The sequence below is a fragment of the Elephas maximus genome, chromosome X (genome assembly GCF_024166365.1).
Source record: "Elephas maximus indicus isolate mEleMax1 chromosome X, mEleMax1 primary haplotype, whole genome shotgun sequence".
In the NCBI taxonomy this organism is placed as follows: domain Eukaryota; kingdom Metazoa; phylum Chordata; class Mammalia; order Proboscidea; family Elephantidae; genus Elephas; species Elephas maximus.
Window position 1 is genome coordinate 86,661,035 of NC_064846.1, and position 144,179 is coordinate 86,805,213.

Below are 144,179 nucleotides of genomic sequence, written 5' to 3' on the forward strand. Positions count from 1 at the left end.
GAAATGCGTCTTTAAGAAATTGCTCTCTGATGTAACTGTAGATCAAGTAACATATCTAGTATAATAAAAAAAAATAGATTCATGAAATGCTTGACTCGTGGTGTTAGAAATGGTTTGATTCAAGATTAAAAGAAGCCAGAGGACTGGGAGCTCACTTGTAAAGCTTTTTTCTCTTAGTCACACTGCTAAACTATGGTTTTAGATTTCCCTTAACGGGACATTTTTAGGAAATAAATATACCTAGGTTCAGACACCAGTGCCCTCTGTACCCTGTCAATTTTCCTTTTACTTCCTTGATCCATTTATACCAATAATGCAAGGAGTTGGTTCAAGGCTACTGTATGATCTAATTCAATAAAATAAGCTTCCAAGATACCATGTTCCTAATTTTTTATATGTTCATTATAGCTATACAAAAGCTATAGAATATTGAAATATAGCTGATAGCTTGCTATGTATTTGTTAACAGACTTTAAAGGTGCAACCCAGTTGTGTGTATAAACCATTACCAATGTCTATCTATCTACTTAGAGGTAAAACTTTTGGTTCCTTGCTAAGTTGTGGATTTTGGGTAACCAGTGTCAAAGTAGGTATGTCATCCTAAAAGATGAAAATAATTCTCTAAGTTGATGTTTGAAAAAACAAGCTAACTGATGCAAACAATGACCTTTGAATGGTCCAAACAAGAGTCTTGTATCATTGTTAGGGAGAATTTCTCAAGTGGATGACAAGCAAGAAATTCACCTGGGTACATGAATAAACAACTTCCATGTCAAGGTAGGTTTAAATATTAGTGTTTCTTAATGAAAGCTAATATAAACTATTGTTTAAAGTGTGTTTAAAGTGTGGACTTGTTGAATCAAATATGCTGACAATGATTAAAACATCAGTCCTCCTACACAAAGCAAATCATGAGGCATCCCAGGGTCAATTATCATGTGAATAGAGATAGTGGATAACAAAAATGTTTATATTTATTTGGGGCCCAACATTCTGGCTGAAATATACCAGTGAAGTTCTTTCAATCATGAGGTGTTGTAAAATCAATAAATCTAGCTTTTATACACCAATCGCTGGATAAAGATGACTGAGAAGTGAAAGTTCATGGCCATTTACCAGCAGTGGCTATGTGTTCAGCTGCTAACCAGAAGGCTGGTAGTTTGAATGCACCAGTCGCTCCTTAGAAACTCTATGGGGCAGTTCTACTCTGTCCTGTAGGGTGGCTATGAGTCAGAATCAACTCAACGTAATGGGATTTTTGTATGTTATACTGACCCACTTTTAGCCAAGTACAAATGCCATACTCATTGTATCTAAACTTCTTCAGTTAGGTCTCTGTCACACGGTACCAAAGCAAACCCATTGCCCATATGGTTTCCAAGGAGCAGCAGGTGGATTCGAACTGCTGACCTTTTGGTTAGCGGCCATAGCTCTTAACCACTGTGCCATCAGGGCTCCTCTGTCACATGGTAGAAACCAAAATTATTTTTTCCTTTTTTTTTGTGCTTTAGGTGAAAGTTTACAGCTCAAGTTAATTTCTCATTCAAAATTTTATACATATATTGTTTTGTGACATTGGTTGCAATCCCCACAATGTGACAGCATGCTCCCCCTTTGCACCGCAGGTTCCCTGTGTCCATTCCTCCAGTTCCTGTCCCTCCTTGCCTTCTCATCGTGCTTTTGGACAGGCACTGCCAATTTGATCTCCTATATTTGATTGAACTAAGAAGCACGTTACTCATATGTATTATTTTTTGTTTTATACGCCTGGACTAATCTTTGTCTGAAAAGTTGGCTTCAGAAATGGTTTCAGTTCTGGGTTAACAGAGCATCTGGGGGCCATAGTTTTGGGGGTTCCTCCAGTCTCTGTCAGACCATTAAGTCTGGTCTTTTTATGTGAATTTGAATTCTGTTCTACATTTTTCTCCTGCTCTGTTGGGAGCCCTCTGTTGTGTTCCCTGTTGGGGCAGCCATTGGTGGTAGTTGGGCACCATCTAGTCCTGCTGGTCTCAAGCTGGTGGAGTCTCTGGTGCATTTGGTCCTGTAGTCCTTTGGGCTAGTATTTTCCTCGTGTCTTTGGTTTCCTTCATTTTCCCTTGCTCTAAGTGGGATGGGACCAAGAGATGTATCTTAGACGGCTGTTCGCAAGCTTATAAGACCTCAGATACTACCTGCCAAAGTGGGATGTAGAACATTTTCTTAACAATGTTATGCCAATTGACCTAGATGTCCCTCAAAACTATGGTCCCAGGCCCCAGCGGCCCTGCCCCCCAAAGTGTTTGGATGTGTCCAGGAAACTTCTTTGTTTTTGATTTGGTCCAGTTGTGCTGACTTCCCCTGTATTGTGTGTTGTCATTCCCTTTACAGAAGTTGACCTTGGTAGTAACCAAGTTAGTGATTTCCCCTCCTTCTCCCTCCCAACCCTGGTAACCATCAAAGAATGCTTTTTTCTGTGTGTAAACCTTTCTTGAGTTCTTATAATTGTGGTTTCATACAATATTTGCCCTTTTGTGACTGACTTATTTCTCTCAGCATAATGCCCTCCAGATTCTTCCATGTTGTGAGATGTTTCGCAGATTCATCATTGTTATTTATCATTGCATATTATTCGATGGCACTGGGTTTTTTTTATTATTCCATTGTGTGTATGTACTATAATTTATCTGTTCATCTGTTGATGGGTATTTAGGTTGTTTCTATCTTTTTACTAATGTGAATAGTGCTGCAATGAACATGAGTGTGCATATGTCTATTAGTGTGATGGCCCTTATTTTTCTCAGTTATATTCCCAGGAGTGGGATAGCTGGATAGTATGGTATCTCTATTTCTAGCTTTTTAAGGAAGCATCATATCGTTTTCCAAAGTGTTTGTACCAATTTACTTTCCCACCAGCAGTGCATAAGAGTTCCAATCTCCCACAACCTCTCCAAAATTTGTTATTTTGTGTTTTTTGGCTTTGTGCCAGCATTGTCGGGGTAAGATGGTATCTCACTGTAGTTTGATTTTCATTTCTGCAATGACTAATGCTTGTGAACATGTCCGCATGTGTCTGTTAACTGCCTGAATAGCTTCTTGGGTGAAGCGTCTGTTCATATCCTTTGCCCATTTGTTAATTGAATTATTTGTCCTTTTGTTGTTGAGGTGTTACAGTATCTTATAGATTTTAGACATTAGATTCTTATCAGATATGTCGTAGGCAAAAATTTTCTGAGTCTGTAGGTTCTCTTTTTACTCTTTTGGTGAAGTCTTTTGATGAGCGTAAGTTTTTTTTTTTTTTTTTTGAGCTCCTAGTTATTTATCTAGTTTCTCTTCTGGTGTTTGGCATTGTTAGTTATGGTTTGCATACTAGTTATGCCATGTATTAGGGCCTCTAGCATTGTCCTTATTTTTTCCTTCCATGATCTTTATAGTTTTAGATTTTTTATTTAGGTCTTTGTTCCATTTTGAGGTAGTTTTTGTGTATGGTATGATGTCCTATTTCATTTTTTTTACAGGTGGATGTCTAATTATGCCAGCGCCATTTGTTAAAGAGACTGTCTTTTCCCCATTTAACAGACTTTGGGCCTTTGTCAAATATCAGCTACTCATAAAGAAAAAAAAAGGTGGATGGATTTACATCTGGGTTCTTAATTCTGTTCCATTGGTCTATGTTTCTGTTGTTATACCATTACCAGGTCGTTTTGATTGCTGTGGCTGTGTAATAGGTTCTAAAATCAGATTGTGTGAGACCTCCCACTTTGTTTTTCTTCTTCAGTAATGCTTTACTTATTCAAGGCCTCTTACCTTTCCATATAAAGTTGGTGGGTTATTTCTCCATCTCCTTAAAAAAATGCCACTGGAATTTGGATCAGGATTGCATTGTATGTGTAGATTATTTGGGTAGAACTGACATTTTCACAGTGTTGAGTCTTTCTATCCCTAAGCATGATATGTTTTCCACTTATGTAGGTCTCTTTTGGTTACTTGCAGTAGTGTTTTGTAGTTTTCTTTGTGCAGGTCTTTTACATCTCTGGTTTGATTTATTCCTACGTACTTTATCTTCTTAGGGGCTATGGTAAATGGTATGGATTTGGTGATTTCCTTTTTTGAAGTTCTGTTTGTTGATGTAAAGGAATTCTACTGATTTTTGTATGTTAATCTTGTATCCTGCTCCTTTGCTGAAATCTGTCAGTTCCAGTGGTTTTCTTGTGGATTCTTTGGGGTTTTCTGTGTATAAGATCATATCATCTGTGAATAATGATACTTTTACTTCTTCCTTAATAATTTGGATACGCTTTATTTCTTTTTCTTGCCTTATTGCTCTGGCTGGGACCTCCAGCACAATGTTGAATAAGAGTGGCGATAAAGGGTATCTTTGTCTGGTTCATGTTCTCAAGGGAAATACTTTTCAGTCTCTTTCCTTTGAGAATTATGTTCGCTGTTGGCATTGTATAAATGCCCTTTATTATGTCAAGGAATTTCCCTTCTATTCCTATTTTGCTGAGAGTTTTTATCAGGAATGTGTGCTGGACTTTGTCAAATGCCTTTTCTGCATCAGTTGATAATGTGATTCTTTTGTTATTTATGTGGTGGATTACATTGATTGATTTTCTAATGTTGAGCTATCGTTTGCATACCTGGTATGAATCCCACTTGGTCATGATTTATTATTTTTTTGATATGCTGTTGAATTCTACCGGCTAGAATTTTGTTGAGGATTTTGCATTGATGTTCATAAGGGATATTGGTCTGTAATTTTTTTTGTGTGTGTGATGTCTTTGCCTGGCTTTGGTATCAGGATTATGCTGGCTTCATAGAATGAGTTCAGGAGTATTCCTTCTTTTCTATGCTCTGAAATAGCTTTCATAATACTGATGTTAACTATTCTCTGAAAATTTGGTAGAAATCTCCAGTGAAGCTGTCTGGACCAGGGCTTTTTTTGTTGGGAGTTTTTCTTATTACTTCTTCAATCTCTTCTTTTATTTTGGGTTAATTAGTTTTTCTACCTTTTGTGTTAGTTTAGGTAGGTAGTGTGTGTCTGGAAATTTGTCCATTTCCTCTGATTTTTCAAATTTGTCAGAGTACAGTTTTTCATAGTATTCTGTTATGATCCTTTTTATTTCAGTTGGATCTGTCGTGATATCATCTATCTCATATCTTTTTCATTTTATTTGCTCCCTCTCCTGTTTTTCTTTTGTCAGTTTGGCCAAAGAACCAACTTTTGGTCTTGTTGATTCTTTCAATTGTTTTCGTATTCTCTATTTCTGCTGTAATCTTTATTTCCTTTCTTCTGGTGCTGAAGGGCTTCTTTTGTTGCTCTCTATTTGTTAGAGGTGTAGGGTTAATGTTTTGATTTGGGCCCTTTCTTATTTTTGAATGTGTGCATTTATTGCTGTAAATTGACCTCTAAGCACTGTTTTTGCTTAAGATTTTGTTAAGATGTGTTTTCATTCTCATTTGATTCTATGAATTTCTTTATTCCATCCTTGATTTCTTCTATAACTCAGTAGTTTTTGAGCAAGGTGTTGTTCTGTTTCCATGTATTTGATTTTTTTCCTTGTTATTTCTGTTATTGATTTCTGTTTTTGTGGCATTATGATCAGAAAGATGCTTTGTATTATTTTGATGTTTTGGACTCTGTGAAGGCTTGCTTTGTGGCCTATAATGTGGTCTAGTCTGGAGAATGTTCCATGTGTTTTGGAAAATAATGTATACTTTGCTGCTGTTGGGTGGAGTGTTCTGTATACATCTGTGAGGTCGAATTGATTGGTTGTGGCATTTAGATATTCTGTATCTTTATTTTCTTTGTAGATGTTCTGTTCTTCACTGAAAGTGGTGTGCTGAAGTTCCCTACTATTATTTTGGAGCTATTTCTCTTTTCAATGCTGTTAGAGTTTATTTTATATATTTTGGAGCCCTGCCATTGGATGCAGATATATTTATTATGGTTATATCCTTCTGGTATATTGAGCCCTTACTTATTATATAGTTTTCTTCCTTATTCTTTATGGTGGATTTTGCTTTAAAGTCTATTTGGTTGATGATTAGTATTGCCACTCTTGCTCTTTTTTAGTTGTTTTTTTCCTTGATATATTTTTTTCCATCCTCTGAGTTTTAGTTTGTTTGTGCTAAGGTATGTCTCTTATATAGACAGCATATAGATGGATCATGATTTTTATCCATTCTGCCACTCTTTGTCTCTTTACTGGTGCATTTAAGTCATTTACATTCAGTGTAATTATTACTGCTGTCCTTTTGATGTTTTTTCTTTTTTTTTTATGGTGTCGACAGTTTTTTTGTTCCACTTATTTTTCTCTGCTATTTTTGTTTATTTACTTTTCACCTTTTTCATTATTGTTGATTTCATGTTGCTGAATCTTTATATTTTCTACTTTTTTATTTTGATGCGTAGGTTTGTTTCCTTCCTTTGTGGTTACCTTGTAATTTACCTTTATTTATTTTTTTTAAAAAGTGTAAGCCAATATTTTATTTCTTGATATCACCTTAAATTCCTCTCCGTATGGAAGTTCTATGACTGCACTGTTATTCCCTCTTTTTTGTTTTGACATTGTCATAGTGTACATATTGATGTTTCTGGTTCCCTATTTTCAGTCTTTTAGCTTAGATTTGTTTTTGTGAATTCCCTGTCTGTGTTGATATCTGGTCGATCTGTGCTGTGTCCTAGTCTTGGATTGTTGTCTGATATTGTTGATTCTCTAACCAAAGGACTCCCTTTAATATTTCTTGTAATTTTTGTTTAGGCTTTACAAATCCCCTTAACTTCTGTTTATCTGGAAATGACTTAATTTTGCCATCATATTTGGGAGACAATTTTGCTGGATGTATAATTCTTGGTTGGCATTTTTTTTTCCTTCAAGACTGTATATATGTTGCCATTGCCTTCTTGCTTGCATGTTTTCTGCTGAGTAGTCAGAAAAATTGTAGGTGACTTTTCATTTAACCCTAGCCACTTTCAAGATTCTTTGTCTTTGGTTTTGGCAAATTTGATTATCATATGTTTTGGTGACTTTCTTTTGGGATCTACTATGTATGAGGTTCATTGAGCTTCTTGGATAGATATCTTCTCATCTTTCATGATATCAGGGAAGTTTTCTGCCAGCAAATCTTTGACAGTTCTGTGTTTTCTGTTGTCCCCTCCTGTGCTGGTGCTCTCATCAATTGTAGGTTTGTCCTCTTGATATTATCCCTCATAATTCTAAGCCTTTTTTTCTGATTTTTCCTCAAATAAATTGATGTCAAGAGATTTATCTTCAATCTCACTAATTCTAACTTCCTTTGTCTCAGTCTGCTCCTATGATCTTCTATTGAGTTGCTTAATTCTGAAATTTATTGTTAATCTTTTGGATTTCTAGTTGCTGTCTCTGTGTGGTTTCTAACAGCCCATTTATTCCGACTTTTTGTTCTTGTACTGTTTTCCTGAACTCCTCTATTGATTTGTGTGCTCTTTGGCCTGGTCTGAGTTTTGTCTGGTCTCCTTCCTGATCTCTTGGAGAGCTCTGCATATTAGTCTTTTGAATTCTTTCTCAGGTAGTTCCATTGCCTTATCTTCCTCTGGAAGGTTTTCTGGTTCATTATTTTGGTCACTTGCTGAAGCCATCTTGACCTGCTTCTTTATGTGGTTTGAATTGACTGTTGTCACCGAGGCATCAATGTTATTTTATTATTTGTTGTATGCTTGTTTACTACATTCTGACCTTTTGTTTTGTTTTGATATGACCAATTTGGTTGAGCATGTGAACTACTTTGGTTGTTGGCAACTTTGAAGCTCTCACATCCTGTCTACAGGTGGTCAGGGCAGCAATTAGGTGTGTGCGCCCAAGAGTCTGTTCATCTCTCTTGTGGGAGTGCAATTATTCAAGTCACAGGTGCCCATTTTGCTGGTCATTGAGCTTGTGGTGTAGGCTCTCACCTACAGTCCTAGGCAGGCGGGCTGCATGGGGTCGTTCAGAGCAGGCATAGGTGTCTGGCTGCAGTGGAGGGCTATGTCTGGGGCAAGGCAGGAGGCTGACAGCTACCCCTGGGTGCCCAGATGGAGGGCGTGTTCCTGTCTCCTGGAGCACATAGTGGAGAGGTGTTGCAGCTGGTCCCTGGCACCTGTTCCTGTTGGCTGGAGGGTTTAGGAGGCACTGCTAATTCTCAGACTGCTGTCATGGGTGGCTAGATGGAGTGGGTGATACTGCTAACCCTTTGGTCCCTGGTGTTGGTAGGTGAGGCCACTGCTTAGGGGGCAGGGTAATGTCAAATGTCACAAATCTGCAGCTTCCCTTTGGCTGCTGCACGTGAAAATGTTTTATGCTAATGAGGGTATGTAGTATTGAACAGGCCCACAAGGGTCTGGGCAGGGGTGAAGAGCACTGCAAGTCACTGGACCCTTACACCAGTGGCTGGGTGAAGGGGCAGGGCCTCTTGACCAGGCCTGAGTTCTCTGCATAGGGGGCATTGTGTTGTTGTATGCCGTAGGACTGGTGTTGGATCAGAGCACAGTGGGGGAGTGGGGGTGGGGTGAGGGGAAGTAAGCGTTTCTCAGCTGTGAAGGTTTGGGTTTGGAGGGGTTATTTTGCTCCTGTCCAGTAGGTTAGAAGCTTGCATTTAGCTTTCAAGGTCTGGTGTCGCTCCTACTTGGTTTTGGAGGTGCATGCAGATTCACCTCTTTTTGTCTGCACCTGATGTGGTAGAACGTGTCTTTGAATGTTGCTGCTTGCCTCAGCCCGTGTGTGCTGCACAGACTCAGCTAGCAGGGAGCTGGTGATCTCGCAATCTGTACTTCTCCACTGCTTTTGAATTGTCTCCCCTTCCATCTTTCACTCGGTCTGATTCTTCAGCTTTGTCTTTGATGATTAGGGTTCCTAGATTGTCATATATAATCAATTCACTTGTTTTTAGGTCTTTGGTGTAAGAGGGACCACAGGAAGCATCTGATTATTCTGCCGTATTGGCCCCATCCTCCGAGAATCCAAAACTTATCCATTATATCAATAGCCTGGAATTGGAATTTTACTTGTAGACAAATCTGTCATCATTGCATCAGAACAGTGGCTTTCTGAGTATTATCTAGATGCCATTGATGGACTCTGAGTTTTCTCTGTGTAGGTTGTGAACAGATATCTTGTACTGATTTTGGTGAGAAGACAGAGCTATAATTTAGTTTCAGGCTTGGATTGGTAAATTAGATATGCTATTTAAAATGAAAAGATTTCTTTAGGGTTTAACTTCTTTTCTTCTTCCTCTGGTTATATTTGATAGCAATGGCCACCACAGAGCATTAGAAAAGATGGAGGTGGAATATGGTGTTTGCCATGTACAGAAAACAAAAGTATGTGAACCTTTGAGCTACAGGCATCCATGGAGCATATCTGCAGCAGATTTATATCTCAGTTAAAAAAAAACCTGAGTATGTGAAAAATATAACTTTAGTTTTCTACAAATGCATGTAATTTCCCTTTTTAAATCTCATTCTATAAAGTGGTAGAAACTTAATCTCAGTAAATTATGGATACTCCTTCTTCCCCCCAGCATTTCATTTAAATTTGAGGCACTTGTGTAGTGCCAAGGCATTGGAGGGAGAAGCCATCCATTCTAGGGTTATTATCTATCTATGCTGACCCACCAGGATTATCTCATTCCTGTCTGGTCTTAGTTGATGGCCCATTCAGGTTGTAGCTGCATACTTATTATTCTAACAAAAAAACTCTTCAAATATGCCAGAAATCTTTCAGCTATCTTCCGCACCCCTTCTGGGTACACAAGAAACATTTTCCTGCTCCTGAGTCGTACTGTCATATACACAAAGTGGTCAGGCTGACTGACACAGTCCCTCCTGCCACTTCTACTTTACTTTTATTCCACCCTGTTGAATATAGGAAATCCTGGGGCCATTCTGCTTCTCAGTGTTTTACTTGGAGATGGAGTCATTAGTTTCCCTTTCCTCTTGGGCTCCTCAGTCCATCTGGGGTTTTTATCAGCCCTTTCTCAATGAACTTTGAGTAGGCAAGCATACCACAGTGCCCTTTATCCATATTACCATCTCTTATTTTTCTATGTTCCTTTTCCTACCCTCAGTCTAGAAAAACATTAAACTCCAGGGCTTTGAGTTAGCACATATCCTTTTAAATGTATTATTTATGCTTTGACTCCCGTAGGGCCTTGCCTTTTGATGATGACACTCTCCCGAGCATAATGTAGCCCTTAAGGCCTAGTTTGAATGGGAAAGCAGTCACAGAGTAAACAGGAATCAACCTAACAACACATTCGTTAATATATAATAATACTATCACTATCAGGCATGTACTAGTAGAAACTAAGAGGACTAAAGACTAGAGGGGAATCATTTCAGATGAATGTTTTAAATATGCAAAAGTCTAGGGAATTCTCACAATGCCAGGATATTGGTAAAGTCTTCACAGATTTTAATGTCTTTTCCATTGATACTACCGTTATCCTATCCTTCACTTTCAGTACTTTTGCAATTAATTTGTTAAATCTGAGTGTTAGACTTTATAATTGTCCCATTTAAATTCCACCTTGTTAGATTTGGCTCATACTTTCAGACAACTAAGGTATTTTTAGCTCTTGATTATATTATTTAATATAGTAGATATTTCCTCCCAGATCCATTTCTTGTGTAGATTTTAGCAAAATGTCACTGATACCATCTTTCAAGTTATAGATGCAAATAGCTGGACAGGGCCAGAAATGTCAATCTATATGTGACTCAAGATTTTGCTCTACGTGGGTATCTATCTTCTCATCAGTACACTCGGAGTAGAGAGTTATTTACCAACTATAAATTCATCTCACTAATATTTAGGAGTTTGAATCAACAATAACTGGTATTATTTAAGGTAAAAAGAAGGGCAAGATTATGGAAGCAATCGGAAATGGTATTTAAACGACAGGTTAGAGTGGCATCTGTAACTGGTGACTAAGACATGAATTTTATGCTTAATAGGAAAAGCTTTCTTTTCTAAACAACTTTACCTATTCCATGAACTTCCAGAATAGGTGAAATGGTAAGGCAGGCTATGGTAATACTTTTAAGTTTATAAGAGAAAAGTTTCACATGTTGGACGGTATTAATGTTGAATTTTATCTGCCCTGTGACACTGGAAAACAGAGATCGTTAAATAAATCCTCCACCCTTTGGGTTCAGGAAAACAGCTTGCTGTAAATAACTACCCTTCCCATATGTCTTAGATAAGACTCACAGATGTCCCCTTGTTTACCTATGACAAGGCCAGACACAGACCCTTCAAATTCCCATTCTTTGCCTCATAAATGAGTAACTGATTGCCTTTCCCCACTGAACAATCAAAAATAAAGTGCGTTAACCAAACATTTGTCAAGCTGCTCTCCTTCCCCCAAGTCTCCGAATTTTGGTTCACCCTCAGCCCAAGCCAACATACTGCCTCTCCTTAAGGGCCCCTTCCAAAGAACAGGCTGACCTCAGCATATAGCATTTTGATTTGCTATCTGATGATATCACCATTTTATCACACTTCCCTACACCTGCATTTTTTTTTTTTTTAGCCTTGTTTGCTCTTACCATCCATAAAACAAAATGCTTTTTCCCTTGGTCAAAGTGTTCTCTCTATTGTAGTCGTCCCTCTCTCCCACTATAACAATAGTCCCTTTTCTTTCTGAATAAAGTTTTTTCCTATCAAAGTCTGGATTTGTCATTTATTTGACAAGGAATATACATATATATATATATATACTTTTAAACACTTGAATAAATGTAAAATGGTAATTTATTTTACTGTAAAGAAGCAACTACATTAAAGCAAAATTGTCCAATTAAGTGACAGAGCAACAAAAGCCAAAGGAGTGCAATCAAATGTAATAATAATTGTGAAATAACTTTGAAAAGTTAAAAGCATTATACTAGGAGTTGGTAGCCTCTGAAATGGTTTGCCAAATTTCTCAACCTTTTCTTTCCTAGTGCCAGTGGAGCCTCTGGAGTCTCTGGGTGGAGCAGATGGTTAAGCGCTCAACTACTAGCCAAAAAGTTGGAAGTTCTAAACCACCCAGAGGCACCTCAGAAGACAGGCTTGGTGATCTGCTTCTGGAAGGTCACAACCTTGAAAATTCTATGAAGCAGTTCTACTGTGCACACATGTGGTAGCCATGAGTTGGAATCGACTTGACAGCAACTAACAACAACATATATTCTCTCCTGACACTTGAGGATAAAAGAGTTCTTGATGCACTGCTAGCGCTTTGGAAAGCAATGCAGAAGGACAAAGCCTAGTGACAACCAGGCTGCATGCTGATTTTGATAAGTAGATCATAGAACATAAGGTCCATTTACTATAGTTTATGATTATTTTATGCCAACTGCTTGGGAGATGTCAATCCTAAACTATTCTCAATTTTCACTGAAATTTAGGGAAGCCCAAACCCAATTGAAAAGGGGTTTACAGGAGTTCAGACATGTCTCAATAAATGAAAGCAGCAGAATACTTCATCAAGAGGATGTCGTTAATTTCCAAATCCCCAAGTTGACCTGGCTGTAGTGAAGATATGCAGCATTGTGTATTCACAGTTTGGTTGAGGCTGTCTAAGAAAAAGTTTCAGGAAGTACAATAAAAACTAGAGTGGGAATATGTATTGTTCAAATTTTATTTTTCGTGGTAAATTAGTCAGCAACTGACTTGTATGGATTGAGAAGTCATGACGGAATAGCTCGCACTTGTTAAGGGCTGTGGGTCCCAATCCTGGGAACTAACTTGGGGTTAAGCCTTATTAACCCCGAATAATAGATTGTTTCAGTTCACAAAGAATGTCTCCAGGCATGAATAAGTATGGAACGTGGTTAAATGAAGGCTTTACATAGACTCCCAGAGAAGAGAATTTACTCTTTAGGTATCTTTGAACACATTTTTGTTTTGTATTCCCTCGTGAGTCTGTACAAAGAATCTGTAGTCCACAAAATAAAGCTAACAGTACTCCAACCAGGTAAAGTCTAAGCATTTGCTGCCTGTTTACTTAGATACACTAGCCTAAAAATCAAGAGTCACAAGCTTGTATAATAATGCAAACACTACACCTTCTCCAGTCTCTCAACCTCCTCCTCCCTTTTTTATTCCCTTTCTTTTAGCGCTTCACCCTTTGTATATGTTATGGATTGAATTGTATTTGCCAAATATATGTGTTGTAAATCCTAACCTCTATGCCTGTGGTTATAATCCAGTTTGAGAATGGGTTGTCTTTGTTATATTAATGAGGCAGGATTAGTGTAAGATGTGTCTTGAGCTAATCTCTTACAAGATATAAAAAGAACAGATTAGGACAAGCAAGCAAGTGGAGACGGAGGGAGAGAGATGACATGCCATATGAAGATCACCCAGGAGCAGAAGCTCAAAGAGACAAGGACCTTCCTCCAGAGCTGACAGAGAGAGAAAGCCTTCCCCTATAGCTGGCACCTTGAATTTGGACTTCTAGCCTCCCAAATTGTGAGAAATTTCTGTTTGTTAAAGCTACCCACTTGTGGTATTTCTGTTATAGCAACACTAGGTAACAGAGTTCTTTCTTGAGGATAAAGAAAAAGATATCTCTATTTTATCTCTCTTTTTTTTTTAGCTATAAGAAAATACAGCAAAGGACATCATTCAACAAGACTGATTACACAAACAGTCATTTGCTTGGTTGGGGGAAAGAGGTATTTTCTAAGCTATATTTAATTATCTGAGTATTTCAGTCTATCCATTACAGTCAAGTGATCATAAAAGGATTTAGGGACTTGAAAACTTGTTATGGCAACAGAATTTGGGTTTCTGTCTCAATACTCTTTTTCTTTACCTGGTAGAAAAATCTACTTATACCCTATTAAAAATAATTTATTAAACATTTTTTTGTTGTTGAAAATGTGTAATGTAAAACATACACCAATTCAACAATTTCCACGTGTACAATTCAGTGACACTGACTACGTTCTTCAAGTTATACAACCATTCTCACCCTCTGTTTCTGAATTATCCCTCCACTGTTAACATGAACTCATTGTCCCCTAAGCTTCCTATTTAATCTTTCAAGTTGTTGTCAATCTGTTCCTTTAAAAACAGTTCTTTAAATAACACAATGCTCAAGGCAGAGATTGCTAATTAAGCTAACTGTTCTCATATCATATTTTATTTTTCACACTATCAGAACCAGGGCTAGCTTCATGTGTGTGTGACCACTGCAGTTGCGTAGGGGCCTACACTCAAAAGGGCCCTGAACTTGGTTTAATACTCTGCTGTTGCTTTTTTGTGAAATCTCTAATCATTTTATCTTTGAACTGTGTTTTGTAAGTGAAGTCTGATGAAACAATGAATCATGTGTGTGAATAGAGGAAATAATCACAATATACATGTCTGTTGTTCCTTGTTGTCCCATTCTGTGGATCCACTATGCATGAGAATTCAGCAAGACTCAAATCAAATACAAGATAATTGAGTTACATCTATGGCTGAGTAAGATAGGCCAACATTTTCTTTTCAAACCAGAACTTGCTTAGAACACAGAAAGAAGGCAATGGTGTTCTAAAAAACAAGAATGACTAGTGAATCATATCATATTCTTTCTTACTCATATGACTTCCCTGAATTAGTCAACCACTTTGTGAAAATGATGACATAGAAGGAAAGGGGAATATAAAAAAACCTGTTGCCGTCGAGTTGATTCCGACTCACAGTGACGCTACAGGACAAAGTAGAACTGCCCCATAGAATTTCCAAGGAGCACCTGATGGATTCGAACCGCCAACCTTTTTGTTAGCAGCTGTTGCTCTTAGCCACTACGCCACAACAGTTTCCAAGGGAAATGTAGGATGACCTATAGTTCCTTTTCCTCTCAATCCTTCCTTATTCATCCATTAGTTGAAGGTAGAGTGGATTGGTAGAATATGCATACCAAATAGTAACATAAAAGCAGTTGAGTTAGTTTTATGCAGTGTTTCCACTCTTCTGGAAAAAATAAAATACATGTGCATGTATGAGCTACAATATATAAATTGTTTAATTTTGGAGATTCTTCATACTAGTTAAATGCTCTTATATTTACATTTAAAACTGGCATTGCACACAGCTGAATGGATAAACAAAATGTGGTACATACATACAGTGGAATACTACTCAGCCAGTAGAAGAAATGACGTCTTAATACATGCTACAATAAGGATGGAGTTTGAAGACATTATGATGAGTGAAATAAGTCAATAACAAAATGACAAATATTGTATGACCTCGCTTACATAAAAAGATAAGAAAAGTCACATGTTCTTTCCATACTTCACACTGTTCTGAATCCCAGCTCAATTTAGAGTTGAATAGCTGATGTTTTCATTTTATTTTCAAATGGTCTGTATAAGAAAGAAGTACTCATTGATTTGTTTTTTTAACTACTGCTTGGAAATTATTTGTTAAAATTAGAAATGTTTGAGCTCAAAAGGGACAAAGGTAATTAAATAAAATTGTTTCATAGATAAGTTAACTGAGGCCCAGACAGATGCAGGGAGATGAAACACCAATTGTTAATGACAGAGTTGGAATTGGAGTTCACATCCTTTTTTCTTTTTCCAAATATTTTTATACTATAGGATACAACTTTTATAACTTCAAATTTTTGAGCTTTTAAGATATTTATTTACAGCAAAATAAAGTTGATAATACATTTTATACAATCTGTTGACTTTTTCTGTTGACATTGCTTTCAACTTATAATAATCATAATTTCTGTACTTGCTTTACCAACTCTATCTCATTTGAAATATTTAGTACCACAGTAAAGTTATTTATGTATTTTTAAAATTTTTATTTGCTTTAAGTGAAAGTTTACAAATCAAGACAGTCTCTCACACAAAAACTTATATACACCTCGCTACATACTCCCAATTGCTTTCCCCCTAATGAGACATCCTGCTCCCTCCCTCCACTCTTTCTTTTTGTGTCCATTTCACCAGCTTCTAACACCCTCTACCCTCTCATCTTCCCTCCAGGCAGGAGATGCCAACATAGTCTCAAGTGTCCACCTGATCCAAGAAGCTCACTCCTCACCAGCATCCCTCTCCAACCCATTGTCCAGTTCAATCCCTGTCTGAAGAGTTGGCTTCGGGAATGGTTCCTGTCCTGGGCCAACAGAAGGTCTGGGGGCCATGACCACCGAGGTCCTTGTAGTCTCAGCCCTACCATTAAGTCTGGTCTTTTTATGAGAATTTGAGGCCTGCATCCCACTGCTCTCCCACTCCCTCAGGGGTTCTCTGTTGTGTTCCCTGTCAGGGCAGTCATCGGTTGTAGCCAGGCACCATCTAGTTCTTCTGGTCTCAGGATGATGTAGTCTCTGGTTCATGTGGCCCTTTCTGTCTCTTGGGCTTGTAATCACCTTGTGTCCTTTGATGCAGGTGGGTTGAGACCAATTGATGCATCTTAGATGGCTGCTTGCTAGCGTTTAAGACCCCAGGCCCCGCTCCTCAAAGTGGGATACAGAATGTTTTCTTAATAGATTTTATTATGCCAATTACGTAGATGTCGCCTGAAATCATGGTCCCCAAACCCCTGCCCGTGCTACACTGGCCTTCGAAGCATTCAGTTTATTCAGGAAACTTCTTTGCTTTTGGTTTAGTCCAGTTGTGCTGACCTCCCCTGTATTGTGTGTTGTCTTTCCCTTCACCTAAAGTAGCTCTTATCTACCATCTAATTAGTGAATACCCCTCTCCCACCCTCCCCCACCCTCCCCCCCACTCCTCTCATAACCACAAGAGAATGTTTTCTTCTCAGTTTAAACTATTTCTCAAGTTCTTATAATAGTGGTCTTATACAATATTTGTCCTTTTGCAACTAATTTCACTCAGCATAATGCCTTCCAGTTTCCTCCATGTTATGAAATATTTCACAGATTCCTCACTGTTCTTTATCAATGCGTAGTATTCCATTGTGTGAATATACCATAATTTATTTATCTATCAATCCGTTTATGGGCACCTTGGTTGCTTCCATCTTTTTGCTATTGTAAACAGGGCTGCAATAAACATGGGTGTGCATATATCTGTTTCTGTAAAGGCTCTTATTTCTCTAGGATATATTCCAAGGAGTGGGATTACTGGATCATATGGTAGTTTTTTTTTTTTTATGGTAGTTCTATTTCCAGCTTTTTAAGGAAGCACCAAATGGATTTCCAAAGTGGTTGTACCATTTGACATTCCCACCAGCAGTGTAGAAGTGTTCCAATCTCTCCACAGCCTCTCCAACATTTATTATTTTGTGTTTTTTGGATGAATGCCAGCCTTGTTGGAGTGAGATGAAATCTCATTGTAGTTTCGATCTGCATTTCTCTAATGGCTAACAATCGTGAACATTTCCTCACGTATCTGTTAGCTACCTGAATGTCTTCTTTAGTGAAGTGTCTATTCATATCTTTTGCCCATTTTTTAACAGGGTTATTTGTCTTTTTGTAGTTGAGTTTTTGCAGTATCATGTAGATTTTGGAGATCATACGCTGATCGGAAATGTCATAGCTAAAACTTTTTCCCAGTCTGTAGATAGTCTTTTTACTCTTTTGGTGAAGTCTTTGGATGAGCATAGGTGTTTGATTTTTAGGAGCTCCCAGTTATCTACTTTTTATTCTGCATTCTTAATAATGTTTTGTATACAGTTTATGCCATGCATTAGGACTCTGAGCATTGTCCTTATTTTTTCTTCCATGATCTTTATCGTTTTAGAGTGTATATTTAGGTCTTTGATCCATTTTGAGCTCGTTTTTGTGCATGGTGTGAGGCATGGGTCTTGTTTCATTTTTTTGCAGGTGGATATCCAGTTATGCCAGCAAAATTTGTTAAAAAGACTGTCTTTTCCCCATTTAAGTGCTTTGAGGACTTTGTCAAATATCAACTGCTCATATGTGGATAGATTTATGTCTGGATTCTCAATTCTGTTCCATTGGTCCATGTATCTGTTGTTATACCAGTACCAGGCTGTTTTGACTACTGTGCTGGTATAATAGGTTTTAAAATCAGGTAGTGCGAGGCCTCCCACTTTTTTCTTCTTTCTCAGTAGTGCTTTACTTCTCTGGGGCCTCTTTCCCTTCCATATCAAGTTGGTGATTTGTTTCTCCATGTCTTTAAAAAATGGCTTTGGAATTTGGATTGGAATTGCATTAAATCTATAGATCACTTTTGGTAGAACAGATAATTTTATAATGATAATTCTTCCTGTGCATGAGCAAGGTATGTTTTTGCACTCCTGTATGTCTCTTTTGGTTTCTTGCAGAAGTGTTTTGTAGTTTTCTTTGTATAAGTCTTTTACATCTCTGGTAAGGTTTATTCCTAAGCATTTTATCTTCTTGGAGGCTACTGTAAATGGTATTGATTTGGTGATTTCCTCTTCGATGTTGTTTTTGTTGGTGTAGAGGAATCCAACTGATTTTTGTATGTTTATCTTGTATCCCGATACTCTGCTGAATTCTTCTATTAGTTTCAGTAGTTTTCTGGAGGATTTCTTCAGGTTTTCTGTGTATAAGATCATGTCATCTGCAAATAGAGATACTTTGACTTCTTCCTTGCCAATCTGGATGCACTTTATTTCTTTATCTAGCCTAATTGCTCTGGTTAGGACCTTCTCCAGCACAATGTTGAAGAAGAGTGGTGATGAAGGGCATCTTTGTCTGGCTCCCCATCTCAAGGGGAATGCTTTTGGATTCTCTCCATTTAGGATGATGTTGGCTATTGGCTTTGTATCCATGCCCCTTATTATGTTGAGGAATTTTCCTTCTATTCCTATTTTGCTGAGAGTTTTCTCATGAATCGCTGTTGAACTTTGTCAAATGCCTTTTCTGCATCAATTGATAAAATCATGTGATTCTTATCTCTTCTTTTATTTATATGATGGATTACATTAATTGTTTTTCTAATGTTGAACCATCCCTGCATACCTGATATGAATCCCTCTTGGTCATGGTGAATTATTTTTTTGATATGTTGTTGAACGCTATCAGCTAGAATTTTGTTGAGGATTTTTGCATTTGTGTTCATGAGGGATATAGGTCTGTAATTTTCTTTTCTTGTGCTGTCTTTACCTGGTTTTGGTATCAGGGATATGATGGCTTCATAGAATGATTTTGGGAATATTCTGTCCTTTTTATGCTTTGCAATTCCTTTTCTAGTAGTGGTGTTAACTCTTCTCTGAAATTTTAGTAGAACTCTGCAGTGAAGCTGTCCAGGCCAGGGATTTTTTTGCTGGGAATTTTATTACCTTTTCAATCTCTTCTTTTGTTATGGGTTTATTTAGCTGTTCTGATTCTGTTTGTGCTAGTTTAGGTAGGTAGTGTGTTTCTAGGAATTCATCCATGTCTTCTAGGTTTTCAAATTCATTACAGTAAAATTTTTCATAGTAATCTGATATGATTCTTTTAATTTCAGTTGGGTCTGTTGTAATATCGTCCATCTCATTTCTTATTCAGGTTATTTGCTTCCTCTGCTGTTTTTCTTTTGTGAGTTTCTCCAATGGTTTATCAATTTTGTTGATTTTTTTCAAAGAATCAGCTTTTGATTTTGTTAATTCTTTCAATTATTTTTGTGTTTTCTATTTCATTTAGTTTTGCTCTAATTTTTATTATTTGCTTTCTTCTGATGCCTGACGGTTTCTTTTGTTGCTCTCTTTCTATTTGTTCATGTTGTAGGGATAGTTCTTTGATTTTGGCCCTTTCTTCTTTTTGTATATGTACATTTATTGATATAAATTGACCTCTGAGCACTGCTTTCGCTGTCTCCCAAAGGTTCTGATAGGAAGTGCTTTCATTCCCGATGGATTCTATGAATTTCTTTATTCCATCCTTAATGTCTTCTAGAATCCAGTCTTTTTTGAGCAGGGTATTGTTCAGTTTCCAAGTGTTTGATTTCTTTTCTATGCTTTTTCTGTTACTGATTTCCACTTTTATGGCCTTATGGTCAGAGAAGATGCTTTGTAATATTTCAATGTTTTGGAGTCTGCTAAGGCTTGCTTTATGACCTAATATGTGGTCTATTCTAGCGAGTGTCCATGTGCACCAGAAATGAAAGAATATTTGGCTGCTGTTGGGTGGAGTGTTCTGTATATGCCTATGAGGTCAAGTTGGTAGACCGTGGCATTTAGGTCTTCTGTGTCTTTATTGAACTTCTTTCTGGATGTCCTGTCCTTCACCGAAAGTGGTGTGTTGAAGCCTCCTACTATTATTTTGGAGCTGTCTATCTCACTTTTCAAAGCTGATAGAATTTTTTTTATGTATCTTGCAGCCCAGAGATTGGGTGCATAAATATTTAATATGGTTATATCTTTTTGGTATATTGTCTCTTTAATCATTATATAGTGTCCTTCCTTATCCTTTGTGATGGATTTAACTTTGAAGTCTATTTTGTCAGAAATTAATATTGCCACTCCTGCTCTTTTGATTGTTGTTTGCTTGATATTTTTTTCCCATTGTTTGTGTTTTACTTGTTTGTTTCTCTAAGTCTAAGGTGTGTCTTTTGTGGGCAGCATATAGACGGATCTGGTTTTTTAATCCATTCTGCTGCTCTCTGTCTCTTTTTTGGTGCATTTAGTCCATTTACATTCAGGGTAATTATGGATAGGTATGAATTTAGTGCCATCATTTTGATGTCTTTTTTGGTGTTTTGTTGACAGTTTCTTTTTCCCACTTTATTTTATGTGCTGAGTAGATTATCTTTATATATTGTCCTTTCCTCATTTGTTGTTGTTGATTTTGTTTCTGCTGAGTCTGCATTTTTTCTTGTACTTTATTTTGATGAGTAGGATAGTTTGTCTCCTTTGTGGTTACCTTATTCTTTACCCCTATTTTTCTAAATTTAAACCTAACTCTTATTTCTTTGTATCATCTTGCCTTCCTCTCCATATGGAAGATCTATGACTACATTTCTTAGTCCCTGTATTGTTTTAATGTTGTCTTCTTTTACGTAATAACATTGCTCTTTCCCTGTTTTGAGCATTTTTTTTTTATGATTTATTTTTGTGATTTCCCTGTCTGGGTTGACTTCTGATTGCTCTGGCCAGTGTTCTAGTCTTGGTTTGATACCTGATATGATTGATTTTCTAACCAAAGAACTCCCTTTAGTATTTCTTGTAGTTTTGGTTTGGTTTCTACAAATTCCCTAAACTTCTGTTTATCTTGAAATGTCCTAATTTCACCTTCATATTTGAGAGACCGTTTTGCTGTCTATAAGATTCTTGGCTGGCAATTTTTTTCTTTCAGTTTTTTCTGTAAGTCACCCCATTGCCTTCATGCCTGCATGGTTTCTGCCGAGTAGTCCGAGTTTAAACTTATTAACTCTCCTTTGTAGGTGACTTTCGTTCATCTCCAGCTGCTCTTAAATTCTCTCTTTATCTTTGGTTTTGGCAAGTTTGATTATAATATGTCTTGGCGACTTTCTTTTAAAATCTACCATGTGTGGAGTTCAATGAGCATCTTGGATAGATATCTTTTCATATTTCACGATATCAGGGAAGTTTTCTGCCAAGAAATCTTCAACAATTCTCTCTGTATTTTCTGTTATCCCTCCCTGTTCTTGTACTCCAATCACTTGTAGGTTACTTCTTTTGATAGAGTCCCACATGATTCTTAAGGTTTCTTCATATTTTTAAATTCTTTTATCTGACTTTTCTTGAAATATATTAGTGCCAAGTGCTTTATCTTCACGTTCAGAAATTCTGCCTTCCACTTGCTCAATTTGTTCTTCTGACTTTCTATTGAGTTTTCTAATTCTGTAATTTTATTTTTAATCTTCTGAATTTCTGTTTGCTTTTGTCTGTGGATTTTTCCAGCTTATTAATTTCTACATTATGTTCCTGAATAATCTTTTTAATTTATTCATCAGTTCATTTTCTAAGCTTTCCTTTGATGTTCAGTGCTCCTAGCTTGTCCTAGATACACTCATTTCACTTGTTTTTTGGGGTCTTTGTTGTAAGAGGGCTCATGGAAGTGTCTGTTTATTCTGCCATCTTGGAATCCACCTTGGAGTTCATATTCTTGATTCCAACTCCAGTGCCTTTTTTTTCAGTACACCTGACTGCCAAATTAGTGTAATAGGGTAGATTCTCCTCTTTGACAACCCAACTAGCCACAAAAAAATCATTAACTTGGTAATAGAAAGGGGCTTATAAAAATCCTTATATCTTATAATTAGTGAGAGATTTGATTGGTCCTGGCCAATTTCGTGTGAAATATAATTAAAAACAAATAGTAGAGACATGTATGGAGTGAGAATATTGGTTCACCACCAAAGGAAAAGGAGGTCAGTACAATATAGATGATGGTCCCCAAAGATAATTCCTTAGTCGTTTGCTTCTCATTGTGGAAAATGCTCTCTTTGCATTCCTGGACAGTACCATGAGGACATTCTTGGAAAACAGGAATAAACAAACAAGCAGAGATAATAAAAAATAAAATCACCTCTGTATTCCCATGAGCTAACATGGTGTGTGGGAGTGGGTAACATGGTGTGTGGCAAAGGGAAGAAACCCATAATGACAATGGTAAAATCATACACTTGTTGAGTGCCTAGGGACTTTTCTATGTTTCTAACATTGTTATTTTATTTAATATTCACAATTCTCCTCTTTGTATAAAACAGTGATAATATCTCCACTTTACAATTAAGGAAACTGAGGCACAGAGAATTTCATAATTTGTTCAGGGTCCCAAAGCTAGTGATAGAACCTGGTTTTGAACATAAGCTGTCTCCAAAGACAATGCTTTTATCCATATCCCTATTCTGCCTCCACCAAATAAACAATTATTTTAATGAAATGAAGTGCATATAGGAAGAGGAAGAGATGTGCTTAGACTATATTTACATATGGTTATCAGATCATCTGTGTATTAAGTTGACATCTTAATTAACACAGGCAGACAATTTATTATTTGTTTCGTTTGAGAAAACTGACGATTTATCCAGTTGTTTTGTACAAATGACTAGAGATTCCCAAGCCTGGAGGGCATTCTACTCATCTCCTGATTTGGTGAAAGGCACAAAATCATTGGAAGAAATAATTACAGAACACTTTCCAAATCTGATAAAGGAGATGAATCTAACAAATCCAAGAACTCCAAGTAGTATAATGTCAAAGAGACCTACACTGAGACACATTATAATCAGTCTCTCAAAAACTAAAGATAGAGAATCTTAAAAGCAACAAAAGAGAAGTGAATAGTCACATACAAGGATTCCCAAGAAGACTAAGCGCCAATTTCTTCTCAGAAACTTTGGCCAGATGCAGTGGAATAACATATTTAAAGTGCTGAAAGGAAAGAACTGTCAATTGAGAATACTATCTCTGGAGACTTCAAGGAAGATGGAGGCATGAGCAGGAACAAGTTTCCCACCTCCTCTACAAAAAGCCAAGAAATACAACAAAAATTCTCTACCAGACTAAGCAAAAACATGAATAAGTGGGTATAGGATGGCTACAAAAACCTGCAATGAGACCTTTTCAAAAAAGAGCAAAAGGTAGGAAAAGTGCTTCCTTCATAGTCCCTTTGCCTCCTCCTCCAGGTTTTTCAGATACACAGACTACACCAGAGCCCCTCCCCGAGCTGCAGACTCACAGCAAGATCCAAAGGTGTTTGCAGACCTTCTCGCATGAGCTCCATGGCCCCAGAAATCGTACAGTTTATCTATATGCAAAAAGGTCCCCAATGCTGACCAAACTTAACAAAATGGATCTCATTGCTGGACTGTTTGAAGTGTGCATTTCCCAATCTCCCCTACTGACTCCTTCCACAGATGGCAGCTGCAGTTCTAGTCAGTCCACACCTTGCCTGGTAAGGATAAAGAAACCTGATCTGTAATGGGAGACAGGATGGCACTCACACAGCAATAGGGGAGACTTTGGGCTGGATCACTGAACTCTTTTGAGCACCCTGCTGATAATTTAACAGCCTGGGATCCATGTTTAGTTGAAGGAGTGTCACAAAAGTTTCAAAACTGCAGCAAAGCAAGGAAGAGAGAAAATAACTAAAGAGCAAAAGCTGCACCCTCTGGTGAGCAAATAAATTAGTGCGAGCTCTCAGTTCTATTTGAGAGCTGCTGAAAGACAAAAACCTGGCCTTAGGTAGAGAGGGAGGGGTAGTAACAAGCAAGGTTTGAACACTCTTCCCACTTAAGGGTTTTTTCAGAAGAGTTCTCAATAACACTGAATACAGGGGAGAATTGAGAAAGCTAACATCAAGCCAAAATGTAATGCTCAAAAATTTACAAAAGAGTATGAGAAAAACTAAGATAATGGAAATAATGGCTCACCCAAATTAACAAAATGAAGGGAAAGACATTGTGTCTATGGAGGTGTGGTGCACACGTGCCGTATCTGTGATGCACTTACATGTTGTTCATAAATATCATGTCCATGTGATCACAGCCGTAATAAACCAGACGGTCCCAGAGCCTTAGCACATGGAGAGGAGATAGCAAACAATGCATAGAGATAGAAAGCAATGCATAGAAATCAATGTTCACTCTTTTATAACAGCTTTTTTTTTTTGGTGAAGAATCAGTTTCCCCATTCATCACTGGGTTGGCACATCTCTTGGCTCTGCTCCCATTGCTACTGGTCCAACTCTTAACCAGCAGCCTTAGGACAGTCCTGGGCCAGTGTTTCTCAAAGTAGAACTGTTCTGAGGGCAACCCCTAAATGGGGTTTGCCCAGACTCAGTAGGCACACCCCCAGAACCTTAGACGGGCCTCCTAGCACCTTGGAAAGGCCCCCTAGTGTTTCATACATGCCCAATAATGCTTTAGACAGGGCCCCTAGTGCTTCAGACATTTCCCATACTGCTTTGAACATGCCCCCCTGCACAATGCCTGGGCCTCTCATTCTCAATTGGGTTTCTGCTTCTGTCCAGGCCTGCTCATGAATGCCTAGTCCTGCTTGTGGTCTCAGCTACCTCTGATGCTGCTGCAGCCCCAAAGTTGTTACAGTTGCCAACCCACTCCTCTCAGACCACTCTGCTGCCACTTTTCTGCTCAACATATACTGAATTCTGCCTCTATTGACCTCTGCTGCTGTTTCCTCCCAGCTCTGCCTTCTACCAGGTCCAGGGTTTCTGATGCTTCTGGTACCAGCTCCTTCCTATTTCCAGTCTCTTATCCCCGGGCTGATGTTTCTACCCTGGGATAGAAATTGGGGGAGGGGTTCAGCACAGAGCTCCTGCAACTCCAGGGGACATGCTCACCCCTTCCCCAAGGAAAGAATGTTCACACTCTCCAACCCAGGAAGCTCCAGTGAGCCTTCACCTTCCAGAGCTTTTATTTGCCTCACCAAGCTTCCTGAGGCTTAGTCAGCACCAGGCCCCAAGGTGATCCCTCTTAGTAATGTCAGCTCTCACTCATTGGCCTCAGGTGTGGTCCTGTTCTCAGAACCAGCACCGAAAAGCCAAACGATTCATTGCAAAAGGGGTTCATACCTCACAGGAAGCCTAAGTAATGAACAGAATGAAAGAATGCAATACAACAATATCAAACAAGCTCAAAGAACTAAAGAAAAAAAAAAGAATTAGGAAAACAATGAATGAAAAAAATGAGAATACAAAGAGATAAACAAAATAAAGACAAAACAAACAAATGCTGGAACTTAAAGAGACAATAACTAAAATGAGAAACTCAATGGAAGGTTTGAACAATTGAGTTGAATAGGCAGCAGAATCATGAACTAGAAGATAAAAAAATCAAAATTTTAGAAGCTGAAGAACAATAAGGTAGAAGGCTGAAGAATACTGAGCACAGTTTAATCAAACTATGGGACAACATCAAGCAAAAAAAACATATGCATCGCGGATGTCCCAGAAGGAGGTGAGAAAGAAAGGGACAGAAAGAATATCTGAAGAAATAATCACAGAAAAATTTCCAAATCTAACAAAGAATATAAATCTTGATATTCAAGAAGTTCAATGAACTCCAAGTAGTATAAACCCAAAGAGACTCACACCAAGACACATTATAATCAGGCTTTCAAAAATTAATGAAGAGAGGATTTTAAATGTGGTGAGACACAAGCAAAAGATGACATACAAATAAACCCCAATAGTATTAAGTGCCAATTTTTCCTCAAACTTTGGAGGCCAGAAGGCAATGGAATGATATAAAGTTCTGGAAGAAAGTGCTGTAAACCAAGAATGTTATATTTAGTGAAGCTGTCCTTCAAGAATGATGCTAAAATTAAGACAATCACTGATAAACAAGATGCAAGAATTAATTTCCAGAAGACCACCTCTGCAAGAAATACTAAAAAGAGTGCTTCAGACAGGAAAGGACATTATAAAGAAATTTGAAGCCACATGTAGAAAGATCCAGTAAAGGAAATTGCATAGGCAAAAATAAAGGCAAGTTTACAGATATCCTTACTTGATAACTCTAATGGTTATGTCCTTCCTACTTATAATGACAAATACATAAAAAATAAGAATAAATTTATGTTATAGGGCACATGATTTATAGAAATATAATTTAGATAACAACAACATAAAAGGGAGGAAGGGAAGGAATTGTAGGTATATGGAGTTTCTATATGTTACTGAAGTTAAGTTGGTATAAATTTACCTCAGGATGCTTCCAAGGTAATAAGGGACAATGCAGACATAAGTCACAGAAAAAACAACAAGATGTCAGAAGCAATTCCTTCTTTATTGGTAATCACAATGTATGTAAGTGAGCTAAATGTCCCCAGTGAAATAGCAGAGGGGGCAGAATGGATAAAAAAATATGACCCGACCATATGCTGCCTGCAAGACATGCACCTTAGGCCAAAAGTACGAATAGATTAAAAGTAGAAGGATGGAAAAAAATATTACATACAAGTGATAAGCAAACGAGAATGAGGGTAGAAATTTTAATATCAGACAAAATATACTTCAAGTCAAAATCTTTTATAAGCAAAAACAAGGACATTATGTAATGATAAAAAGATGAATTTATCAAGAAGATATAACAATTATAACTATATATGCAACTAATACTGGAGTAACCAAATATGTAGAGCAAACACTGAAAGAAATGACAAACGAAATACATAGTTCTTCAATAATAGGAGACTTTATTACACCACTCTCAATAATGGACAGAACATCTAGAAAGATCAGTATGAAAACAAAAGGCTTGAATGACATGTTAACCCAAATACACCTAACAGAAATAGAGAGCACTTCATCCAACAACAGCACAATAAACATTATTCTCCAAGACACATGGGTCATTTTCCAGGATAGACCACAAAGGAAGCCTCAATCAACCAATCACTACATAAACGCACATATATACACTTATAAATATATGAAATCTTGCAAAGTATTTTCTCCAACCACAATAATATGAAATTAGAAATTAACAACAAATAAAAAAAACTGGAAAATGCACAAACATACAGAAACCAAACAAGATATTATTAACCAACCTGTAGGTCAAAGAAGAAATCAAAATGGAAATTAAAAAAAGTATTTAAAGAATAATGAAAATGGAAGCACAACATATCAAAATGTAGGAGACACAGTGAAAGCAGTGCTCAGAGGGAAATCTACTGCCGTAAATCACTGTATTTAAAAAGAACATATTAAAAAAAAAAAACTAACAAAAAATTTGAGGTACTAGAAAAAGAAGAGCAAACCTAACTCAAATTAACCAGAATGAAGGAGATAAGAAAGATGAGAGCAGATATAAATGAAATAGAGAATTGAAAGTATCAGTGAAAGCAGAAGTGAGTTTTTGAAAGGACTGAAAAAATTGACAAGCCATTAAATCCGCAAAGAGAAAAAGGGAGAAGTAGATATCTAAAATCAGAAAGTGGGGACATTGCAACTAATCCTAATGCAATAAAAACAATCATAAGAAAATACTATGGACAATTGTATGCCAACAGATTAGATAATTTAGATGAAACAGATGAACCTAGAAACACAAAAACTTCCTACATTAACCCAAGAAGAAATAGAAGACCTCAAGACTCATAACAAGTGAAGAAATGATAGCAATAATCAAAAATCTCCCCCTCCCAAAAAACAAAAACAAAAGCAAAAACTCCAGAACAAGATGGCTTCACTGGGGGGCTTCTACCAAACATTTATGGAAGCGATGCCAACCCTTCTTAAACTTTTCTAAAAAAAATAGAATAGGAAGGAATACCCCCTAACTCATTTTATGAAGCTAGCATTACACTGGTTGCAAAACCAGACAAAGACACCACAAGAAAAGAATACTACAAGCTAATAGCCCTGATGAATATGGATGCAAAAATCCTTAACAAAACATTAAAAAACTGAATCCAAAAGCATATTAAATGATTATACGCCATGACCAAGGGCGATTTATCCCAGGAATGCAGTGGTGGCGCAACATTAGAAAATCAATGTAATACACCACATTAGTAGAACAAAGGAAAAGAACAACATGATCATCTCAATCAAACCGAGAAGATTTTTCACAAAATCCAACACTCGGCAAGATATGAATAGAAAGGAAATTCCTCAGTAAAAACACTCGACAAGATATGAGGAGAAGGGAAATTCCTCAATTTAATAAAGGGCGTTTATAAAAAACAAACCCACAGTTAACATCTTACTCAATGGAGAAAGACTTAAAGCTTTCCCATTAAGATCAGGAGGAAAGAAAAAAAAAACTGCACACAAATATTTGTAGCAGCTTTATTCATAATTGCCAAAAATTGGAAAAAATCTTTCAACAGGTGAATGAATAAGCAAACTGTAGTACATTCATACACTACAGTATTATTCAACATTTGAGAGAAATGAGCTGTGAAGCTACAAAGAAACATTGGGGACCCTTAAATACATATGGTTAAGTGAAAGAAGCCAGTCTGAAAAGGCTACATACGGTATCATTCCAACTATTGGGCATTCTGGAAAAGGCAAAACTATAAAGTAAAAAGATCAGTGGTTTCCAGGTGTACAAGGGGAGAGGAGGAAGGATGAATAGGTGGAACACAGGGCATTTTAAGGACAGTGAAACTATTCTGTATGATACTGTAATGGTGGGTATATGACATTATGCATTTGTCAAAACTCATAGAAATGTACAACATAAATATAGAATCCTAATGTAAACTATGGACTTTAGTTAATATTAATGTATCCATATTGGTTTGTCAATTGTAAATAGTACCACACTAATGCAACATGGTAATGATAGGAGAAACTGTGTGCAATGGAGAGGAGTATATGGGAACTCTCTGTGCTTTCAGGACAATTTTTCTGTAAACCTAAAACTGTTCTCAAAAGCTTAAAGTTTATTTCAATTACAAAAACTAGAGAAAAATAAAAAAAGTCCAGGAACAAGGCAAGGATAGTTGCACTCAATATTGTACTGGAAGTTTTAGCTAGAGTAATTAATTAGGCAAGCAAAAGAAATAAAAGGCATACAAAGTGGGAAGGAAGAAGTAAAACTTCCCCTTTTCACAGATGACATAATCCTATACATATATTAAAAAGAAAACCCTTTGCCATCAAGTCAATTCTGACTCATAGCAACACTACAGGGCAAAGTAGAACTGCCTCATAGGGTTTCCAAGGAGCAGCTGGTGGATTCGAACTGCTGACCTTTCGGTTAGCAGCTGAGCTTTTAACCACTGCGCCACCAGGGCCCCTATACATATATAGAAGACCTCAAAGAATCCAGAAGTTTTAGAGCTAATAAATGAATTCAACAAAGTGGCATAATACAAAGTCGACACAAGAAAAAATGAGTTTGTATGTGTCAGCAATGAGCAATCTGAAAAGGAATTAAGGAAACAATTCCATTTACAGTAACATCTAAAAGAATGAAATACCTAGGTATTAATTTAAGCAGAGAGATGAAGGACTTGTATACCAATAACTACACAAATTAATAAATAAAATCAAAGATTGATGTACATAAATGGAAGGACAATCCATGGTCATGGATCAGAAGGCTTACTATTGTCAAGATGTCAATACTACCTAAAGAAATCTATAAATTCACTACGATACTCATCAAAATTCCAACAGCCTTCATTTCAAGAAAAGAAGAGCTAAGGCTCAAATGTATATAGAACTTCAGGTAGCCTTGAATAACAAATCTTGAAAAAGAATACCAGAGTAGGAGAACTCACATTTCCTGCCTCAAATCATATTATTAAGCTACATTAATCAAAATAGTTTGGTATTGGCATAATGATAGACCAATGGAATAAAACTAAGATTCCAGACATAAGTGTGCACATCTGAGTCAATTAGCCTTCAAAAAAGTGCTAAATCTACTGAATAGAGAAAGAATAATTTCTAATAAACGCTGCTAAGACAACTGGATTTTTACATGCAAAAGAATAAAGTTAGACCCATCCCTCACCCCATGTACGAAAACTAAGATAAAATGGATCAAAGACATAAATGTACTACTTAAAACCATAAAACTCATAGAAGATGTCTTAGGCTGGGTTCTCTAGAGAAGCAAAACCAGTAAAGAGTATAAATATATACAGAGAGATTTATATGAAGGAAACAGCTCATGCAGTTGCAGGGGTTGGAATGTCCCAAGTCGTTGGATCAGGATAGAGTCCTTTCCCAATTCATGGAATGGCAGAAGCTGGTGAACCCAAGATGAGCAGATCAGAGAGCAGGGCTCGTGCTCACAGGCCATGACGGTCGAGGAATCCATGAGGTCAGCAGGCAAGACTGCAAGGTTTCTCCTTAGTCATGTAGCTGGAGGGGCTGGTGAACCCAAGATAGGCAGATCAGAGAGCAGGACTCTTGCTCGCAGGCCATGAAGATCCATGAATCCCAAGATGGACAGGTAAGCTGCTAGCTCAAGTCCCAAGAACCAGAGGTCAGTCAGGAGACAGCTGCTGAATCAAGAACAAGCCAACCTTTGCAAGGCAAGCAGAAAGGAAGTAGGTGGCAGAATGCAGAGAGATGAAGGCTGAGGGGGTAATGAGCTGCCACAGACTCCACCCCTGCTGGTACCGCTCAGCAGATTCCATCATGGGGGTGATCACATATCAAATTTTGACAGGGAAGTGATCACATTATACAACTACCAAAACACTAAGAATCATGGCCCAGCCAAGCTGACACACAGTCTTAATCATCACAGAAGGTAACAATGCTCTGTAACCTAGTCTTCAACAACAGATTCTTAGATATAACACTGAAAACACAAGCAAAAAATTACAAAATTGATACATGGGATCTCATCAAAACTAAAAACCTCTGTATATCAGAGGACTTTATTAACAAAGTGAAGATACAACCTAGATATATTAGACAAGGGTTTTAAAGCATTAAATTGGATAAGCCATATATTGCATAAGAATATATAAAGTACTCTTATTAGTTAATAAGAAAAATACAAACAATCCAATTGATAAATGGGGAAAGGACCTGAACAGATGAACAGACATTACACAAATATATATATATGCACAAATGACCAACGAGCACATGAAAAGATGCTCAATGTCAGTAGGCATTAGGGAGATAAAAAACAAAATCACAATAAGATCTAGGATTGTTAAGATTAAAAAATAGTAATAATAACAAATGTTGGCAAGAATGTGGAGCAATCATAACCTTCATCTGATTTGTATCCTGCCACACATCATTGGTGGTGGGAATGTAAAGTGGTATAGCCACTGTGGAAAACAGATGGTTGGTTCCTCATAATTTAAACATAGTACCATACCTGTTGCAGTTGAGTCAGTTCCAACTCATAATGACCCTACAGGACAGAGTAGAACTGCCCCCACAGAGTTTCCAAGGAGCAGCTGGTGGATTCGAACCACCGAACTTTTGGCTAGCAGCCAAGCTCTTAACCACCGTGCCACCAGGACTCCATAGAACTATCATAAAAACAAAAACAAACAAACCCATTGCCATCAAGTTGATTGACTCATAGCAATCCTATAGGGTTTCCAAGGCTGTAAATCTTTATGGAAACAGACTGTCACATCTTTCTCCCACGCTGTAGCTGCTGGGTTTGAACTACAGACCTTTAGGTTACCAGCTGGATTTAATGACTGCACCACCAGGAATCCTCAGAACTACCACAGGACTCAGCAATTCCACTCCTGGATATACCCAAGAAAATGGAAAGCAATGACACAAACATATGTATTTACACCAGTGCTCATTGCAGCACTATTTATGATAGCCAAAATGTGGAAACAACCTAAATGTCCATCAACATATGAACGGATAAACAAAATGTGGTATATACACACAATGGAATGTTACTTTGTGTTAAAGAGAAATGACGTCCTGATACATGCTACGACATGGATGAACCTTGAATACATTACGCTGAGTGAAGTAAGTCAATCACAAGAGGACAAATATTGTATGACCTCACTAATACGAAATATCTAGAATAGGCAAATGTGTAGAGATTAGAGTTTAATATAGTGGTTAGGGTGGTTAATACAGTTTTCACCAGGTGCAGGAGGGAGGAGGTAAGGGAGAATCATAGTTCAGGAAGTATTGAATTTCTACTTATGGTGATAAGAAATTTGACAACAGATTTTGGTGATGGTTGCGCAATATGACTGATGAAATTAGTGTCACTGAATTGTACATATGAAAAATGTCGATAAATCATTGGCCAAACTTACAAAACAAAAAGAGGAGAGGAAGCAAGTAAACTGAATAAGAAATGAGATGGGTGATATCACAACAGACCCAACTGAAATTAAAAGAATCATAACAGAATACTATGAAAAATTGTACTCCAAAAAATTTGAAAACCTAAAGGAAATGGACAAATTTCTAGAAACACACTACCTACCTAAACTAGCACAAACAGACCTAGAACAACTAAATAAACACATAATGAAAGAAGAGGTTGAAAAGGTAATTAAAAAACTCCTGACAACAACAAAAAAACCTGGACCTGATAGCTTCACTGGAGAATTCTACCAAACTTACAGAGAAGAGTTAACACCACTACTACTAAAGGTATTTCAGAGTATCTAAAAGGATGGAATATTCCCAAACTCATTCTATGAAGTCAGCATAGCCCTGATACCAAAACCAGGTACAGGCTCCACAAAAAAAGAAAATTACAGGCCAATACCCCCATGAACATAGACACAAAAATCCTCAACAAAATTCTAGTCAATAGAATTCAGCAGCATATCAAAAAAATAATTCACCATGACCAAGTGAGATTCATACCAGGTATGCAGGGATGGTTCAACATTAGCAAAACAACCAGTGTAATCCATCACATAAATAAAACAAAAGATAAGAACCACATGATCTTATCAATTGATGCAGAAAAGGCATTTGACAAAGTCCAACACCCATTCATGATAAAAACTCTCAGCAAAATAGGAATAGAAGGGAAATTCCTCAATATGATAAAGTGCATTTATGCAAAGCCAACATCATCCTAAATGGAGAGATTCTGAAAGCATTCCCCTTGAGAACTGGAACCCGACAAGAAAGCCCTTTATCACCACTCTTATTCAACACTGTGCTGGAGGTCCTAGCCAGAGCAACTAGCCAAGAAAAAGAAATAAAGGGAATCCACACTGGTAAGGAAGAAGTAAAAGTATCCATATTTGCAGATGATATGATCTTATACACAGAAAACCCCAAAGAATCCACAAGAAAACTACTAGAACTAATAGAAGATTTCAGCAAAATATCAGGATACAAGATAAAAAATAAACATACAAAAATTAGTTGGATTCCTCTATGCCAATAAAGAGAACTTTGAAGAGAAAATCACCAAATTAACACCATTACAATAGCCCTCTAGAAGATAAAATACTTAGGAATAAATCTAACCAGAGACATAAAAGACCCATACAAAGAAAACTACAAGACGCTACTGCAAGAAACCAAAAAAAAAAAGACCTACATAAGTGGAAAAACATACACTGCTCATGGATAGGAAGATTCAACTTTGTGAAAATGTCAGTTCGACCCAAATCCATCTACAGATATAATGCAATCCAGATCCAAATTCCAAGACCATTTTTTAATGAGAGAGTGAAACAAATTACCGACTTCATACGGAAAGGGAAGAGGCCCCGGATAAGTAAAGCATTACTGAAGAAGAAGAACAAAGTGGGAGTCCTCACACTACCTGATTTTAGAACCTATTATACCACGACCACAGTAGTGAAAACAGCCTGGCACTGGTGCAACAACAGATACATAGACCAATGGAACAGAATTGAGAATCCAGGCATACATCCATCCACATATGAGTAGCTGATATTAAATGGTGGTGGCATAACTGGATATCCATCTGTATTAGTTTATTTTATGTTTGCTTACTGTATTGAGTCAGAATCGACTCGATGGCAACAGGTTTTTTTTTCTACTGTATCCTAGCTAATTGCTTTGTTTTGTTTTGATATGCCGAAATGGGTTGCTGTTGAGTCGGTTCTGACTCATAGCGACCCTATGCACAACAGAACAAAACACTGTCCGGTCCAGAGCCATCCTCACAATCGTTGTTATGCTTGAGCTCATTGTGGCAGCCACTGTGTCAATCCACCTTGTTGAGGGTCTTCGTCTTTTCCGCTGACCCTGTACTGTGGCGAGCATGATGTCCTTCTCCAGGGACTAGATCCCTCCTGACAACATGTCCAAAGTATGTAAGACACAGTCTCACCATCCTTGCCTCTAAGGAGCATTCTGGTTGTACTTCTTCTAAGAGAGATTTGTTCGTTCTTTTGGCAGTCCATGGAATATTCAATATTCTTCGCCAACACCACAATTCAAAGGCGTCAACTCTTCTTCGGTCTTCCTTATTCATTGTCCAGCTTTCACATGCATATGATGTGATCGAAAATACCATGGCTTGGGACAGGCGCACCTTAGTCTTCAGGGTGACATCTTTGCTCTTCAACATTTTGAAGAGGTTCTTTGCAGCAGATTTACCCAGCTCAATGCGTCTTTTGATTTCTTGACTGCTGCTTCTGTGGCTGTTGATTGTGGATCCAAGTAAAATGAAATCCTTGACAACTTCAATCTTTTCTCCATTTATCATGATGTTGCTCATTGGTCCAGTTGTGAGGATTTTTGTTTTCTTTATGTTGAGGTGCAGTCCATACTGAAGCCTGTGGTCTTTGATCTTCATTAGTAAGTGCTTCAAGTCCTCTTCACTTTCAGCAAGCAAGGTTGTGTCATCTGCATAACACAGGTTGTTAATGAGTCTTCCTCCAATCCTGATGCCCGGTTCTTCTTCATATACCCCAGCCTCTCGTATTATTTGCTCAGCATACAGATTGAATAAGTCTGGTGAAAGGAAACAACCTTGACATGCATGTTTCCTGACTTTAAACCATGCAGTATCCCCTTGTTCTGTTCAAACAACTGCCCCTTGATCTATGTAAAGGTTTCTCAAGAGCACAATTAAGTGTTATGGAATTCCCATTCTTCACAATGTGGATTCTACAAATACAAATATTAAATTAAAGAAATATTATGAATAACAGTGTATCAATAAATTTGACAACTTAAATTAAGTGGGCCAATTCCTCGAAATGAACAATCTACCAAAACTCACACTAGGAGAAACAGATAAACTTAATAGGCCTATATGTATTAAAGAAATTTAATCAACAATTACTAAACTTCCACAAAAGAAAGCACTGGCCCAGATTGTTTCAATGATGAATTCTACTGAATATTTAGAGATGTATCAACAATCCCTTTCAAACTCTTCCATAAAATAGATGAGGAGGGAACATTTCATAATTTGTTGAATGAGGCTAGCATTACTCTAATAACAAAACCAGAAAAAAATATTACAAGGAAGAAAAATTATAGACCGGTAACTCTCATGAACATACATGCAAAAATACTGAACAAAATATGAGCAAATCAAATCCAACAATGTAAACAAAAGAGAAATTGTACACATGATCAGACCAGATTTATACCTAGTCACAGATCAATTAATTTAATTTATGATATCAATAAAGTAAAGAAGAAAATCATATGATCATATCAATAGATACAGAAAAATATTTTGACAAAATCCAACACCCGTTAATGATAAAAATTCTAAGCAAATTAGGAATAGAGGAAAACTTTATCAACTTGATAAAGGATATTTTCAAAAAAACCCTGCAAATAATAGCATATATAATGATAGGAAACTAGATGCCTTCCCCCTAAAATCAAGAACAAGACAAGTATTATTCTTCTGATCACTCCTATTAAACATTGTACAGGAACTCTTGGCTAATGCAATTAAACAAGGAAAGGAAATAAAAGGTATAAAGAATGGTGCGATCACTAAGGTTGTGTGTCAACTTGGCTGGGCTGTGATTCGCAGTAGTTTGGCAGTTATGTAGTTTGGCGGTCGTATAATGATGTAATCTCCTTCATAAAGAGATCTGATACAATGTGATCACCTTCATGATGGGATATGCTGTAAGTAGCCAATCAATTGAAATAGAATTTCTTTGGGGGTGTGGCCTACCTCCAATATAGGTGGACTTTCTGGCAAAGCTCTCAGGCTTTTGTTCTCTCTGGATCCTGCGGCTGGCTCCTGTTCATCTGACCTCTGGTTCTTGGGACTTGAGCTAGCAGCTTGCCTGCCGATCTTGGGATTCATCATCCTTTACAGTCTGAATCTTGAGTTCACCAGCCTCAGCAGCTACATGAGTTGAGAAGCCCCCAGCCTGACCCACAAACTTGGGACTTTCCAGTCTCTACAACCATGTGAGCTATTTCCTTGATATAAATCTCTCTATGTGTATGTATGAATCTAGGAAAATTGGAAATCACCAAAAATGAAATGGAACGCATAAACATCGATATCCTAGGCATTAGTGAGCTGAAATGGACTGGTATTGGCCATTTTGAATCAGACAGTCATATAGTCTACTATGCTGGGAATGACAACTCGAAGAGGAATGGTGTTGCATTCATCATCAAAAAAGAACATTTCAAGATCTATCCTGAAGTACAACACTGTCAGTGATAGGAGAATATCCATACAGCTACAAGGAAGACCAGTTAATACGACTATTATTCACATTTACGCACCAAATGCTAGGGTCAAGAATGAAGAAATAGAAGATTTTCATCAGCTGCTGCAGTCTGAAATTGATCGAACATGCAATCAAGATGCATTGTTAATTACTGGCGATTAGAATGCTAAAGTTGGAAACAAAGAAGAAGCATTAGTAGTTGGAAAATATGGTCTTGGTGAATGAAACAATGCCCGAGATCGAATGATAAAATTTTGCAAGACCAAAAACTTCTTCATTGCAAATACCTTCTTTCACCAACATAACTGGCAACTATACACATGGACCTCACCAAATGGAACACACAGAAATCAAATTGACTACACCTGTGGAAAGAGACGATGGAAAAGCTCAATATCATCAGTCACAACAAGGCCAGTGGCCGACTATGGAACAGACCATCAATTGCTCATATGCAAGTTCAAGCTGAAACAGAAGAAAATCAGAGCAAGTCCACGAGAGCCAAAATATGCCCTTGAGTATATCCCACCTGAATTTAGAGACCATCTCAAGAATTGATTTGATGCATTGAACACTAGTGACCGAAGACCAGACGAATTGTGGAATGACATCAAGGACATCATACATGAAGAAAGCAAGAGGTCACTGAAAAGACAGGAAAGAAAGAAAAGACCAAGATGGATGTCAGAGGAGACTCTGAAACTTGCTCTTGAGCGTCGAGCAGCTAAAGCAAAAGGAAGAATTGATGAAGTAAAAGAACTGAACAAAATATTTCAAAGGGCTTCTCAAGAAGACAAAGTATTACAATGACATGTGCAAAGAGCTGGAGATGAAAAACCAAAAGGGAAGAATACACTCGGCGTTTCTAAAGCTGAAAGAACTGAAGAAAAATTCAAGCCTCTAGTTGCAATAGCGAAGGATTCCATGGGGAAAATGTTAAACAACACCGGAAGCATCAAAAGAAGATGGAAGGAATACACAGAGTCATTATACCAAAAAGAATTAGTCGATGTTCAACCATTTCAAGAGCTGGCATATGATCAGGAACTGATGGTACTGAAGGAAGAAGTCCAAGCTGCTCTGAAGGCATTGGTGAAAAACAAGGCTCCAGGAATTGATGGAATATATCAATTGAGATGTTTCAACAAACAGATACAGCGCTGCAGGTGCTCACTGGTCTATGCCAAGAAATACGGAAGACAGCTTCCTGGCCAACTGACTGGAAGAGATCCATATTTATGCCTATTCCCAAGAAAGGGGATCCAACCGAATGTGGAAATTATAGAACAATATCATTAATATCACACGCAAGCAAAATTCTGCTGAAGATCATTCAAAAACGGCTGCAGCAGTATATCAACAGGGAACTGCCAGAAATTCAGGCTGGTTTCAGAAGAGGATGTGGAACCAGTGATATCATTGCTGATGTCAAATGGATCCTGGCTGAAAGCAGAGAATACCAGAAGGATGAGAAGGGTGTTTACCTGTGTTTTATTGACCATGCAAAGGCATTCTACTATGTGCATCATAAAAAATTATGGGTACCATTGCGGAGAGTGGGAATTCCAGAACACTTAATTGTGCTCATGAGGAACCTTTACATAGATCAAGAGGCAGTTGTTCAGACAGAACAAGGGGATACTGATTGGTTTAAAGTCAGGAAAAGTGTGGGTCAGGGTTGTATTCTTTCACCATACCTATTCAATCTGTACGCTGAGCAAATAATACGAGAAGCTGGGGTATATGAAGAAGAACCGGGCATCAGGATTGGAGGAAGACTCATTAACAACCTGTGTTATGAGGATGACACAACCTTGCTTGCTGAAAGTGAAGAGGACTTGAAGCCCTTACTAAGGAAGATCAAAGACCACAGCCTTCAGGATGGATTACACCTCAACATAAAGAAAACAAAAATCCTCACAAGCAACATCATGATAAATGGAGAAAAGATTGAAGTTGTCAAGGATTTCATTTTACTTGGATCCACAATCAACAGCCATGGAAGCAGCAGTCAAGAAATCAAAAGACGCATTGCATTGGGTAAATCTGCTGCAAAGGACCTCGTCAAAGTGTTGAAGAGCAAAGATGTCACTCTGAAGACTAAGATGCTCCTGATCCAAGCCATGGTGTTTTCAATCGCATCATATGCATGTGAAAGCTGGACAATGAATAAGGAAAACCAAAGAACAGTCGACACCTTTGAACTGTGGTGTTGGCGCCAAAAAGATGAACAAATCTGTCTTGGAAGAAGTGCGCCCAGAATGCTCCTTAGAGGCAAGGATAGCGAGACTGTGTCTTACATACTTTGGACATGTTGTCAGGAGGGATCTAGTCCCTGGAGAAGGACATCATGCTTGGCAGAGTACAGGGTCAGCAGAAAAGAGGAAGACTCTCAACCAGGTGGATTGACACAGTGGCTGCAACAATGAGCTCAAGCATAACAACTACTGTGAGGATGGCTCTGGACTGGGCAGTGTTTCGTTCTGTTGTGCATGGGGTCACTATGAGTCGGATCCGACTTGAAGGCACCTAACAACAACAATGTATATGTATACGTATAGACACTTCACAGGTTTTGCTTCTCCAGAGAACCTAGCCTAAGACAATTGATACTGAGAGTGGTTCTAGAGAAACAAAACTCTAAGGATGAGTTTTTTAAATTGGTCCTCAAGTCTGGTTAGTCTTAAAGATGTTGATAACTCTGTTTCCAGTAGTAAAGAGGGCACTGTTAATCCATGGCATGAGGTGGCAATAGAAATACACAAAATATCACTGCCAATAGATCATGTGTCGGTGAATGGAGAGGCTCTGGGTGATTGCGTATTTTATAGCTTTCTACAATTTTGTTATAAGGAGAAGTATAAGGAAGCTTGTTGGTTGGTCCTACTTCCACTAGACAAATTGGTGAAAGAAAGAGATGAGCTCAGGGCTTCAAAGTTCCAGCACCACATAAACAACCTCAAAGTTTCCACTTGTGCCTTGAAGAAAGCCTTATTTCTTCTACTAACAGAGCTATATTGCCAAAAACCAAACATAGAGTCTTATAAGAGTTGTCAGATTACATCAACTCAACTCCCAAACTCGAGTGGTGTCTGACGTTAAAATGAGAGCATTAATTGGGAAGAAATGGGATCCTGAAACTTGGGATGGGGACACATGGGCAGATAATCAGGAAGCTGTAAACACTGAGCCCCTAAATTCCATTGAATCACTCCTGCCAACAAAACCAGACCTCTAACATCTATCTGAAAAGATTACTCCATCTTTACGAAGCAACCCTCCCCAGTAAAACCATTAGGCACTCTAGCCCTATATGATGAGATTAATTTAGCTGTGTCTGAAGACGCTTTGTCTGAATCATTGCCTGGGACATCGCCTGAGGCAGATGCCTTACAAGATGTCATAGGTTGAATTATGTACCCCCAAAAATGTGTGTATCAGGAAAGGAAACAAATAACCCAAATAAGAAATGTGATGGCCATATCACAACAGACCCAACTGAAATTAAAAGAATCATATCATATTACTACAAAAAATTGTACTCTAACAAATTTGAAAACCTAGAAGAAATGAATGAATTCCTAGAAACACACCACCTACCTAAACTAACACAATCAGAAGTAGAACAACTAAATACACCCATAACAAAAAAACAGATTGAAAAGGTAATCAAAAAACTCTTAACAAAAAAAAAACCCTGGCCCAGACAGCTTCACTGCAGAGTTCTACCAAACTTTCGGAGAAGAGTTAACACCACTACTACTAAAGATATTTCAAAGCATAGAAAAGGATGGAATACTACCTAACTCATTCTATGAAGCCAGCGTATCCTTGGTTCCAAAACCAGCTAAAGACACCACAAAGAAAGAAGATTACAGAATTATATCCCTCATGAACATAGATGCAAAAATCATTAACAAAATTTTAGCCAATAGAATTCACCAACATATCAAAAAAATAATGCATCATGACCAAGTGGGATTTATACCAGATATGCGAGGTTGGTTCGATATTAGAAAAACAATTAATGTGATCCACCATATAAATAAAACAAAAGACAAAAACCACATGATCTTATCAATTGATGCAGAAAAGGCATTTGACAAAGTCCAACACCCATTCATGATAAAAACTCTCAGCAAAATAGGAATAGAAGGAAAATTCCTCGACATAATAAAGGGCATTTACACAAAGCCAGCAGCCAACATCATCCTAAATGGAGGGAGCCTGAAAGCATTTCCCTTGAGAACGGGAATCAGACAAGGATGCCCTTTATCACCGCTCTTATTCAACATTGTGTTGGAGGTCCTAGCCAGAGCAATTAGGCTAGACAAAGAAATAAAGGGCATCCAGATTGGCAAGGAAGAAGTAAAATTATCTCTATTTGCAGATGACATGATCTTATACACAGAAAACCGTAAGGAATCCTCAAGAAAACTACTGAAACTAATAGAAGGGTTCGGCAGAGTTTCAGGTTACAAGATAAACATACAAAAATCACTTGGATTCCTCTACATCAACAAAAAGAACATCGAAGAGGAAATCACCAAATCAATACCATTCACAGTAGCCCCCAAGAAGATAAAATACTTAGGAATAAATCTTACCAAAGATTTAAAAGACCTATAGAAAGAAAACTACAAAGTACTACTACAAGAAACTAAAAGAGACCTACATAAGTGGAAAAACATACCTTGCTCATGGATAAGAAAACTTAACATAGTAAAAATATCTATTCTACCAAAAGCCATCTATATATACAATGCACTTCCGATCCAAATTCCACCATTTTTTAATGTAATGGAGAAACAAATCACCAACTTCATATGGAAGGGAAAGAAGCCCCAGATAAGTAAAGCATTACTGAAAAAGAAGGACAAAGTGGGAGGCCTCACTCTACCTGATTTTCGAACATATCATACAGCCAAAGTAGTCAAAACAGCCTGGTACTGGTACAACAACAGGCACATAGACCGATGGAACAGAATCGAGAACCAGATATAAACCCATCCACATATGAGCAGCTGGTATTTGACAAAGGCCCGATGTCAGTTAATTGGGAAAAGGTAGTCTTTTTAACCAATGGTGCTGGCATAACTGGATATCCATCTGCAAAAAAAATGAAACAGGACCCATACTCACACCATACACAAAAACTAACTTCAGATGGATCAAAGACCTAAGCATAAAGACTAAAACAATAAAGATCATGGAAGAAAAAATAGGGACAACGTTAGGAGCCCTAATACAAGGCATAAAGAGAATACAAAACATTACTAAAAATGACAAAGAGAAACCAGATAACTGGGAGCTCCTAAAAATCAAACACCGATGCTCATCTAAAGACTTCACCAAAAGAGTAAAAAGACCACCTACAGACTAGGAAAAAAACTTCAGCTATGACATCTCCGACCGGCGCCTGATCTCTAAAATCTATATGATTCTGTTAAAACTCAACCACAAAAAGACAAACAACCCAATTAAAAATTGGGCAAAGGATATGAACACGCACTTCACTAAAGAAGATATTCAGGCAGCTAATTTTTTTTTTTTTAACAGATACATGAGGAAATGCTCTCAATCATTAGAGACAAAACTACGACGAGATTCCATCTCACTCCAACAAGGCTGGCATTGATCCAAAAAACACAAAATAAGAAATGTTGTAGTGGCTGTGGAGAGACTGGAACACTTATACACTGCTGGCGGGAATGTCAAATGCTACAAGCACTTTGAAAATCGATCTGGCATTTCCTTAAAAAACTAGAAATAGAACTACCATACGACCCAGAATTCCCACTCCTTGGAATATACCCTAGAGAAATAAGAGCCTTTACACGAACAGATATATGCACACCCATGTTTATTGCAGCACTGTTCACAAAAGCAAAAAAGATGGAAGCAACCAAGGTGTCCATCAACGGTCAAATGGATAAATAAATTTTGGTATATTCACACAGTGGAATACTCCACATCGATAAAGAACAATGATGAATCTGTGAACCATTTCATAACATGGAGGAACCTGGAAGGCATTATGCTGAGTGAAATTAGTCAGAGGCAAAAGGACAAATATTGTATAAGACCACTATTATAAGATCCTGAGAAAGTTTAAACGGAGAAGAACACATTCTTTTGTGGTTAGGAGAGGACGGCAGGAGAGAGGGCGGGAGAGGGTTATTTACTGATTAGATAGTAGATAAGAACTAGTTTAGGTGAAGGGAAGGACAGCACTCAGTACAGGGGAGGTCAGCACAACTGGACTGGACCAAAAGCGAAGAAGTTTCCTGAATAAACTGAATACTTCGAAGGTCAGCGGAGCAAGGGCGGGGGTTTGGGGACTATGGCTTCAGGGGACATCTAAGTCAATTGGCAAAATAAATTCTATTAAGAAAACATTCTGAATCCCACTTTGAAATGTGGCGTCTGGGGTCTTAAATGCTAACAAGCAGCCATCTAAGATGGATCAATTGGTCTCAATCCACCTGGATCAAAGGAGAATGAAGAACACCAAGGTCACAAGGTAATTATGAGTCCAAGAGACAGAAAGGGCCACATGAACTAGAGACTACATCATCCTGAGACCAGAAGAACTAGGTGGTGCCCGGCCACAAGCGATGACGGCCCTGACAGGGAGCACAACAGAGAACCCCTGAGGTAGCAGGAGAACAGTGGGATGCAGACCCCAAATTCTCATTAAAAAAACCAGACTTAATGGTCTGACTAAGACTAGAAGAATCCCGGCGGTCATGGTCCTCAAACCTTCTGTTGGCCCCGGACAGGAACCATTTCCAAAGCCAACTCAGCAGACATGGATTGGACTGGACAATGGGTTGGAGAGAGATGCTGATGAGGAGTGAGCTACTTGCATCAGTTGGACACTTGAGACTATGTTGGCATCTCAGGTCTGGAGGGGAGATGGGAGGGTAGAGGGGGTTAGAAACTGGCAAAAACGGTCACGAAAGAAGAGACTGGAAGGAGGGAGCGGGCTGACTCATTAGAAGGAGAGTAAGTGAGAGTATGTAGTAAGGTGTATATAAGTTAATATGTGAGAGACTGACTTGGTTTGTAAACTTTCACTTAAAGCACAATAAAAATTATTTTTAAAAAAGCTAGAAATAGAACTGCCATACAATCCAGCAATCCCACTCCTCAGAATATATCCTAGAGAAATAAGAGCCTTTACACCAACAGATATATGCACACTCATCTTTACTGCAGCCCTGTTTACAATAGCAAAAAGATGGAAGCAACCAAGGTGCCCATCAATGGATGAATGGATAAATAAATTATGATATATTCACACAATAGAATACTATGTGTCGATAAAAAACAATGATGAATCTGTAAAACATTTCATAGTATGGCGGAATCTGCAAGGCATTATGCTGAGTGAAATTCATCGGTTGCAAAAGGACAAATATTGTATGAGACCACTATTATGAGAACTTTAAAAATAGCTTAAACAGAGAAGAAAACATTCTTTGATGGTTATGAGAGCGGGGAGGGAGGGGGAGGGGTATTCACTAATCAGATAGTAAATAAGAACTATTTTAGGTGAAGGGAAAGACAACACACAATACAGGAGAGGTCAGCACAACTGGACTAAACCAAAAGTAAAGAAGTTTCCTGAATAAACTGAACACTTCGAAGACCAGCGTAGCAGGGGCGGGGGTTTGGGGACCACGGTTTCAGGGGACACCTAAGTCAATTGGCATAATAAAATCTATTAAGAAAATATTCTGCATCCCACTTTGGGGAGTGGCGTCTAGGGTCTTAAACACTAGTAAGCGGCCATCTAAGATGCATCAATTGGTCTCAACCCACCTGGAGCAATGGAGAATGAGGAACACAAAAGACACGAGGTAATTACGAGCCCAAGAGACCAAAGGGCCACATAAACCAGAAACTACATCAGCCTGAGACCAGAGGAACTAGATGGTGCCTGGCTACAACAGTGACTGCCCTGACAGGGAACACAACATAGAACCCCTGAGGGAGCAGGAGAGCAGGGGGATGCAGACCCCGAATTCTCCTAAAGAGACTAGACTTAATGGTCTGACTGAGACTAGATGGACCCTGGAGGTCATAGTCCCCAGACCTTCTGTTAGCCCAAGACAGGAACCATTCCCAAGACAACTTTTTAGACAGGGATTGGACTGGACTATGGGATGGAAAATGATACTGGTGAAGAGTGAGCTCCTGGGATCAAGTAGACACATGAGGCTACATGGTCATCTCCAGTCTGGAGAAGAGATGAGAGGGCAAAGGGGGGCAGAAGCTGGCTGAATGGACACGAAAATAGAGTGGAGGGAATAACTAGGAGTATATATAAAAAAAAAAAAGGTGTATATAAGTTTTTGTGTGAGAGACTGACTTGGTTTGTAAACTTTCACTTAAAACACAATAAAAATTAAAAAAAAAGTGTATATCAGTTTGGCTGGGCCATGAGTCCCAGTATTGTATGGTTGTCCTCCATTTTGTGATTGTAATTTTATGTTAAAGAGGATTACTAAGGTCACATCCCTGATCCAATGTAAAGGGAGTTTCCCTGGGGTTTGACCTGCACTACCTTTTATCTTAAAAGAGATAACAGGAAAGGAAGCAAGCAGAGAGTGGGGGACCTCATACAATCAAGAAAGCAGTGCTGGTAGCAGAGTGCATCTTTTGGACTTAGGGCCCCTGTGCAGAGAAGCTTCTAGTCTGGGGCGACATTGATAAGAAGGTCAACAGAGAGAGAAAGCCTTCCCCTGGAGCTGACACCCTGAACTTGGGCTTTTAGCCTACTTTATTGTGAAGAAAAAAGCTTCTCTTTGTTAAAACCATCCACTTGTGCTATTTCTGTTATAGCAGCACTAGATGACTAAGACACAAGACAATGCTGAATGTTCTTAAGCACATCCGCACCACCCATTTTGGCTTCTAGACTTAAGTCTCAGTAAGCCCCAAAAGAAGTACAAAGTGTGACACCAGAGGAGGTACACTATGCTCCAAAAGAACTGCTTGAGTTTTCCTATATGTACAAACAGAAACCTGGGGAAAATGTGTGGCAACGGCTATTAAGGGTGTGAGATAATGACACAAGGAACAGAAAGATGGATCAGTCTGAATTTATTGATATGGGCCTGCTAAACACAGATTCTATATTCAATGTTTCAGCTCAAGAGATTTAGGAAAGGATCTAATAGTTTATACGGTTGGGTAGCAGAAGCATAGATTAGATGGTTGCCTACATTAAATCAAGTTGAAGTACTAGACCTGCCTTGGTATACTGTAGAAGAAGGTATCCAAAGGCTCAGGGAAATTGACCTCTAAGAGTGGATTTATCAGGTTAGACCCACAGATCCACACATGAAGTGCCCAGAGGAAACAATTTTTACCACAATGGTGAGGAACAGAATTGTGAAAGGAACCCTAGTGCCCTTGAAGACTGCTGTGATTGCTGTTTTATGTAAGGCAGATTTGACAGTGGGAACTACACTAACTGAATTAAGACACCTAACTACAATGGGACTGATTGGACCCCATGGTGGTAGGCGCCAAGTGGCAGCACTCAATCGAGATAAGGTGGGTGTGGTTACCATAATGGACAGTGGAGTCAAAGCAGTAATCAGAATAGTTTGGCTTGCATGGACTTATGGGGTTGGATGCTTAGTCATGGTGCCCCTAGAAGTGAACTACATAGGAAATATACTAAATATTTACCTGATCTGCACAAGTGGAAGCATTCTAGGTCAAGTGAACAGCAATCTAACTCGAGTCACCAGAATAGAGTCATGGCCCCTCAATCAATTCCCAGACTTGAGCCAGTTTAAAGACCCACATCCTTTTGAATGAAGCGGAGGCCAGGTTCCCTTGAGGGAGGACCCCACTACACTGCCAAAAATTTATACTGTTTATCTTTCTCCCAGCCTTCCTCAAAGGGATCCAAGGCCTTTTTATTGGGGAAAAGGAAATAATCAGGCTTTTCAGGGATTACTGGATACTGGCTCTGAACTGACATTAATCCCAGGAGACCCAAAACATCACTGTAGACCACCAGTCAGAGTGGGATCAAGGTTATTTTTTTTTTATTAACTTTTATTGAGCTTCAAGTGAACGTTTACAAATCAAGTCAGTCTGTCACATATAAGTTTATATACATCTTACTCCTTACTCCCACTTGCTCTTCCCCTAATGAGTCAGCCTTTCAGTCTCTCCTTTCGTGACAATTTTGCCAGCTTCCAACTCTCTCTATCCTCCCATCCCCCCTCCAGACAGGAGATGCCAACACAGTCTCAAGTGTCCAACTGATATAATTAGCTCACTCTTCTTCAGCATCTCTCTCCTACCCACTGTCCAGTCCCTTTCATGTCTGATGAGTTGTCTTCGGGAATGGTTCCTGTCCTGTGCCAACAGAAGGTTTGGGGACCATGCCCGCCGGGATTCCTCTAGCCACAGTCAGACCATTAAGTATGGTATCTTTATGAGAATTTGGGGTCTGCATCCCACTGATCTCCTGCTCCCTCAGGGGTTCTCTATTGTGCTCCCTGTCAGGGCAGTCATCGATTGTGGCCGGGCACCAACTAGTTCTTCTGGTCTCAGGATAATGTAGGTCTCTGGTTCATGTGGCCCTTTCTGTCTCTTGGGCTCTTAGTTGACGTGTGACCTTGGTGTTCTTCATTCTCCTTTGATCCAGGTGGATTGAGACCAATTGATGCATCTTAGATGGCCGCTTGTTAGCATTTAAGACCCCAGACGCCACATTTCAAAGTGGGATGCAGAATGTTTTCATAATAGAATTATTTTGCCAATTGACTTAGAAGTCCCCTTAGAGCATGGTTCCCAAACCCCCGCCCTTGCTCCGCTGACCTTTGAAGCATTCATTTTATCCCGGAAACTTCTTTGCTTTTTTGGTCCAGTCCAATTGGGCTGACCTTCCATGTATTGAGTGTTGTCCTTCCCTTCACCTAAAGCAGTTCTTATCTACTAATTAATCAGTAAAAAACCCTCTCCCTCCCTCCCTCCCCACCTCGTAGCCACAAAAGTATGTGTTCTTCTCAGTTTATACTATTTCTCAAGAACTTATAATAGTGGTCTTATACAATATTTGTCCTTTTGCCTCTGACTGATTTCGCTCAGCATAATGCCTTCCAGGTTCCTCCATGTTATGAAATATTTCACAGATTTGTCACTGTTCTTTATCGATGTGTAGTATTCCATTGTGTGAATATACCACAATTTATTTACCCATTCATCCGTTGATGGACACCTTGGTTGCTTCCAGCTTTTTGCTATTGTAAACAGCGCTGCAATAAACATGGGTGTGCATATATCTGTTTGTGTGAAGGCTCTTGTTTCTCTAGGGTATATTCCCAGGAGTGGGATTTCTGGGTTGTATGGTAGTTCTATTTCTAACTGTTTAAGATAATGCCAGATAGATTTCCAAAGTGGTTGTACCATTTGACATTCCCACCAGCAGTGCATAAGAGTTCCAATCTCTCTGCAGCCTCTCCAACATTTATTATTTTGTGTTTTTTGGATGAATGCCAACCTTGTTGGAGTGAGATGGAATCTCATCGTAGTTTTAATTTGCATTTCTCTAATGGCTAATGATCGAGAACATTTTCTCATGTGTCTGTCAGCTGCCTGAATATCTTCTTTAGTGAAGTGTGTGTTTATTTCCTTTGCCCACTTCTTGATTGGGTTGTTTGTCTTTTTGTGGTTGAGTTTTGACAGAATCATGTAGATTTTAGAGATCAGGTGCTGGTCTGAGATGTCATAGCTGAAAATTCTTTCCCAGTCTGTAGGTGGTCTTTTTACTCTTTTGGAGAAGTCTTTAGATGAGCATAGGTGTTTGATTTTTAGGAGCGCCCAGGTATCTGGTTTCTCTTCATCATTTTTGGTAATGTTTTGTATTCTGTTTATGCCTTGTATTAGGGCTCCTAGGGTTGTCCCTATTTTTTCTTCCATGATCTTTATCGTTTTAGTCTTTATGTTTAGGTCTTTGATCCACTTGGAGTTAGTTTTTGTGCATGGTGTGAGGTATGGGTCCTGTTTCATTCTTTTGCAAGTGGATATGCAGTTATGCCAGCACCATTTGTTAAAAAGACTATCTTTTCCCCAATTAACTGACACTGGGCCTTTGTCAAATATCAGCTGCTTATATGTGGTTGGATTTATATCTGGGTTCTCAATTCTGTTCCACTGGTCTATGTGCCTGTTGTTGTACCAATACCAGGCTGTTTTGACTACTGTGGCTGTATAATAGGTTCTGAAATCAGGTAGAGTGAGGCTTCCCACTTTCTTCTTCTTTTTCAGTAATGCTTTGCTTATCCGGGGCTTCTTTCCCTTCCATATGAAGTTGGTGATTTGTTTCTCTATCACCTTAAAAAATGACATTGGAATTTGGATCGGAAGTGCATTGTATGTATAGATGGCTTTTGGTAGAATAGACATTTTTACTATGTTAAGTCTTCCTATCCATGAGCAAGGTATGTTTTTCCACTTAAGTAGGTCCTTTTGAATTTCTTGTAGCAGAGCTTTGTAGTTTTCTTTGTATAGGTCTTTTACATCCTTGGTAAGATTTATTCCTAAGTATTTTATCTTCTTGGGGGCTACTGTGCATGGTATTGATTTGGTTATTTCCTCTTCGATGTTCTTTTTGTTGATGTAGAGGAATCCAAGTGATTTTTGTATGTTTATCTTATAACCTGAGACTCTGCCAAACTCTTCTATTAGTTTCAGTAGTTTTCTGGATGATTCCTTAGGGTTTTCTGTGTATAAGATCATGTCATCTGCAAATAGAGATAATTTTACTTCCTCCTTGCCAATCCTGATGCCCTTTATTTCTTTGTCTAGCCTAATTGCCCTGGCTAGGACTTCTAGCACGATGTTGAATAAGAGCGGTGATAAAGGGCATCCTTGTCTGGTTCCCGTTCTCAAGGGAAATGCTTTCAGGTTCTCTCCATTTAGACTGATGTTGGCTGTTGGCTTTGCATAGATGCCCTTTATTATGTTGAGGAATTTTCCTTCAATTCCTACTTTGGTGAGAGTTTTTATCATAAAAGGGTGTTGGACTTTGTCAAATGCCTTTTCTGCATCAATTGATAAGATCATGTGGTTTTTATCTTTTGTTTTATTTATGTGGTGGATTACATTAATGGTTTTTCTGATATTAAACCAGCCTTGCATACCTGGTATAAATCCCACTTGATCGTGGTGAATTATTTTTTTGATATGTTGTTGAATTCTATTGGCTAGAATTTTGTTGAAGATTTTTGCATCTATGTTCATGAGGGATATAGGTCTGTAATTTTCTTTTTTTGTAATGTCTTTACCTGGTTTTGGTATCAGGGAGATGGTGGCTTCATAGAATGAGTTGGGTAGTATTCCGTCATTTTCTATGCTTTGAAATACCTTTAGTAATAGTGGGGTTAACTCCTCTCTGAAAGTTTGGTAGAACTCTGCAGTGAAGCCGTCCGGGCCAGGGCTTTTTGTTTTTGGGAGTTTTTTGATTACCGTTTCAATCTCTTTTTTTGTTACGGGTCTATTTAGTTGTTCTACTTCTGAATGTGTTAGTTTAGGTAGGTAGTGTTTTTCCAGGAATTCATCCATTTCTTCTAGGTTTGCAAATTTGTTAGAGTACAATTTTTCTTAATAATCTGATATGATTCTTTTAATTTCATTTGGGTCTGTCGTGATGTGGCCCATCTCGTTTCTTATTCGGGTTATTTGTTTCCTTTCCTGTATTTCTTTAGTCAGTCTAGCCAATGGTTTATCAATTTTGTTAATTTTTTCAAAAAATCAGCTTTTGGCTTTGTTAATTCTTTCAATTGTTTTTCTGTTCTTTTTAATTTTTATTATTTGTTTTCTTCTGGTGCCTGATGGGTTCTTTTGTTGCTCACTTTCTATTTGTTCAAGTTGTAGCGACAGTTCTCTGATTTTGTCTCTTTCTTCTTTTTGTATGTGTCCATTTATCGATATAAATTGGCCTCTGAGCACTGCTTTTGCTGTGTCCCGGAGGTTTTGATAGGAAGTATTTTCATTCTCGTTGCATTCTATGAATTTCCTTATTCCCTCCTTAATGTCTTCTATAACCCAGTCTTTTTTCAGGAGGGTATTGTTCAGTTTCCAAGTATTTGATTTCTTTTCCCTAGTTTTTCTGTTATTGATGTCTACTTTTATTGCCTTGTGGGCTGAGAAGATGCTTTGTAATATTTCGATGTTTTGGACTCTGCAAAGGTTTGTTTTATGACCTAATATGTGGTCTATTCTAGAGAATGTTCCATGTGCACTAGAAAAAAAAGTATATTTTGCAGCAGTTGGGTGGAGAGTTCTGTATAAGTCAGTGAGGTCAAGTTGGTTGATTGTTGTAATTAGATCTTCCGTGTCTCTGTTGAGCTTCTTACTGGATGTCCTGTCCTTCTCCGAAAGTGGTGTGTTGAAGTCTCCTACTATAATTGTGGAGGTGTCTATCTCACTTTTCAATTCTGTTAAAATTTGATCAATGTATCTTGCAGCCCTGTCAATGGGTGCATAAATATTTAATATGGTTATGTCTTCCTGATCAATTGTCCCTTTTATCATTATGTAGTGTCCTTCTTTATCCTTTGTGGTGGATTTAAGTCTAAAGTCTATTTTGTCAGAAATTAATATTGCTACTCCTTTTTTGCTTGTTGTTTGCTTGATATATTTTTTTCCATCCTTTGAGTTTTAGTTTGTTTGTGTCTCTAAGTCTAAGGTGTGTCTCTTGTAGGCAGCATATAGGCGGATCGTGTTTCTTTATCCAGTCCGAGACTGTCTCTTTATTGGTGCATTTAGTCCATTTACATTCAGCGTAATTTATAGATTAATAAGTGTTTAGTGTTGTCATTTTGATGCCTTTTTATGTGTGTTGTTGACAATTTCATTTTTCCACATACTTTTTTGTGCTGAGACGTTTTTCTTAGTAAATTGTGAGATCCTCATTTTTGTAGTGTTTGACTTTATGTTTGTTGAGTTGTTACGTTTTTCTTGGCTTTTATCTTGAGTTATGGAGTTGTTACACCTCTTTGTGGTTACCTTAATATTTACCCCTATTTTTCTAAGTAAAAACCTAACTTGTATTGTTCTATATCGCCTTGTATCCCTCTCCATATGGCAGTTCTATGCCACCTGTATTTAGTCCCTCTTTTTGATTATTGTGATCTTTTACATTTTGACTTCAGTGATTCCCTGTTATGAGCATTTTTTTTAATTAATCTTAATTTGTTTTTGTGATTTCCCTATTTGAGTTGATATCAGGATGTTCTGTTTTGTGACCTTGTATTGTGCTGGTATCTGATATTATTGGTTCTCTGACCAAACAATATCCTTTAGTATTTCTTGTAGCTTTGGTTTGGTTTTTGCAAATTCTCTAAACTTGTGTTTATCTGTAAATATCTTAATTTTGCCTTCATATTTCAGAGAGAGTTTTGCTGGGTATATGATCCTTGGCTGGCAGTTTTTCTCCTTCAGTGCTCTGTATATGTCGTCCCATTCCCTTCTTGCCTGCATGGTTTCTGCTGAGTAGTCTGAACTTATTCTTATTGATTCTCCCTTGAAGGAGACCTTTCTTTTCTCCCTGGCTGCTTTTAAAATTTTCTCTTTATCTTTGGTTTTGGCAAGTTTGATGATAATATGTCTTGGTGTTTTTCTTTTTGGATCAATCTTAAATGGGGTTTGATGAGCATCTTGGATAGATATCCTTTCATCTTTCTTGATGTCAGGGAAGTTTTGTGTCAGGAGATCTTCAACTATTTTCTCTGTGTTTTCTGTCCCCCCTCCCTGTTCTGGGACTCCAATCACACGCAAATTATCCTTCTTGATAGAGTCCCACATGATTCTTAGGGTTTCTTCATTTTTTTTAATTCTTTTATCTGATTTTTTTCAGCTATGTTGGTGTTAATTCCCTGGTCCTCCAGATTTCCCAGTCTGCATTCTAATTGCTCGAGTCTGCTCCTCTGACTTCCTATTGCATTGTCTAATTCTGTAATTTTATTGTTAATCTTTTGGATTTCTACATGCTGTCTCTCTATGGATTCTTGCAACATTAATTTTTCCACTATGTACTTGAATAATCTTTTTGAGTTCTTCAACTGTTTTATCAGTGTGTTCCTTGGCTTTTTCTGCAGTTTGCCTTATTTTGTTTCTGATGTCTTGAAGCATTCTGTAAATTAGTTTTTTATATTCTGTATCTGATAATTCCAGGATTGTATCTTCATTTGGGAAAGATTTTGATTCTTTTGTTTGGAGGGTTGTAGAAGCTGTCATGGTCTGCTTCTTTATGTGGTTTGATATGGACTGCTGTCTCTGAGCCATCACTGGGAAACTTGTTTTTCCAGAAATTCCACTAAAAAAAAAACGCAGTCAGATCCCTATCAGAACTGCCTTTGGATTATAACCACCACTTTGTTCCCTGTAAGGATGAAAGTCCGAGATTTGGATCATATATGCTTGGCTGTAGTTGGTTCTGTGTTTTTAGTCCAATTAGGGATGGATTTTTGGTCCCTGGGTTTTTTGTGGTTCCTTCTCTCAGGCCGGATGAGTGGGTTAGGAAAAGACCAAAAGAAAAAAAAAGGGGGGGGAAGCAAAGCCACCACAGAGCCGGAGCCATTCTCCCTCTGGCTCAGGAAATTCCAATGTTAATGAAGCCACCTGGGGAGGGTGGGGGAGGGATCAGAGAGATAGGAGAGTAGCACCTCGGAATATAGCCAGAGTTGCTTGTCTTGCTTGGAATGACTATTATATCTGAGATTCCCGAGGGGCGTGTCGCCCATGCGTGTTGGCTGTGTGGAGATTGCCCCCGGGGGTCCGGCCCGCTGAAGCCGCGGTCAGATCCTCCACTGCCAGTCCAAATCCTATTGTCAAGGTTCCCCTGCTGGGACGCTTTACTCCCGGCACCAAAATCAGTCGCTGCCTCCCGGGGATTTCTTGTCCCGCCAGCCACGTCACCGCGCCGCCCCTGCGGACCAGCTGGGCCCCTTCCTGGGGTTAGTTCAGGGGAGTAGGGCTGCGCGCCATGCTTGCACCATGACAGCGCCCAGTCAAATACCCGGCGCCAGGGTTCCCCGGCTGGGACGCAGCACTCCCTGCTCCAAAACCAGTCACTGCCTCCCGGGGACTTCTCCCACCAGCCGCGTTGCCACGCTGCCCGTGCGGACTGGCTGGGCCCCCTCCCGGGTTCAGTTCAGAGGGGTAGGGCTGCGCCCCTTGTTTGCGTGGTCACAAGATTTATGAGTTCAGCTCCCCTGGGCCCAGATGCCCGGTGCCAAGGTTACCTGACTGGAACGCTGGCTCCAGGCTCCGAAAACAGTTGCTGCTTCCCCGTATTTGTTCGTTTTCTGTCTCTAAATCTGTGTTTGTTGTTCAGGGTTCGTAGATTGTTATGTATGTGATCGATTCACTTGTTTTTCCGAGTCTTTGTTGCAAGAGGGATCCGGGGTAGCGTCTACCTAGTCCGCCATCTTGGCCCCGCCTCTGGAGGTAAGGTTATTAATGGATTCTTAGCTCATGTCTGTCTAACAGTAGGTCCAGTGGGTCCCCAAACCCTCCTATAGTGATTTCCCCAGTTCTAGAATGCATAATTGGAATAGATATGCTCAACAACTGGCAGAGCACCCATGTTGGATCCATGACAAGTGGAGTAAGAGCTATAATGGTAGGAAAAGCCAAATGGAAGCCATTAGAACTGCTCTTACCTAAGAAAATAGTGAACTAAAAACAATATCACATTCCTGGAGGGATTTCAGAGATTACTGCCACCATCAAGGACTTGAAGGATACAGGGGTGATGATTCCCACCACATCCCTATTCAACTCCCCTATTTTGTCTGTGCAAAAAACAGACGGATCTTGGAGAATGACAATGGATTATCAAAAACTTAATCAATTGGTAACTCCAATTGCAGCTGTTGCTCCAGATGTGGTTTCATTGCTCAAGCAAATTAATACATCCCCTGGTACCTGGTGTGCAGCTATTGATTTGGCTAATGCTTTTTTCTCCATGCCAGTTTCGAAGGACCACCAAAAGCAGTTTGCCTTCAGCTGGCAAGGCCAGCAATACACTTTCAGTGTCCTACCTCAAGGCATATCAACTCTCTAGCCCTATGTCACAATTCAGTCCACGGGAATCTTGATTGCCTTTCCCTTCCACAAGACGTCACACTGGTCCATTATATTGATGACATTATGCTGATTGGATCTAGTAAAGAAAAACTGTTAATGACCTTGAACATATTGGTAAAACATTTGCATGCTAGAGGATGGGAAATTAATCCAACAAAAATTCAAGCGTCTTCAACATCAGTGAAATTTCTAGGCATCCAGTGGTGTGGGACATGTCGAGATATTCCTTCTAAAGTCAAGGATAAGTTATTGCATCTGGCCCCTTCCACAACTAAAAAGGAGGCACAACACCTGGTGGGCCTTTTTGGATTTTAGAGGCAACATATACTCATTTGTGTGTGCTACTTTGGCCTGTTTATCAAATGACTCAAAATGCTCCTAGATTTGACTTTGGCCCAGATCAAGAGAAGGCTCTACATCAGATTCAGATTTCTGTGCAAGTGGCTCTGTCACTTGAGCCATATGAAATGGATGATCCAATGGTGCTTGAAGTGTCAGTGGCAGATAGAAATGCTTTTTGGGTCTTTGGCAAGCCCCTATTGGTGAATCACAGTACAGACCCTTAGGATTTTGGAGAAAAGCCCTGCCATCCTCTGGAGATAACTACTCTCCTTTTGAGAAACAGCTTTTGACTTCATTCTGCACCTTAGTAGAGACTGAATGGTTAACCTTGGGCCACCAAGTCACCAAGCAGCCTGCACTGCCCATCATGAACTGGGTGTTGTCTGACCCACAGAACCATAAAATTGGACTTGCACAGCAGCACTCCTTTACTAAATGGAAGTGGTATATACAAGATCAGGCCTGAGCAGAACCTGAAGGCACAAGTAAGTTGCATGAGGACGTAGCACAAATGCCCATGGTCTCCACTCCTGTCACATTATCAGCACTCTCCTAGTCTGCTCCTATGGCCTCATGGGGAGTTCCTTATGATCAGTTGTCTGAGGAAGAGAAAACTCCTGTCTGGTTTACAGATGGTTCTGTGCAATAAGCAGGCACCACTAGAAAATAGACGGCAGCAGTACTACAGCCCCTTTCTGGACCTCCCTGAAGGACAGTAGTGAAGAGAACTCCTCCTAATGGGCATAACTTCAAGCACTGTACCTGGTCGTTCACTTTGCTTGGAATTAGAAATGGCCAGATGTCCAATTGTATACTGATTCATGGACTGTGGCCAATGGTTTGGGTGGATGGTCAGGGACTTGTTAGGAACATGATTGGAAAATTGAAGACAAGGAGGTATGGGGAAGAGTATGTGGCTAGACCTCTCTGAATGGGCCAAAGAAGTGAAGATATTTGTGTCTCATGTTAATGTTCACCAAAGGTAGACCTCAGTAGAGTAGGATTTTAATAATCAATTGGATAGGAATATGCATTCAGTGGAAATCAGTCATCCTCTTTCCCCAGCCACTCCTTTTGTTGCCCAATGGGCTCATGAACAAAGTGGTCATGATGACAGGAATGGGTTCAACAACACAGACTTCCACTCACCAAGGCCGACTTGACTATAGCCACTGCTGAGTGTCCAATCTGCCAGCAGCAGAGACCAACACTGAGTCCCAGATATGGCCTCATTCCTCGAGGTGATCAGCTAGCAACCTGGTGGCAGGCTGATTACATTGGACCACTTCTGTCATGGAAAGGGAAGCGGTTTGTTCTTACTGGAATAGACACTTACTCTGGATATGTATTTGCATTCCCTGCACACAATGCTTCTGCCAAAACTACTATCTGTGGAATTACAGTATGCCTTATCCACCATCATGGTATCCCACACAGCATGGCCTCATATCAAGGGACTCACTTAACAGCAAATGAAGTGTGGCAATGGACACATGCTCATAGAATTCACTGGTCTTACCATGTTCCCCATCATCGTGAAGCAACTGGCCTGATAGAATGATGGAATGGCCTTCTAAAGACACTATTATGGCACCACCTAGGTGGCAGTACCTTGCAGGGTTGGGACAATGTTCTCTAGGAGGCTGTATATGTTCTAAGGGAGTATTCAATGTATCGCTCTGTTTCTCCCATTGCCAGGATTCATAGATTCAGGTATCAAGGGGTGGAAATGGGAGTGGCAGCACTCTCTATTACCCCTATTGACCCACTACCAAAATTGTTGCTTCCTGTCCCCATGACTGTATGCCCTGTCAATCTAGAGGTCTTAGTTCCAAAGGGAGGAATGCTCCCAACTGGAGACATATCACTTATTTCATTGAACTGGAAGTTAAGAGTGCCACTTTGCCACTTTGGGTTCCTTATGCCTCTGGATCAACAGGCAAAGAAGGGTGTTATCATATTGGCTGGTGTGATTGATTCTGATTACCAAGAGGAAATTGAATTGATATTATATAATAGAGGTAAAGAAGAGTATGTCTGGAATGCAGGAGATCCCTTAAGGAGTCTCTTAGTATTACCATGCCATATGATTAATGTCAATGGAAAACTACAGCAACCCAATTTTGACATGACTTCTAATGGCCTAGACCCTTCAGAAATGAAGGTTTCGGTCACCCCACCAGTCAAAGAACCACGACTAGCTGTGGTACTTGCTAAGGGCAAAGGGCATACGGAATAGGTGGTGGAAGAAGGTAATTCTAAATACCAGTTATGACCACATGAACAGTTACAGAAATGATGAGTGTAATTGTTATGAGTATTTCTTCCTTGGATGTGTACATCAAATATTTTTGTTTTCTTCACTTACGAAATGTAAGATGTTAAACAAGGCTAGTGCATTTTCGGTTGTATGCATGTTGTATCATGTTAGGCTCAAGTCTGACTTTATAATTGTCTTCATTCAGTGATTATGTATGGTTTAAGGAGATGTGTATAGGTGCCAAGTTGACAAGGGTTGGACTGTGATGGTTAAGATTTTGTGTCAACTTGGCTGGGAAATGATTCTCAATGTTTTGGCAGTTATGATGTACTTTGGCATTCACATAATCACCTCCATGATGAGACCTGATGTAATATGATCAGTTCCATGATGGGATCTGCTGTGAGTAGCCAATCAGTTGAAAGAGATTTTTCTCGGGGGTGCGGCCTACATCCAATATAGGTGGACTTTTTGGCAAGGCTTGCAGGCTTTTGCTCTCTCTGGATCCTGCAGCTGTCTCATGTTCATCTGACCTCCGTTTCTTGGGACTTGAGCTAAGAGCTTGCCTGCTGATCTTGGAATTCGTCAGCCTCCATGGTCTGTACCTTGAGTTCTCCAGACCCTGCAGCTATGTGAATCGGGTGAAGCCTCCAGCCTGACCCATGGACTTGGGACTTTTCAGCCTCTACAACCACATGAACCACTTCCTTGATATAAATCTCTCTCTCTCTGGTTTTGTTTCTCTAGAGAACCCAGCCTAAGAAAAATGGAACAGAATAAATAAAGCTGTCTTTGTCTCGTATAAAATCCAAAGATTCAACCACCACCACCAACACAACAACAAAAAAGCTCCTGTAGCCAATATGTGATTATAGCAAGGCTGGAGGATACGAGGTTCATATACAAAAGTCAACTTACCCCCTATGTACCAGCAATTAACAACTGGAATTTGAAAGCAAAAGTACAATGCCAGTTACATTAACCCCCCTTTTAAAAAGTAAATACTTAGGTATAAATCTAACAAAATATTCACAACGTCTATATGAGGAAACTACAAAACTCTGATAAAAGAAATCAAGAAGATCTAAATAAATGCAGAGCTATTCTGTGTTCATAGATAGGAAAACTTAATGTTATTAAGACGTCAATTCTTCCCAACTTGATTTAACACAATCTTGATCAAACTTCCAGTAAGTTGTTTAGTTGTTCTTGACAAACTCATTCTAAAATTTGTATGGAAAGGCAGAAGACTCAAAACAGCCAACATAATACTGAAGAAGAACAAAGTTGGAGGACTGATAATACTCTACTTCAAGACTTACTATAAACCTACAGTGATCAAGACAGTGAGATATTGGTGAAAGAATAGAAAGATCTATCAAGGGAACAGAATAGAGATTGCATAAATACACCCACAGAAACAGAGTGAAGTGATTGTTGACAAAGTAGCAGATAATTCAATGTGTAAAGAATAGTCTTTTCAACAAAAAATGCTAGAAAAACTGGTCATTCAGATTAAAAAAAAAAAGAGTAAAAACATTGACCTTATACTTTTCACAAAAATTAATTCAAAAGGGACCATAAACCTAAATGTAAAACACAAAACTATAAAAAGTCTAAAAGATAACATAGAAGAAAATCTAGGTGAACTTCCGTTTCCTGAGGAGTTTTAAGATAAAACATCAAAAGCACAAGCCATGATAAAAAAAAAAAATGATAAGTTGAACTTCATTAAAACTAAAAACTTATGCTCTGCAAAAGATACTGGTAAGAGAATGAAAAGACAAGCCACAGCATGGGAGAAAATATTTGTAAAAGATATCTGATGTGATTAGCTAAGATGAGAAATGGTCTTGTATAGGGCTGTAGCTCTCTGTAAATAATTGGAATTACTGAATAGTGAAATAAGCTTTATTTACTTACTTACACAATGGTTAGGATGAAGATGAATTGGGCAAGATTCATCATGGTGTCGGTCTCCCTCAGGCCTTTATCCCAGAGTGAGTTGACACAGGAAACCTCCCGTACACAAGCATGGCCTCAAAATTTGTTGTAGGTGAAAGACAAAGGGACAAAGGCATCTAGGGGTTTTATATCTTAGAGTGTATGGGAAAAGAGAAAGGGGGTAAGAGGGAGGGGCCTTTGTTCATCCATAAATGGCCTGACCATTCTGTTACCAAGAAATTGTCTTTGTTCAAATTCAAACAGCATAGCAAGCCTGTGACCAGAATACATGACCGGAAAGGACATTCCCTTCCCTCAAGCTACAATATTAATTTTGAAAACCTGAATTTTTTTGAGCATTTTTTTATTGTACTTCAGGTGAAGTTTCACAGAACTAGCTTCCCATTAAACAGTTAGTCACATATTGTTTTATGACATTGGTTACCAACCCCACGACATGTTAACTCTCTCCCTTCTCAACCTTGAGTTCCCTGTTACCAGCTTTCCTGTCCCCTCCTGCCTTCCAGTCCTTGGTCCTGGGCTGTTGTGCCTCTTTGGTCTCATTTTGTTTTATGGGCCTGTCTAATCTTTGGCTGAAGGGTTTATCTCAGGAGTGACCTCATTACTGAGCTAAAAATGTGTCTTGTGGCCTTTCTCCTGGGGTTTCTACAGGCTCTGTCAGACAAGTAAGTCTGGTCTTTTTTGTGAGTTAGAATTTTGTTCTACATTTTTCACCAGTTCTGTCTGGGACCCTCTATTGTGATTCCTGTCAGAGCAGTTGGGGTGGTACCTGGGCACCATCTAGTTGTACTGGACTCATTCTGGTGGTGGCTGTGGTAGTTGTGGTCCATTAGTCCTTTGGACTAATCTTTCCCTTGTGTCTTTAGTTTTCTTCATTATCCTTTGCTCCCGATGGGTGAGACCAGTGGAGTATCTTAGACGGCTGCTCACGGGCTTTTAACACCCCAGATGCTACTTATCGAAGTAGAATGTAGAACATTTTCTTTGTAAATTATGTTATCCCAATTGAGCTAGATATTCCCCAAGACCATGGTCTCCACACCCCTCAGCCGAGTAATTCGGTCCCTCAGGGAGTTTGAATGTGCCTATGGAGCTTCCATGACCTTTCCTTGTACAAGTTGTGCTGGCTTCCCCAGTAGTGTGTACTGTCTTACCCTTCGCCAAAATAACCACCCATCTATTATCTATTTAGTGTTTTCCCTTCTCACCCTTTCCCTCCCTTGTAACCATTAAAGATTGTTTCTTTTTGTGTGTAAAACTTTTCATAAGTTTTTACAGTAGTGGTCTCATACAATATTTGTCTTTTTGTGATTGATTTATTTCACTCAGCACAACGCCCTCCAGATTCATTCATGTTGTGAAATATTTCACTCATCAATCGTTCTTTATCGTTGTGTAGCACAGAATTGTGTATATGTACCATAGTTTGTTTATCCATTCATCTGTTGATGGACATCTAGGTTGTTTCCATCTTTTTGCTATTGTGAACAATGCTTCAATGAACATGGGTGTGAATATATATCTATTGGTATGGCAGCTCTTATTTCTCTAGGATGTATTCCTAGCAGTAGGATTGCTGGATTATATGGTATTTCTATTTCTAGCTTTCTAAGGAAGCACCATATCATTTTCCAAAATAGTTGTACCATTGTGAATTCCGACCATCAGTGGATAAGCATTTTAGTCTCCCCACAACCTCTCCAACATTTGTTATTTTCTGTGTTTTTTGAGTCACGCCAGCAATGTTGGGGTAAGATGGGATCTCATTGTGGTTTTGATTTGCATTTCTCTAATGGCTAGTGATCACAAGCATTTCCTCGTGTGTCTGTTAGCTGCTTGAATGTCTTCTTTGGTGAAGTGTCTGTTCATTGCCTTTGCCCATTTTTAAGTTGGATTTTTTGTCATTCTAAAGGGGCTGCAGCATTGTATCAACAGAGAACTGCCAGAAATTCAAGCTGGATTCAGAAGAGGACGTGGAACCAAGGATATCATTTTGGGTGTCAGATGGATCCTGGCTGAAAGCAGAGAATACCAGGCATTTGACTGTGTGAATCATAACAAATTATGGATAACATTGTGAAGAATGGGAATTCCAGAACACTTAATTGTGCTTATGAGGAACTTGTACATAGATCAAGAGGCAGTTGTTTGAACAGAACAAGGGGATACTGCGTGGTTTAAAGTCAGGAAAGGTGTGCGTCAGGCAAATATTGTATGACACCACTATTATAAAAACTCGAGAAATACTTTAAACAGAGAAGAAAATATTCTTTGATGGTTACGAGAGTGGGGAGGGAGGGAGAGAGGGGGTCTTCACTAATTAGCTAGTAGACAAGAACTATTTTAGGTGAAGGGAAAGACAACATGCAATACAGGAGAGGTCAGCACAACTGGACTAAACCAAAAGCAAAGAAGTTTCCTGAATAAACTGAATGCTTCGAAGGCCAGCGTAGCAGGGGCAGGGGTTTTGGGGACCATTGTTTCAGGGGACATCTAGGTCAATTGGCATAATAAGTTCTATTAAGAAAACATTCTGCATCCCACTTTGGAGAGTGGCATCTGGGGTCTTAAACGGTAGCAAGCAGCCATCTAAGATGCATCAATTGGTCTCATCCCACCTGGACCAAAGGAGAATGAAGAACACCAAAGACACAAGGTAATTATGAGCCCAGGGGACAGAAAGGGCCACATAAACCAGAGACTACATCATCCTGAGACCAGAAGAACCAGGTGGTTCCTGGCTACGACCGATGATTGCCCTGACAGGGAACACAACAGAGAACCCCTGAGGGAGCAGGAGAGCACTGGGATGCAGACCTCAAATTCTCATAAAAAGACCAGACTTAATGGTCGGGCTGAGACTAGAAGGACCCTGGTGATCATGGTCCCCAGACCTTTTGTTAGCCCAAGACAGGAACCCTTCCCAAAGCCAACTCTTCAGACAGGGATTAGACTGGACTATGGGAGAGAAAATGATACTGGTGAGGAGTGAGCTTCTTGGATCAAGTAGACACATGAGACTATGTGGGCAGCTCCTGTCTGGAGGGGAGATGAGAGGGCAGAGGGGTCAGAGGCTGGTTGAATGGACACGAAAATAGAGAGTAAGGAGAAGTAATGTGCTGTCTCATTAGGGGGAGAGCAACAAGGTGTATATAAATTTTTGTATGAGAGACTGACTTGATTTATAAACTTTCACTTAAAGCACAATAAAATTTTTTTTTAAGGCAGAGGAGGTGGAGAAAAAAAAGTGTGCGTCAATGTTGTATCTTTTTACCATACCTGTTCAATCTGTATGCTGAGCAAATAATCCAAGAAGCTGGACCATATGAAGAAGAATGGTCCAGCAGGATTTCAGGAAGACTCTTTAACAATCTGCGTTATGCAGATGACACAACCTTGCTTGCCAAAAGTGAAGAGGACTTGAAGCACTTACTGATGAAGATTAAAGACTACAGCGTTCAGTATGGATTGTAGCTCAACATAAAGAAAACAAAAATCCCCACAACTGGACCAATGAGCAACATCATGATAAATGGGGAAAAGATTGAAGTTGTCAAGGATTTTATTTTACTTGGATACACAATCAACAGCCATGGAAGCAGCAGTCAAGAAATCAAAAGACGCATTGCATTGGGCTAATCTGCTATAAAAGATCTCTTTAAAGTGTTGAAAAGCAAAGATGTCCCCTTGAAGACAAAGGTGTGCCTGACCCAAGGCATGGTGTTTTCAATCATCTCCTATGCATGTGAAAACTGGACAATGAATACAGAAGACTGAAGAAGAATTGACACCTTTGGATTGTGGTGTTGGAGAAGAGTATTAAATATACCATGGACTGCGAAAAGAATGAACAAATCTGTTTTGGAAGAAGTACAGCCAGAATGCTCCTTTTTAGAAGCAAGGATGGTGAGACTACGTTTCACGTACTTTGGCCACATTGTCAGGATAGATCAATCACCTGGAGAAGGACATCATACTTGGTAAAGTAGAGGGTCAGCAAAGAACAGGAGGACCCTCAAAGAGATGAACTCACACAGTGGCTGCAACAATGGGCTTAAGCACAATGATCGTGAGGATGGCGCAGCACTGGGCCAGTGTTTTGTTTTGTTGTTCATAGGGTTGCTATGAGTTGGAACCAACTCGATGGCACCTAACAACAACAATTTGTCTTTTTGTTGCGGAGGTGTTGGATTTTCCTATAGGTTTTAGAGATTAAACCTTTGTGGGATTTGTAATAGCCAAAATTTTTTTCCCAGTTTGTAGGTTCTCTTTTTACTCTTTTGATGAAATCTTTTGATGAGCATAAGTGTTTAATTTTTAGAAGACTCAGTCATCTAGCTTCCCTTTTGGAGTTTGTGTGTTTTTGGTTATGGATTGTATCCTGTTAATGCCATGTATTAGGGCCTCTAGCATTGATCCTACTTTTTCTTCTATGATCTTTATAGTGTTTGTAAACCTGCATTTTCTGATTAATGATATAGCAGGAATAAAGTCACCAGGAGAAACTACCTCCACTGGGGTCATATTAAGTAGTCGTGGAGATGGCAGGAAGTGAATCTCACAAAGCAACAAATCTCACAAAACAATGGCTTTCCTTCAGTACACCGTCCTTGATTCTAGTGCCTCCTAAAACTTTTATCTTAATCTGTTTGTCATACGCCTAGCAGCTTCCTCATAGGTGAAGGCTTAAGCTGGTATCCCTCTGTCTCTTAATGACAGCCACTGTTTTGGTGTAACAGCATTGAAGGAGAGTTATGACACATTTAACCAGTCCCATAATTAAGGTAATTCCCAGTTGGATGGCCAAACCTGTCTGGAGGTTTGAACACAACCATGCACCCCATCCAGATGGTAATCAACTGAACAGGTCTTGTAAAAAACTGTTTGGAAGTACATAGGCAGCTTGGGCTCTTTGCCTGGCCAGGGTTTTAGGCATATTTCATGGTAGCTAATTTTTTTTATTGTTTACAAAAATACATAACCATGACCCCCACTAAAGCACAAAACTTTCCCAAAGAGGCTAGGAGATAGTCTAAGGCCAGATTATCTTGGAGAGAGAGAGAGCATATCTGTGCCACTTCTCTGTTTAGTTTATCTAGTGCTCCTCCAAGATTATTTATGGCATCTTCTAGTTTTAATGCAATTGGTTCTGAAACTATTTGGAGGTGGATGATATATCTCTCTACACATGAGATGGCATCACTAGTTACAAATGGGATGATTCCCATAGTAAAACATCCCATAAGTGTCCCCTTTGTAGTTTTTTTTTTTTCCTTCATTTTTTATTGAGTGCTGCATGTGAATGGGCAGAGATTTGTTTTCTAGTCTCAGTTTGATCTGCTCCCTGGAGCTGATACCTGAATCAGCCTCCAGGGAGTTGAGAATGCAAAGTCAAAGTAGGGACTCTATAACAAACATAACAGTTCCCTGTCCAGTTTACTTTGCAACATTTTGTATGCTGTATAGCCCCATGCGAAATATTGCCCCTAATAAGCCCATATGGTCCATAAAGTAGTGTTAAGTATTGCCTAAGGGATTGGGAGTAAGCCCCTCTGGATACCCAAACACTTTGACAGAGTCTTTTATCTAAAGTTCCTCAAGTGTACACTGCATTTGCTCATCTAGCAGGAAAAGCCATACCATATCCTGAAAGGTGTCCATTGCTATTAGGGCATAGACATGGCCTTGTGAGAGCAGCAGAGGTCCTATGAAATCTACCTGCCAACATCTAGCCCGTACTCCTTCTTGGGGTATGTTGCTCAGATGCCTTGTGGAAGTACAGGTTTATAGCTGGCAGGCTTTGCCCTGGTATACAGCAGTACAAGCTTCTAAATGAGTCAAAACAACACCATGATTGGTGGCTGGCAGACATAGTCTCAGGATTCAGGGTCCATGCAGTAATGAATCTAGCTAGCTTCTGATGATTGTTGAGATAGCTCCTTGATCTCCTTGATCGCTGGTCCGTGATGTCTTCTTAATCCGTGTCTTCACTCTGGTACTCTTCTTTGATGGGAGTCTTTCCAGGTGAGACTTCATCCTCTGTGGGCTGAGAGAACAAGGCCTTGGTGCAAGCATGATTGACTCTTTGATTCTATGGGTTTGGATCTTTGTGAAGACCTCAGCCATGAGCATCAACGTAAGTGACAAATATAGTTCCTGGCCAATCATTCGGCTGCTGCCATAGCTCTCACTCTCCAGATAGCAGAGCCTTTAATTTCCAATCTGTGTCCCTCTAGGCACCCGACCTCACTGTCAGCCCATTGGCCACTGCTCAAGAGTCAGTGAAAATGTAAACAGGAGATGCTGGTAAGGAGTGCTATAGGACCATAACCACAGCCCATGGAGAGCTTTTTCTCTTTCCAGTTGTCTGGTGGGCAGGGAAACTGGCTGCTTGCCCAATGTACCCTGGAGGGTTTGAGCTTAGCTGAGCCATCGGTAAACCATCATTGCCCATCCTGGGGGGGCATCTTCAAGCCACAGTCGCCATTGTGCTTTGGGAGACAACATAATATGAAGGGTTTCCTCTGAGTCCTATTCTTCTGTTGGGACACTGGCTACCAATTTATGGAGTCTGAACACTCCCGGGAGCACAAGGTATCCTTGGTCTTGAATGTACCATTTCCATTTAACAATGCTCTATTGTTGGGTTCCTTTAGGGTGGGTATCTGGACTCCCCATTACCAGGACATGATAGGAATTTCCAGGCACATGAGCACCTCTGATTCCTGAGTAATTCGTTTAGTGTCAATGAGGGCCCAATAGCTTGCAAGTAAATTGCCTCTCAAAAGAGGCGTACTGAGTGGCTGCCTCTGGTAACTTCCTAGTCCAGAAACCTAAAGGCTGTCGGGTACCAGTAGAGGCCTTCGATCAGCATGAGTTTGTGTGGCTGATAACCTGGAGTTCAAAGGGAGAGCCTGAATCCCGGGGTTCTAATATCAGAGCAGTTGCCACCATCTTTTTAAAATCTTGGAATGCCTGCTCTTGTTTTGTATCCCATTGGAGGTGTCCTGCTTTTCTGGTCACTTGGTATAAGGAAGCCACAAAAATTCCTAAGTGGGCAATGTGCTGTCTCTAATAGGCAAAAAGGCAAATGAGTTGTGCCTTTTTTTTAGAGGGGGGCCCCTGAGGTATAGTAGCTTTTCCCGGGCTGGATTGGGAATTTGCTTCTGTCTGCTGCCCATACGTGCCCCCAAAAGGTTATCTTCTTTGTTGGACCCTGGATTTTGTCTTGGTTGACAGCCCATTCGTTGTTTTATAGGGTCTCAAACATTTTCTATAGTGTGGCCACTACTGCTAATTCAGTTTCTCCAACCAGCAGCACATCATGTATACACTGTACCCTTTCAAACCCTGGTGGCGTAGTGGTTAAGTGCTATGGCTGCTAACCAAAAGGTTGGCAGTTCAAAACCACCAGGGACTCCTTAGAAACTCTATGGGGCAGTTCTAGTCTGTCTTATAGGGTCGCTATGAGTCGGAATTGACTCGATGGCAATGTTTTTTTTTCAGGCCATGTTATTCCGGCAAAATCCTGCCCCAACCACTGGTGGCACATGGTGGGGAAGTTGAAGTAGCCCTGGGGGAGCACTGTAAAGGTACGTTGTAAGCCACCTCACATGAAGGCAAACTGATCTTGATCTTCTTTCTGAAGAGGTATCCAAAAAAAAAAATTGCCAGGTCCACTACAGCATTTCTATTCTCCCTTTGAAGCATAAATTTTCAGTTTCATTCACTGTATCAGGGACCAAAAACAAAAATCAAACCCACTGCCGTCGAGCCGACTCCGACTCATAGCGACCCTATAGGACAGAGTAGAACTGCCCCATAGAGTTTCCAAGGAGTGCCTGGCAGATTCAAACTGCTGACCTCTTAGTTAGTAGCTGTAGCACTTAACCACTACACCACCAGGGTTTATGGGGCCAAATGGGGAACCTCAGTGTTCAACCTGTGATAGTTCTATAGTTGGGGGCTAGGCTCCTCTGGCCTTCATGACTGACCATACCAGGCTATTGAAAGGGGGAATGGCTGCCAGTAAGACACTTGCTGTAAGCAGGTCTTTTATTAATGAAGTACTGTCCTTTTCTCTAACTGGTATTCGGTATTGTTTTTGCGGTACTGTCTTCCAAGGCTTGAGGAGTTCCAGGGCAGACTTTTGCTAATTCATCCCACAATAATCTCCAGGATCTGTCTTTTTTGGGGAGTATACCCCCTCAGGCATCTATGAATACTGGTTGTGCACTGGTGCAGAAGCTCTATACCAACAATGTATTTGGCAAAGGGAAACACCACCATTGGTGCATGATAGGGCCAAAAGTCTCAACCTCCAAGCAAGACGTGACCTCCCTCTCCCAAACCTTCCTTCTGTGGCTGAAGCCACTCAGCTGGACCTGTTTTCCTTTCCCTTCTGTATCTCCTGGAATAATAGTCAGTTGAGCCCTGTGTCTAGCAGGACCACGTAGGTTTGCATACCCCAGAACCAAACTCATTGCCATCAAGTTGACTCTGACTCGTAGCAACCCTGAAGGATAGAGTAGAACTTCCCCCATGGGGCTTCCAAGACTGTAATCTTTACAAAAGCAGACTGCCACATCTTTTGCCCATGGAGCAGCTGGTGGGTTCATACAGCTGACCTTTCAATTAGCAGCCAAGTGCTTAACCACTGCACTACCAGGTCTCCTTGTAGGTTTGCATAAAAAAAAAAAAACCTCCCCCAAATTCCACCTGCATTTGAATATAGGGTTTCTAGTCCCCTGGAGGAGGACAATGGCCTTGGCCCTACTCCGATTTAACATAGACAAGTCAGGATACATGGAAGAGGTGGGCCCAATTTTGGTGTCCTTCTTACCCTCAGGTTCCCTTGCCTCTCCTTTTGGAGCCAAGTGAATTTCTGTCAACTCCTCTGGTTCTTTGTGGACAGACCTAACAGGTGGTGCCCATGCCACACCAGGGATGTACTTTCCTGCCTCCAGTGCCTTCATTTGGGGGCCCCCCTCTATCTTACATTTTTCCCACATTTCTGGAGTCAGGAGACTATCAATCAAACTTTTATCTATCCCTTGGATCTAACAACCATAAAACATAGCCTTGCATTTGGGGACCCCAGCTGCGGGGGCAGAGGATGTGTGGCATATCCAACTGCCTTGTCCCATCCCTCTGGGAGAAGGACACCTAGTTGTTACTGCCATCACTTTCTTTTTCCCAGGGGAGGGGTCTGATGATGTCCAGGCCAGAAATGTACAATCAGGGCTAAATATCCATTCACTCATTCTCACCTGGCGCAGAGTCATCATTGCCTCTTCCTCAGTTTGCAAGGACTTGGTAGCAATATGAAGCAAATCTCCTAGTGTGGGGTAGGCAGGCCTTTACCTAGTGTATAGCCCACCTGAACAGGAGCCATGGAAGGGGTCCCTCTGCCAGGAGTGGCAGCTGCAGCTGTCCAGACTTCCATTGTACTGGAGATGTCAGAGCCACTGGCATGGCACCAGCTGTAGCTGCCCCAGCAGCTGAAGGCTCTGCGTCTGCAAGATAGGATTAGCAGCCAGCCTCCCCACAGTTGCCGTTCTGACTTGTTCATTAAAATTGTCTGTGGGAAGGCAGGGCCAAGATAGAGGAATAGTCAGATGCTTCCTGTTGTCTCTCTTACAACAAAGAGGAGAAAAAACAAGTGAACCAATTATATATGACAGTCTAGGGGCCCTAATCATCAAAGATAAAGCTGAAGAATTGGACTAGGAGGGTGGAAGGAGAGACAATTCAAAAGCAGTGAAGTACCGGTCACGAGGTTACTAGCACCCTTTTGGCTGGGTCTGCATGGCGCCTGCAGGCTGGGGCAAGCAGCAGTGTTCAGGGAAGCCCAAGCCCGATGCCGCTGAGTGGATTCCAACTCATAGCGACCCTATAGGACAGAGTAGAACTGCCCCATAGAGTTTCCAAGGAGCACCTGATGGATTTGAACTGCTGAACTTTTGGTTAGCAGCTGTAGCCCTTAACCACTAGGCCACCAGAGTTTCCTGTTCTGGGAAGAGCCTTTCCATATCAGGTGTGGCCAGGAGGCGGCAAGTCTGCACACACCTCTGGAGCTGGGTAGGAATGCAGTGGACCTGCAAAAGTTAAGTGCAAGCTTCTAACCTCACCCACCCAACCTCCCCACTCTTCTCTGACAACAGTCCCTCAGTATTAAAAAATGCCATGACTCCTAAGCCGAGAACTCAGGGCTCTCCATGCCCACACCAGCCTCACTGCCACTTTGCCCAGCAACTAGCATAAAGGGTCCATGGGCTTGCAGCGCCCTCTCACCCCTGTCCAGACCTGTATGAACTGATTCAACACCACACGCCCTCATTAGAATAAAACACCCGAAGCCAGTTTTCAACTGCAGCAGCCAAGGAGAAGCTGCAGATTTGTGATATTTGACAGAGCCCAGCCCCCTAAGCAGAGGCTTCACCCACTCATACCAGGGGCCTGAGGGCTGGTGGTACCACCCACTCCAATTAGTCAGTGTCTTCTGTGCAGCTTGGACTTCCTCCTTCAGTACCATTGGTTCCTGATCATATGCTACCTCTTGAAATGGTTGAACATCGACTAGTTCCTTTTGGTAAAATGACTCTGTATATTCCTACCATCTTCTTTGATGCTTCCTGCATCCTTTAATATTTTCCCCACAGAATCCTTCACTATTGCAACTTGAGGCTTGAATCTTTTCTTCAGTTCTTTCAGCTTGAGATATGCCAAGCATGTTCTTCCCTTTTTGTTTTCTATCTCCAGCTCTTTGCACATGTCATTATACTACTTTACTCTGTCTTTTTGAGCCACGCTTTGAAACCTTCCGTTCAGTTCTTGTACTTCATCATTTCTTCCTTTTGCTTTAGCTGCTTGACGTTCTAGAGCAAGTTTCAGAGTCTCTTCTGATCCATTTTGGTCTTTTCTTTCCTTTCTGTCTTTTTAATGACCTCTTGCTTTATATATGATATCCTTGATATCACTCCACAAATCGTCTGGTCTTCGGTCACTAGTGTTCAACACGTCAAATTTATTCTTGGGTTGGTCTCTAAATTCAGGTGGGATACACTCAAGGTCATACTTTGGCTCTTGTGGAATTTTCTAATTTTCTCCAGTTTCAACTTAAACTTGCATATGAACAATGAATGGTCTGTTCCACAGTCGGCCACTGGCCTTGTTCTGACTGATGATATTGAGCTTTTCCATCGTCTCTTTCCACAGATGTAGTCTATTTTATTCCTGTGTATTCCATCTGGTGAGGCCCATATGTACAGTCGCTGTTTATGTTGGTGAAAAAAGGTATTTACAATGAAGTCACTGGTCTTGCAAAATTCTGTCATGAGATCTCTGGCATAGTTTCCATCACCAGGCCATATTTTCTAACTACTGATCCTTCCTCTTTGTTTCCAACTTGCGCAATCTACTCACCTGTGATTATCAATGCATCCTGATTGCATGCTGGATCAATTTCAGACTGCAGAAGCTGGTAAATATCTTCATTTTCTTCATCTTTGATCTTAGTGGTTGGTGCGTAAATTTGAATAATTGTCATATTAACTGGTCTTCCTTGTAGGCATATGGATATTATTCTATCACTGACAGCATTGTACTTCAGGATAGATTTTGAAAAGTTCTTTTTGATGATGAATGCAACACCATTCCTCTTCAAGTTGTCATTCCTGCCATTATATACCATGTGATCGTCCAATTCAAAATGGCCAATGCCAGTCCATTTCAACTCACTAATGCCTAGGATATCGATGTTTATGCATTCCATTTCATTTTTGACGATTTCCAATTTTCCTGGATTCATACTTTGTACATTGCATGTTTCAATTGTTAATGGATATTTGTAGCTGTTTCTTCTCATTTTGAGTCACGCCACATCAGCAGATGAAGGTCTTGAAAGCTTGACTCCATCCATGTCATTAAGGCCAGTTCTACTTTGAGGAGAAAGCTCTTCCACAGTCATCTTTTGAGTGTCTTCCAAATTGTGGGGCTCATTTTCTGGCACTATATCAGACAATGTTCTGCTGCTATATATAAGGTTTTCACTGGCTAATTCTTTTCAGACGTAGACTGCTGGGTCCTTCTTCCTAGTCTGTCTTAGTCTGGAAGCTCAGCTGAAACCTGTCCACCATGGGTGACCCTGCTGGTATCCGAATACCAGTGGCATAGCTTCCAGCATCACAGCAACACACAAACCCCCACAGTATGAGAAACTGACAGACACATGGGGGCCCCTAGATGTACAGCACGTTTATTTTATTGCTCCCCAGCTGTTTTTAACCTTACATCTAGTCCTGTCATCATCTCATGGCAGAAAGCTGGACTCTGAATTGCTGTTCGTTCCTTTATACTTATGAAAATTTATCTACTTGATGTCTCCAGTTATAACTGCCTTCAAGTAACAACTATGATAAAAAGATAGACTTAACTGTTTACTCTCCCTCAGTCAATTACCCCCACAACTACAGCATAGTCATTAAGAGTATTAAGACTCTGATATCAGACTTCCTGAGTTGGAATCAAGGTCCATCATTCACTTAATCAGTTATGTGATACTTGGGCAAGGTGCTTAAACCCTCTGAGTCTCAGTTACTTCACCTGTAAAAATAGCAACTACAGCACAATTATTATTATTATTTAGAAAAGGTTTAATAAAACAATTAATGTAAATAGCCTAGCATAGTGCCTGGCATATAGTGAGCTTTCAATAAAACTAGCTCTTAGTATCCAACATATTGCTACCAACCCTGACCACATTGTTGCTTATTCAAAACCTCTCATAACTCCTTCAGATTAAAGTCCAAGGGCCTTAACCTGTCATTCTAACCTCTTCATTGATTTAACACAACCTATTTTTTTCTTCCACCATAATGCATACTAATGCACCTCCATAATTCACTCTTGCACCCCCATGCTTTAATCAGACTGGATTATTCACTGTCCTACAAATACATCCCTTTTTTTCTTCCTTTTTTTTTTTAACCTTTACTCCTATTTCATCCACCTGGGATGCAGTTCCTTCTTTATCAACCTAAAAATTCTTTATATTCTTTAAGATCCATCCCAAATGTCATTTTTTAAGGAAAATCCTCGAACCCCTCCAGTCAATAATGGTGTTTTCTCATTTGTCTTTTCATAGAATTTTCTGTTAGCACTTCTATCATCTTATTATTATGTTTTAATATCTATTATAACTAATGTACCTGCATTGATCTCTTCCTGTTTCTTTGGTGAAATGTCTATTCATTTGCCCACCTTTTGATTGGTTGTCTTTTTGTTGTTAAATTGTCAAAATTTTATATATATTTTGATTATTACATTCTTATCAGATATGATTTCCAAAGCTATTCTCCCAGTTGTTAGCTTGTCTTTTCACTTTTTTTGTAAAATCTTTTGATGAACAACAGTTTTTAAATTTTATGAGGTCCAATTTATTTATCTTGTCTTTTGCTCTTTGTGCTTTTGTTACTATATTAGATAATCCATTGTTAAAAGCTAGGCCCAATAGCCTTGCCCTTGCATTTTCATCTACAAATTCTATAGGTTTAATTTTCTTTTTAAAAAAATAATTTTTATTGTGCTTTAAGTGAAAGATTACAAATCAGGTCAGTCTCTCACATAAAAACTTATACACAACTTGTATATTCCCAATTACTTCCCCCTCCCCGCCCCCTGTGAGACACCCCGCTCCCTCCTTCTACTCTCTCTTTTCGTGACCATTGTGCCAGCTTCTAAGCCCCTCTTCCCTTGCATCTCCCCTCCAGGCAGAAGACGCCAACATTGTCTCAAGTGTCCACCCTAGCCAAGTAGCTCATGCCTCCTCAGCATCCCTCTCCAACCCATTGTCCAATCCAATCCATGTCTGACAAGCTGGCTTCAGGGATGGTTCCTGTAGTGGGCCGACAGAAGGCCTTGGAACCATGATCATCGGGGTCCTTCCAGTCTCAGTCAGACCATTAAGTCTGGTCTTTTTATGAGAATTGGGGTCTGCATCCCACTGTTCTCCTGCTCCTGCAGGGGTTCTCTGTTGTGTTCCCTGTCAGGGCAGTCATTGGTTGTGGCCAGGCACCATCTAGTTCTTCTGGTCTCAGGATGATGTAGTCTCTGGTTCATGTAGCCCTTTCTGTCTCGGCTCGTTATTATCTTGTGTTCTTGGTGCTCTTCATTATCCTTTGATCCAGGCGGGTTGAGACTCATTGATGCATCTTACATGGCTGCTTGCTGGAATTTAAGACCCCAGACGCCACTCTTCAAAGTAGGATACAGAATGTTTTCTTAATAGATTTTATTATGCCAATTGACTTAGATGTTCCCTGAAACCATGGTCCCCAAACCCCTGTCCCTGCTTTGCTGACCTTCAAAGTATTCAGTTTATTTAGTAAACTTCTTTGCTTTTGGTTTAGTCCGGTTGTGCTGACCTCCACTGTGTTGAGTGTTTTCCTTCCCTTCACCCAAAGTAGTTCTTGTCTACTATCTATTTAGTAAATACCCCTCTCCAACCCTCCCTCCCTCCCCCCTCTCGTAACCACAAAAGAGTGTGTTCTTCTGTTTAAACTATTTCTCAAGATCTTATAATAGTGGTCTTATACAATATTTGTCCTTTTGCAACTAATTTCAGTCAGCATAATGCCTTGCAGGTTTCTCCATGTTATGAAATGTTTCACAGATTCATCACTGTTCTTTATCAATGCATAGTATTACATTGTGTGACTATACCATAATTTCTTTATCCATTCATCCGTTGATGGGCACCTTGGTTGGTTCCATCTTTTTGCTATTGTTAACAGAGCTGCAGTAAACATGGGTGTGCATATATCTATTCGTGTAAAGGCTCTTATTTCTCTAGAATATATTCTGAGGAGTGGGATTTTTTTTTATGGTAGTTCTATTTCTAGCTTTTTAAGGAAGTGCCAAATCGATTTCCAAAGTGGTTGTACCATTTTACATTCTCACCAGCAGTATATAAGTGTTCCAATCTCTCTACAGCCTCTCCAACATTTATTATATTGTGTTTTCTGGATTAGTGCCAGCCTTGTTGGAATGAGATAGAATCTCATTGTAGTTTTGATGTGCATTTCTCTAACAGCTAATGATCGAGAACATTTCCTCATGTATCTGTTAGCTGCCTGAATGTCTTCTTTGGTGAAGTGCCTGTTCATATCCTTTGCCCATTTTTTAATTGGGTTGTTTGTCTTTTTGTGGTTGAGTTTTAGCAGAATCATGTAGATTTTAGAGATCAGGAGCTGGTCGGAGATGTCGTAGCTGAAAATTTTTTCCCAGTCTGTTGTTGTTAGGTGCCGTCAAGTCGGTTTCGACTCATAGCGACCCTATGCCCAACAGAACAAAACACTGCCCGGTCCTGAGCCATCCTTACAATCGTTGATATGCTTGAGGTCATTGTTGCAACCACAGTGTCAATCCACCTCATTGAGGGTCTTCCTCTTTTCCGCTGACCCTGTATTCTGCCAAGTATGATGTCTTCTTCAGGGACTAGATCCCCCCTGACAACATGTCCAAAGTATGTAAGACGCAGTCTCGCCATCCTTGCCTCTAAGGAGCATTCTGGCCACACTTCTTCCAAGACAGATTTGTTCATTCTTTTGGCAGTCCATGGTATATTCAATATTCTTCACCAAGACCACAATTCAAAGGCATCAATTCTTTGGTCTTCCTTATTCATTGTCCAGCTTTCACATACATTTGATGCAATTAAAAATACCATGGCTTGGGGTCAGGCACACCTTAGTCTTCAAGGTGACATCTTTCCTTTTCAAAACTTTAAAGAGGTCCTTTGCAGCAGATTTACCCAATGCAATGTGTCGTTTGATTTCTTGACTGCTGCTTCCATAGGTGTTGATTGTGGATCCAAGTAAAATAAAATCCTTGACAACTTCAGTCTTTTCTCCATTTATCATAATGTTGCTCATTGGTCCAGTTGTGAGGATTTTTGTTTTCCTTATGTTGAGATGCAATCCAAACTGAAGGCTGCGGTCTTTTAACTTCATTAGTAAGTGCTTAAAATCCTCTTCACTTTCAGCAAGCAAGGTTGTGTCAACTGCATAAGGCAGGTTGTTAATGAGTCTTCCTCCAATCCTGATGCCCCGTTCTTCTTCATATAGTCCAGCTTCTCAGATTATTTGCTCAGCATACAGATAGAATCAGTCTGCAGGTGGTCTTTTACTCTTTTGGTGAAGTCTTTAGATGAGCACAGGTGTTTGATTTTTAGGAGCTCCCGGTTATCTGGTTTCTCTTCGGCATATTTGGTAATGTTTTGTATTCTGTTTATGCCATGTATTAGGGCTCCTAACGTTGTTCCTCTTTTTTCTTCCATGATCTTTATCATTTTAGATTTTATGTTTAGGTCTTTGATCCATTTGGAGTTAGTTTTTGTGCATGGTGTGAGGTATGGGCCCTGTTTCATTTTTTTGCAGATGGATATCCAGTTATGCCAGCACCATTTGTTAAAAAGACAATCTTTTCCCCAATTAGCTGACACTGGGCCTTTGTCAAGTATCAGCTGCTCATACGTGGATGGATTTATATCTGGATTCTCAATTCTGTTCCATTGGCCTATGTGTCTGTTGTTATACCAGTACCAGGCTGTTTTGAATACTGTTGTGGTATAATAGGTTCTAAAGTCAGGTAGAGTGAGTCCTCCCACTTTGTTTTTTTTTAGTAATGCTTTACTTATCCAGGGCTTCTTTCCATTCCATATGAAGTTGGTAATATGTTTCTCCATGTCATTAAAAAATATCGTTGGAATTTGGATCTGAAGTGCATTGTATCTATAGATGGCTTTGGTAGAATGGACATTTTTACTATGTTAAGTCTTCCTATCCATGAGCAAGGTATGTTTTTCTACTTATGTCGGTCCCTTTTGGTTTCTTTTAGTAGTACCTTGTAGTTTTCTTTGTATAGGTCTTTTACATCTTTGGTAAGATTTATTCCTAAGTATTTTATCTTCTTGCGGGCTACTGTGAATTGCATTGATTTGGTGATTTCCTATTTGATGTTCCTTTTGTTGATGTAGAGGAATCCAAGTGATTTTTTGTATGTTTATCTTATAACCCGAGACTCTGCTGAACTATTAGTTTCAGTAGTTTTCTGTAGGATTCCTTAGGGTTTTCTGTGTATAAGATCATGTCATCTGCAAATAGAGATAATTTTACTTCTTTCTTGCCAATCTGGATGCCCTTTATTTCTTTGTGTAGCCTATCACTCTGGCTAGGACCTCCAGCACAATGTTGAATAAGAGTGGTGATAAAGGGCATCCTTGTCTGGTTCCCGTTCTCAAAGGAAATGCTTTCAGGCTCTCTCCATTTAGGATGATGTTAGCTGTTGGCTTTGTATAAATGCCCTTTATTATGTTTAGGAATTTTCCTTCAATTCCTATTTTGCTGAGAGTTTTTGTCATGAATGGGTGTTGGACTTTCTCAAATGCCTTTTCTGCATCAACTGTTAAAATTATGTGGTTCTTGTCTTTTGTTTTATTTATGTGATAGATTACATTAATTGTTTTTCTAATATTGAACCATTCTTGTATAAAAAAAAACCAAACCCACTGCCGTCGAGTCAATTCCGACTCATTGCGACCCTATGGGACAGAGTAGAACTGCCCCATAGAGTTTCCAAGGAGCGCCTGGGAGATTTGAACTGCCAACCTCTTGGTTAACAGCTGTAGCACTTAATCACTACACCACCAGGGTTTCCATCCTTGCACCTGGTATAAATCACACTTGGTCATGGTGGATTATTTTTTGGATATGTTGTTGAATTCTATTGGCTAGAATTTTGTTGAGGATTTTTGCATCTATGTTCACGAGGCATAGAGGTCTATAATTTTCTTTTTTGTGTTGTCTTTAGCTGGTTTTTTTTTATCAGGGTTATGCTGGCTTCATAGAATGAGTTAGGCACTATTCCGTCCTTTTCTATGCTTTCAAATGCCTTCAGTAGTAGTACTGTTAACTCTTCTCTGAAAGTTTGGTAGAACTCCGCAGTGAGGCCGTCTGGACCAGGGCTTTTTTTCTTGGGAGTTTTTTGATTACCTTTTCAATCTCTTTTTTTTGTTATGGGTCTATTTAGTTTTTCTACTTCTGTTTGTATTAGTTTAGGTAGGTAGTGTGTTTCTAGGAATTCAGCCATTTCTTCTAGGTTTTAAATTCGTTAGAGTACAATTTTTCATAGTAATCTGATATGATTGTTTTTATTCCAGTTGGGTCTGTTGTGATATGGCCCATCTCATTTCTTATTTGGATTATTTGTTTCTTTTCCTGTATTTCTTTAGTTAGTCTGGCCAATAGTTTATCAATTTTGTTAATTTTTCAAAGAACCAGCTTTTGGCCTTGTTAACTCTTTCAATTGTTTTTCTATTCTCTATTTCATTTAATTCTGCTCTAATTTTTATTCTTTGCTTTCTTCTGGTGCCTGACAGTTTCTTTTGTAGCTCTCTTTCTATTTGTTCAAGTTGTAGGGACAGTTCTTTGATTTTTGGCTCTTTCTTCTCTATGTATGTGTGCATTTATTGATATAAATTGACCTCTGAGCACCGCTTTCGCTGTGTCCCAAAGGTTTTGATAGGAAGTGTTTTCAGTCTTGTTGAATTCTATGAATTTCTTTATTCCCTCCTTAATGTCTTCTATAACGCAGTCTTTTTTGAGCAGGGTATTGTTCGGTTTCCAGTTATTTGATTTCTTTTCCCTGATTTTTCTGTTATTGATTTCTACTTTTATGGCCTTACAGTCTGAGAAGATGCATTGTAATATTTCGATGTTTTGGATTCTGCAAAGACTTATTTTATGACCTAATACGTGATCTATTCTAGAGAATATTCCATGTGCACTAGCTGTTGGGTGGAGTGTTCTGTATAACTCTACAAGGTCAAGTCGGTTGATGGTAACAATTAGATCTTCCGTGTCTCTATTGATTTTCTTACTGGATGTCCTATCCTTCACCGAAAGTGGTGTGTTGAAATCTCCTACTGTAATTGTGGAGGTGTCTATCTCGTTTTTCAATTCTGTTATTAAAGTTTGTTTTATGAATCTTCCACCCCTATCATTGGGTGCATAAATATTTAATATGGTTATATCTTCCTGGTAAATTGTCCCTTTAATCATTATGTAGTGTCCTTCTTTATCTTTTGTGGTGGATTTAACTTTAAAGTCTATTTTGTCAGAAATTAATATCGCCACTCCTGCTCTTTTTTGATTGTTGTTTGCTTGATATATTTTTTTCTGTCCTTTGAGTTTTAGTTTATTTGGGTCTCTAAGTCTAAGGTGTGTCTCTTGTAGGCAGCATATAGACGGATCATGTTTTTTTATCCAGTCTGCAACTCTCTGTCTCTTTATTGGTGCATTTAGTCCATTTACATTCAGCGTAATTAAAGATAAGTGTAAGTTTAGTTCTGACATTTTGATGCCTTTCTTGTGTGTTGTGGACAATTACATTTTCCACTTACTTTTTTGTGCTGAGAAGTTTTTCTTTGTAGAATGTGTGTTCCTCCTTTTCATAGTAGTTGAATTTATTTTTGCTGAGTCGTGATGTTTATCTTGGTTTTTATTTTGAAGTATGGAATTGTTAGGTCTCTTTGTGGTTACCTTAATATTTACCCCTATTTGACTAAGTAAAAACCTAACTTTTATCACCCTATATTGTCTTGGTTTCCTTTCTATATGGAAGATCTATGCCTCCTGTATTTAATCCCTCTTTTTTGACTATTGTCATCTTTTTCATGATGACATCAATGATTCTGTTTTGAGCAATTTTATTTTTAATTAGTCTTATTTTGTTTTTGTGATTTCCCTATCTGAATTGATATCCAGATGTTTTGTTCTGTGACCTTGTGTTGTGTTGGTATCTGATATTACTGATTTTCTGATCAAAGAATTTCCTTTAGTAATTCTTACAGTTTTGGTTTGGTTTTTGCAAATTCTTTAAGCTTGTGTTTATCTGTAAATGTCTTAATTTCACCTTCATATTTGAGAGAGAGTTTTGCTAGATATATGATTCTTGGCTGGCAGTTTTTCTCTTTCAGTGCTCTGTATATGTCATCCTATTGTCTTCTTGCCTGCATGGTTTCTGCCAAGTAGTCCAAACTTATTCTTATTGATTCTCCTTTGTAGGTGACTTTTTGTTTATCTTTTTCTGCTTTTAAAATTTTCTCTTTATCTTTGGTTTTGGCAAGTTTGATGATAATATGTCTTGGTGATTTTCTTTTGGGATCTATTGTATGGGGTTTGATGAGCATCTTGGATAGATATCTTTTCATCTTTCACGATGCCAGGGAAGTTTCCTGCCAACAGATCTTCAACTATTCTTTCTGCATTTTTTGCTATCCCTCCCTGTTCTGGAACTCCAATCACACCCAAATTATACTTCTTGATAGAATCCCACATGATTCTTAGGGTTTCTTCATTTTTTTTTTTAATTCTTTTTTCTGATTTTTCTTCAACTATATTGGTGTCAATTGCCTTATCCTCCATCTCCCCTACTCTGCATTCCTATTCCTCGATTCTGCTCCTCTGACTTCCTACTGAGTTATCTAATTCTGTAATTTTATTGTTAATCTTTTGGATTTCTGAAAGCTGTCTCTCTGTGGATTCTTGCAGCTTATTATTTTTTCACTATGTTCTTGAATAATCTTTTTTATTTCTTCACTGCTTTATCTGTGTGTTCCTTGGCTTTTTCTTTAAATTGCCTTATTTCATTTCTGAGGTCATCCCTGATGTCTTGAAGCATTCTGTATATTAGTTTTTTTTTATTCCTCATCCGGCAATTCCAGGCATGTATCTACATCTGAGAATGATTTTGATTCTTTGATTTTGGGGTTTGTAGAAGCAATCATGGTCTACTTCTTTATGTGATTTGGTATTGACTGCTGTCTCCAAGCCATCTATAAGATATTGTAATGTTTTCTTTTATATTTGCTCACTGAGTCTTATCTTCTAGTTTTGTTTTGTTACAATACACCCAGGTGGGCTACTAGATTACACTATCTTGATTGCTGTAGCTTTTGAATCACTTATGTCCTGTTGCCAGCTGGTCTGAGCTGTTATCAGGTATATAAGCCTATGAGTCCCTTCACTATTCTTGAATAGAATCAGCTCAGGTGTCCTGATAGTGGGTCACCTAGTGTGTGGTATAGGCTCTCACCTATTAACTTAGAGAAGTAGTGGTGATGGTTGTATGTGCCAGTTTCTAGTAGCAGCAGGGGGTCACACTCCGGGGAGGGCAGGATGCTGACAGCCTTCCTCCAAGTGTCAGTGAGGTAGGAGTGGCACTATTCTCTGGAGTGCTCTGGTGGGTGGGCTCTGCAGCTGAACCTTAGGCACCCAATGCTTATACCTCTATAAATTGGTAGGCTTCACTATCCTCAGTTCCCTTTAGCAGGTGGCTAGGTGGTGTGGGTGGAGCCTCAGCCATCAGTTCCCTGGTGTGGATCAGTGAGGGCTCTGTTTAATAGGTAGAGAGGTATCTGACCTCCAAAACTTGCCTTTCCACTGTTCAGCTAAAACACTTACAGTCAGATCTCTATCAGAATTGTCTTTGCATTATAATAGCCACCTGGTTCCCTGTAGGGATGAAAGCCAAAGACTGTGGATCTCTTATGCCTGGATGGAGCTGCTTCTCTATTGTTATTCCAGTTTAGGGAAGTCAGGGAAGTATTTTTCCTTTGATTGTTAAATGCTGCTTTTCTCAGTCCAGGAGAATGGGTTAGAAAAGAAAGAAGAAAAAAACTGGCAGTGCACTTCACTCTCTAGCCCAGGGAATTCCAATGTTAATGAAGCCAGCTGGGGCAGGAAGGGGAGGGATCAGATAGATAGTAGAGAGTAGCACTGGCAAGATGGACAAAGTTACTAATCTTGTTTCGTGAGGACTGTTTTTTCTGAGATTCCAGAGGGGTGTATAGCTTGTGTGTGCTGGCTGGATCCCCGCTGAGACTGCCCCAGAGGGTTAGGGCTATGTCTTGTGCTTGCACCGTCTCAGAAGGCCGCAGTCAGCTCCTCCACATTTAGTTCAGAGCCCAGCACCAAGGTTTCCTGTCTGGGATGCTGCGCTCCAGGCTCCAAAACTAGTCACTGCTTCCCTGTGGTTTTTTGTTTGCCTGACAGCCACATTGGGGTGCAGCCTGCGTCAATTGGCTGGGCCCCCTCCGAGGTTGGTCCCGAGGGTTAGGCCTGCATCTGTGCTTGCCCCATCTCAGTAATCTGCAATCAGCCCCACCACTCTGGCACCAGGGAACTGTGAGGGCTCAAGGCTGTGGTGTGGCACACTGGCTCCGGAAGTGATCACTGCTTCAGCATGTGGCTTTTCGCTCCCCTGTCAGTCAGGTCAACTCCTTAGTTCTGTGTTTGATGATCAGGGTTTGTATATTGTCCTGTATGTAATCGATTCACTTGTTTTTTTTGAGTCTTTGTTGCAAGAGGGATAAGTGGAAGCTTATACCTTGTCAGCCATCTTGGTCCTGCCTTAATTTTCATATTAAGTCCTTAATCCACTTTAAATTTGTTTTTGTGTATGGTGTGAGCCATGGGTCCTGTTTGATTTTTCTGTAGGTGGAAATCCATTTTCCCGACACCATTTATTGAAGAGACACTTCTTTCCCCACGGAATGGACTCATCCCCCTTGTCAAAAATTAATTGACTATGGATGTGTGAATTTATTTCTGGACTCTCAATTCTATTTCATTAGTCTATGTATCTATTATTATACCAGTACAAGGGTGTTTTAATTATTGTAGCTGTATGTTTTAAATAAGGGTAAGTCCTCCTACTTTGATTTTTTCTTTTAAAATTGTTATAGCTATTTGGGGCCTTTTGTGAAGAGAGGGAGAAAGAGAGAGAGAGAGGCCGAGAAATAACAATGCTCAAGGCATTCTTTTTGGCTCAAAGAAGACTTCAGTGATAATTTTTAATGTTTAAAGTTTAAAAATTATCTCAAGGTAATAGTTTCATGAGTTCATCCAGCCTAGATGGTTCCAGAAATCTGAATTCCATTGAGAATCTGAAATTCTTTTTTTCCCTGTTTTGATAAGGATCCTTCTATAGAATCTTCTATTAAAAAAAAAAAAAAACTTTTAGTAATGGCACCACCCAGTTCTTCTTGCCTCATGGCAAAGGAAGCAGTTTTTCATGGAGGTAACCAGACGTCCAATCTGTCTCCTGCTCTAATTCTTCACTCTCCTTTTTCTTCTGCTACTCCAGGTGAATGGAGACCTATTGGTATAGCTTGGAAGGCTGCTTGCTAGCTTTTGAGACCCCAGGCACTATGTTATGACCTGGGAGGTGGAACAGAAGTACAGAAACAATATTATGCCAATTGATTGGGATGTACCTCAAAACTGTGACAGTAAAACTCCATACTAAGAAAACACGTCCTGTGAGGTTTTGGTTGTACCTAAGTGGCCTCAACGACTGCTTTTTTTTTCTGTAAAAAAAGTCAGGAAATGTGTGTGTCAGGGTTGTATTCTTTCACCATACCTGTTCAATCTGTATGCTGAGCAAATAATATGAGAAGCTGGACTATATGAAGAAGAATGGGTCATCAGGATTGGAGGAAGACTCATTAACAACCTGTGTTACGCAGATGACACAACCTTGCTTCCTGAAAGTGAAAAGGACTTGAAGCACTTACTAATGAAGATCAAAGACCACAGCCTTCAGTATGGATTGCACCTCAACATAAAGAAAACAAAAATCTTCACAACTGGACCAGTGAGCAACATCATGATAAACGGAGGAAAGATTGAAGTTGTCAAGGATTTTATTTTACTTGGATCCACAGTCAACACCCATGGAAGCAGCAGTCAATAAATAAAAAGATGCACTGCATTCAGTAAATCTGCTGTAAAGGACCTCTTTAAGGTGTTGAAGAGCGAAGATGTCACCTTGAAGATTAAGGTGCACCTGACCCAAGCCATGGTATTTTAAATCACATCGTATGCAGGTGAAAACTGGGCAATGAATAAGGAAGACCGAAGAAGAATTGACGCCTTTGAGTTGTGTTGCCAAAGAATATTGAATATACCATGGACTGCCAAAAGAATGAACAAATCTGTTTTAGAAGTGCAACCAGAATGCTCCTTAGAAGCAAGGATGGCAAGACTGCATCTTACATACTTTGGACATGTTGTCAGGAGGGATCAGTCTCTGGAGAAGGACATCATGCTTGGCAAAGTACAGGATCAGTGGAAAAAAGGTGTATTGACACCGTGGCTGCAACAATGAGCTCAAGCATAGCAATGATTGTAAGGATGGCGCAGGACCGGGCAGTGTTTCGTTCTGTTGTGCATAGGGTCGCTGAGTCGGAACCAACTCAAGAGCACCTAACAGCAACAACATATATTACAATGTTTGCCAATTCCACATTTTTTAGGTGTACTGCACAGTGATATCAATTACATTAATCAGTTGTGCAACCATTACACTTAATCAATGCCCAATTTCCCATTACCATATGTAGAAACTTACTACTTATCAAACAATGTTTCTCCTTCCTCCCTTGCTCCAAGTATCCTCTAATAAACCTTGGTCTCTATATATTTGTCTAGTTTTGGTATGTTATATCAATGGAATAAAATAATATGTGTCCTTTTGTGATTGACTTATTTCACTCAGCATTTAATGTGTTTAAAATTTTTGAGAATTGTTTTGTGGCCTAGCATGCGATCTATTCTGGAGATGACTCATGTATACCTTAGAAAAATATGTATTGTTCTGATGATGGGTGTTCTATATAAGTCCATTGGTTTTAATCTGTTTATGGTGTTAAGTCCTCTATGTCTTTACTAATCTCATTTTTAGATGTTCTGTCCAGTGCTGAAAGTGGTGTGCTATTTAGGAGTTATTTATTACTCCTTTCAGATCTGTCAGTATTTGCTATATATATTTTGAAGCAAGGATGTTAGGTGCATATATATTTATAATTGTCATGTCTTCTTAACACATTGACCCTTTTATTATTATATAATGCCATTCTTCATCTCTTATGATATTTGATTGAAAATCTATTATATTTGCTATCCATATGGCCACTCCTACTCTCGTTTGGTTTCTAGTTGTATGGAATATTCTTTTCCAGCCTTTCACTTTCAGACTGTTTGTATCCCTGGGCCTAAGATGTGTCTCTTACAGACAGCATAAAGATGGATCATATTTTTTTATCTATTCTGATGTTCTCTGCCCTTTGAATGGATCACTCCATACTTTTAACTTCTTATTTAAGCCAAATTACAGCATCTTTCACACTAAAGTTGAATTTGAGTAGAGTAACTGCTGCTTTCTTTGTTTTAGTTGCACTATTTGGATTGCTTTCTTTCTTTTATTGAGGATATAGAAATTAATTTTTCATAAACTGTTGAGGATGAAAGAAACAGTAATTATTTGTAAAAAAAAATTATATTCCATGTAAGTAAATTCATATTATAATAAAGAATATAAATTATATTTAAATCGTATATATAAAATATATTTTACATTTATAAAATATAGCTTTAGTCAAATTCTCAAATGCATTTTTTAAAGTTTAAGTACCATTAAGCCACTGTATACCGTAATGTTGGCTTCCACGCTTAAGACATATCACCAAGGAAGGGATATTAGTTCTCTGAAATCATAGTTGATGTAGAATCACATTCAGAGCAACCATATGTGGAATATTGTCTGTATGTGTAGGTTTTGGGCCCAGGAGAAAGCCATCCAGTTGCAAAACTCAAGACAATAGTATTCCCATGGAATAAATTAGAAATAGTGCCCTTCTGGAGTTGTACAGTTGTACCTTGACCCAGTAACTGATTTTACATAAATTTAGATTATATCAGATAATATATCACCTCAAGATAGTATCTATCTGTGATATCATGGAAGGTGAAAAAAATGTACACAAAAGAGGTCATTTTGATAAGGATAATGGGGAGAAAAAAATCTAGAGGGTCATCTCAAATTTCCTGGGCTCTTTTCTTTCATGTCTGACACATGGAGGAGGAAGGAAAATGAATTGAGATATTTATTTCTCTGGCTCTCCTCCTTGGGGTTACTTAGGGCTGGTTGCATCTTTCCACACACACAAAAAAAGGCAATCCTTTCAAGGCAGCACTCTTTGCACTCTTTATACAACTCTGTCTTTCTCATTTCTAGTAATTGCTTTCTTCTCTTGCAAGTTCAGGCTTAGAAGTGAGAAAAGAGTAATCTTTTCAAAATGAAAATCTGATTATGTCACTCACATGCTAAAAATGTTTCAATTGCCAAATCCAACTAGAATCAGGAGGGAACGGGACCCTGTGTATTTGGTTCATACATGATAACCTATTAGGACAGAGACTTGGGTGGAGAAGAGTGAAAAGTGGGCCTGCAGGGGCAAACAATACAGTTGGCATATGTAGTCACCACCTCATGATGTTCACCTCTGAACAAATCTTGCATTGGTACGTGTACTTGGCTAAAGCTAGGTTGCATTCAGAACTTTAGCTGAAGGGAATATGAGGAATGTAGTCTTTAGTTTTCTAGCCTATAGCATTCAGTAGTAAATGAACCTAGTCTCATAATTTGCCACACGTGATCTATAACATCCTACATGACCTTCCCCTATCTACTTCTCCGGTCTCTTCTACCATCATGTAATTCCCTTATTTTATCTTTTTAAATAATTTTTTGAGGCTTTGGTGAAAGCTTATATAGCAGATTATGTTCCCATTTGACCATTTCCGCACAAATTGTTCAGTGACGTTAGTTACATTCATCACGAGGTGTCCACATTCTCTTTAACTGTGCTCTGTTTGTTCCTCTTCCGGTACTCTAGTTTCCCTACTTCCTTATCTTCTCAACTTTGCTTTTGAGTAATTGTTGACCTTTTGGTCTTATACTGACTTTTTTTAAGTAGGGCATCAATTTTATGGGTAATTTATTTTGTGTGCCACTCTACTAGTTTGCTAAAAGGTGATCTCAGGGGGTAGGCTTGATTCTAGGTTTGAAGAGTCTCTTAGGGCGATAGTCTCAGGGAGTCCTCTGTTCTCAACTGTTCCAGTTTGTCTGGCTTTTTTTTTTTAATTGTTGAAGGGTCAGTGCACCTACCACCATACTTTTCATTATTGTTTTTATTTTTTATTTGTTTGATTGTTGGTTTCTTCTCTGTCCTCTCCTTCCTTTCCTTTCTCATGCCCACCTAGCCTCATGAGCCACCCACACTGTTTCTTGACAGGCCAAGCCACACCACTCAGCTAGAGAGCCACCAGCACATGGCTTTGCCAGGTCTCCCCATCCCCACCAATTGAATCTTACCACACCATTTAATTTAATTTTTTTCATTTTATTTTTTTACTTCATTTTTGCGTTTTTCTTCTTTTTTGCCTTTGTTTCTCTTTGCACTCTCTTCTTTCACCCAACCACTTAGCTCTAAACATCACATCCTCTTCTTTCACTCCTGCTTATATGCACTGTGTGTCAAGTGCCACAACCCTGAGTGGTACTGATGTAGTCCCCTGCTACGTGCCCTGTACTGCCCCCCAGCCCTGCCTCATTGCCCCCATTTCATATCCAAAACTACCCCTTCCTGCCCCTCCACCCCCACTGGACCCACTCTGCTGCACCATAGCTGAGCAATCGGTGCTACTCACTTGAACAATGTGGTGAGAAGTATTGTACCCACTAGTGAGCAAGCAACAAAACACACCCAGCAAAGCAAATCCCCCCAGACATAACCAAATAAAACAAAAAGGCAGGATGAAATAATCAAATTTACAATCAATAAACAAAGAAAATAATTCCTGAATGTCCTGGAGACAGCAAGCAATATCAAAACATACAAGAAAACAGGAGAGGATGGCTCCAGAAGGTGGCCAGAATAAAACACCAGATGACCTTCTGCTAGAAGAAAAGCACTGGAACTACTTGATAGCAAATTCAGATCTCTAATATTCAGTGTTCTCCAACAAATGAACGAAAATACAAAGATAAGGAAAAAATGGACAAAATCATGGAAAACACAAACAAAATCATGGAAAAGACAGACAAAACAGTGGAAGAAATCAGGAAAATAATACAGGAAAAAATATCAAAATAAATAAACAACTAGAACTCATACAAAAACAGCAATTAGAAATCCAAAAGATAAACAACAAGATTTCAGAAATGGTCAGTGCAATAGGTTTTAGGAGCAAATTTGAAACAACGGAAGACAGGATCAGTGAAATTGATGACAAATCCTTGGATACCACTTTGTTTTAGAAAAATCAGAGAAAGAATGAAGAAACCCTGAGAGCGATGTGGGATACAATCAAAAGCAAAAATTTGCATGTGATCGGAGTTCCAGAACAGGGGAAGAAAATGGAAAACACGGAGAAGATCATTGAAGGTTTGCTGACAGAAAACTTCCCTAATATCATACAAGATGAAAAGCCAACTATCCTAGAAGCTCAAGAACCCATATAGGATAAACCCCCAAAGAAAAACACCAAGACATATCATAATCACAGTTGCTAAAACCAAAGACAAAGAGAACCCTGAGAGCACCTTGTGAAAAACAAAAAGTCACATACAAAGGGGAAACAATAAGACTAAGCTCTGATTACTAGGCAGAAATGATGCAGGCAAGAAGGCATTGCGATGACATATATAAAATCTTGAAAGAAAAAAAAAAACTGCCAACCAAGAATAATATATCCTGCAAAACTCTCACTCAAATACAATGGTGAAATTAGGACATTTCCAGATAAACAGAAATTAAGGGAATACTTAAAAACCAAACTTACAGGAATTATTAAAGGAAGTTCTTTGGTTAGAGAACCAACAACATCAGACAACAACCTCAATCTAGCATAAGACAACATCATCCAAATACCAACTTAGATAATGAACTCTCAAGGACAAAACGAAACTAAAAGATGTACAACAGGGAACCAGAGAGATCAATCTGTAAATGATGACAATATCAGAATGATAAAAGAGGGGATACATGGTGTAGGTATAGAATTTTCAAATGAAGAATAAGTCAAGGTGTTATCAAGTAATGAAAGACTGGTTTAAACTTAGGAAGATAGGTGTCTCTCTATCTAGTGCTGGTATAAAAGAAATACCATAAGTGGATGGCTTTAATAAAGAGAAATTTATTTTCTCACAGTCTAGTAGGCTAGAAGTCCAAATTCAGGGTGTGAGCTCGAGGGGAAGGCTTTCTCTCTGTCAGCTCTGGAGGAAGGTCCTTGTCATCAGCCTTCCCTTGATCTGGGAGCATCTCAGTGCAGCAGCTTCAGGTCCAAAGGACACACTCTGCTCCAAGCACTGCTTTCTTGGTGGTATGAGACCCCCTTATATCTCTGCTCCCTTCTCTTTTATATCTCAAAAGAGATTGGCTTAAGACACTATCTAATCTTGTAGATCTCATCTATAACTGCCACTAATCCATGCCATTACATCATAGTGACAGGGTTTACAACACATAGGGAAATCACATCAGATGACGAAATGATAGACAATCATACAATACTGGGAAGCACGACCTAACCAAGCTGACACGTATTTTTAGAGGACACAATTCAATCCATGACACTCCACACTTTGGCCCCCCAAAATTCATGTCTCTGCCACATGTAAAACACATTCACCCCATCATATAATAGCAAAAGTCTTAAATCAGTTCCAAATCCCAAAAATTCTTCCTTGTCTGTGAAATCCAGGATATAAGTTATCTGCTTCCAAAGTACAATGGTGCAACAGCCACAAGGTAGATATTTTCACTACAAATGGGAGAAACTGGAGGGAAAGAAGGGATGACAGGCACCAAGGAAGTCAGCAGAACGCATTATATTAGCCCTCCCACCCCACTGCCATTGAGTTGATTCCGACTCATATTAGCCCTCAAGTCTTTGAAAATAATCCTCTCTTCTCTGAGACCATTCACACGATGGATCTGCCCTCCAGCTCTAGGTATTGGCCACACTCTCTGGATTCTGAGGGGAGGCCCCTTGGCCCTGGGCTTCAGCTCCACCTTCCAGGCACACTGGGATGGCAATGCTGCTCCCTTGGCTTTAGGTGCACAATTCTCCTAGTCCATCTGAGTGGCGACTCCACCCTAAGAAACACCAGAGGCCATAGCTCCACCCTTTGAAACCCCAGAAGTCATGGCCATACCTTTTAAGACTAAGGCAGCTCAGTTTCCTGTGTTCCTTGTCTCTTCAGCTTCTGCTTCCTGGCTCCTTGGCCTCCTGACTCCTCAGGGCTCTCTGTCTGCATCTGCCCTGCTGGGACAAGTGTTCCAAGGCTCTGTAGCTCCACCAGTAAGTGCCTGGAGGCACCCCACTCCACCACTAAAGTTTGGTTGGAAGGCACTCAGCTTTCTTTCTCTGTGGGTCAGCAAGCCTAGCTCCACTGATAACTGCCTGGAGGCATCCCACTCCACCAGGAAGCCTCCTGCACAAAGGCACTCGCCTCTCTCACTCCCTGGGTTGGCTCCAGTGCTGGCTGGTGCTCACTGCCTGGTTCTGCTGCTGCCAGTTCTCTATTCATTCGCAGTTTCAAAACTGCTTGCACATCCAGGTATTTGTTAGAGCAGCTACCCATTCCCAGTACCAAATTATGACTTAGTTATCTAGTGCTGCTGTAACAGAAATACCACAAGCAGATGGCTTTAACAAAGAGAAATTTATTCTCTCACATTCTAGTAGGTTACAAGTACAAATTCAGGACTCCAGGGGAAGACTTTCGCTCTCTGTCAGCTCTGGACGAAGGTCCTTGTCATCAATGTTCCCCTAGTCGATGAGCTTCTCAGGTGCAGGGATCCTGGGTCCAAAGAATGTGCTCTGTTCCCGGTGCTGCTTTCTTGGTGGCACGAGGCCCCCATGTCTTTCTGCTCGCTTCTCTTTTTTATATCTCAAAAGAGATTGACTTAAGACACTATCTAATCGTGTAGATCTCATCTATAACTGCCAATAATCCATCTCACTACATCATAGTGATAGGATTTACAACACATAGGGAAATCACATCAGATGACAAAATGGTAGACAATCATACAATACTGGGAATCATGACCTAACCAAGTTGACACACATTTTTGAAGGACACAATTCAATCCATGACAATAGGGATAAATTTCAAGGTAACCACAAAGAAAGTTAACAAACCTCCTCATCAAAATAAAGAACAACATAAAGTCTCAGTGAACATGAAATCTACAAAAATGAAACAAAAAAAATCCACACAAAAAAAGTAATTCAGGACAGAAGAGTAAGAGGAACAAAAGAAATGTCAGTACCACAATTAAAAAGCACTCCAAAATGATAGCAACACACTCACACCTATCAATAATCGCACTGGATGTAAGTGGCTTAAATGCAAACATAAAGAGACAGAGAGTGACAGAGTGGATTGAAAAAAAGGACCCATCAATATACTGTCCAAAATACACACACCTTAGAAACAAAGACATAAATTTATTAAAAGTCAAAAGATGGGGGAAAAAATCAAGCAAACAGCTACCAAAAAAGAGCAGGAGTGGCAATACTAATCTCAGATAAAATAGAATTAAAAAAAATCCACCACAAAAGATACAGAAAGGCATTATATAATGATGAAAGGGACAGTCTATCATGAAGACATAAACACAATAAATATTTACACACCCAATGAGAGAGAAATTGACAGTTCCACAATAATAGTAGGAGACTTCAGCACAGCACTCTCAGTAAAGGACAGAACACCCAGAAAGAAATTCAACAAAGGTACAGGAGTTTGAAAGGCCACCATCAACCAACTTGACCTCATAGACATATATAGAACACTCTACTCAACAGCAGCTGCATAATACACGTTTTTTCCCAATGCACAATGAAAGTTCTTCAGAATAGACCACATCTTAGGCCACGAAGCAACTCTCGAAAAAAAAAAAAAAAACATTGAGACAATGCAAAGTATCTTCTCTGATCACAACACCATCAAAGTAGAAATTAACAACTGGAAGGCCAAGGGGGAAAAAAAATCAAATACATGGAAACTGAGTTATACCATGCTTAAAAACCACTGGGTAATAGATGAAATCAAAGATGGAATAAAAAAATTCCTAAGATGGAATAAAAAAATTCCTAGAATCAAACGAGAATGAAAACACATCATACCAAAAACCTTTGGGACACAGCAAAGGCAGTCCTCAGAGGTCAATTTATAGCAATAGATGCACACACCAAAAAAAAAAAGAAAAAAGGGACAAATTCAACATATTAGCTACACAACTTGAACAAATACAAAGAGAACAGCAAATGAAGCCCACAGACACCAGAAGAAATGAAATAATAAAGACCAAAGCAGAAGTAAATGAAATAGAGAACAAAAATAATAAAGGAATCAACAAACCAAAAGTTGGTTCTTTGAAAGGGTCAACAAAATTGAAAAACCACTGGCCAAACTGACAAAAGAAAAACAGGAGAGGCCACAAATACCCCAAATTAGAAATGAGATGGGGGACAATACAACAGACCAAACTGAAATAAAAGGAATCATAATAGAGTACTATAAAAATTTATACTCCAACAAATTTGAAAACCTGAAGAAAATGCACAAATTTCTACACACTGCCTACTCAAACTACACAAACAGAAGTTGAAAATCTGAACAGACTCATAACAAGAAAAAAGATTGAAAAGGTAAAAAAAAAAAAGCCCTTACCCAGATGGCTTCACTGGAGAATTCTACCAAACATTCAGAGAACAACTTACACCCCCCAACCCCCAGTGCCATCGAAACTCAAACTATTTCAGAACATAGAAAAGGAAGGGATACTTCCGAATTTCTTCTATGAAGCCAGTGTAACCCTGATACCAAAACCAGGCAAAAACACCACAAAAAGAGAAAATTACAGACCAATATCTCTCATGAATATAGATGCAAAAAGTCTTATCAAAATTCTAACCAATAGAATTCAGCATCACATAAAAAAAGTAATACACCACAACCAAGTGGGATTCATATTAGGTATGCAAGAATGGTTCAACATTAGAAAATCAATCAATGTAATCCACCACATAAATAAAATAAAATAATCACATGATCATCTAAGATATTTCCCAAAAGGCATTGGACTTTGTCCAATGCCCATTCCTGATAAAACTCTCAATACAATAGGTATAGAAGGGAAATTCCTCAATATAATAAAGGACATCTATACAAAACCAACAGCCAACATCATTCTTAATGGAAAGAGGCTGAAAACATTCCCCCTGAGAACAGGAACAAGAGGAGGACGCCTTCATTGCCACTCCTATTTAACATTGTGCTGGAAGTCTTAGATAGAGCAATAAGGCTAGAAAAGGAAATAAAGGGCATCCAAATTGGTAATGAAGAAGTAAAACTGTCCCTTTTTGCAGATGATACACAGAAAAACCGAAAGACTCCATGAGAAAAATACTGGAGTTAATAGAAAGATTCAGCAGAGTAGCAGGGTACAGAATAAACATACAAAAATCCATTCAATTCCTATCCATCAATAAAGAGAACTACGAAAAAGAAATCAGGAAAACATAGTTCCAAACAAATAAAATACTTAGGAATAAATACAACCAGCAATATAAAAGATCTATACAAAGAAAACTACAAAACACTACTGCAAGAAAACAAAACAGACCCACATAAAAGGAAAAACATACCATGCTCATGGATAGGTAGAATCAGCATTGTGAAAATGTCAATTCTACCCAAAGCAAAGTACAAAGACAATGCAATCTTGAAGCAAATACCAACAGCATTCTTGTTTCTTCTTTTTTGTGTGTGCTTTAAGTGAAAGTCTGTCATACAAAAACTTATAGTCACCTTGCCATGTAACCCTAGCTGCTCTCTCTCTAATGTGACATCACACTCCTCCTCTCCACCCTGTATTCCTTGTGTCCATTCAACCAGCTTCTGTCCCCCCCGCCTTCTCATCTGGCCTCCAGACAGGAACTGGACACGTAGTCCCATGTGTCTACTTGAGCGAAGAAGCTCACTCCTCACCAGTATAATTTTCTTGTAGTCCATTCCAATCGCTGTCTGAAGAGTTGGTTTTGGGAATGGTTCCAGTCTTGGGCTAACAGAGTGTCCGGGGGCCATGACCTCTGATGTCCCTCCAGTCTGGTCTTTTAATGAGAATTTGTGGTCTGAATCCCACTGTTCTGCTTCAATAGGGATTCTCTGTTGTGTTCCCTGTCAGGGCAGTCATGGGTTGTAAGCTGGGCACCATCTACTTCTTCTGGTCTCAGGCTGATGGAGTCTCTGGTTTATGTGGCCCTTTCTGTCTCTTGGGCTCATATTTTCTTTGTGTCTTTGGTGTCCTTCGTTCTTTGCCCAAGGTTGATCGAGACCAACTGATGCATTTTAGATGGCCGCTTGTAGCACTGAAGACCCCAGACGCAACTCACCAAATTGGGATGCAGAACGTTTTCTTACTACATTTTGTTATGCCAATTGACCTAGATGTCCACTGAAACCATGCTCCCCAGACCCTCATCCCTGCTACTCTAGCCTTCGAAGCATTTGATTGTATTCAGGAAATTTTTTTGCTTTTGGTTTAGTCCAGTTGTGCTGACATCTCCTATATTGTCTGCTGTCTTTCCCTTGACCTGAAAGAGTTCTTCTCTAGTATCTAATTAGTGGATACCCCTCTCTCTCCCTCCCCATCCTCGTAACCATCAAAGAAGATTTTCTTCTATGCTTAAACTAATTCTTGAGTTCTTATAATAGTGATCTTATCAATATTTGTCCTTTTGCAACTGATTTCACTCAGCATAATGCCTTCCAGATTCCCCCATATTATGAGATGTTTCACAGATCGATCATTGTTATTAATCGCGGTGTAGTATTCCATTATGTGACCAAATCATATTTTATTTACCCATTCATGTGTTGATGGGCACCTTAGTTGCTTCCATCTTTTTGCTATTGTAAATAGTGCTGCAATGAACATGGGTGTTCATATATCTGTTTGTGTGAGGGCTCTTATTTCTCTAGGATATATTCCAAGGAGTGGAATTGTTCTATCTTATGGTAGTTCTTTTTTAGCTTTTTAAGGAAGCGCCAAATCGATTTCCAAAGTGGTTGTACCATTTTACATTCCCATCAGCAGTGTATAAGTGTTCCAGTCTCTCAACAACTTCTCCAACATTTATTAGTTTGTGTTTTTTGGATTAATGCCAGCCTTGTTGGGGTGAGGTGGTATCTCGTGGTAGTTTTGATTTACATTTCTCTAATATAATTTTTTTTAATGGCTCATGATTGTGAGCATTTCCTCATATATTTGTTAGCCACCTGAATATCTTCTTGGGAGAGGTGTCTGTTCATATCTTTTGCCCATTTTTTAATTGGGTTACTTGTGTGTTTGTTGTTGAGTTTATGCAGTATCATGTAGATTTTAGTAATCAGAGGCTGATCGGATTTCTTCTTCCAAAAACTTCTTCTCAGTCTGTAGGTAGTTTTGTTACTCCTTTGGTGAAGTCTTGGGATGAGCACGAGTATTTGATTTTTAGGAGCTCTTAGTTATCTAGTTTCTTTTCTGCATGGATAGTAATGTCTTGTTTACTCTTTTTGCCATGTGTTAGGGCTCCTAGCATTGTCCCTATTTTTTCTTCCATAATCTTTATCATTTTAGAATTTATATTTCGGTCTTTGATCCATTTTGAGTTAGTTTTTGTGCATGGTGTGTGGTATGGGTCTTTTTTTTTTTTTTGCAGATGGATATCCAGTTATGCCAGCACCATTTGTTAAAAAGTCTGTCTTTCCCCCATTTAACTGACTTTGGGCCTTTGCCAAATATCAGATACTCATATGTGGATGGATTTATGTCTGCATTCTCAATTCTGTTCCATTGGTCTATGTATCTGTTGTTGTACCGCTACCAGGCTGTTTTGACTACTGTGGTAGTATAATAGGTTTTAATATCAGGTAGAGTGAGGCCTTCCTCTTTGTTCTGCTTTTTCAGTAATGCTTTACTTATTCAGGGCCTCTTTCCCTTCCATATGAAGTTGGTGATTTGTTTCTCCATCACATTAAAAAATGTTGTTGGAATTTGGATTGGAATTGCATTGTATCTATAGATGACTTTTGGTAGAATAGACATTTTTACAATATTAAGTCTTCCTATCCATGAGCAAGGTATGTTTTTCCACTTATGTAGTCTCTTTTGGTTTCTTGCAGTAATGTCTTGTCGTTTTCTTTGTATACGTATTTTACATCTCTAGTAAGATTTATTCCTAAGTATTTTATTTTCTTGAGGGCTACTGTAAATGGTATTGATTTGGTGATTTCCTCTTCAATGTTCTTTTTGTTGGTGTAGAGGAATCCAACTGACTTTTCTATGTTTCTTGTATCCTGATAACTCTGCTAAACTCTTCTATTAGTTTCAGTAGTTTTCTTGAGGATTCCTTAGGTTTTTCTGTGTATAAGATCATGTCATCTGCAAATAGGGTTACTTTTACTTTTTCCTTACCAAGCTGTATGTCTTTTATTTCTTTATCTAGCCTAATTACTCTGGCTAGGACTTCCAGCGCAATGTTGAATAGGAGTGGTGGTAAAGGGTATCCATACCTGGTTCCTGTTCTCAAGGGGAATGTTTTCAGACTCTCTCCATTTAGAATGATATTGGATGTTGGCTTTATATAAATGCCCTTTATTATGATGAGGAATTTTCCTTCTATTCCTATTTTGGTGAGAGTTTTTCTCATGAATGAGTGTTGGACTTTGTCAAATGCCTTTTCTGCATCAATTGATAAGACCATGTAGTTATTGTCTTTTGTTTTATTTATATGATGGATTACATTAATTGTTTTTCTAATGTCGAACCATCCCTGCATATCTGGAATGAATCCCACTTGGTCATGGTGAATTTTTTTTTTGATATGTTGAATTCTATTGGCTAGAATTTTGTTGAGGATTTTTGCATCTAAGTTCATGAGGGTATAGGTCTATAATTTTCTTTTCTTGTGATGTCTTTACCTGATTTTCATATCAGGGATATGCTGGCTTCATAGAATGAGTTTGAAATATTCTGTCCTTTTCTATGCTCTGAAATGCCTTTAGTAGTAGTGGTGTTAACTCTTCTCTGAAAGTTTGGTAGAACTCTGCAATGAAATCCTCCAGGTCGGGGCTTTTTTTTTGGGGGGGGGGGGGGTTGGGAGTTTTTTGATTACCTTTTCAATCTCTTCTTTTGTTATGGGTCTTTTTAGTTGTTCTACCTCTGTTTTTGTTAGTTTAGGTAGGTTCTGTGTTTCTAGGAATTCATCTGTTCCTTCTAGGTTTTCAAATTTCTTAGAGTACAATTTTTCATAGTAATCTATGATTCTTTTAATTTCAGTTGAGTCTGTTGTGATATCACCTATCTCATTTCTTTTTAGGGTTATTTGCTTCTTCTCCTGTTTTTCTTTTGTCAGTTTGGCCAATGGTTTATCAATTTTGTTAATTTTTCCAGATTTTCAGCTTTTGGTCTTGAAAACTCTTTCAATTGTTTTTCTGTTTTCTATTTTATTTAATTCTGCTCTATTTTTTATTATTTGCTTTCTTCTGGTTCCTTAGGGCTTCTTTTGTTGTTGTTATTCTATTTCTTCAAGTTTTAGGGATAATTTTTTGATTTAAGCCCTTTCTTCTCTTTGTATGAGTACATTTGTTGATATATATTGACCTCTGAGCGCTGCTTTCGCTGTGTCCCAAAGGTTTTGATAGGAAGTGTTTTCATTCTCATTGGATTCTATGAATTTCTTTATTCCAACTTTAATGTCTTCTTTTTATAACCCAGTCATTCTTGAGCAGGGTATTGTTCAATTTCCAAGTGTTTGATTTCTTTTCCCTGCTTTTTCTGTTATGGATTTCCACTTTTATAGCCTTATAGTCAGAGAAGATGCTTTGTAATGTTTCGATGTTTTGGATTCTGCTAACGTTTGCCTTGTGACCTAATATGTGTTCTATTCTAGAGAATGTTCCATGTGCATTAGAAAGGAAAGTATACTTGGTTGCTGTTGTGTAGAGTGTTCCGTATAGTCTATAAGGTCAAGTTGGTTGATTGTGGCCTTTAGATCTTCTGTGTCTTTATTGAGCTTTTTTCTGGATGTCCTGTCTTTCACCAAAAGTGGTGTGTTGAAGTCTCCTACTATAATTGTAGAGCTATATCACTTTTCAATGTTGTTAGAGTTTGTTTTATATATCTTACAACCCTGTCATTGGGTGCATAAATAGTTGATATGGTTGTATCCTCCTGGTATATTGTCCCTTTAATCACTATATAGTGTCCTTTCTTATCCTTTGTGGTGGATTTAATGCTAAAGTCTATTTTGTCAGAAATTAATATTGCCACTCCTGCTCTTTTTTGATTGTTGTTTGCTTTATATGTTCTTTTTCCATCCTTTGAGTTTTAGTTTGTTTGTGTCTTTAAGTCTAAGATGTGTCTCTTGTAGGCAGCATATAGAAGAATCTTGTTTTTTAATCCATTCTGCCCACTCTCTGGGTCTTTATTGGTGCATTTAACATTCAGCAAAATTATAGATAGGTATGAGTTTTTTTAAAAAAAAATGAGTTTAGTGCTGTCATTTTGATGTCTTTTTGTGTGTGTTTTGTTGAAAGTTTCTTTTTCCCACTTGATTTTTAGTGCTGAGTAGTTTATATATTGTCTTTTCCTCTTATTTGTTGTTGTTGATTTTGTTTCTGCTGAGTCTCTATTTTTTCCCATTTTTTATTTTGATGAGTGTGGTAGTATCCTTTGCAGTTACCTTAATATTTGCCCCTATTTTTCTAAGTTTAATCCAAACCTTTACTTCTTTATATTGCCTTGTCTTCCTCTGCATATGAAAGATCTATGAATACATTTCTTAGTCCCTATTTATTGTTTTTATATTGTCTTCTTTTGCATAATAACATCGCTGTTTCCCTGTTTTGCACATTTTTTAGTCTTGATATATTTTTGTGATTTCCCTTTCTGGGTTGACATATGAGTGCTCTATCCAGTGTTCTAGTGTTGGGTTGATACCTGATATTATTGATTTTCTAACCCAAGAACTCCTTTTAGTATTTTTTGTTGTTTTGGTTTGGTTTTTACGAGTTCCCTAAACTTCTGTTTATCTAGAAATGTCCTAATTTCACCTGCATATTTGAGAGACAGTTTTGCTGGATATATGGTTCTTGGCTGGCAATTTTTTTCCTTCAATGTTTTATATAAGTCATCCCATTGCCTTCTTGCCTGCATGGTTTCTGCTGAGTAGTTGGGGGCTTATTCTTATTGACTCTCATTTGTAGGTGAATTTTCGTTTATCCCTGGCTGCTCTTAAAATTCTCTCTTTATCTTTGGTTTTGGCAGGTTTGATTATAATATGTCTTGGTGACTTTCTTTTATCATCTACCTTATGTGGAGTTCGATGAGCATCTTGGATAGATATCTTCTCATCTTTCACGACATCAGGGAAGTTTTCTGCCAGTAAATCTTCAACAATTCTCTCTGTATTTTCTGTTATCCCTCCCTGTTCTGGTACTCCAGTCACTTGTAGGTTATTTCTCTTGATAAAGTTTCACATGATTCTTAAGGTTACTTCATTTTTTCTAATTCTTTTATCTGAGTTTTTCAAATATATTGTTACTAAGTGCTTTATCTTCAAGCTCACCAATTCTGCCTTCCAGTTGCTCAATTCTGCTCCTCTGACTTTCTATTGAGTTGTCTAAATCTGTAATTTTATTGTTAATCTTCTGAATTTCTGGTTCCTGTTTCTCTATGGATTCTTGCAGCTTGTTAAATTTTTCATAATGTTCTTAAAGAACCTTTTTAATTTCTTCAGCCGCTTTATCCGTGTGTTCCTTGGCTTGTTCTTTGTATTGCCTGATCTTTCTGTTGTTTTGAAGGGTTCTGTATATTAATCTTTTGTATTCTGCATCTGGTAATCCCAGAAAGACACTTTCATCTCTAAGACCCCTTGATTCTTTGTTCTGACATCCTGTTAAGGCAATCATGGTCTGTTTCTTTATGTGATTTGACATTGACTGTTGTCTCTGAGCCATCTATATGTTATTGTATTAGTTTATTTTATGTTTGCTTACTGTATCCTAGCTTATTGCTTTGTTTTGTTTTCATATGCTTAAACGGGGTGCTTGAATGAGCTAGCTTGATTATTTTTGCCTTTGAAGCTCTGACGTCAGGTCACCAGATGGCTAGAGCTGTTATTAGGTATATCAGTCTATGAGTCCATTCACTTTTCTTGTATGGATTCAGCTCAGGTGTCCAGGTAGCTGGTCATCAAGTGTGTTGTACAGGCTCTGTCCTACAGTCTTAGAGGGGCAGGGGTGATTGGTGGGGCTGGTGTCTGGTTGCAGCAGGGGGTCAAGCTCTGAACAAGGCAGGGGGCAGAGAATCATCCCCCAAGTGTCTCTGAGGAAAATTGCATCCCTGTTTTCTAGAGCATACAGGTGGGTGGATTCTGCAGATGGACCATGGGCACCCAATGCTTTTGGTTGTAAGGACTGGGAGGTACCAGTTATCCTTGGACCCCTGTCATGGGTGACTGGGTGACCTGAGTTGATCCACCATTCCTTAGGCTCCTGATGTGAGTAGGTGAGGACCCTGTTTAATAGGCAAAGCAGTCTCTGATATCAAACACCTACCTGTCCTCCACAAGCAGAAACAGTTGCAATCTGCGAACAAGAGCCTAATCTCCTGAAATAGGCCCACACAGGTCCATGCATGGGGGAAAGTTATTCAAAATCCATGGACCATTTATACCTGAATAGGACTTGCTTCTGTCCTGTGCTCCCGAGGTTAGTGGAGCTGGCAAATTATCTTTTTCCGCATTTGTGATTTTTTTCCTTTTCCAAGGCCAGGAGAATGGCTTCAAGTTCTCAACATGACTTATCTTGGGCCCAGGGAAATCAACAGCCTCTGAAGCGGGCTTGGGGACTGGGGGCATGGTAAAATATATACAAGTACTTAGCTTTTGCCAAGAGTGCCGTTTTTCTCTGGTTCCAGAGGTGTGAGTAGGCTGTGCGGCTGGCTGGTTTTGCCTGGGAAAACTGCATCCTAATACTACTACCAGTCCACCGCAGCCACTCCTGGGAATGGTGCCTGAGGGATACTGGCAATTCAGGTCTGGCAATTCCTCTCCACTTCTGAATCATCTCTCCCTGCCCCTGCCACTCAGTCCGTTTTCTAACTTTGCCTTTGATGTTCAGGGCTTCTAGGTTGTCATAAATGTAATCATTTTACTTGTTTTTTTTTGGTCTTTGTTGTAAAAGGGATCACTGGAAGTCTGGTTATTCCACCATCTTGGCCCCGCTCCTCAATTTAGTTTAAAAAATAAATCCATCAAAAGAAAAAGAACCAGGCAATATTAGCAGAGGTGATACACACATACAACAAAATCATGAAGGTGAAACCTGAATGGTATTTGAGAAACACTAGGGTAATGCAAAGATGTCTGGACTTGGACTTGGGTCAGAATGCTAGCCTCACAATGTGAGTTACCTTACCTAAGGAAAGTCACTGAGAGGGACAGATATGTAAGGATAGGCCTGTTAGGAGAGGTTGCAAGAGTAGAGGAGAGAAATTATGATGGCCTCAAAAGAGAAATTGTAGTGGATTGGAGATAAAGAGAACCCATGTGTAAAGAGATAAAATCAAAAGACTGGTGGCTGACTGGAAGCAGACATGAGACAGAGGGAGGGATCAAAGAACATTTTCCCAGACTTAGCACATTCCATCTCGAATAATATGGATTTGTGTATTTGTCCTGGTCTGTTCCTCCAAATCAATGGTTAACTACTTGATAACAGGGTTCTTTTCTTTCTTCTGTACTATTTAGCCAAGACTTGATATTTCCTGGGATGACCTGAACTTAAAGGAATTGAAATATTTTCCTGGGCCTATTTATACTTCAATTCCTGGCATTTATTGGAAAGGGAGGCAATTCCTACCAGGGCCCCAAAACTGCAGAAGAGGCTGAAACTCTGGAATGAAGTATGTTGTAAAGGGAAAGAATGCTAATGATTTTTCCTAGGAGATATGGATTCTCTTCTTTTTTTTTTTCCTTTATTAATCACAAGCCTCAAAGATATCTGTTGCTAGTTTAACAAATGGAAGCAGAACCTGAACATTCTGACTGGGAAAGTATAGAAAAAAGCAACAACAAAAGATATGTATCAGTTTGTCACAACCAGGTTCACAGTTCCTGCCCACAATTATTTGAGCATGGTAATTCCACTTTTAACTCATTCTTGATTGTCATGCAAGAATACTAATTTATGATCCTGGTGTAAAGCAACCATTATAACTAAAATGATTTTTTATAGCACATCTTGAGGATTTAGCAAGTATCCACCTGTGTCTTCTGTTTCTTGTCTGCATAATGAGAAAATTCAGTAAAACATCTGAAAAATTACTTCTAAATGGCTGTAGAAATGATTATTAACTTGCATTGCATATGACTGATGACTTTATTTACTAATTCAAGAGTATCATTTTGACATGATCCTGTTGACAGTGTCAACAATATCTCTAAGTCTTCCCCTGGGGTGGCTTGGCAGCCATAAAATCATTATAGCAGCTAAAATGGAATTTGTTAGTTTCTGTCTAGTCAGCTTCCACTCATGGTGACCTTATCTAGAATGGAACAAAACCTTGCTTGGTTTGGCACCATCTTCATAATCATTGGTACGTCTGAGTTCATTGTTGTGGTTATTGTGTCACTCCATCTCATTAAGCATTTCCCTCATTTTTGTTGGACTTCTGCTTTACGAAACATGATGTCCTTTTCTAGTGATTGGTCTTTCTTGAGGATGTGTCCAAAGTAAATGAACAGAAGTCTTGCCATCCTCACTTCTCATGAACATTCTGGTTCTATTTCTCCTAAGACTGATTTGTTCATTCTTCTGAAAGGCCACAGTATATTCAATATACTTCACCAACACCACAGTTTAAATGCATCAATTCTTGTCCTGTCTTCTTTTTTCATTGTCCAGCTTTTGCATACATATGAGGCAACTGAAAAGACCATGGCTTAGGTCAGGCACGCTTTATTCATCAAAGTGAGGTCTTGGCTCTTTCAAATTAAAAAAAGGCCTTTTGTAGCAGATTTTGTCAATACAATACATTATTTGATTTCTTGACTGTTGATTCTGTGAACATTGATTGTTTATCCAAGCAGAATGAAATAATTGACAATTTTATTTTTTTCTCCATTTATCATGATGTTGTTTATCAACCCAGTTGTGAGAGCTTTTGTTTTCTTCACATTCAGGTGTAATCCATACTGAAGGTTGCAGTATTTGACCTTCATGGAGATTATTAAGGTGGGATGTATATAAGACCATACTTTGACTCTCACAGACTTGCTTTGATTTTCTTCAGCTTAAACTTGAACTTGAACATGAGCAATTGATGGTCTGTTCCATAGTCAACCCCTGGCTTTATCTTGACTGATGATACTGAGTTTCTCTATTGTCTCTTTCCACAGACGGAGCTGATTTGATTCCTGCATAAGTGCTTCAGGTCATCTTCATTTTCAGCAAGGAAGATTGTGTCATCTGCATGTTGCAGCTTGCTAATGAGTGTTCAGCCAAACTTGATGCTGCATTCTTCTTTGTATAGTCCAGTTTCTCAGATTATTTGTTCAGTAAGGAGAAAGTAACCCTGTCACACACCTTTTTCAATTTTAAACTACACAGTATCCCTTTGTTTTGTATGAATGGTCACCTCTTGATTCATACACAGGTTCCTCATAAGCACAATTAAAGTGTTCTCGAAATCCCATTCCTCATGTTATCAATAATTTGTTATAATTCACACAGTCAAATGCCTTCATACCAAACCAACCAAAATAATCTATAAAACACAGGTAAACAACTTTATGGTATTCTTTGCTTTCAGTTAAGATCCATACGACATCAGCAATGATATCCCTCACTACTCATCCTCATTTGAATAAACCTGCTTGATCTTCTCCAAGTTCCATGTAAATGTAATGCTGCAGCCATTTTTGAATTATCTTTAGCAAAATATTGCTAGCATGTGACATTAATGATACTGTTCAATAATTTCTGCACTTGGTCACCTTTCTTTGGAATGGTCAACAATATGGATCTCAAGGAGGTGAGGCCAAGATGCAGAGTAGTCAGATGCCTCCGATGATCTCTTTTACAACAAAGACCTGAAAAAAACAAGTGAAACAATTACATGACAAGTTAGGAGCCCTGAACATCAAAGGCAAAGTTAGGAAACCAGACTGATCGGCAGGGGGAAGGAGAAATGGTTCAGAAGCAGCAAGGAGTTACAAGACCTGACTCAGTGGGAACCAGCCCACCTAAGGCACGATCCCCTGGAGTGACCATGGCAGGGATGGAAGTAGCACTTGGGATGTGGTTTCCTCAGGGAGAGACAGTGAGCTGCACAGTCTACTCACACCTTTGGAACCAGAGAAGAAAAGCGCTATGAGCAAAAGCTAAATACTTGTGTTTATTTTACCACGCCCCTGGCCCCCAAGATGGCTTCAGTGGCTGTCGATTTCCCTGGGCCTGAGATAGGTACTGCTGCATGCTCTGAGCCATTCTCCTGGCCTTGGAAAAGTAATAAATTGACAATTGGGGAAAAAATCTGTCAGCTCCACTAAGCTGGAGAGCTCAGGACAGGAGCGGCTCCTGTCCAGGCACAAATGGTCTGCAGACTTTGAATATTTTTCGCCCCTGCATGGACCTGTGCGGACCCATTTCAGGAGATTAGGCCCTTGTTACTGCAATGTGTATGTGCTCGAGATCTGACTTCAATTGTTTCAGCTGTGCAGTGGAGAGGTGGGTTTTTGATGATTGACACCACTTTGCCTATTAAACGGGGTCCTCACCTACCCACCTTAGGGGCCTAAAGACTGGTGGCTCAACCCACGTCACTTAGCCACACATGACAGTCCTTACAACCAAAAGCATTGGATGCCCATGGTCTGGCTGCAGAACCCACCCACCTGTGCACTGTAGGGAACAGGGATGTGCTTTCCTCACAAACACCCCGGGGATGGTTGTCAGTCCCCTGCCTTGTTCAGGGCAAGACCCACAGATGCAACCAGATACCTGTGCCTACACCAATCAACCCTAGGGCAGAGTCTGTACCACACACTTGATGATCATCTACCAGGACACCTGGGCTGAATCTATACAAGAAAAGCGAATGGACTCCTAGGCTCATATACCTGGTAACAACTCTAGCCATCTGGTGACAAGACATTAGAGCTTCAAAGCCACAAATAATCAAGCAGCCTATTTGGGCATACCAAAACAAAACAAAGCAAGAAGCTAGGATACGGTAAGCAAACAAAATAAATTAATACAGTAACTTATAGATGGCTCAGAGACAACAGTCAATATGAAATCACATAAAGAAGCAGACCAAAATCACTTCAACAAGCTCTCAAAATAAAGAATCAAGGACTCTTCGGATGAAGATGTATTCCTGGAATTACCAGATGTAGAATACAAAAGATTAATATACAAAACTCTTCAAGAGATCAGGAAGGAGATCAGGCAAAATGCAGAACAAGCCAAGGAACACACAGATAAATCAGTTGAAGAAATTAAAAAGGTTATTCAAGAACATAATGAAAAATTTAATAGGCAGCAAGAATCAATAGAGAGACAATAATCAGAAGTTCAGAAGATTAACAATAAAATTACAGAATTAGACAACCCAGTAGAAAGTCAGAGGAGCAGAATTGAGCAAATGTAAGGCAGAATTAGTGAAAATGAAGATAAAACACTTGCACCAATATTCAAAGAAAAATCAGATAAAAAGATTTAAAAAAATGAAGAAACCCTAAGAATCACGTGAGACTCTATCAATAGAAATAACCTACGAGTGACTGCAGTACTAGAACAGGGAGGGACAATAGAAAATACAGAGAGAATTGTTGAAGATTTGTTGGCAGAAAACTTCCCTGATATCATGAAAGGTGAGAAATATCTATCCAAGATTCTTATCTCAAAATTAAGTCATGAATGCATAATCAAAGTTGCCAAAACCAAAGATAAAGAGATAACTTTAAGAGCAGCTAGGGAAAAATGAAAAGTCACCACAAAGGAGAGTCAATAAGAATAAGCTTGGACCACTAGGCAGAAACCATGCAGGAGAGAAGGCAATGAGATGACTTATATAAAGTAGTGAAGGAAAAAATTGCCAGCCAAGAATCATATATCCAGCAAAACTCTCTCTCAAATATGAAGGCAAAATTAAGACATTTCCAGATAAAAAGAAGTTTAGAGAATTTGTAAAAACCAAACCAAAACGACAAGAAATACTAAAGGGAGTTCTTGGGTTAGAAAATCAATAATATCAGATATCAACTCAAGACTAGAACTCAGGAAAGAGCAGCCAGATATCAACCCAGAAAGGGAAATTATAAAAATAAATCAAGATAAAAAAACACTCAAAACAGAGAAACAGCAATGATATTATGTAAAAGGTGACAGCATTAAAACAATAAAGGGGAACTAAAAAATGTAGTCACAGATCTTTCATATGGAGAGGAATTCAAGGCGATACAAAGAAATAAAAGTTTGGCTTAAACTTAGAAAAATAAAGGTACATATTAGGGTAACCACAAAGGAGACTAACAATCCTACACGTCAAAATAAAATACAAGAAAAACATAAAGACTCAGCAAAAACAAAATCCACAACAATGAATAATAAGAAAAGACAATATACAAAGGTAAACTACTCAGCACAAAATATTAATTGGAAAAAAGTGTCAACAACACACAAAAAAGACATCAAAATGACAGCACTAAATTCATAAAAAAAAAAAATTCATACCTATCCATAATTACACTGAATGTAAATGGGCTAAATGGACCAATAAAGAGAGAAAGAGTGGCAGAATGGATTATATGCTGCCTACAAAAGACACATCTTAGACTTAGAGACACAAACTAAAACTCGATGGAAAAAATATATCAACTAAACAGCAATCAAAAAAGAGCAGGAGTGGCAATATTAATTTCTGACAACATAGGGTTTAAAGTTAAATCCACTGCAAAGGATAAAGAAGGACACTATATAATGATTAAAAATAAAATATACCAGGAGGATATAACCATATTAAATATTTATGCACCCAATGACTGGGCTGCGAGATACATAAAAAAAAACTCTAACAACATTGGAAAATGAGATAGACAGCTCCACAATAACAGTAGGAGACTTCAACACACCACTTTTGGTGAAGTACAGAACATCTTGAAAGAAGCTCAATAAAGGCACGGAAGATCTAAATGCCACAGTCAACCAACTTGAACTCATATACAGAAAAGTCCACCCAACAGCAGCCAAGTATACTTTCTTTTCTAGTGCACATGGAACATTCTCTAGAATAGACCACATATTAGGTCATAAAGCAAGCCTTAAAGAATCCAAAACATCGAAATATTACAAAGCATCTTCTCTACCATAAACCCATAAAGTAGAAATGAATAACAGAATAAGCAGGAAAAAGAAGTGAAACACTTGGAAACTGAGTAACACCCTGCTCAAAAATGACTGTGTTAGAGAAGACATTAAAGATGGAATAAAGAAATTCATAGAATCCAGTGAGAATGAAAACACTTCCTATCAGAACCTTTGGGACACAGCTAAAATAGTGCTCAGAGGTCAATTCATAGTAATAAATGCACACATACCAAAAGAAGAAAGGGCCAAAATCAAATAATTAGCCCTACAACTTGAATAAATAGAAAGAGATCAACAAAAGAAAGTGTCAGGCACCAGAGGAAAGCAAATAAAAATAGAGCAAAATTAAATGAAATAGAGAATAGAAAAACAAAAGAGTTAACAAGACCAAAAGCTGGTTCTTTGAAAAAAATGAACAAAATTGAATAACCACTGGCCAAAATGACAAAAGAAAAACAAAAGAGGTAGCATATTCTAAAACCCTAAAGAATCCACAAGACAACTACTGAAACTAAAAAATGAGTTCAGCAGAGCATCAGGATGCAAGATAAACATACAAAAATCAGTTGGATTCCTGTACACCAACAAAGAGAATGTCGAAGAGGAAATCACCAAATCATACCACTTACTGTAGCCCCCAATATCATAAAATACTTAGAAATAAATCTAACCAGAGACGTAAAAGACCGACCTATACAAAGAAAACTACAAGACACAACTGCAAGAAACCAAAAGAGAACTACTACATAACTGTAAAAACATACCTTTCTCATGGGAAGGAAGACTCAACATTGTAAAAATGTCTACTTTACCCAAAGCGATCTATAGATAAAATGCAACTCCAATCCAAATTCCAATGACATTTTTTAATGAGATGGAGAAACAAATCACCAACTTCATACTGAAGGGAAAGAGGCCCCGGATAAGTAAAGCATTGCTAAAAAACAAGAACAAAGTGGGAGGCCTTGTACTACCTGCTTTTAGGACATATTATACTGCCACGGATACCCTGGTGGTGTAGTGGTTCAGTGCTATGGCTGCACACCAAAAGGTCTGTGGTTCAAATCCACCAGGTGCTCCTTGGAAACTCTATGGAGCAGTTCTACTCTGTCCTATAGGATCACTATGAGTCGGAATCTACTAGAAGGCAATGGGTTTGGTTTATGGGTAAACTGCCATAGTAGTCAAAACAGCCTGGTACTGGTACAACAGATACATAGACCAATGGAACAGAATTGAGAATTCGGTTATAAATCCATCCACATATGAGCAGCTGATATTTGACAAAAGCCCAAAGTCCATTAAATGGGGAAACGACAGTCTCTCTTTAACAAATGGTGCTGGCGTAACTGAATATCCATCTGCAAAAAAATGAAACAAGACCCATACCTCACACCATGCACAAAAACTAACTCAAAATGGATCAAAGACCTAAATATAAAATCTAAAACGACAAAGATCATGGAAGAAAAAACAGGGACAATGCTAGGAGCCCTATATTATGGCATAAACAGCATACAAAACATTACTAACTGCATAAACACCAGAAGAGAAACTAGATAACTGGCAGTTCCTAAAAATCAAACACCTATGGTCATCTAAAGACTTCACCAAAATAGTAAAAAGATTAGCTACAGACTGGAAAAAAGTTTTTAGCTATGACATTTCTGCTCAACATCTGATCTCTAAAATCTACATGATCCTGCAAAAACTCAACAACAAAAAGACAAATAACCCAGTTAAAAAGTGGGCAAAGGGTATGAACAAGCACTTCATTAAAGATAACCTTCAGGTAGATAACGGACACGTGAGGAAATGCTCAAGATCACTAGCCGTTAGAGAAACACAAATCAAAACTATAATGAGACTCCTTCTCACTCCAACAAGGCTGGCATTAATCCTAAAAACATAAAATAATAAATGTTAGAGAGGTTGTGGAGAGACTGGAACACTTATACACTGCTGGTGAGAATGTAAAATGGCACAACCACTTTGGAAATCAATTTGGTGCTACCTTAAAAAGCTAGAAATAGAACTATCACATGATCCAGCAATCCCACTCCTTGGAGTATATCCTAGAGAAATAAGAGCCTTCACAGGAACAGATATATGCACACCCATGTTCACTGCAGCACTGTTTACAGTAGCAAAAAGATGGAAGCAACTAAGGTGCCCATCAACAGTGGAATGGATAAATAAATTATGGTATATTCACACAGTGGAATACTACTCATTGATAAAGAGCCATGATGCATCCGTGAAACATTTCATAACATGGAGGAACCTGAAAGGCATTATGCTGAGTGAAATTAGTCAGTTGCAAAAGGACACATATTGTATGATACAACTATTATAAGAACTCAAGAAATAGTTTAAACAGAGAAGAAAATCTTCTTTGATGGTTGCGAGGGTGGGGAGGGATAGAGGAAGGGAAAGGAGTATTAACTAATTAGATAGTTTCAAGCACACTTTTATGTGAAGGGAAAGACTACACACAATACAGGAGAGGCCAGCACAACTAGACTAAACCAAAATCAAAGAAGTTTTCTGAATAAACCAAATGCTTTGAAGGCCAGACTAGCAGGGGTGGGGGTTTGAGGACCATGGATTCAGGGGACATCTAAGTTAATTGGCATAATAAAATCTATTAAGAAAATATTCTGGACCCCACTCTGGAGAGTGGCATCTGGGGTCATGCTAGCAATTGGCCATCTAAGATGCTTCAATTGGTCTCAACCCACCTGGAGCAAAGGAGAATGAAGAACACCAAAGGCACAAGGTAATTATGAGCCCAAGAGATAGAAAGGGCCACCTAAACCAGAGATTACATCAGCCTGAGACCAGAAGAACTAGATGGTGCCTGGCTACAACCAATGACTGCCTTGACAGGGTACCTAACAGAGAACCCCTGAGGAAGTAGGAGAGCAGTGGGATGCAGACCTCAATTTCTAGTAAAAAGTCCAGACTTAGTGGTCTGACTGACTAGAAGGACACTGGAGGTCATGGTCCCCAGACCTTCTGTTAGCCCAAGACTGGAACCATTCCCAAAGCCGACTCCTTAGGTAGGGATTGGACTAGACGATAAGATAGAAAATGATACTGGTGAGGAGTGAGCTTCTTGGCTCAAGTAGACAGATGAGGCTATGTGGGCATCTCCTGTCCAGAAGGAAGATGAGAAGGCAGAGGGGGTCAGAAGCTGGCCAAATGGACACGAAAATAGAGCAGAGGGAAGGAGCATATTGTCTCATTAGAAGGAACGCAACTAGGATATATAGCAAGGTGTATATAAGTTTTTGTATGAGAGACTGACTTGATTTTTAAACTGTCACTTAAAGCACCAAAAAAAAAAAAAAAAAAAAAAGGAAAAGAATATGGATCTCTTTAGTTGGTTGGCCAGGTAACTCTCTTCCTTATTTCTTGACATAAACATGCGTTTCCACCATTGTATCCCTTTGGTATTTTGTTAATCCCCGGAACCTTTTTTTTTTTTTTTAACCAAAAGTGCAGCTTAAACTTTTTCCTTCAGTACCAATGGCTCTTGATTATATGCTACTCCTGGAATGGTTGAACATTAACAAATCATTTTTGATAAAGTGACTCTGTTTATTCTTTCCATCTTCTGATACTTCATTCAATTTTTTGCCCATAGAATCCTTCAGTAATGCAACTCAAGGCCTGAATTTTCTCTTTAGATCTTTCAGCTTGAGAAAAGCTGATCATGTTCTTCCCCTTTGGATGTCTAACTCTTGATCTCTTCACATTTTATAATACTATACCTTGTCTTCTCAAGCTGCCCTGTAAAATCTTCTGTTCAGCTCTTTACTTATCATTTCTTCCATTTGCTTTAGCTACTCTGTGGTTAAGAGCAAGTTTCAGAATTTCTTCAGACATCTTTTTTTGTCTTTTTCTGTTATTATTTATTTCATGACTTTTCACTTTGTCTTGCATGCATAATGTCCTTGATGTCTTTCCACAACACTTTTGATCTTTAGTCATTAGGGTTCAGTGAGTCAAATCTACTCTTGAGATGTTCTCTAAATTCAGGCAGAATATACTCAAAGTCATACTGTGGTTCTATGGATTTGCTTTGATTTTCTTCAGCTTGAACTTAAATTTGCACATGAGCATTTGATGGTCTGTTCCTCAGTTAACCCCTGGCTTTGTCTTGACTGGTGATATTGAGCTTATCCATTGTCTCTTTCCACAGATGTAATTGATGTGATCCTTGTGTAATCCACCTGGTGAGGTTGATGTGCATAGTCATTGATCATGTTGTTGGAAAAATAAAATGTATTCTTGGTGATAAAACATTGGTGTTGCAAAATTCTACCATGCAAGTTAATATAATGTAATAGAAAAAGAAGAAACATTTTTTAAATCACCTTTATAGAGGTATAATTTAGATCCAGTAACTGATCTCATTTTACGTGCAGTTTGTTGTTTTCTGAAGAGGATATACTACCATGTAATAACTACCACAGTCAAGATATAGAAAGTTTTCATCAACTCCAAAACTTTCCTTACATAACTTTGTACCCAATTTCCCACTTGTTACTGGCTCTAAGCAACCAATGACTAGTTTTCTGTCAGCATTGATTAAACTTCTTTATCTAGAATTTCTTATAAGTAGAACCATACTGCATGTAGTCTTTTGTGTCTGGTTACTTTTACTCAACATTCTATGACAGTACTTCATATCACTGCGTACATCAACAGTTCATTAATTTTTGTTGCTAAGTAGTATCCCTTTTGTTCATCTATCTACTTGTTGGAAATTTGGATTATTTCTAGATTTAGCTACGACAAATAAAGTTGCCATTAAGATCAGAGTAAAGTCTTTGTGAAGATATATGCTTGCATTCCTCTTGGATAGACACCTAGGATTGTAATTTCTGGGATGTATGGTAATTGAAACTTCCAAATGGTTTTCAAAACTTGATGAAAAACTAGAGGTGGAGCCAACATGTGGTTCTAAACATATGCATCATGCCATCCCTCTGCAGTAAAGACCAGATAAAAGAAGTAAATCACATACAAACGTTAATCCTGGAACTCTAAAAATAAAAATAAGGGATAAAGAAGTAGATAAAACACTGAATGGAAGAAGAAACTAATGGAAAACAGAGATCGAAGAGAGATACAGAGTGGAGGTCCCCTGCCAACTAACATGCACAGCATCACCATCTTGGAACACAGCCAGCAACAACCCCAGACAGGGAGTACAGGAAGACAACTTCACAGAGCTCCCAACAGGAAACAAAACACCCAGTAACCAGATAAACACCTTCCCATCCTTCACCCTTCTGCTCCATATGCAATCTCCACCCCTTCCCACAGGACCACACCACACCACCTTGGGTCCACTGCTGGCCCACCACCACCCTGGGTCCACCTTGCCCCCATCTGATGGCTCCTGCCACAACATTTTTTCCCATTTCTTGTTTTTCTTTCTCCCTCTCACCTAGTCCTGTACACTACCTCTACCCCTTCCTGCCAGGCCACTCTACACCACCTTAGCTAGTGGGCCACTGCCCACCCTTTTCCCGGATCCACACTGCCCCCATCTGCTGGCTCATTTTTTATTGTTGGCCTTTTTTCTCTTCTTTCTTTCTCCCTCTCACCTAGCTCCATACATCACCTCCCCTGCCTTCCCACTGGCCCTCAGACTCGCCCTGCCACCACTTACAGGCTCCCACCACACAGCCAGTTTTTAAATTTATTTTATTTTTCCTATTTTTTCTTCCTTCCTCCCACTTAGCCCTGTATCCCATCTCTCCCGCTTCCCGCTGGACCCCACCATGCCACTGTGGCTATGGCCAGCTCTTTCCATAGGTCCATCCCACCCCTACCCATGGCCACCACCATACCACCATTTTCTTTTTGGTTTTCTCCCTTCCTCCTATATCAGTTCATCACCACTGTCCCATACCAGCCCCAGGCCCACCAAACCCCGCTCTCCAGCCTCTGCCAAACTGCACTTTTTTCCTCCTTTCTTATTTTTCTTTCTCCCTCTCACTAGTGCTGTATGCCACCTCACCCCCTTTCCACCAGCTCCAAGCTCCATCCTGACATGACCTGTCAGCTACCCTTTTTTTCCTTTCCCTATTCTTTTCTCTCTCTCCCCACACTTAGCCGTGTATACGACCCCCCTTTCCCACCAGGACCCATCACGCTGCTGTGGTGAGAATGTCCCCAGCACTCAGGCTTGCCACTGCACCAGGCCTGCACAGCCCTTCCCCTCCCGCCGCTCGACTAGTTTCTGAAGAGTGGGAAGCAAACCTATACTACTCCTTGTCCAACACCTGTGCCTATCTGGAGAGAGGAACTGAATACTCCCACACCACTAGAATAACATTAGGAGTCAGGAAGGTCCTTCCCAGTCCATTCTTAGCCACCTTGCCAAACCAGTGTAGGGCGAAGCAAACTCGCCTTGCCTGCTGCTGTCCTGCTCACCCAGACAAGGTGGTGAGAGCTATCATACCCACAGACGAGTAAGCAGCAAAGCACGCCTTGTTTGCCCACCCTAAATATCAAAAGAAAACAAAGAAGCAGGTTGAAACAAATAAATATAAAATCAATCAATAAATAAAACAATACCTTAATGTCTTGGAGACAGCAGGGTCTATCAAAACACATAAAAAAGCAGTACAAGATGGCCCCAGAAAGTGACCAAAATAATCCGATGATCTTCCAGTAGAAGAAAAGGAAATAGAAATACATGATATCTATTTCAAAAGACTAATGCTTAAGGCTTTCCAAGAGATTAATAAAGAGAGCAAAAAAAAAAAAAAATACAAAATAAAGGAAAAATAACAAAATCACAGAAAGCACAGACAAAACCAATGAAAACATAACCAAATCAAGGAAAACACAGATACAGTAATAGAAGCATTCAGGAAAAATACAAGAACAAAATGTCAAAATAAATAAAAAATTAGAAATCACACAAAAACAGCAACTAGAAATCCGAAGGATAAACTAAAAAATTTCAGATATGGACAACCCAATAGAAAGTTAGGAGCAAATTTGAAGCAATGGAAGACAGAATCAGTGAGGTTGAAGACAAATCCATGGATGCCACTTTGTTTGAGGAAAAATCAGAGAAGAGAATGAAGAAAAATGAAGAAAACCTAAGAACAATGTGTGACACAGTGAAAAGAAAAAAAAATCTGTGCATGATTGGAGTTCCAGAACACGGGAAGAAAATGGAAAACACAGAGAAGATTGTTGAAGGGTTGCAGACAGAAAACTTCCCAAATATCATGAAAGACAAAAACCGACCACCCAAGAAGCTCAGTGAACACCATATAGGGTAGTCCCCAAAAGAAAGTCATCAAGACATCATAATCACACTTGCCAAAATCAAAGATAAAGACACAATCCTGAGAGCAGCTCAAGAAAAACAAAAAGTCACTTGCAAAGGAGAAACAATGAGACTAAATTGTAATTACTCAGAAGAAACTATGCAGGCAAGAAGGGAATGGGATGGCATATATAAAACCTTGAAAGAAAGAAACTGTCAACCAAGAATAATATATCCTGCAACACTCTATCTCAAATATGGTGATGACATTAGGGCATTTCCAGATAAATATAAGTTAAGTGAATTCATAAAAAAGGGAGTCCTTTTGTTAGAGAACCAACATCAGACAACTACTGGAGTCTAGGACACAGGACAGCATCAGCCAGATATCAACCTTGGTAAACAACTCTCGATAATAAAACAAAGCTAAAAGACTGGAAACAGGAAAACAGAGACATTGGTTAGTAAATGACGACAATGTCAATACAACAAAAAAGGGGAATGAACAGTGGAGGTATAAAACTTTCAAATGGACAAGAAGTCAAGGCGATACCAAGCAATAAAAAACTTGTTCAAAATTAGGAAGATAAGGGTAAATTTCAAGGTAACCACAAATAAAGTTAACAAACTTATTCATCAGAATAAAATATAGAAGAAAAACATAAAGTCTCAGTAAATACAAAATAAAAAGAACAAAAAAAGAAAATCCATAATCAAAAGGAATTCAGCATAGGAAAGTAAGAGGAACAAAGAAAACGTCAGCACCACAAAAAAACACACCAATGTTACAGCAATAAACTCACACACATTGATAACCACACTGAATGTAAATGGCTTAAATGCACCTGTAAAGACAGAGAGTGGCAGAATGAATAAAAAAAGTACAACCCATCAATATGCAGTCTACAAGAGACACACCTAAAAAAATAAATTAATTAATTAAAAACCAAAAGATGGAAAAAATACATCAAGCAAAGAGTAACAAAAAGGGCAGGAGTGGAAATACTAATCTCAGATAAAATAGACTTAAGGAAAAATCCACCATAAAAGACAAGGAAGGACATTATAGGGACAATCCACCAAGAAGACACAACCTTAATAAATATCTACCAACCCAATGACAGGGCTTCAAAATATATAAAACAAACTCTAACAGCACTAAAAAAAAAAAAAAAAAAAAAAAGACAGTCCTGCAATAATAGTAGGAGACTTCAACATACCACTCTTGGTGAAGGACAGACTAGGAAGAAACTCAACAAAGATATAGAAGATTTAAAGGCCAAAATCAACCAATTTGACCTCATAGACATATATGGAACACTCCACCCAACAGCAGCAAGGTACACATTGTTTTCCAATGCACATGGAACATCCTCCAGAATAGACCACATTTTAAGCCACAAAAAATCCCAAAATCCATTGCTGTTGAGTTGATTCTGACAGAACAACTCTATAGGACAGGGTAGAACTGCCTCAGAGGGTTTCCAAGGAGAGGCTGGTGGATTCAAACTGCTGACCTTTTGGTTAGAAGCCATAACTCTTAACCACTGTGCCACCAGGGCTCCAAAGCAACCTCTGATAAAACCCAAAACATTGAAATAATACAAAGCATTCTCTCTGACCACAGTGCCAGAAGAGTAGAAATCAAAACAGGAAGATCAGAGGCAGAGCAAACGTGGTGCTGTAGACAGAAGCACCATGCTGTCCCTCTCCAGCAAAGACCCGAAAAACTAAGTAAAACAGATACAAATATTAATCCTGGAACCCTAACTGTCAAATGAAGGTATAAAGAGCTTGAAAAGCACCCGAATGGAATAAGAAGCTGACAGAGAATAGAGAACAGGAGATCTACGAAATGGAGGTCCCCTACTAGTTAACATAGCATGAATTCACCATAGTGGACTACAGTCACCAAGGAACACAGAGTACAGGAAGGCAATTTCATGGAGCTCCCAAAAGGAGACAGAGCATCCACTCTGCACATCACATCCTCTCACTTCCCTCCTGCCTATCTGCACAGTGAGCAGAGCACCAAGCCCCCCAGCAGCAATGGCATGGACCCCCAGAACCCCTGGACCCCACCCTGTAGTGCTCCCTGGCCCCACCCCATCAGCCACAGTTCATGCTGAAAAAAACCCATCCCAGTGGCCCCTCCCAGCCCCACTGGACCTTCCCTGCTGCACCAGAGCTGAGTGCATAGCCCTGCTAACCTGGACAAGGTGGTGAGAAGTATTGTGCCCACAGGTTAGCAAGCAACAAAACACACCCAGCCAGCCTGCCCAGACATAATCAAACCAAACAAAAAAAAACAGGATGAAACAAACAACTACTATCAATAACTGAAGAAATTAATTCATGAATGCCCCAGAGACAGCAGACAATATCAAAACACATAAAAATACAGGACAGGAAGGCCCCAGAAAGTGACCAAAATAAAACACCATATGACCTTCTGGTAGAAGAAAAGGCACTGGAAATAACTGATAAACCAAAACCCATTGCTGTTGAATTTGATTCCGACTCATAGCAACTCTACAGGACAGAGTAGAACTGCCCCTTAGGGCTTCCAAGGAGCAGCTGGTGGATTTAAACTGCTGACATTTGGGTTAGCAGCCACATGCTTAACCACTGCACCACCAGGGCTGGAAACTACCTGATAGGGAATCCAAAAGCCTAATATTCAGAGCTTTCCAAGAAATTAGGAAAGAGATGGAGGAAAACACAGACAAAAATAAGGAAAAAATAGACAAAATCATGGAAAATACAAACAAAAAACGGGAAACACAAAGCATTGGAAGAATTCAGGAAAATAATACAGAGACAAAATGTCAAAATAAATAACTAGAAATCATACAAAAGCAAAAATGAGAAATCAAAAGATGAATAACAAGATTTCAGAAATGGACAGTGCAATAGAAAGTTTAGGAGCAAATTTAAAACTATGGAAGCCAGAAGCAGCAAAATTGAAGACAAATACTTGGAGACCACTTTGCTTGAGAAAAAATCAGATAAAAGAATGAAGAAAAATGAAGAAATCCTGAGAATTACGTGTGAAGCAATCAAAAGGAAAAATTTGTGTGTGATCAGAGTTCCAGAACAGGGGGAGAAAACAGAAAACACAGAGAGGATCATTGAAGATTTGCTGACAGAAAACTTCCCTAATATCATGAAAGATGAAAAACTGACCATCCAAGAAGCTCAACAAACCCCATATAGGATAGACCCCAAAAGAAAATCACCAAGAAATATAATAATCACACTTGCTAAAACCAAAGACAAAGAAAGAATCCTGACAGCAGATTGAGAAAAATGAAAAGCCACATACAGAGGACAAAAAATAAGACTAAGCTCTGATTACTCGGCAGAAACCATGCAGGCAAGAAGGCAGTGGGATGACATATACAATACCTTGAAAGAAAAAAAAATTCTCAACAAAGAATAATATATCCTGTAAAACTCTCATTCATATATGATGGTGAAATTAGGACATTTCCAGATAAGCAGAAAATAAATATGCAAAAACCAAATCAAATTTACAAGAATTATTAAAGGTATTCCTTCAGTTAGATAACACACATCAGACAACAACCTGAATCTAGGATATAAGACCACATCAGCCAGACACTAACTTAGGTAATGAACTCTCAATGAGAAAATAAAACTAAAAGACTTAAACAGGGAACCAGAGAGGTCAGTCTGTAAATGACAACAATGTCAGAACAATAAAAAGGAGTATAAACAGTGTAGATATAGAACTATCAAATAGACAGGAAGTCAAGGCAATATCAAGTAATAAAACACTGGTTTAAACTTAGGAAGATAGGGGTCAATTTGAAGGTTACCACAAAGAAAGTTAACAAACCTACTCATCAAAATGAAGAAAAACATAAAGTCTCCTTAGACAGAAAATATACAAAAAGGAACTAATTTTTTTAAAAAAGTCCACCAAAAAAAGGTATTCAGAACAGAAGAGTAAGAGGAATAAAGAAAATGTCAGTACTACAAAATGACAGCAATAAACTCAAACCTATCAATAACCACACTGAATGTAAAGGCTTAAATTTTTAAGCATCCATAAAGAGACCGAGAGTGATAGAATGGATTAAAAACAACAACAAGGCCCATCAATACACTGTCTACAAGCTACATACCTTAGGAATACTTGCTAAAGTGTTTAAAAACATAAATATAATAAAAACCAAAGGAAGGAAAAAATATGTCAAACGAACTGCAATCAAAAGAGAGCAGGAGTGGCAACACTAACCTCACATAAAATAGACTTTAAACCAAAATCCACCATAAAAGCCAAGGAAGGACATTATATAATGATAAAGGGAAAATACATTATGAGGATATAACCGTAATAAGTATTTATGCACCCAGTGGCAGGGATCCAAAATACATAAAACAAACTCTAACAGCACTGAAAAGAGAAAGTGACAGTTCCACAATAATAGTAGGAGACTTCAACACACCATTGTCGGTAAAGGACAGAAAATTTAGAAAGTCAACAAAGATACAGAAGACCTAAAGGCCATGCTCCACCAACTTGACCTCATAGACATGTACGGAACACTCTGCCTAACGACAGCAAATTACACCTTCTTTTCCAATGCACATGGAACATTCTCTAGAGTAGATCACATCTTAGGTTGCAAAGCAACCCTCAACAAAATTCAAAACATTGGGATAATACAAAGAATCTTCTCTGATCACAATGCTGTAAAAGTAGAAATTAATAACAGGAAGAGAATGAAGAAAATAGAATACATAGAAAATGAATTACACTTCCCTTAAAAACCACCGGGTAGTAGAAGACATAAAAGATGGAGTAAAAAAACTCCTAGATTCAAATGAGAATGAAAACACATCACACCAAAACCTTTGGAACATAGCTAAGGTAGAGCTCAGAGGTCAATTTATAGCAGTATGCAAACACATCAAAAAAGAAAAAAAGATCCAAAATCAAAACTTTAGTCCTCAAACAAATAGAGAACAGTGAAAGAAGTCCACAGCCATGACAAGAAAGGAAATGATAAAGAGCAGAAAAAAATGAAATAGAGAATTGAAAAAAAATTAGAAAGGAAAAAAAAAACCCAAAGTTGGTTCTTTGAAAGGACCAACAAAATCAACAAACCAGTATCAAAACTGATAAAAGAAAAAGAGAGGAAGAAAAGTAACCCAAATAAGAAATGAAATGGGGCACATTACAACAAATCCAACTGAAAAAAAAATCATAACAGAGTATGATGAAAAACTATGCTCCAACAAAATTGAAAACCTAGAGGAGATGGACAAATTTCTAGAAACATGCTACCTACCTAAACTAACACAAACTGAGATAAAAAATCTGAACAGACCCATAACAAAATAAGAGATTGAAAATGTAATAATAATAATAATAAGTTCCCAACAAATAAAAGCCCCAGCCCAGATGGCTTCACTGAAGAATTCTACCAAACATTCAGAGAAGAGTTTACACCATTACTACTCAAACTATTTCACAACATAGAAAAGGAAGGAATACTTTCAAATTCATTCTATGAAACCAGCATAACACTGATACCAAAACAAGGCAAAGACACCGCAAAAAAAGGAAAAAGAAGAAGAAAATTACAGACCAATATCTCTCATGAATATAGATGTAAAAATTTTCCACAGAATTCTAGCCAATAGAATTCAGCATCATACAAAAAAAAAATACACCAAAACAAAGTGGAGTTTATACCAGATATGCTAGGATGGCTGAGCATTAGAAAATCAATCAACATCATTCACCACATAAATAAAACAAAAAATCAGGTGATCATATCAATCCACAAAGAAAAGGCATTTGATAAGGTCTAACACCCATTCCTGATAAAAACTCTCAATAAAATGGGTATACAAAGTATTTATACAAAACAAACAGCCAACATCATACTCAATGTAGAGACTGAAAGCATTCCCCCTGAAAACAGGAACAAGACAAGGATTCCCTTTATCACCACTCCTGTTTAACATTATAATGGAAGTTCTAGTTTGAGTAATAAGGCAAGAAAAAGAAATAAAGGGCATTCAAATTGGTACAGAAGAATTAAAACTGTTCCTATTTGCACACGATATGACACTATATGTAGAGAACCCAAAAGCCTGCACAAGAAAACTACTGGAATTAACAGAAAGATTTAGCAGAGTAGCAAGATACAAGATAAACACACAAAAATCAGTTGGATTCCTATACCAATAAAGAGAACCATGAAAAGGAAACCGGGAAAGCAATACCATTAAAAAAAAATTATAATAGCCCCTAAAAAAATAAAATACTTAGGAATACATCTAACCAGGGATGTAAAAGGCCTATACAAAGAAACCTACAAAACACTACTGCAAGAAACCAAAAGAGACCTACATAAATAGAAAAATAAACCACGCTCATGGAAAGGTAGAGTCAACATTGTGAAAATGTTAATTCTACCCAAAGCAATCTACAAACAAAATGCAATCCTGATCCAAATACCAACAGCATTCTTTAATGAGATGGAAAAACTAATCATTAACTTTATATGGGAAGGAAAGAGGACATGGATAAGTAAAGCGCTGTTGAAGAAGAACGATGTAGAATGACTTGCACTACCTGACCTCAGAACCTACTATACAGCTATAGTAGTCAAAACAGCCTGGTTCTGGTACAAGGACCGACACAATGAACACTTGAACAGAATGAAAAATCCATTTTAAATTCATCCACCTACAGTAACGTGATCTTCAACAAAGGACCAAAGTGCACTAAATGGGGAAGAGATAGTCTTTTTAACAAATGGTGCTGGCAAAACTGGATGTTCATGTGTGAAAAAAAAAAAAAGGAAACAGGACCAATACCTCACACCATACACAATAACAAATTCATAGTGGATAAAAGACCTACATACAAAACCAAAAACTATAAAGATCATAGAAGAAAAAATAAGGTCAATGCTACAGGTCTTAATATGTGGCATAAATAGAATATGAACCATAACTAACAATACACAAACACCAGAGGATATGCTAGATAACTTGGATTTTATAAAAACTAAACACTTATGCTCATCAAAAGATTTCAACAAAACAGTAGAAAGAGAAAGTACAGACTGGGAAAATTTTGGCTTTATAAACCCAACAAGGGTCTAATCTCTAAAATCTATAGGAAAATCCAACGCCTCTACAACAAAAAGACAAATAATCCGTTTAAAGAATGGTCAAAGGATATGAACAGATACTTCACCAAAGAAGACATTCAGGCGGTTAACAGACACATGAGGAAATGCTCATGATCACTAGCCCTTAAAAAAAAAAAAAAATTTTTTTTTTTTAGAGAAATGCAAATCAATACTGCAATGATATACCATCTCGCCCCAACATTACTGGCAGGAATAAAATAAAAGAACAGAAAATAACTAATGCTGGAGAGGCTGTGGGGATACTGGAACTCTAATGCATGGCTGGTAGAAATGTAAAATGGTGCAACCATTTTGGAAAATTATATGGCACTTCCTTAAAAAGCTAGAAATACCATATGATCCAGAAATCCCACTCTTAGAAATATATCATAGAGAAATAAGAGCTATCAAACGAATGGACATATGCACACCCATGTTCATTGCAGCATCATTCACAATCACAAAAAGGTAGAAATGACCTAGGTGCCCATCAACAGGTGAAGGGGTGAACAAACTATGGCACATACACACTATAGTATACTACGCAACAATAAAGAACAATGACGAATCTGCGAAGCATCTCACAACATGGATGAATCCGGGGGGCATTAAGCTGAGTGAAATAAGTCACTCACGAAAGGACAAATATTGTGTGAGACCACTACTATAAAAACTCATGAAAAGGTTTACAAACAAAAAGAAACAATCTTTGATAATATGAGGGGTGGAGGGGTGAGGATGGAAAAACACTAACTAGACAATAGATAAGTGGTAACTTTGGTGAAGTGTAAGACAGTACACAATACTGGGGAAGCCAGCACAACTTGTCCAAGGCAAGGACCTGGAAGCTCCATAGACACATCCAAGCTCCCTGAGGGACCAAATTACTGGGCTGCGGGCTGTGGGGACCATAATCTTGGGGAACATCTAGCTCAACTGGCATAACATAGTTCAGAAAGAAAATATTCTACGTTCTACTTTGGTAAGTAGAGTCTGGGGTCTTAAAAGCTTGTGAGTGGCCGTCTAAGATACTCTACTGGTCTCACCCCTTTGGGAGCAAGGGAGAATGAAGAAAACTAAGGATACAAGGGACTAATTGACCACGTCTACCACAGCCTCAACCAGATTGAGTCCACCACAACTAGATGGTGCCTGGCTACAACTACCAATTGCTCTGACAGTGGTCACAATTGAGGGTCCAGGACAGAGCTGGACAAAAATGTAGAACAAAATTCTAAGTCACAAAAAAAGATCAGACTTACTGGTATGACAGAGACTGGAGAAACCCCAAGAGTATGTCCCCCGGAGACTCTTTTAACTCAGTATTGAAGTCACTTCTGTGGTTCATCTTCAGCCAAAGATTAGGCAGGCCCATAAAATAAACAACAATACACATAGTTCAACCACGTATACGAGATTAGATGGGCACACCAGCCCAGGGGCAAGGACAAACAGCCTGGAGGGGACAGAAAAGCTGGACAAATGGAAATGGATTGGAATCCAAGGTCGAGAAGGGGAGAGTGGTGACACATCGCAGGGTTGGCAACCAATGACACAAAACAACATGTGTATTAATTATTTAGTAAGACAATAATTTAATCTGTAAACTTTCATCACAGTGGGGAAAAAAAAAACAACAGGCAGATCAAGGAAAAAAATCAATTACTTGGAAATTAAATAACTTGTTTAAAAACAACTGGGTAATAGGAGAAATCAAAGAAGGATTAAAAAAAAGTTCTAGAATCAAAATGAGAATGAAAACAAATCTATTTTAGGCTTGATTCTCTAGAGAAGGAAAACCAGTGAGGTACATATACATATATATATAGAGAGAGACAGAGAGACAGAGAGATAGATTTATATCAAGGAAATGGCTCACGTGTTGGTAGAGGCTGGAAAGTCCCAAGTCTGTGGACCAGACTGGAGGCTTCTCCTGACTCACAAAGTGCAGGGGCTGGTGAACCCAAGATCAGTAGGTCTGACAGCAGGCCTCTGGATCACAGACTATGCATGTAGGCGAATCCTAAGTTTGGCAGGTAGGAAGGCAAGCCACTGGCTCACAGGCTGTAGAGGCTGAGGTATCCCAAAATTGGCATGTAAGTGGCCAAGTCTATTTCCAAGAACCGGAGGCCAGATGCAGGATCCAGAGCAAACAAAGGCCACAAGTCCAAATATATTGGATGCAGACCATAACCCCAAGGAAACTCCCTTTCAACTGATGGGCTGCTCATGGCAGATCTCATCATGGAGGAGAATACATTACATCAGTTCTCATTACAGAGTGATTACTTCATTACATAGCTGCCAAACTATGTAATAGCCACCAAACCACTGAGAATCATGGCCCAGCCAAGTTGACGCACAACCTTAACCATCACAACATCATACCAAAATCTCTGGGACACATCAAAGGCAGTGCTCAGAGGTCAATTTATAGCAATAAAAGCACACATCAAAAATGAAGAATGGGACAAAATAAAAAATATTAGACCGCAGCTCAAATAAAAAAGACCAAAGCAGCCCACAGCCACCAGAAGAAAGTAAATAATAAAGATTAGAGCAGAAAAAAAATGAAATAGGGAACAAGAAACAACAAAAAGAATCAACAAGACCAAAATTGATTCTTTGAAAAGATCAACAAAATTGACAAATCATTGGCCAAACTGACAAAAGAGAAACAAGACGGGAAGCAAAGAACCCAGATAAGAAATGAAATGGGGGGCATTACAACAGACTCAACTGAAATAAAAAGGATCATAACAGAATATTATGAAAAACAGTACTCCAACAAATTTGAGAACTAGAGGGAATGGGCACATTTCTAGAAACACACTACTTACCAAAAATAAGGCCAACTGAGACAGAAAATCTGAACAGATCTCTAACAAGACAAAAGATTGAGAAGGTTAAAAAACAAAAACAGGGAGAGGCCAAGATGGCAGAATAGCCAGATGCTTCTGGCGATCCCTCTTACAACAAAGGCCAGAAAAAACAAGTGAAACGATTATACTTTTGGCAAGCTAGTAGCCCTGAACATCAAAGGCAAACTTAGAAAATGGACTGAGTGGCAAGGGGAGGGAGAGACTGTTCAGAAGTGGAGAGGAGTTACCAGCCCTGAATGACCGAGATCCCTCAGGCACCATTCCTGGGAGTGTTTGTGGTGGGCTGGTGGTAGCATTCGGCTGCAGTTTCCTCAGGAAGAAGAAGCAAGCTGCACAGTCTACTCACACCACCGGAACCAGAGAAGAACGGCACTCTTGGCAAAAGCTAAGTACTTCCATATATTTTACTGAGTCTTCCACCCCCAAGCCAGCTTCAGAGGCTGTTGATATCCCTGGGCCTGACATAGGCCCTGTTGAGCGCCTGGAGCCATCCTAGAGTAGGAATAAATTCACAATTGGGGGAAAAGATAATTTGCCAGCTCCAAAAACCAGGGGAGCCCAGACGGAAGCAGCTCCTGTCCAAGCATAAATGGTCCATGCATTTTGAATACCTTTCCCCCCTGCATGGACCTGTGTGGGCCTATTTCAGAAGAATAGACCATTGCTGGCAGATTGCAACCATTTCAGCTGTGCAGTGAAGAGGTGGGTGTCTGCTATTTGACACAACTTTCTCTATTGAAAAGAGTCCTCACCTACCCACATCAGGAGCCTAAGGACTGGTGGCTCCACTCAGATCGTCCAGCTACCCACGACAGTGGTGGAAGGATAACTGGTACCTCCCAGTCCTTACAACCAAAAGCATTAGGTGCCTATGGTCAGTCTACAGAACCCACCCACCTGTACGCTCTAGAGAACAGGGACACACTTTCCTCACAGACACTTGGGGGATGGCTCTCAGGCCCTGCATTGTTCAGAGGGTGACCCCCTGCTGCAATCAGATACCGGTAACTACACCAATCACCCCTGCCCCTCTAAGACTGTAGGAAAGAGCCTGTACCACACACTTGATGATCAGCCACCTGGACCCTGAGCCGAATTCATACAAGAAAAGTGAATGGACTACTAGACTGATATACCTGATAATAGCTCTAGCCATCTGGTGACAGGACGTCATAGCTTCAAAGGTGAAAATAATCAAGCTAGCTCACTCAAGCAACCCATTTGGGCATATCAAAACAAACAGAGCAATAAGCTAGGATACAGTAAGCAAACATAAAATAAACTAATACAATAACCAATAGATGGCTTGGAGACAACAGTCAATATCAAGTCACATAAAGAAACAGACCATGATCACCTCAACAAACTCTCAAAACAGGGAATCAATGGATCTACTGGATGAAGGTGCCTTCCTGGAATTACTAGATGCAGAATTCAAAAGATTAATATACAGAACTCTTCAAGACATCAGGAACGAGATTAGGAAGGAGATAAGGCAATATGCAGAGCAAGCCAAGGAACACACAAATATAGTAGTTGAAGAAATTAAAAAGGTTATTCAGGAACATAATGAAAAATTTAATAAGCTGCAAGAATCCATAGAGAGACAGCAATCAGAAATTCAGAAGATTGACATTAAAATTACAGGATTAGACAACTCAATAGAAAGTCAAAGGAGCAGAATTGAGCAATTAGAAGGCAGAATTGGTGAGCTTGAAGATAAAGCACATGGCACCAATATATTTGAAGAAAAATCAGATAAAAGAATTAAGAAAAATGAGGAAAACTTAAGAATTATGTGGGACTCTATCAAGAGAAATAACCTATGAGTGATTGCAGTACCAGAACAGGGAGGGATAAGAGAAAATACAGAGAGAATTGTTGAAGATTTGCTGGCAGAAAACTTCCCTGATATGGTGAAAGATAAGGTTTCTATCCAAGGTGCTCATCAAACTCCATGTAAGGTAGATTTTAAAAGAAACTCACCAAGACATATTATAATCAAACTTGCCAAGAACGAAGATAAGGAGAAAATTTTAAGAACAGTGAGGGATAAGCGAAACATCACCTACAAAGGAGAGTCAATAAGAATGAGCTCGGACTACTCGGTGGAAACCATGCAGGCAAGAAGGCAATGGGATGACTTTTATAAAGCATTGAAGGAAAAAAATTGCCAACCAAGAATCATATATCCAGCAAAACTATCTCTCAAATATAAAGGTGCAGTTAGGACATTTCCAGATAAAGAGAAGTTTAGGGAATTTGTAAAAACCAAACCAAAACGACAAGAAATACTAAAGGGAGTTCTTTGGTTAGAAGAGCAATAATATCAGGTATCAACCTAAGACTAGAACACTGGACAGAAAAATCAGATGTCAACCCAGACAGGGAAATCACAAAATAAATCAAGATTAAAAAACGTGCAAAACAGGGAAACAGGGATGTTATTATGTAAAAGAAGACAACATTAAAATAATAAAGAGGAACTAAGAAATGTAGTCATAGATCTTTCATATGGAGAGGAAGACAAGGCAATATAAAGAAATAAAATTAGGTTTAAACTTAAAAAATAGGGGTATATATTAAGGTAACCACAAAGGAGACTAACTATCCTACTTGCTAAAATAAAATTCAAGAAAAAAATAGAGACTCAGCAAATAATAAAACAACAATGAATAAGAGGAAAAGAATATATAAACTACTGAGCACAAAAAATTAAGTGGGAAAAAGAAACTGTCAACAACACACAAAAAAATGTCAACAACACACACACAAAATGACAGCACTAACCTCATAAAACCTCATACCTACGTATAATTAAGCTGATTGTAAATGGACTAAATGCAACCATAAAGAGACAGAGTGGCAGAATGGATAAAAAAAAGATCCATCTATATGCTACCTACAAGAGACACACCTTAGACTTAAAGACACAAACAAACTAAAAGTCAAAGAATGGAAAAAAAAAATCAGTAAACAACAATCAAAAAAGAGCAGGAGTGGCAGTATTAATTTCTGACAAAATAAACTTTAAAGTTAGATCCACCACAAAGGACAAGGAGGGACACTATATAATGATCAAGGGGACAATGTACAAGGAGGATATAACCGTATTAAATATTTATGCACCCAATGACAGGGCTGCAAGATACATAAAACAAACTCTATCAGCATTGAAAAGTGAGATAGACAGCGCCACAATCATAGTAGGAGGCTTCAACACACCTCTTTCGGTTAAGGACAGGACATCCAGAAAGAAGCTCAATAAAGACACGGAGGATCTAAATGCCACAATAAACCAATTTAACCTCATAGACATATACAGAACACTCTACCTGACAGCAGCGAAGTACACTTCCTTTTCTGGTGCACATGGAATATTCTCTAGACTAGACCACATATTAGGTCATAAAGCAAGCCTTGGCAGAATCCAAAACACTGAAATATTATAAAGCATCTTCTCTGACCATAAGGCCATAAAAGTGGAAATCAATAACAGGAAAAGCAGGGAAAAGAAATCGAACACTTGGAAACTGAAAAATATCCTGCTCAGAAAAAGACTGGATTATAGAAGACATTAAGGATGGAATAAAGAAATTCATAGAAACCAATGAGGATGAAAACACTTCTTATCAGAACCTTTGGGACACAGAGAAAGCAGTGCTCAGAGTATCAATAAATGCACACATACAAAGAGAAGAAAGGGCCAAAATAAAAGAATTATCCCCACAACTTGAACAAATAGAGAGCAGCAAAAGAAACCCTCAGGCACGAGAAGAAAGCAAATAATAAAAATTACAGCAGAATTAAATGAAATAGAAAACAGAAAAACATTTGAAGCAGTTAACAAGCCCAAAAGCTGAAAATTTGAAAAAAATTAACAAAATTGATAAACCATTGGCCAAACTGACAAAAGAAAAACAAGAGAGGAAACAAATAACCTGAATAAGAAATGAGATGGGAAACATTACAACAGACCCAGCTGAAATTAAAAGAATCATGATCAGATTACTACAAAAAAATGTACCCTAAGAAATTTGAAAACCTAGAAGAAATAGATGAATTCCTAAAATCACAAAACCTACCTAAACTAATACAAACAGAAGTAGAACTAAATAGACCCATAACAAAAGAAGAGATTGAAAAGGTAATTTAAAAACTACCAGCAAAAAAAAAAAAAAAAGCCCTGGCCCTGACAGCTTCACCGCAGAATTCTACCAAACTTGCAGAGAAGAATTAATACCACTACTGCTAAAGGTATTTCAGACCATAGAAAAGGACGGAATACCCCAAAACTCATTCTATGAAGCCAACACATCCCTGATACCAAAACCAAGTAAAGACACAATGAAAAAAGAAAATTACAGACATATATCCCTCATGAACTTAGATGCAAAAATCCTCAATAAAATTCTAGCCAATAGAATTCAACAACATATCCAAAAATATATATAATTCACCAGGATTCATACCACGGATGCAGGGATGGTTCAACATTAGAAAAACAATTAATGTAATCCATCATATAAATAAAACAAAAGACAAGAACCACATGACTTTATCAATTGATGCAGAAAAGGCATTTGACAAAGTTCAACACGTATTCATGATAAAAACTGTCAGCAAAATAGGAATAGAAAGAAAATGCCTAAACATAATAAAGGGCATTTATACAAAGCCAACAGCCAACATCATCCCAAATTGAGAGAGTCTGAAAGCATTCTCCTTGGGTTTGGGAACCAGACTAGGATGCCCTTTATGACTGCTCTTATTAAACATTGTGCTGGAGGTCCTAGCCAGAGCAATTAGGCTAGATAAAGAAATAAAAGGCATACAGATTGGTAAGAAAGAAGTAAAAGTATCTCTCTTTGCAGACGACATGATCTTATACACAGAAAACCCTAAAGGATCCAAAAGAAAACTACTAAAACTAATAAAAGAGTTCAGCAGAGTTTCAGGTTATAAGATAAACATACAAAAATCAGTTGGATTCCTCTACATCAACAAAAGAACATTGAGGAGGAAATCACCAAATCAATACCATTTACAGTATCCCCCAAGAAGATAAAATACTCAGGAATAAATCTTACCAGAGATGAAAAAGACCTATACAAAGAAAACCGCGAGACACTACTGCAAGAAAACAAAATACACCTATATAAGTGGAAAAACATACCCTTGCTCATGGATAGGAAGACTTAACATTGCAAAAATGTCTATTCTACCAAAAGCAATATATAGATACAATGCAATTCTGATTCAAATTCCAACGACATTTTTAATGAGATGGAGAAACAAATCACCAACTTCATAAGAAAGGGAAAGAGATCCCAGATAATTAAAGCATTACTGAAAAAGAAGAAGAAAGTGGGAGGCCTCGCTCTACCTGATTTTAGAACGTATTACACCACCACAGTAGTCAAAACAGCTTGGAACTGGTACAACAGATAAATACACCAGTGGAAAAGAACTGAGAACCCAGACGTAAATCCATCCACATATGAGCAGCTGATATTTGACAAAGGCCCAAAGTCAGTTAAATGGGGAAAAGACAGCCTGTTTAACAAATGATGCTGCTATAACTGGATATTGATCTGCAAGAAAATGAATCAAGATCCATACCTCACACCACGCACAAAAAGTATTCAATATGTACCAAAGACCTAAATATAAAATCTAAAATGATAAAGATGATGGAAGAAAAAATAGGGAAAATGCTAGGAGCCCTAACACATGGCATAAACAGTATACAAAACATTACTAACAATACAGAAGAGAAACTAGATAACTGGGAGCTCCTAAAAATCATACACCTATGCTCATCTGAAGACTTCACCAAAAGAGTAAAAAGGTTACCTACAGACTGGGAAAAAGTTTCTAGCTATGACATTTCTGATCAGCGTCTGATCTCTAAAATCTACATGATACTGCAAAAACTCAACTACAAAAAGACAAATAACTGAATTAAAAAATGGGCAAAGCATTTGAACAGACACTTCACCAAAGAAGACATTCTGGTAGCTAACAGATACATGAGGCAACGCTCACGATCATTAGCCGTTAGAGAAATGCAAATCAAAAGTACAATGAGATTCCATCTCACTCCAACGAGGCTGGCATTAATCCAAAAAACACAAAATATTAAATGTTGGAGAGGTTGTTGAGAGACTGGAACACTTATACACTGCTGGTGGGAATGTAAAATGGTACAACCACTTTGGAAATCGATTTGGCGCTTCCTTAAAAAACTAGTAATAGAATTACCATAAGATCCAGCAATCCCACTCCTTGGAATATATCCTAGAGAATTAAGGGCCTTTACTCGAACAGATATATGCACACCCATGTTCACTGCAGCTCTGTTTACAATAGCAGAAAGATGGAAGCAACCAAGGTGCCCATCAACAGATGAATGGATAAATAAATTGTGGCATATTCACACAATGGAATACTATGCTTCGATAAAGAACAATGATGAATCCGTGAAACATTTCATAACATGGAGGAATCTGGAAGACCTTATGCTGAGTGAAATTAGTCAGTTGCAAAAGGACAAATATTGTATAAGACCACTATTATAATAATTGGAGAAATAGTTTAAATAAAGAAGAAAATATTCCTTGACGGTTACGTGAGAGACGAGGGAGGGAGGGAGGGAGAGGGGTTTTTACTGGTTAGATAGTGCATAGTTATTATTTTCGGTGAAGGGAAGGACAACACACAATACAGGCGAGGCCAGCACAACTGGACTAAACTAAAAGCAAAGAAGTTTCCTGAATAGAATGAATGCTTCGAAAGCCAGCATAGCAGGGTCAGGGGTTCAGGTACCATGGTTTTAGAGGACATCTAAGTCAATTGGCATAATAAAGTCTATTAAGAAAACATTCTGCATCCCACTTTGAAGAGTGGCTTCTGGGGTCTTAAATGCTAAGAAGCAGCCATCTAAGATGCATCAATGGGTCTTCACCCACCTGGAGCAAAGGAGAATGAAGAACACCAAAGACACAAGATAATTATGAGTCCAAGAGACAGAAAGGGCCACATGATCCAGAGACTACATCATCCTAAGACCAGAAGAACTAGATGGTGCCCGGCTACAACCGATGACTGCCCTGACAGGAAACATAACAGAGAACCCCTGAGGGAGCAGGAGGGCAGTGGTATAAAACCCAGGATGCAGACCCCCAAATTCTTGTAAAAAGACCAGATTTAATGGTCTAACTGAGACTAGAAGGGCCCCAGTGGTCATGGTCTCCAGACCTTCTGTTAGCCCCAGACAGGAACCATTCCCAAAGCCAACTCTTCAGACAGGGATTGGACTAGACAATGGGATAGAAAATGATACTGGTGAAGAATGAGTTTCTTGGATCAAGTAGACACGTGAGACTATGTTGGCATTTCCTGTATGGAGGGGAGATGAGAGAGCAGAGGGGTTCAAAAGCTGGCTGAATGGACAAGAAAATACAGAGTCAAGGGAAAGAGTGTACTGTCTCTTTAGGGGGAGAGAAATCAGGAGTATATAGCAAGGTGTGTATAAATTTTTTTATGAGAGGCTGACTTGATTTGTAAACTTTCACTTAGAGCACAATAAAAATTAAAACAGAAACTTCACAACAACAACAATAACAATGAAACCCTGGCCCGGATGGCTTCACTGGAGTATTCTACCAAACATTCAGAGAAGAGCTCACACCAGTACTACTCAAACTATTTCAGAGCATAGAAAAGGAAGGAATGCTCCCAGATTCATTCTACTGACCAACATAAGCTTGATACCAAAGCCAGGGAAGGACACCACAAAAAAAGAAAATTATAGACCAATATCTCGTATGACTATAGAGCAAATATTTTCCACAAAATTCTAGCCAGTGGAATTTGCAGCATATATAATAATAATAATACACCATGGCCAAGTGGGAGTCATGCCAGGTATGCAAATATGGCTCAACATTAGAAAATCAATCAACATAATCCACCCCATAAATAAAACAGAAGAAACACATAATCATCCCAATCAACACAGAAAAAGCAATTTGTAAAGTGCAATACCCATTACCCATAAAAACTCTCAATAAAATAGAAATAGAAGGGAAATTCCTCAACACAATAAAGGGCATCTACACACAAAAAACAACCAACATCATTCTCAACAGAGATAGGCTGAAAGCATTCCCCCTGAGAACAGGAACAAGACAAGATGCCCTTAAACACCACTACTATTTAATGTAGTGCTGTAAGTCCTAGCTATAGCTATAAAGCAAGAAAAGAAATAAAGGGCATCCAAATAGTTAAGAAAGAAGTAAAACTATCCCTATTTGCAGATGATGTGATCCTATACATACAGAACTCCAAAGATTCCACAAGAAAGCTACTGGAACTAATAGAAAGATTCAGCAGAGTACCAGGATACGAGACCGACATAAAAAAAAAAAATCAGTTGGATTCCGATAAACTAATAAGGAGAAATTGAAATGGAAACGAGGAAAACAACAGCATTTATAATAGCCCTTTAAAGGATAAAATACTTAAGAATAAATCTAACCAGGGACATAAAAGACCTGTACAAAGAAAACTACAAAACACTACTGCAAGAAACCAAAAGAGACTTGCATAAAGGGAAAGACATATATGCTAATGGATAGGAAGACGAAAGATTGTGAAAATGTCAATTCATCTACATATACAATGCAATCCTGATCCAAATACCAACAGCAGTCTTTAATGAGATGGGAAAACTAATCACCAACTTTATATGGAAACGAAAAAGGCCCCAGATAAGCAAAGCATTATTAAAGAAAAAGAATAATGTAGGAGGCCTCACACTATCTGATCTCAGATCCTACTATATAGCCACGGTAGTCAAACAGCCTAGTACTCGTATAATGACAGACACGTAGACCAATGGAACAGAATTGAGAACTGAGATGTAAATCCATCCACCCATGGTCAGCTGACTTTTGACAAAGGACCAAAGTCCACTAAATGAGGAAAAGGCAGTGTTTTTAACAAATGGTGCTGGCAAAACTGGATGTTCATCTGTAAAAAAAAAAATGAACCAGGACCCATACCTCACACCATACACAAAAACTAACTCAATATGGATCAAAGCCCTAAATATAAAACCTAAAACAATAAAGATTGTGGAAGAAAAATTACAGAAAATGCTAAGGGTCATAATGCATGGCGTAAAGAGAATAAAATCCATAACTAACAATGCACAAACACCAGAAAATAAACCAGATAACCGGGAAAGCCTAAAAATTAAACTCTTATGCTCATCAAAAGGCATCACCAAAAGAGTAAAAAGAACCTACAGCTTGGGAAAATTTTTTGGCTATGACATATCCAACAAGGATCTAACCTCTAAAATCTATAGAATACTTCAACATCTCGATAACAAAAAGACAAATAATCCCATTAAAAAATGGGCAAGGGATATGAACAGACACTTTGCCAAAGAAGACAGACATTCAGGCAGCTAACAGACACATGAAGAAATTCTGGTGATCATTTGCCATTAGAGAAATGCAAATAAAAACTACAGTGAGCTACCATCTCACCCAGACATTACTGGCCCTAATCAAAAAACAGAAAATAACACATGTTGAAGAGGTTGCAGGGAGATTGAAACTGTTATGCACTTCTAGTGGAAATGTAAAATGATACATCCACTATAGAAAACAATATGGTGCCTCCTTAAAAAAGCTAGAAATAGAAATATCACATGATCCAGAAATCCCACACCTAGGAATATATCCTAGAGAAATAAGAGCCATCAAACGAATGGACATATGAATACCCATGTTCATTGCAGCATTATTCACAATAGCAAAAAGGTGGAAACAACCTTAGTTCCCATCAACAGACGAATGGATAAGCAAATTATGGTACATAGACACAACGGACTACTTTGCAGCGATAAAGAACGGTGATGAATCCTCAAAACGTCTTACAACAGGGACGAATCTGGAGAGCATTGTGCTGAGAGAAATAAGTCAATCACAAAAGTACAAATATTGTATGAGACCACAATTATAAAAATCCAAGGAAGGATTTACACACAGAAAACAAATGATCTTTGATGGTTAGGAGGTGGGGAGGATAAATCACTAACTAGATAGTAAAAACCAAAAAAAAAAAAAAAAAAAACCGTTGCCATATACACAACTAGATAGTAGACATGTGTTAACTTTGGTGAAGGGAAAGACAACACACAATATAGGAGAAGTCAGCACACCTTGACCAAGAGAAAGTCATGGAAGCTTCCTAGACACATCCAAACACCCTGAGGGACCGAGTACAGGGGCTGAGAGCTGGGGACCATGGTTTTAGTGGACATCTAGGTCAATCGATATTGCTTAAATTCATAAAGAAAATGTTCTACATCCTACTTTGGTGAGGAGCATCTAGAGTTTTAAAGGTTGCACGCGACCATCTAAGATACATCTATTTGTCCTGTCGTGTTTGGAGCAAAGGAGAATGAAGAAAGCCAATGACACAAGGAAAATATTAGTCCAAAGGACTAATGCACCACGTGAACCACAGTCTCCACCAGCCTGAGCCCAGAAGAACTAGATGATGCCTGGCTACCACCACCGCCTGCTCTGACAGGGATCAAAATAGAGGGTCCTCTACAGAGTGGGAGAAAAATGTAGAACAAAACTGAAATTCACACAAAAAAGACTAGACTGATTAGTCTCACGAAGACTGGAGGAACCTCCGAGAGTATGGCTACCAAAGTCCACTTTTCAGCCAAAGGTTAGACAGGCCTATAAAACAAGCAATAACACACGTGAGGAAAGTGCATCTTAGTTTAATCAAGTATAGGAGATCAATTGAGCAACACATGCCCAAAACAAAGACAAGAAGGAAGGAAGGGGCAGGAAAACTTGAGGAATGGTTAAGGATAACCCGGAGTGGAAAGGAAAGGGGGGAAAGTGCTGACATATTGCTGGGATTGTAACCAATGTCACAAAACAATTTGTGTATAAATTTTTGAATGAGAAACTAATTTGCACTGTAAACTTTCACCTAAAATACAATAAAATTTAAAAACCACATATGAAAATGAAAAAGAAACTTGATGAAAAACTACTTAGACTGATCAAGAAAAGAGAAGACAAAAAGACACAAATTACTAATATAGGGAATAGAATAAGAGACAATTCTAGAGATCTCACAATCATTAAAAGGATAATAAGGATATATTATGATTATGAAAATCTTTTAGATGATAAATTTGACAATTTTGATAAAATGGATAGATTATTTAAGACAATTACCAATACTGACTGAAGAAAAATTAATTTTGCTTTCATTGATTTTCAATGTTTGTTTTTTATTTCATAAATTTCTGTTCTTATTTTTTTACTCTGTATATATTTCTTTGGGTTCAACTTGCTCCCCACCCACTTTTTAAAGTAAAAAGTTTAGATCACTGATTTTGTATCGTTCTTGTGTTAAATAACCATTTAGAGTTACAGATTTTCTTCTAAGCATTATTTTACCTGTGTCCTGCAAAGTTTGATATGTTCTGTCTTAAATTTTACTAAGTTCATATTATTTTCTAATTCCCCATGCAATTTCTTTTTTGATCTATGTGTTACTTAGAAGTGCATTGTTTAAATACCAATTATCTGGAGGTTTTTCGGGTATTTTTCTGTTATTCGTTTCTAATTTCATTCTATTTTGACTGGAGAACAGACTCAGAGAACATAATCAACCATCTGATTTTAATTCTTTAAATTTAGAAACTTATTTAAGGCCAGCATATACAGGTAGTCCATGATTCACAACTGGGTTCTGTTCCAATGACTGTCATAAGTCTGCTCCGAAGTAAGTAGGATACCTCATTTTTTTTCTTAAGTTTTCATTATTATTGCCTTTTATTATCAGTATCTTTATAAATCTGGTCTTTATTTGTTTTTGGGGTTGTAAACATTACATATAAACTTACAGGTATATCTTAACAGTGAATGTGATATATATTACAAATTGTAGCTCAAATACGTTGTAAGTCAGGGACTACTTGTAGTCTATCTTGGTAATGTTCCACATGCACTTGAAATGAATGTTTTCTGCTGTTTTCGGGTTATTAGTTTGAGAAATATAAAATAGGCCCTGTTGGTTGATGTTGTTGTTCAAGTCTCCTATATCAGAGGTCAGCAAACTTTTTCTGTAAAGGGACAAATAGTAATTATTTTAGGTTTTGTGGGTCAACTTTATTCTGGCATATATTCTCTGTGCATCTTCAGAACTCCTTAAAAATATAAAACAAACAAAAAAAGAAACTTAGCTCCCGGGCCATAGAAAAACAGGCTGTGGTCCATATTTGGCTTGCAGCCTATAAATTGCCAACACCTATTCTGTATCTTATGATTTTTATTTCCTTAAAAAAAAATTTTTTTATCTTAAAGTGTACTTGTCTGATATAAATACAGCCACTTCAGTTTTCTTATGATTAATGTTAACATGGTGTATGTTTTTTCATAATTTTAATTTTAATCTATCTGTGACTTTATATGAAAAGCAGGTTTCTTTTACACTGCATATAATTAGGCTTTGCTTCTGTATCCAGTCTGACAATCTCTGCCTTGTAATAGTGGTCTTACAGCATTTATAGTTTGTATAATTATTGATACAGTTGGTTTAAGTCTGTCATTTTTCTGTTTTTTATTATCCTCATTTGTTCTTAGTTCTTTTATCCTCTATCATAATTTCCTAGTGCTACTATAACAATGGAAACCCTGGTGGCATGGTGGTTAAAAGCTATGGCTGCTAACCAAAAAGTTGGCAGTTCAAACCCACCAGGTGCTCCTTGGAAACCCTATGGGGCAGTTCTACTCTGTCCTAGAGGGTCGCTATGAGTCGGAATCGACTCGATGGCAACGGGCAGTTTTTTATTTTTTTATTTTTTTTACCATAACAAAAATGCCAGAAGAGGATGGCTTTAATGAAAATAAATTTATCACAATTTTGCAGGCTAAAAATCCTAATCAGGGTCTTACCTATGTTAATTCCTTTTGTGGGTTTCTCTCCTAGTTTCTGGTGTCTATTGGCAATCCTTGGCAACCTTTGTAGACAGGTTCTCACATAGAGTTTTTTTTCCTCCTGCGTGCCTGTGCTTGTGTCTATACTGCTCTTTTTATAACACACCACTTAGAAGTGATTATGTTTAGGACGCACCCTTCTTTTGTATGGCCTCATTAATATAACAAAATAAAAGCTATATTTCCAAACAGGGTCATATTTATAGGATCAGGGGTTAGGACTTCAACTCATATTTTGAAGTGACACAATTCAATCCATAACACCTTTTTCTTCATTTAGATTAATTTAGCATGTTTTTATATTCCATTTTATCTCAAATATTGGCTTATTAGTTATAGCTGATATTTTATTGGTTCCTCTACTGCTTATTCAATATTCTTTGCCAACACGGTAATTCAAAGGCATCAATTCTTCTTCGTTCTTCTGTATTCATTGTCCAGCTTTTGCATGCATATGAGGTGATTGAAAACACCATGGCTTGAGTCAGGTGCACCCTAATCTTGAAGATGACATCTTTGCTTTTCAACACTTTAAAGAGGTCTTTTCCAGCAGATTTTAGTTTTAGAAGTACCATTTGCTTCTTTTTTTATACTTTCTATTCATCCCCCTTTATATCAATGTTTTTCCTTAAGTATTTGAGCATATTATACTAGCTTTTAAGTTCCTTGTTTGATAATTCCATCTGGAACTCCTTCTATTCACTGATGTTTCCCTTAGTTACCTTAGTTACTTGTTTGCATATCTAGTAATTTTGAATTGATTCTGAGCTTTACGATACTTACATAGTTCAATGTGGATTTTGTTGCCTTCCTTTTAAAAGTATTTGGCTTTATTTTTGGCATACAATTAAGATAATTACAGATCAACTTTTTCTTTTTAACAATTATTTTTTAAGCATTTTTTTCCATATGACTTTTTTTGTACTACTAAAGCATTACCATTATGAGGACTCTCCTGAAAGTTCTAAGTGATCATGATGACTTTCCATTCTAATTGCTCAGAAGTTATACTTCTCCTAGCTGTGAGTGAGCCGTAAGAATTGTTCACTTTAATGGTTCTTGGTAATTCCTTGCCTAGCCTCATGAGATTTACTCTACACATATATATGGCTTAGTATTCAACAAGAATAGATCAAGGGGATCCTTATGCATCTTTCTGGAGCTCTTTCTCTTTACTGTTCCTTGCCTTCCTAAACTTTGCCCAGAATATTCCAGCTGCCTCAGCTTCCCTGAACACAGTTCTTTGTCTCCTCAACTTCAACACTATTGCTGTGCACCTCTTAGGATCCCCTTACCTGAACAACAGTTTGGAAAGTACATCCAGACAGAAAGTTGATATGATCTTAGATTTCACCTTCTTTGTTTCCCTTTTCTCAGGGATCACAGTCTTTTGTGACTTTTGTCCAATGTTTGAAACAGTTGTTTCATACATTTTATCTAATTCTCTAGTTTTTTATGGTGAAATGATATATCTGATCTCAGTTAGTCCATTATGACCAGTATTTGAAGCCCCAAAACATAGTCATTGGAGCCAGATAGATCAAAGTTCAAGTCACTGTCCCACATTTTTAACTATTTGTTACAAGCAATGCAACTCAGGCAAGTCATTCACCCTCTGTGAATCTCAGTGTCCTCGTATGTAAAATGGGAATAATCATAGTACCTACCTTGTATGGATTAAACCAGATAGTGGATATAAGCATTTGACACATTATACGTATTAGATAATGGGTAGATGTATTATTATGATTAATTCCAGGAAAGAGATATTGTAGGATTATTCACCACTAATTTTATAATCTCCAACTGAATTCCACATCCTTAAATCATTTCTTAAACATCGCTTTCCAGTTCTGTAAGCTGGTATGGGCTCGATAATCACAAACTCACTTAAGCTTTAGCCTGTATTTGTACTTAACAAACTGGGGAAAATATGCAGGACTGTTAGAAGCATCTTATATTGATTAAAGCAGGCTATTGACAGGAATCACTTTTCATCTGATGAAAGAGGGGGCTTTTAGGGTCCTTACTGGTAGAGAAAAAAATTTGTAGGTAGGCAGGACTATTTGATCTTGAAAATTCCTTAAATAATGCTCTACAAAGTCAAGGGGAAGTCTGACATCTTTCTGAAGAACTCTTACAGAGCTGAAAGAAGACAGTGGCACTAATCTTGAATTGTGCTGGAAGCTGTGAAAGGGTCATTATTTGCATGGATCCTAATATTTTCAGAAGTAAACAGAAAATAATCTATTGGAATGCACGGGAATCAAATTGCCTACACCTATGGAGAGAGACAATGGAGAAGCTCAGTATCATCAGTCAAAAAAATGCCAGGGGCTGACTGTGGAACAGACCATCAATTGCTTGTATTCAATTTCAAGCTGAATAAAATTAATACAAGTTCACAAGAGCCAAAGTATGACCTTGGATATATCCCACCTGAATTTAGAGATGCTCTCAAGAATATATTTGATGCACTGAACATTAACGACCAAAGACCAGACAAGCTGTGGCATGACATCAAGGACATCATACATGAAAAAAAAAAGTCCTTTAAAAGATAGGAATGAAAGAAAAGACAAAAATGGATGTCAGAAGAGACTCTGAAACTTGCTCTCGAACATAGAGTAGCTAAAGCAAATGGAGGAAATGATGAAGTAAAAGAGATGAATAGAAGATTTCAAAGGGCAACTAAAGAAGACAAAGGAAAGTATTATATTGAAATGTGCAAAGACCTGGAGTTAGAAAACCAAAATGAAGAACACACTCGGTATTTCTCAAGGCGAACACACTGAAGAAAAAATTCCAACCTTGAGTTGCAATATTGAAGGATTCTATGGGCAAAATATATGACGATGGAAGGAATACACACAGTCACTGTACCAAAAAGAATTGGCTGATGTGCAGCCATTTCAGGAGGTACCATATGATCAGGAGCCGATGTTACTGAAGTCCAAACAGCACTGAAGACATTGGCAAAAAACAAGTCTCCAGGAATTGATGGAAGATCCTTGTCATCAATCTTCCCATGGGTCTAGGAGTTTCTCAGCGCAGAAACCCCAGGTTCAAAGAACCAGGCTGTTCTGGCTCTTTTTTCTTGGTGGTATGAGGGTCCCCCTTCCTCTCTGCTTGATTCTCTCTTTTGTATCTCAAAAGAGATTGACTCAAGATACAACCTAATACCATAGATAGAGTCCTGCCCTATTAACATATCTGCCTCTAATCCTGCCTCATTAACATCATAGTGAGAGTCCAGCAGAGAACAATGTTGGCTGTCATCTTTGTAGAGGAATTTTCCTTCTATTCCTATTCTGCTGAGAGTTTTTATCAGGAATGAGTGTTGGACTTTGTCAAATGCTTTTTCTGCATCAATTGATAAGATCATGTGGCTCTTGTCTTATTTATATGATGGATCACATTTTCTTATGTTGAACCAACCCTGCATACCTGGCATGAATCCTACTTGGTCATGACGAAATGTTTTTTTTTCATATATTGTTGAATTCTATTGGCTAGAAATTTGTTCAGGATTTTTGCATCTATGTTTGTGAGGGATATTTGTCTGCAATTTTATTTTTTTGTGGTATCAGAGTTATGCTAGCTTCATAGAATGAGTTTGGGAGTATTCCTTCCTTTTCTGTGCACTGAAATAACTTTAGTAATACTGGTGTTAACTCTTCTCTGAAAGTTTGGTAGAATTATCCAGTGAGGCCATCAGGGCCAGGTTTTTTTTTGTTGTTGTTGTTGTTAATGGGATTTTTTTTTATTACCTCTTCCATCTCTTTTTTTATGCGTTTGTTTAGTTTTTTTTTAGTTTTTCTACCTGTTTGTGTTAGTGTAGGTAGGTAATGTGTTTCTAGAAATGTGACCATTTCCTCTAAGTTTTCAGGTTTGTTGAAGTACAATTTTTTGTAGTATTCTGTTATGATCCTTTTATTTCAGTTGAGTCTGTTATGATATCGCCCATCTCATTTCTTATTCGGGTTATTTGCTTCCTCTCCTGTTTTTCTTTTGTCAGTTTACCCAGTGGCTTATTGATTTTATTGATCTTTTCAAAGAACAAGCTTTTGGTCTTGTTATTTTTTTTAATTGTTTTTCTATTCTCTATTTCATTTATTTTTGCTGTAATTTTTATTATTTGTTTTCTTTTGGTGCCCGAGGGCTTCTTTTGTTGCTCTCTTTCTATTTGTTCGAGTTGTAGGGTTAATGTTTTGATTTTGGCCCTTTCTTCTTTTCAGATGTGCGCATTTTATTGCTCTAAATTGACCTCTGGATTGGAACTCTTATACACTGCTGGTGGGAATGTCAAATGGTACAACCACTTTGGAAATCTACCTGGCATTTTCTTAAAAAGTTATAAATAGAACTACCATACAACCCAGAAATCCCACTCCTCGGAATATACCCTAGAGAAATAAGAGCCTTTACACGAACAGATATATGCACACCCATGTTTATTGCAGCTCTGTTTACAATAGCAAAAAGCTGGAAGCAACCAAGGTGTCCATCAACGGATGAATGGGTAAATAAATTGTGGTATATTCACACAATGGAATACTACGCATCGATAAAGAACAGTGACAAATCTGTGAAACATTTCATAACATGGAGGAACCTGGAAGGCATTATGCTGAGCGAAATTAGTCAGAGGCAAAAGGACAAATATTGTATAAGACCACTATTATAAGATCTTGAGACATAGTATAAACTGAGAAGAACACATTCTTTTGTGGTTACCAGAGGCAGGAGGGAGGGAGGGTGGGAGAGGGTTATTTACTGATTAGTTAATAGGTAAGAACTACTTTAGGTGAAGGGAAGGACAATGCTCAATACATGGAAGGTCAGCTCAACTGGACTGGACCAAAAGCAAAGAAGTTTCCGGGATAAACTGAATGCTTCGAAGGTCAGCGGAGCAAGGGCAGGGGTTTGGGGACCTTGGCTTAAGGGGACTTCTAAGTCAATTGGCAAAATAAATTGTATAAAGAAAACATTCTGCATCCCACTTTGAAGTGTGGTGTCTGGGGTCTTAAATGTTAACAAGCGGCCATCTAAGATGCATGAATTGGTCTCAACCCACCTGGATCAAAGGAGAATGAAGAACACCAAGGTCACATGATAACTATGAGCCCAAGAGACAGAAAGGGCCACATGAACTAGAGACTTAAATCATCCTGAGACCAGAAGAGCTAGATGGTGCCCGGCCACAAGCGATGACGGCCCTGACAGGGAGCACAACAGAGAACCCCTGAGGGAGCAGGAGAACAGTGGGATGCAGACCCCAATTTCTCATAAAAAGACCAGACTTAATGGTTTGCCTGAGACTGGAAGAATCCCGATGGTCATGGTCCCCAAACCTTCTGTTGGCCCAGGACAAGAACCATTCCCGAAGACAACTCATCAGGCATGGAAGGGACTGGACAATGGGTTGGAGAGAGATGCTGAAGAAGAGTGAGCTACTTGTATCAGGTGGACACTTGAGACTGTATTGGCATCTCCTTTCTGGAGGGGAGATGGAAGGGTATAGAGGGTTAGAAACTGGCAAAACGGTCACGAAAGGAGAGACTGGAAGGAGAGAGTGGGCTGACTCATTGGGGGAGAGTAAATGGGAGTATGTAGTAAGGTGTATATAAGTTTATATGTGACAGACTGACTTATTTGTAAACTTTCACTTAAAGCACAATAAAAATTATTTAAAAAAAGTTGACCTCTGGGCACTGCTTTTGCTGCGTCCCAAAGGTTCTGGTAAGATGTGTTTTCATTCACATTTGATTCTGTGAATTTCTTTATTCCATCCTTGATTTTTTTTATAACCTAGTAGTTTTTGAGGAAGGTGCTGTTCAATTTCCATGTATTTGATTGTTTTTTCCTTGCTGTTTCTGTTATTGATTTGTATGTTTATGACTTTATGGTTAGACAAGATGTTTTGTAATATTTCAATGTTTTGGATTCTGTTAAGGACTAATATATGTGGCCTAATATGTGGTCTATTCTGGAGAATGTTCCACATGCATTTGAAAAGAATGTATACTGGGCTGCTCTTGGGTGGAGTGTTCTGTATATGTCTATGAGGTCAAGTTGATTGATTGTGGTGTTTAGATCTTCTGTGTCATTATTTTCTTTCTAGATGTTCTTTCACTGAAAGTGGTGTGTTGAAGTCTCTTACTATTATTCTTGAGCTATTTCTTTTTTAATGCTATTAGTGTTTGTTTTTTGTATTTTGATGCCTGTTCTTGGGTGAATATATATTTATTATGGCTATGTTCTCCTGGTGTATTGATCCTTTAATCATTATATAGTGTCCTTCCTGATCCTTTGTGGTAGATTTTGCTTCAAAGTCTATTTTGTCAGAGATTAATATTTCTACTCCTGCTCTTTTTTTTGGTTGTTGTTTGCTTGATATATATTTTTCCATCCTTTGAGCTTTAGTTTGTTTGTGTCTTTGAGTCTAAGGCATGTCTCTTGTAGGCAGCATATAAATGGATCATGCTTTTTAATCCATTCTGCCACTCTCTGTCTATTGGTGCATTTATAGTCAGTGTAATTATTCATAGGTATGAGTTTACTGTTGTCATTTTGATGTATTTTTTTCTGTAGCATTGATAGTTTCTTTGTTCCACTTAATTTTCTGTGCTGAGCCATTTTTTAAATGTATTTCCAGGTTTTTCCTTATCGTTGATTTTGTATTTGCTGAGTCTTTATATTTTTCTTCTTTTTTATTTTGATGGGTAGATTGTTAGTTTCCTTA